At 34.5% G+C, this 144,179-nt stretch overlaps 5 protein-coding genes across 9 annotated transcripts; 2 read left to right on the top strand and 3 right to left on the bottom strand.

Annotated features, from left to right (window-relative positions):
- Positions 1-5,774: 5,774 nt before the first annotated feature.
- LOC143076351 (uncharacterized) lies at positions 5,775-12,924 on the top strand. The gene has a single exon (XM_076252077.1). It carries the CDS (start codon positions 5,831-5,833, stop codon positions 11,987-11,989), a length of 6,159 nt encoding a protein of 2,052 aa, XP_076108192.1. The 5' UTR covers positions 5,775-5,830; the 3' UTR covers positions 11,990-12,924.
- A 6,041-nt stretch (positions 12,925-18,965) lies between these two features.
- LOC143076355 (phosphatidylserine decarboxylase proenzyme, mitochondrial-like) lies at positions 18,966-45,805 on the bottom strand. Of its 2 annotated transcripts, XM_076252083.1 has the most exons (6): positions 45,709-45,805; positions 36,567-36,780; positions 26,605-26,841; positions 23,246-23,531; positions 21,499-21,659; positions 18,966-19,341 (listed from the first exon to the last, which is right to left on the bottom strand). In XM_076252083.1, exons 1-6 carry the CDS (start codon positions 45,732-45,734, stop codon positions 19,099-19,101), a joined length of 1,167 nt encoding a protein of 388 aa, XP_076108198.1. In that variant the 5' UTR covers positions 45,735-45,805; the 3' UTR covers positions 18,966-19,098. The 2 variants fall into 2 exon arrangements, with proteins under 2 accessions (XP_076108198.1, XP_076108197.1); XM_076252082.1 differs by lacking the exons at positions 36,567-36,780; positions 45,709-45,805 and adding an exon at positions 28,838-29,477.
- An 18,636-nt stretch (positions 45,806-64,441) lies between these two features.
- LOC143076349 (uncharacterized) lies at positions 64,442-78,405 on the bottom strand. Its single transcript, XM_076252074.1, has 11 exons — positions 78,387-78,405; positions 77,017-77,134; positions 75,417-75,585; positions 73,426-73,579; positions 72,915-73,052; positions 71,822-72,025; positions 71,272-71,400; positions 68,764-68,874; positions 66,554-66,673; positions 65,448-65,529; positions 64,442-64,914 (listed from the first exon to the last, which is right to left on the bottom strand). Exons 3-11 carry the CDS (start codon positions 75,425-75,427, stop codon positions 64,718-64,720), a joined length of 1,146 nt encoding a protein of 381 aa, XP_076108189.1. The 5' UTR covers positions 75,428-75,585; positions 77,017-77,134; positions 78,387-78,405; the 3' UTR covers positions 64,442-64,717.
- A 2,943-nt stretch (positions 78,406-81,348) lies between these two features.
- On the top strand, positions 81,349-84,606 carry LOC143076350 (uncharacterized). 3 transcript variants are annotated; one of them, XR_012978623.1, is made up of 3 exons: positions 81,349-81,371; positions 82,658-82,947; positions 83,690-84,606. XR_012978623.1 is itself a non-coding variant. In XM_076252075.1 (3 exons), the coding sequence occupies exons 1-3, from the start codon at positions 81,998-82,000 to the stop codon at positions 84,403-84,405; spliced, it is 1,065 nt and encodes a 354-aa protein (XP_076108190.1). In that variant the 5' UTR covers positions 81,984-81,997; the 3' UTR covers positions 84,406-84,606. The 3 variants fall into 3 exon arrangements, 1 of the variants encoding a protein (XP_076108190.1); XM_076252075.1 differs by lacking the exon at positions 81,349-81,371 and adding an exon at positions 81,984-82,056; XR_012978624.1 differs by lacking the exon at positions 81,349-81,371 and adding an exon at positions 82,185-82,206.
- An 8,518-nt stretch (positions 84,607-93,124) lies between these two features.
- On the bottom strand, positions 93,125-122,734 carry LOC143076348 (sodium/calcium exchanger regulatory protein 1-like). 2 transcript variants are annotated; one of them, XM_076252072.1, is made up of 4 exons: positions 122,462-122,734; positions 97,548-97,735; positions 95,568-95,669; positions 93,125-93,378 (listed from the first exon to the last, which is right to left on the bottom strand). In XM_076252072.1, the coding sequence occupies exons 1-4, from the start codon at positions 122,529-122,531 to the stop codon at positions 93,328-93,330; spliced, it is 411 nt and encodes a 136-aa protein (XP_076108187.1). In that variant the 5' UTR covers positions 122,532-122,734; the 3' UTR covers positions 93,125-93,327. The 2 variants fall into 2 exon arrangements, with proteins under 2 accessions (XP_076108187.1, XP_076108188.1); XM_076252073.1 differs by lacking the exon at positions 122,462-122,734 and adding an exon at positions 108,815-108,949.
- Positions 122,735-144,179: the final 21,445 nt, after the last annotated feature.

The following is a 144,179-nucleotide window of genomic DNA, read 5'->3' as shown; positions in this document are numbered from 1 at the left end:
TGAAACTTCACAGTAACGATGCACAACATTGGAAGATGTGGCATTTGGAGTTAGAATTTTCAAAGTGGCTGCTGTTACCATGGAAACAATGCGAAAAGGTCCAAATTCTTCAAAAAACTTCAGGGTTTGGTGAATACTTTTGATATGCTTAAACTTAAAATCATCAAATTTTTATACAATATAGTCGTCAATTTAAGACAGGTTTTGAATGATTTTTTACATTCCTTGTAACTACTAAGTTCTTCAACTTGCTCTTCAAGTTTGTACTTGATTGGTTTTATGAATATTTTGATATGTGCGTCACTGATGAATCTTATGTAGACGAAACGCGCGTCTGGCGTACTCATTTGTGATCCTGCTACCTTTGATAAATATTTACACCACTGATGGTGGATGTTTCGTTCCCGAGGGTAACACCAGCTGCCCAGTAGTCAACACTTCAGGTTGACATGAATATCAATAATTTTTATAAATTTCCTGTGTAAAAAACTTATATATAGTACACATAACACAACATAGAAAACTAAAGAATAAACAACACGATTCCCCACCAAAAACTTGGGGTGATCTCTTTCATTTTGCGACCCAACTGGATGAAAATTTCTGAAAATGATACACAGTATGCTAAGATATCAAGCTAATATTTGGATAGTTCAAAATGGCCGCCGTTGTCATAGAAACTCCGGGCAAGTTGTACATTGACCCTATATTGGAAAAGCATAAAATCAACATTTTCTTAAAGAGTAGTTAAGCCAAGTCAATGAAATTGTATTGATGTATAATAAAACATGTGGCAATTCGATGTCTGCTTTTAGAATTTTGAAATTATCCACTGTAACAACATAGAAAAAGAAAAATGTCAAAATTTTCAGAAAAAAAAAATGAAAGTGCTACAAACTGGATGAAACTTTATAGAATTGGTAACTTGTATGGGCCGAGTTGCATTTTGAAGTTGATTTTTTTTTTTAAATGACCACCGTAACCTTGGAAGCAGCAAAATCGTAAAAAATATCAAAATGCTTCATACTTGATGAAACTATACAAAAATTATAATTTGCATGTGTAGATGCACTCTTTGATTTTCGAATTTTCAAAACAGCTGCTGCTCGCGTTACCCGTTATTGCATCTAGCAATTACAAAGCTAGTTCCTTATCATTAAATCGCAAAAAAGGATTTTTTGGGACTTTATGTTCTTGTCCCGTTTCTTATATTTTTTCTTAGTCTTTTTAAATGTTCAAACAATTTAAATATTTTTTTCATTGCTATCAGAATGTAATCAAATGAAACACATTAAAACTTTATGGGCATGTACCTTAGCATATATTATGCCTCATCTTTCTTTGGAATTTTGGAAATGATCACTTTAACTATGGAAACACCATTATAAAAAAAAAAAAAAAAAAAATACTCCAAGCTTAATGCACCTTTAAAGAAATGTTAACTGGCATCTTAAAATGCGATTTTAACATTTTTGTATTCGAGAGTCACTGATGAGTCTATTGTAGACAAAACGCGCGTCTGGCGCAAATATACAATTTTAATTCTGGTGTGATGATTTTATTTGACTTTCATAATTTCAAAATGGCTGCCGTTACTGCAAAAAGGGAAGGGGAGCCATCCGCTATTGCGTACAATGGCAAACCGAGTTTTATTTATGTTCATGTCTGTCTCGGCAGGATTCATCTGACCCACCTCATATTCATAGTTCATTTGTCAATAATAGTTTTCCTATCTAAATCCTTTCTCATATACTATATGCAATAGGTCAACTATAATATACGTTTGGCAGGTTTCATCTGATTTTGACTTCGTATCAATGGTTTATTGATAATGCTAAGTTTATGTGATACTTGTAAACATTTTATATTTAAGACATCAACAATGATTTAAAACACAAACAGTTAAAACAGCAAGATGTATGTACTCTTGTTTAAACGGCTGTTATTATGTAACAGTTAAGTTTGCTTCATAATTACTTTCCTGATGTGCAAACTGCTAACAAACATGTGCAACCGGGCTCCTTCCTTGCGTCGTCACTTTTCTAGTTATTTACATCTTTGATCAGTTTGTTCTCAAAATATATTTTATTTGGTATTTGCAAAATTGTAGTCCAGACATCCCTAATAAAAGTAATACCATATAAACATATTATGCACATGTACATAATATCACATTTTTTAAATGATTTCTTCTGGAATAAAATTCGTTAGGTACACTAATGACCAAAAGGGTTACACCTTATATAAGGTATACAGGTCCGTCTTGCAAGGTAACTAGTATTTTCGTATGTCATATATTTATATATAGGGTAAATATGTGATAATGGCAGATCTTTGATTGCTTCTGTTAACAATATTCGCAACTAGGAACGCTTTAGAGCTTGACATATTGTACAGGCACTGGTCTATTGTTGAAGATTGTACTCAACCCTTTTCGCTTTTCAGATTTTTTCAGACGTTTGGCTTCTGTATTGTTTCCCCTACATCTCCTTTATTCATTTCTTAAGCAAGTCTTACAATGCCCACACTATTCTAAGAATGTTTTGTTTTCCTTTTTTTTTTAGGGCAAATACAAGAGGAGTTAGAAACTTGGAAAGAAGATGACAAAATGTTTATAGAAACAAATGGAGCAAAATGTGTAATAAAATGTATCAAGGAAAATGGTTGCGTTGTTGTTACCGGAAGTTCCGGTACAGGAAAATCATCATTGGTGCGTCATGTAGCTCTAGAGATGCAACAAGAAGGTTATGATGTATTACCAGTATCAAACCCAGAAGAAATTATCAAGTGGTGCAATCCAATTAAGAAAAACCTGTTTGTTGTAGATAATTTTTGTGGAACATATACCGTAAATCCTATGCAGTTGGAGAGCTGGAAAAATCTGATGGAAAAAATCAAAAGATTAATAGAAAATAAACAAGTTAAATTGATTATGTCTTGTAGATCACAAGTTTATAACGAAGAAAAAATGAAATCTTTGTCATTTTTTCGATCTTGTGAATGTAATCTTTTGTCCGAAGATAAATGTTTATCAAAAACTGAAAAACAATCTATTGCTGAACTTTACTTGAAAAAAAATGCATCTAAGATCAATGAATGTTATGACATGTTTGAATGTTTCCCTCTTTTGTGTCAATTATACAGCAAAAACACAAAAGGGAGTATTATTAATTTCTTTAAGAATCCATTTACAGTCTACAAAGACGAGATAGATAAATTACAAACAGAGGGAGCACATGTCAAATACTGTGCACTGGCTCTATGCGTCATGTTTGACAATTGTGTGAATGAAAAATGGCTAACAGAAGATGTTAACAAAGATATCAAAACAATTATAAAGAACACATATGAAGCTTGTAAAGTGGCGAAAGGAACATCACGATTAGTTCTTCGTGATGAGCTGGATTCACTTACACATACTTTTATCAGAAAGGATGGTAAAATTTACAGAGCGATTCATGACAAACTGTTTGACTTTCTGGCCTTTTACTTTGGAAGTGTGATGATTCAATGTTTACTGAATAATGCTACAAGCCGATTTATTTCTGAAAGGTTTCTATTTGAAAAGAAATCCAATAGTGATAACTTTATAATTATTGTACCAGAAAAATATCAGCAACTTTATATTCAGAGACTTGTAGATGACTGGTCAAGGGGAAATGTATTACATGTATTCAGTAACATTAATATGGACAATCAAATCTTCAGTCAAAGATTCCTTGCACATATTGAATCTTTAGAAATAGCACAACAGAAACAATTGGCTAAACATTATGACACATGTACAGATGCTAGTATCACTCCTTTGTGTATGTGTTGTAATTTAGATGATGTTGATTTGGTCACATGGTGCTTACATCATTGTATCAGTAATGTAAACCATTGTGTTGATGGAGGAATATCACCTTTGCATATAGCTTGTGGGGCCGGTCATTCTGAAATAATTTTGATGTTAATAAACAATAAGGCTGACATTTGTAAGTGTTCAGATACTGGGCTATCACCTCTAATGACGGCTTGTCAGATGGGAAACACTCAGGTAGTTCAGATGTTAATAGACAATAAGGCAGACATTAATAAGTGTAACCAAAAAGAAATGTCACCTCTGCACGCTGCTTGTAATCAAGAACAAACTGACATAGTTCAGATTTTAATAAACAATAATGCAGACATTAATAAGTGTACTCAACGCGGAGTATCACCTCTGTTCATTGCTTGTGCAGACAGAGGACACATTGACGCAGTTAAGATGTTAATTAACAATAAAGCAGACATTAATAAGTGTGATGACAAAGGTGCATCACCTCTATTCATTGCCTGTCTAAATGGATATACTGAAGTAGTTCAGTTGTTAATAGATAACAAGGCTGAAATTAATAAGTGTATTGATACTGGAGCAACACCTGTGTACTGTGCTTGTCACCAAGGCCATACAGAAGTAGTAAAGCTGTTAATAAATAAAACGGCAGACATTGAAAAGTGTAAAGATACAGGAGATTCGCCATTGTTCATTGCTTGTTTTAAAGGAAAAAATGAAATAGTTCAGATATTACTAGACTATAAAGTAGACACTAATAAGTGCTTACTTACTGGAGAATCACCTCTATACGGTGCTTGTTTTAACGGGCATACGGATATAATTTCGCTGTTAATAAACCATAAGGCAGATATTAATAAGTGTTCATCTACTGGACAATCACCTCTGTACGTTGCTTGTTTTAACGGACACACTGAAATAGTTCGGAACTTGATAAACAATAAGGCTGACATTAATAAGTGTACAAAAAATGGAGCATCACCTCTGCACATTGCATTACTGAAAGGACATACTGAAGTAGTTCAGATGTTGATCAATGGTGAAGCCGACATTAATAAGTGTACAGATGAAGGAGAATCACCTCTCTTGATTGCTTTTCAGAACGATCATATTGAGGTAGTTAAGATGTTAATAAACAATAAGGCAGACATCAATAAGTGTACAAAAAATGGAGCATCACCTCTGCACATTGCATTACTGAAAGGACATACTGAAGTAGTTCAGATGTTGATCAATGGTGAAGCCGACATTAATAAGTGTACAGATGAAGGAGAATCACCTCTGTTGATTGCTTGTTTTAATGGACATACTGAAGTAGTTCAGATGTTAATAAATAATAAGGCTGACTTAAATAAGTGTGCACATACTGGGGCAACACCTCTGTTTGTTGCTTTTCAGGAGGGCTATATTGGAATAGTTAAGATGTTAATAAACAATAGAGCAGATATAAATAAGTGTACACATACTGGAGAGTCACATCTATTCTTTGCTTGTAAGAAAGGACAAACAGAAGTAGTCAAGATGTTAATAGATAACAAAGCAGACGTTAATAAATGTAATGATGAAGAACAGTCCCCTCTTTTTATTGCTTGTTGGAACAGACATACTGAAGTAGTTAAGATGTTAAGCGATAAAGTAGACATTAATAAGTGTAACCATGATGGAATATCACCTCTGTACATTGCTTGTCAGCAAGGACATACAGAAGTAGTTCAGATCTTACTAAACAACAAGGCAGACATTAATAAGTGTAACAATAACGGAGTATCACCTCTGCACATTGTTTGTTTTAAAGGACATTTTGAAATAGTACAAATGTTAATAAACAATAAGGCAGATTTTAATATGTGTACAAATTTTGGAGAATCACCTCTGTTCATTGCTTGTGGTGAGGGACATACTGAAGTAGTTCAGATGTTGATAAACAATCAGGTAGACTTAGACAAGTCTAATAAAAACGTAATATCACCTCTGAGCATTGCTTGTGCTCATGGACATTCTGAAGTTGTTCAGATGTTGATAATCAATAAGGCAGTCATAAATAATTCTATTGAAACTGGAGAATCACCTCTGTACATCGCATGTCACAAAGGACTTACTGAGGTTGTTCAAATGTTAATAAACAATAATGCAGACATAAATCATGTTTTAGGCACTGGAGAATCACCTCTGTTCATTGCTTGTTATAAAGGAGGTATTGAAGTAGTTCAGATGTTAATCAACAATAAGGCAGACATTAATAAGAGTACACACATTGGAGAGTCGCCTCTGTACACTGCATGTGAGCTAGGACATACTGAAATAGTTCAGATGTTAATAAACAACAACGCAGACATTAACAAGTTAACAGATGAAGGAGAATCACCTCTCGTAATTGCTTGTAGAAATGGACATACTGAAGTAGTTCAAATGTTAATAAACAATAAAGCATACATAACAAAGTTCGATGAAAAAGAAGTGCCATCTCCTTTGTACAGTGCTATTTGGTATGGACATACTGATGTTGTTGAAACTTTAATAAACAATAAGCTAGACATCAATGAGTGTACAAATACTAGAGAATCCCTTCTATTCATTGCCTGTATGCTAAGACATACTGAAATAGTTCAGCTGCTTCTTAATAAAAAGGCAGACATAAATAAGTGTAACGATCATGGACAATCACCTCTGTATATTGCTTGTCAAGATGGGCAAACTGAAGTAGTTCAAATGTTAATAAACAATAAGGCAGATATTTATAAGTGTACTGATGATGGAGAATCACCTTTGTTCACTGCTTGTTTGAAAGGACAAACCGAAGTTATTCAGATTTTAATAAACAATAAGGCTGACATTAATAAATGTAAAGACAATGGAGCATCACCTGTCTATATTGCTTGCCAGGAAGGACATACTGAAGTGGTTCAGATGTTATTAAACAATAAGGCAGACATTAAGAAGTGTTATGACGAAAAAATGTCACCTCTCTACGTTGCCTGTCAACAAGGACATACTGAAATTGTTCAGATGCTATTAAACAATAATGCAGATATGAATAAATGTACAGATACTGTTGAAACACCTCTGCACGTTGCTTGTCAGCAAGGACACACTGAGGTAGCGCAATTATTAATAAACAATAATGCAGATATTGATAAGTGTCGAGATACTGGAGAATCACCTCTGACCATTGCTTGTCAGCAAGGACATACTGAAGTAGCTAAGATATTAATTGATAACAAGGCAGACATCAATCGTATATATACGGGCGTATCACCTCTGTCAATTGCTTGTCAGACAGGACAGACAGAAATAGTTCAGTTATTAATAAACAAGAAGGCAGACGTTAATAAGTTGACATATGATGGAGCATCACCCCTGGCCATGGCTTGTCATCAAGGGAACATTGAAGTTGTTCAGATATTAATGAATAATAAGGCAGACATTAATAAGTGTACAAATACTGGAGCATCACCTCTTGTCCTTGCTTGTCATGAAGGACATACTAAAGTAGTTCAGTTATTAATACAAAATGCGGCGGACATTAATAAGTGTAACGATACTGGATCATCACCTCTGTTTTTTGCTTGTCAGAAAGGACGAACTGAAGTAGTGCAGATATTAATAAAAAAAAATGCAGACATTAATAAGTGTACAGATAATGTTGCATCACCTCTATACATTGCTTGTCAGGAAGGACATACTAAAGTAGTTCAGATATTAATAGACAATAAGGCAGACATTAATAAGTGTAGAGATTCTGGAGAATCACCTCTAGCCATTGCTTGTCAGAAAGGACATACTGAAGTAGTTCAGATTTTAATAAAGAATGAGGCAGACATTAATAAGTGTAACTATCATGGAGTATCACCTCTGTCTATTGCTTGTCAGCGAGGACATACAGATATAGTTCAGATATTAATAAAGAATGAGGCAGACGTTAATAAGTGTAACAATATTGGAGTATCTCATCTGTTTTTTGCTTGTCACGAAGGATACTCTAAAATAGTGCAGCTGTTACTTACTAATAAGGCTGATATTAACAAGTGTACATATGCTGGAGAATCCCCTTTGGTCGTTGCTTGTCAGAAAGGACATACTGAAGTAGTTCAGGTATTTATAAAGAATGAGGCAGACATTAATAAGTGTACAGATACTGGCAACTCACCTCTGGCCATTGCTTGTCACGAAGGACACACTAAACTAGTTCAGCTGTTAATAAACAATAAGGCTGATATTAACAATTGTTCATATGCTGGAGCATCCCCTCTGGTCGTTGCTTGTCAGGAAGGACATTCTGAAGTAGTTCAGCTGTTATTGAACAGTAAGGCAGACATTAATAAAAGTACAGATACTGGAGAATCACCTCTGGCCATTGCTTGTAAGGAAGGATATACTGAAGTTATTCAGATGTTAATAAACAATAAGGCAGACATTAATAAGTGTACATATACTGGAGCATCGCTTCTGTCCATTGCTTGTTGGAAAGGACAAATCGACGTCGTTCAGCTATTACTTAACAATAAGGCAGACATTAATAAATGTACATCTGCTGGAGTACCACCTCTGGGCACGGCTTGTCAGAAAGGACATATTGAAATAGTTCGATTGTTAATAAATAATGACGCAGACATCAATCAGTGTAAATATGCTGGAGCATCACCTTTGGTCATTGCTTGTCAGGAAGGACAAACTGATATAGTTCAGATATTAATTAAGAATAAGGCAGATATTAATAAGTGTACAGATACTGGAGCATCACCTCTGTTGATTGCTTGTTGGAAAGGACAAACCGAAGTAGTTCAGATGTTAATTAACAATAAGGCAGACATTAACCAGTGTACACATGCTGGAGCATCTCCTCTGGCCGTTGCTTGTCAGGAAGGACATTCTGAAGTCGTTCAGATGTTATTAAACCACAAGGCAGATACTAATAAGTGTACAGATACTGGAGAATCACCTCTTCACATTGCTTGCGTGCTAGGACATACTAAAATAGTTCAAATGTTGACAAATAATAAGTCAGACTTTAACAAACGTACAAATACAGGATCACAACACATGTACATTGCTTCTAAGGAAGGACACATTGAAGTTGTTCAAATGTTAATGAAAAATCAGGCAGATTATGAAGATTCAACTCTCATGCCGCTCCACATTGCTTGTTTCCGAGGACGAAGTCAAGTAGTTCAGATGTTAATAAAAAAGAAGGCAGATATTAATGAGAGTACATATACTGGTGAAACACCTCTGTTAATTGCTTGTTGGAGAGGACAAACCGAAGTAGTTCAGATGTTAATAAACAATAAAGCTGATATTAACAAGTGTACATATGCTGGAGCATCCCCTCTGGTTGTTGCTTGTCAGGAAGGACATTCTGAAGTCGTTCAGATGTTAATAAACAATAAGGCAGACATTAATAAGTGTACATATAATGGAGAATCACCTCTGATAATTGCTTTTCAGGAAGGAAATATCAAAGTTCTTCAGATGTTGATAAACAATATGGATGACATTAATAAGTGTACTGATAATGGAGAAACACCTCTGTACATGGCTTGTTCGAATGGATATACTGAAGCAGTAAAGATGTTGATCAACAATAATGCAGACATTAATAAGTGTGGAAACACTGCAGCATCACCTCTATTCATTGCATGTGGGAATGGATATATTGAAATAGTTCAGATTTTAATAAACAATAAGGCAGACATTAATAAGTGTATACATACTGGAGCATCACCTCTTTTACTTGCTTGTCTCGGTGGACAGGCTCAAGTAGTTCAGATGTTAATAAATAATAAGGCAGATATTAATAAATGTAAAAATACTGGAGAAACACCTCTACACGCTGCCTGTTTTAAAGGACATACAGAAGTAGTGCAGATGTTATTAAACAGTAATGCAGACATTAATAAGTCAAGATATACTGGAGAATCACCTCTGTACATGGCTTGTTGGGAAGGACATACTGAAATAGTTCAGATGTTAATAAACAATAAGGCAGAAATCAATCAGTGTAAAGATACTGATGAATCACCTCTTTTTATTGCTTGTAGGGTCGGACATACTGAAGTAGTTCAAATGTTAATAAACAATAAGGCAGACATTAACAAGTGTACATATGCTGGAGCATCCCCTCTGGTCGTTGCCTGTAAGGAAGGACATTCTGAAATCGTTCAGATGTTATTAAACCACACGGCAGATACTAATAAGTGTACAGATACGGGAGAATCACCTCTTCATGTTGCTTGCGTTCGCGGACATACTAAAATAGTTCAAATGTTGACAAACAATAAATCAGACTTTAACAAAGGTACAAATACAAGATCAAAACACCTGTACATTGCTTCTAAGGACGGACACATTGAAATTGGTGAAATGTTAATGAACAATCAGGCAGATGATGGATGTTCAACTTTCATGCCTCTCCACATTGCTTGTTTCCGAGGACAAAGTCAAGTAGTTCAGATGTTGATAAAAAAGAAGGCAGATATTAATGAGTGTACATATACTGGTGAAACACCTCTTTTCATTGTTTGTCAGAAAGGACATACTGAAATAGTTCAGATGTTACTAAATAATAATGCAGACTTCAATAAATGTAAATATACTGGAGAATCACCTCTCAGCATTGTTTGTAAGAAAAGATATACTGCCATAGTTCAGCTGTTAATAAACAATAACGTAGATATTAATAAGTGTATAGATTCGGGAGAGTCACCTCTGTATATTGCTTGTCAGAAAGGATTTACTGAGATAGTTCATATGTTGATAAATAATAAGGCAGACATTGACAAGTGTACAGATACTGGAGAATCACCTCTGTATATTGCTTGTCACCAAGGACATACCGAAATAGTTCCGATGCTTATATACAATAAAGCTGACATTAATAAGTGTAATGATAAAGAATTATCACCTCTGTACGTAGCTTGTCAGAAAGGACACACCGAAGTAGTTCAGATGATAGTAAACAATAAGGCAGACATTGACAAGTGTACAGATACTGGAGAATCACCTTTGTATATTGTTTGTCAACAAGGACATACCGAAATAGTTCCAATGCTGATATACAATAAAGCTGACATTAATAAGTGTAATGATAAAGAAGTATCACCTCTTTACGTAGCTTGTCAGAAAGGACACACTAAAGTAGTTCAGATGTTAGTAAACAATAAGGCAGACATTAATAAGTGTAATGATAAAGTAGTGTCACCTCTGCATGTTGCTTGTCATCAAGGATATACTAAAGTAGTTCAGATGTTATTGGACAATAACGCGGATATTAATCAGTGTGCAAATGGTGGAACAACACCTTTGTTCATATCTTGTCAGGACGGACATTCTAAAATAGTTCAGATGTTAGTAAACAGAAAAGCAGACGTTAATAAGTGTAATAATAAAGAAGTATCACCTATGTATGTAGCTTGTCAGAAAGGACACACTGAAGTAGTTCAAATATTAGTAAACAGTAACACAGACGTTAATAAGTGTAATGATGAAGAATTATCACCTCTGCATGTTGCTTGTTATCAAGGATATACTAAAGTAGTTCAGATGTTATTGGACAATAAGGCGGACATTAATCAGTGTACGAATAGTGGAACAACACCACTGTACATTGCTTGTGGAAAAGGATATACTGAAGTAGTCGACATGCTGCTAAATAATAAGGCAAACATGAATAAGGATGAAGAAGTATCACCTTTGCACGTTGCATGTCAAAACGGACATACTGAAGTAGTTGCACTGTTACTGAACAATAACGTAGACTTTAATAAGTGCATGGATACCGGAGAGTCTCCTCTGTACCTTGCTTGTTGGAATGGTTATACGGAAGTAGTTCAAATATTATTAAACAGTAAAGCAGACATTAATAAGTGTACAGGTACGGGTGAATCACCTCTTTGCATTGCTTGTCAGGAAGGACATACTGAGGTAGTTCAACTGTTATTAAACAATAATGTGGACATTAATAAGTGTACAGATACTGGAGAATCTCCAATCTTTATAGCTTGTTCTGAAGGTCATTTTGATATTGTTCAATTGTTATTAAATTATGAAGCAGATTTGAACCTTGAATGGAAAGGTCTAAAACCACTGGATATTGCTAGAGTAAACAATCATACCAAGATAGTCAATATATTACAGCCACAGACCAATTATACAATTATATACAGTCGAACATAGGCAACAAAGACAAACCCTTAAAACTATTATGTTAAACAGTGATGTGAAATAGTTCAAAGAATCAACCTAATGAACATTGATAGAAGAACAAATAGCATCAATATCCGTATGGTATATAAGTATTACTGAGACAGAACAAATATACAATGTGGCTATCATGTTGCATAGTAATACAATTTATAACTCAACTTCCAAACCAGAACCTATACGAAAAGATGAATTACTATCAAAATACTTGTACCTCAAAATGTAAAAATTATGTAATATAAGATCGTGTTGATTATGTTTTGAATAATAGTTGATATTATTTTTGATAAGTTTATCAGTTAAACATGTTAACCCTGATCTTTTTAAAGTTTTCATATACTAAATAGATGTGATGACATTTATAATTTATAATTTATTCAATATATACATCTATAAGAAAGAATTGACAATATACATATCTGCTTCAAATGAGAGTTCATCTGAGCGTGAACCTATTTTTAGCTAACCCGAACCCATTGGAACATTTCAGCTGTTGTATTAACTTGATGTCTTTTGTCATACATTTTGTATTGCAAGTTTCCTTTATACCACCAAAACAGACAAAAATAAGCTGTATTGACATTATTGTATAAGGGTATCTGTACTAAATTTGTGTTTTGATCCTGGAAAAATTGTGCTAACCAATTGCAACCACCATTGATAATAAGAAGAACGAAATGTTCCTATGATGTCACGCAAGTTAGATATAAAACACAAGAACAAACTATTGTAATAGTATTTTTTTATTGAAGACAATTTTGAGGATATTAAATAAAATAAAAGGGCCGTTTCGTTATTTAACGAGAAACCGTTCAACGTATGGTTAAATGTTACAATGATAAAAGTAGGATATGACATGTTCTTTTGTTGGAGTTTAAAATTGTATATATTTTTAGAATAAAACAATGACTAGAAAATATTTTTGTTGACTAGGTTATTGTTGAACAAAAATGACCGCTACACGATTTGCACATTTTTTTTTCTTACAAAACATAGCCTTTAATTTTCCTTTAAGCAAACATATATATCATGTATATATCGGGCGGATTGTTATTTCCGAACCGGTAGAAAAACATTCCTAGACAATAACTGTTTACTGTCTTTATATATCGGCTGTATTTGTGCGAGGCTAAGAAACAGGTGTAATGCGAGCTTGTTTCGAGTCGAATACAAATACATCTAATATTTAACGACATTAAACAGTTATTGTCTTTATCCTGCAAATAATTCTGTACAACCTTTATGCTTTGAATGACAGACAGACTCTCATTTTAAGCTCACGTGGCCCAAAGGGCCAAGCAAGCTTTTCTCATCACTTGGCGTCTGTCGTTCGTCGTCGTCTGTTAACTTTTACAAAAATGTTCTCCTTTGAAACTACTGGGCCAAATTTAACAAAACTTGGCCACAATTATCATTGTTGTATTAAGATGGCCGCCGTGGCTTAAAATAGAACAAAGGGGTAAAATGTAGATTATGGCTTATATCTCTGAAACCAAATCTGACAAGATGAGATTATTAATCAGGTCAAGATATATCTGCTCTGAAAATTTGCAGGTTTTGATTATTATCTTGAATATTATAATCGATAGAGATAAACTGTAAACAGCAATAATGTTCAGCAAAGTAAGACAAATTTAACCAGACTTTGTCACAATCATTAATCAGTTATCTAGTTTAGAAAATGTGTCCGATGAACCCACCTGCCAATCATCATAACCGACATAGCTAAAAATAGAACATAGGGGTAGATGAAGTTTTGCGTATATCTCTGCAACTGAAGCATTAAGAGCAAATTTGACGTACAAATGTTCATCAGGTTAAGAATATTTGTCCTTAAATTTTCAGACGAATCAGACAAACTGTTGTTAGGTTGCTGCCCCTGGATTATTTATCTTACGGAAATTTTGTTGTTTTGGGTTATTATTTTGAATATTATTATAGATAGAGATCATTTGTAAACAGCGATAATGTTCAGCAAAGTACGATATACAAATAATTTAACACGACCTAAATGGTCAATTGACCTCATAAGTAGTTAAATTTATTGCCCCTTAAAGTCAAAATATTTGTACTCTTTTACAAAAGACTTCTCCTGAAACAGCTGAAACAAGTTTAAGCAAACTTGGCCACAAATCAGTCAGGATTCTACTTCGTCAAAATTATCTTCCCATTACGCCAGTTCATTTACACAATCGTAGAAATGGAAGCCATTGTAGGAATGACGCACTACCATTTTTGCTCTCTGAAACTGATAAATTTATCTACATTGCACCATTACGATCCTTATATGTCAGTGAACATATGGTATGGTAAAACTAATTTGTTTAGATCTTCACCATCTCTTTTATTTTAATTGCAACAACAATAGGGAAACAGTGAAACAAAGGATGTGCGATGAGGTATATACAAAAGCATTTTTTTATGACATCAGATAGCCTAACAGTTCATATATACAGTATCTCCATATATTTCACCGGAAATAAGTTGTTTCCTCTTTCCTTTTTCGAAATTCAAATTTTGAAAACGGAATTATTTTTTTTCACCTCAAATTTCATTTCAAGGAAATGAAAATTGAATAAGGAAATAGAAACCGAATAAGGAAATGAGAATCGAGTAAGGAAATAGAAACCGAATAAGGAAATAGAAACCGAAAAAGGAAATAGAAACCAAATAAGGAAATGAAAATCGAAATAGGAAATAGAAACGGAATAAGGAAATAGAAACTGAATAAGGAAATGAAAATCGAAAAAGGAAATAGAAAACGCATAAGGAAATGAATATCGAATTTGGATATGATTATAAGAAACCGAATACGGAAATAAAAATCGAATAAGGAAATAGAAACCCAATAAGGAAATGAAAATAAAATAAGGAAATGAAAACTGAATAAGGAAATGAAATGAGGGAAAAAAAATTTGAGGTGAACAAAAATTTAAGAGAAATTTTTTGGAGGTAAATGTTTTTTGAGGATTTTCTTTTTAAATTTGAATATCGAAAAAGGAAAAATTAAACAACTTGTGTCTGGTATAGATTTCAATACAACAATCAGTTGAAATTTAACTATTGATCACTTCTTACACTCAAACAGATAAATGTCACAAATAATGATAACTGGCTACACAAGATCAGATAGAAGTCAAACATAATGATCGTTTGTTACACTAGATCAGAGAGAGGTCACAAATAATTTTGGGTCTTCAATGCTCTTCAACTTTGTTCTTGTTTGGCTTTAAAACTATATTGTTTTGAGCGTCACTGATGAGTCACATGCAGACGAAACACGTGTCTGACGTATCAAATTATAATCCTGGTATCTTTATATAACCTAACTATAATACCGCTTGCTACATCAGACAAGATAGAGGTCACGGATATCATTCACTAGCTACACTATGCCAGTTTGAGGTCACGAATAATGATCACTTGCTTCACAAGACCACATAGAGGTCACGGATATCATTCACTAGCTACACTAGGCCAGTTTGAGGTCACGAATAATGATCACTTGCTTCACCAGACCAGAAAGACGTCACGATAAACGATCATTTGCTTCACTAGACCACAAATCACGAATTAAATGACTTTCTATATTACAACCAACAGCGGTCACAAATAACGGTCACTTGCTACTCTAGACAACATGGAAATCATTAATAACGACTGTTTGCTACACTAAACCAGACAGAGGTCACGAATCCTGATCATATGCTACACAAAACCAGACAGAGGTGACGAATACTGATCAAATGCTACACTAAACCAGAGAGGTCACGAATCCCAATCATATGCTACACTAAACCAGACAGAGGTCACGAATCCTGAGTATATGCTACACTAAACCAGACAGAGATCACGAATCCTGAGTATATGCTACACTAAACCAGACAGAGATCACGAATCACGATCATATGCTACAGTAAACCAGACAGAGATCACGAATCACGATCATATGCTACACTAAACCAGACAGAGGTCACGAATCCTGAGTATATGCTACACTAAACCAGACAGAGATCACGAATCACGATCATATGCTACAGTAAACCAGACAGAGGTCACGACTCCCGAGCATATGCTTCACTTTCCCAGACAGAGGTCACGAATCACGATCATATGCTACGCTAAACCAGACAGAGATCATGAATCACGATCACTTGCTTCACTAAGCCAGACAGGGGTCACGAATCCCGATCACTTGCTACACTAAACCAGACACAGGTCACGATTCCCGATCATATGTTACACTTAACCAGACAGAGGTCACGAATCCCGATCATATGCTACACTTAACAAGACAGGGGTCACGAATCCCGATAATATGCTACACTAAACCAGAGGGGTCACGAATCCCAATCATATGCTACACTAAACAAGACAGATGTCACAAATCACGATCATATGCTAAACTAAACCAGATATAGGTCAAGAATCCCGATCATATGCTACACTAAATAAAGGCAACAGTAGTATACCACTGTTCAAAACTCATAAATCCATGGACAAAAAACAAAATCGGGGCAACAAACCAAAACTGAGGGAAACGCATTAAATATAAGAGGAGAACAACGACACAACACCGAAACGCAACAGCACACAGAAACGGACCAAGCAACAGACAATACACCACGAGAAAAACAAATATAACATCAAAACCAAATACATGAATATGGGATAGACAAGTACCGTGCCACGTCTTATCTCAAAAATAAGTGAAAACAGAAACGAACAATATTATAACAATGGCCATCTTCCTGACTTGGTACAGGACATTTTTAAAGGGGAATAAAAGTGGTGGGTTGAACCTGGTTTTAAGGCATGCCAAACCTCGCACTTTAATGGCACAGTTAAATATAACATTGAAATGAAAACAAAAAATTACAGGACTACAATACAAATAAAAAGCAGAACATATTAGACAAAGAAAAGCATGATTAATAGATAACAAAAAGCATCAGGTTTAAAATTCAATACGCCAAAAACGCGTCTAGTCCACACGAGACTCACCAGTGACGAAAAAAATACAAAATTGTACAGCACTGAAGATCAAAAGTTGAAAAGGTTTTGCCAAATACGGCATTGTTTGTATGCCCAGGATAAGAACATTCATATTATATAAAACAATTCACACTATTGCAAACAGTAAATTTTAACAAATGAATATGAAAGAGATATACATAATGAAACTGAAGTAAAAACTAATTACAGAAAACTAAACCCGAATACATAACGCCCAGATATACAAGATCGAAAGTGAAAAAAGTACAAAGTTGTACAGCACTGAAGATCAAAAGTTGAAAAGGTTTTGCTAAATACGGCATTGTATTATGCCCGGGATAAGAACACTATTATATAGAAACCAGATAGAGGTCACGAATCACGATCATATGCTACACTAAACCAGACAGGGGTCACAATAACGATCACTTGTTACACTATAACAGACAGAAGTCACGAATACGAATCACTTGTTACACTAGACTAATAGAGAGAGGTCACAAATAATGATGACATGCTACGAAATAAACCTTTGCCAAAACAAAAGTTCAATTTAACGTTCTCGTAGATCTTTTGATCATCTTAAAATATTTAACTTAATTATCGGGGCCAAATATGGCCTTTTCATTAGGACAATTTTAGAAAGCATTTACTTAAAACATTGATATCGAAGAACCGACTACTGAGTTGATGATATTAGAGACAAAGATTACAAGTATCACATAATCTTACCATTTTATAAGATCTATCACAACTAGTTGAAGCATCCACCAGGTCGTCCAATTTTTTAAATATAAAGCTTTATACAAATAGTTTACACCGCTGCCACCAGTAATTAATCTTTATGTTTGCATATTGCAACCTTTGTCACAGGAAAGACAAAAATCATCATTAAAGGGCAGTAACTCCGAATAAAGGTCAAAAGCTAATTTCGAGCCTCTGGCCTATTTGTAGATCTCGCCTTGTTTATCAATTTTGCTATTTAAAGATTCTCTCTATCTATTATAGTTTTCAAGTATCTAGAGGCACTGAAAAGCCTGTGTCGCTCATGTCTGTATGCATCATCAGTAATGGACACTCTCCAACAGTGTGGAAGAGAAGAGGATTCATTACAAAAATGTTTTTTTGGTATATCTTGTATTGTTGGTAATTTTTTTACAATTTTTCTCTGTATTCTTTCGATTTTGTCCAAAACACAAAAAATAACAGTGAAAAGGATTGCCATTGCATATATAAAGCAATCTCTCCGATAATTACATCATTTTTTTTCATTTTTTCTGCACCAAATGTGCATTTGGATGATTAATTTCTCTTCAGGGATGACAGAGGCAAAACAATTTGGAAATCTAATGTTAATTATAAGGATGAAGAGCTAAATACCTTTAAGGACAAAAAAGTAAAGCCAAAGACTTACAAGGAATCACAGCTTTGCATGAGATATGTTCCTTAATTTTAAAAAAAATCAATTTTATAACAGCAATTTTTAATAACACAAAATCCGTATTTCCATGACAATTCGAGGTACTGGTTACTAGGCTGGTGAAACCAACTGGAACTATTCATCCACCGGCAGAGCCATCAACAAAGTGGTAGCAATTTTTCTCCACCATATTCAAATTTCAACAATCAATGTCTCTTTAGTTATGCTTGAGGCCAAACTATTTGAAAATCCTCAAAAAACATGAAAAAACTGACTTTAAAGAAGAGATGACCTTTGAACTGAGAAATACCTAACAAGACAGCTTTCCTTGATAGAAGGTAACCATAATAACAAGTTAAACTGTAATTTAAAGGTCAAGATTGTATCACTAATAGTCAAGTCATGGTATGATACAATCAAGACTCAGAAAGACTATACATGGAGAAAGCCAAACATTTTTGACTGACCAAAGTTTTAGAATACAGCAAATTTATAAATATATTTCATGTATACAGTGTTAATGAAAAGTACTGCTTCATATGTCTAAACAGGTTAATCTTTTTTAATGGTCAAAAAGATCACAAAAAAATTATATGTATTTATAAAAAAAAATAAAGGCACTTCTTCGTTGGTCAGATCCAGTTAACATAGTCAATGGTCAAAACAATCATAATAAATCCACATGTCTGTTGAATCCTAATGGTTGTCCATATGATACTTTTTGTCCTGTCTGAACTTTGAATTCAAAATTTCTTGGAGCTTCAAAAATAAGTACAATTGTTGATCCGAGATTAAATTCTCCAAACATGTCTCCTTTCTGGAATGATTTTCCCATCTCTGTTCCCTCAATTATACAGGCGTCACGGACATTGTTTCTATCTACATGATCTCTGTGGTTCGTTGTAAGCTCCTAGAAAATAATTACATGGAATATTGAAGAATTGAATGTCAGTATTGTGTAAGAATGTTTGTGTGTGATTACATTCTGATGTCAAAACATACTGATAGTTGTTTATTTCTGTGTCATTTGGTCTCTTGTTGAGAGTTGTCTCATTGGCAATTTTACCAAATCTATTTTTTTTTTATATACCGTAATTCATCTTACTGTAAATTTAGTTTTAGCAAAATCTTATAAGATTGAGAAGAAAATTAAATGAGGGAAATAATTTACATTCTAATTACATATTTTTAATCCAGCATATCATGAACATCTTGAAAAATAATATATGTATTGTACCATGATGAACATTTACAATTATTTCAGGAAACTTGACTTCCTGTAAGTAACTGCTTATCTCTTCAAAAGGGCATAATTACTAGATTCTGGTTGCATAAAGATATTTTTTATGTATGGATTATATCTACTTCCAGAAATTAAGAAAATATGGGCCGCCATATTCTGTAGGTGTTTGTCCCAAGTCGGGAGCCTATAATTCAGTGGTTGTCACTTGTTGCTGGTAACATATTTGTTTTTTGTGTCAATAGTTTGTATATAAATACAGCAAGTAGTTTTCTCATTTGAATTGCTTTACACTTTTCATTTCAAACCCTTTTATAACTGTCTATGCGGTATGGGCTAATGCATGCACAAGGTGATGGCTGTACAGTGATAGTTGTTATATCTGTGCCTTTTGATCTATTGTGGAGATTTGTCTTATTGGCAATCATATCCCATATTTTTTTTTAAATCATGTACATGTACTAGTTTCCATCTACAAAATAGATATAGATAATTGTCTCCCCTTTTTGTGATACAGACGGAACAGTGATCATATTTTGTTATGTAGCAAGAAAGCTGCTCAACATGTACAGTATTTGTCATTTGTTCATGTAATTTATACGTGTTTTTCGTTTCTTGTTTTTTTATATAGATTAGACCATTGGTTTTCCTGTTTGAATGGTTTTACACCAGTAATTTTGGAGCCCTTTATAGCTTGTTGTTTGATGTGAGCCAAGGCTCTTTGTTAAAGGCCTTACATTGACCTATAATGGTTTACTTTTTTTTAAATTGTTATTATATCTTCCTATATCTATGAAAGAAATCAACTGAGTTACAGATAACAAAATTAAGACTGCATTTCGAATGATCGCTTAAAAACCGGAACTATTTGAGTTATCTCATATATAATGCAACAGTATTTGACACAGTAAAGGTTTCTGACACAGAATGACTGTACATAGTATATTAGAACTTTAAAGTTTTGAAATTTGACTTAACCTATTATGGTCCAATAGTTCCAAAACATAAATACATCCAAGAACCCCAAGAATCATTTTTGATGAAATGAAACAATATAGGATTAATTTTGAACATCATGAACATATTGTTTACCAATTTGAAAACAAGGCACAAAAAACGTCTAAAAACTTTTAAAAACATGGTAAGAATCAGCATATCAAATGATTAAAGAAGCCCAAGTTTGAATTTTTGATGAAAATCAAACAAACAAACTTTAATTTTTGCTTTTTGGACCTTCATGTGGACCAATTTAAAACTGGGCCCAAAAATTCTAAATCTGAATAAACAGTGAGATTCAGCATATGAAAGAACCACCATATAAATTGTATTTTTGATTAAAAACTTATGACCCTATTGACCTCAATGTGGACAGCAACCCAACACAAATGACCAAAAGAGGGAAACAAACAGTTTTCAACAATAAACAATGTGCCCAACAGGATTGCTCTATCATCTTTGTAGACCTTGCAATGATTTTTGGTTTATAGCTATGGTTTTCAATTCTTTTTACTCCCAACCCATTCAATTTTGCAATGATCTTAGATTTTTTGCCACAGTTATCAGTCCTTTTGTCAACCTATTTTTGTTCCACCTAACAGAAGTTCCAATGGAAACTTTGCTATAAACATTGTCATAATATCTATTCCTGTTGGAACCAATATTATATACCATTTATTCCATGGGAACATTTACTGTAATATTTATTCCTGTGGAAATAAAATTCCAGAACATTTTTTTCCTTTTTGAACTAATATTATGAAGGCAATTCTATTCTGTGACACTTTTAGTCCATAATCATTCTCCAAGCCTTGACCTTAGTTTACATACCTCATCACAGTATATTCTAATAGATCCTACATTAGTTGCTCCAACGGCAGTGTAGCTGAAAAATCCATGTTTCCATGTTCCTGCATAAACAACTCTCTCATTAAAATTAAACAGACCTTCTATCCATCTGGCTATACCTGGACTAACACTTAGTAGATCTCCTAGAAATAATAATAAACATGATAAATATACATGAATGAATTCCATAAATCATGTAAAAGGTTATAAAATGAATTTGAAAGATTTAATGCAGTGGATAGCTGCATCTTACCTTCTATAGATTTAAAGGGATATGATTGGTTAATACATGTAATAGACTACATGTGGTGACTATGTATATTTCATATAGGGTGTCCTAAAAAAAATACATGGTTAGTTACCATATATATAGGGTAAGCAACCAAATGGGGTTTGCATGGAGTAACTTCCCTTTCAAAACAAAAAAATGACATCTGCAAGGTTTAAACAGACAAAGAAGATGATAATAAACAATTGAAATATATTCACAAACATGTTTAACCCCACCTCATTTTTGCGCCTGTCCCAAGTCAGGAGCCTTTGGCCTTTGTTATTATTTTAATTTTATTTTCTTGTGTACAATTTGGAAATTAGTATGGCGTTCATTATCACTGAACTAGTATATATTTGTTTAGGGGCCAGCTGAAGGACACCTCTGGGTGCGTGAATTTCTTGCTACATTGAAGACCTGTTGGTGACCTTCTGCTGTTGTTTTTTATTTGGTCAGGTTGTTGTCTCTTTGACACATTCCCCATTTCCATTCTGAATTTTATTAAACAAATTTAAAGCTAACAAGCTGTTATTGTTGGCATTTGGTTTTTGTATAGACAAATGGAAGAAAGTTCTTAAACATGTTTAAAACTAAATATTGTTCAAAGTCTTTAAAATCACTTTGATAGGCCGATAGTCTAAATACCACATGTGAAGATAGTCGGTAAGATAAGTTCATTACACAATGTGCTTGTGACCTAAATACGATAAATATGTGGTTAGTAAATTCGCTCTCACCCCATATGGAATTAACTGACCCCATATCATGCATATAAATTGTATTAGGTCACTTACACACCATGTAACTAATAATATAGGCTAAAAAAAATAAAAGATTTACATCATATAATGTAAATATACTTCTATTGTTTTGATTCTAGTTCCTTGATGTAAGTTTTTTTTTAATGTTCATGTACTCTGATAGTAATTGGTAAAAGACAATAATGAGGGTCAATATGGGGTCCTTGATTTCTGTATTATTAAAGTTTTACTGTATTTTTCATTATTTTTAAGAATAACACTCAATCAGTAAAATTCTCGTGACAATGATTTGCTATTATATTTTGTTGTAATTTCTTTTCTCTGTACATCTGCATTCTTTGTTATAATTATATAATTTAAATCTTTTGATTTTGTATGTCATTCTTTATTTTGTAAATTCCATCCTCAGAGATGACCAATGATAATCTATATCTTTTTACAGTTTAATGCTGTTATCTGACATTGCTATTCATACCACTTCTCCTTATTTTTGAAACATAATGAAAACAGATGGCATTTCCGATAAAATTGAGTATGGAAATTGGGAATGTGTCATAGAAACAACAACCCAACCAAAGAGCAGATAACAGCAGAAGGCCACCAATGGGTCTTCAACAAAGCAAAAAAATCCTGCACCCTGAGGTATGCTTCAATTAGCTCCTAAACAAAAACGTGTATATAGGTACTATTTTCTTACCTGGAAAATGTCTCCTATAACTTATTTTCCAATCAGAGGCTGAATGAAACCTGTGATAATCTCCAGGGGCTAGATATACAACACAATGGTAAAGTTCATGTCCAGGTTTAAGTTTCAGTTTCTGATGGTATTCCTCATCAGATAAATTATTTACATCGTCAATATCTCCTCTCCAGGTCAAAGGTCCTAGGAATCCTTTTAAAGAATACGTCACACCTTTAACTTGTTCTAATATTCCATTTTTACATATCCCATAATGCAGTATTCTTCCGTCAGCGGGACTTGTCTGAAACAAATAGAAAATAATAAAGAATAATTATATAAAAAATTAAGTAATTTTGTTAACCGTGAAAGTCCTGTACACACTTTCTGTTTTGGCTGTTCGATTTTACCCACATATGATAATATTAGCAATATTATATAATTCAATAATAATTTATTTTTAAATCCCTTTTTTCACCTATATATTTTTTCCAATGTAATTTTATTGCATTCTGAAGAGTACATGAAGCATTAAAACGCCTGGTATTTACATTTGATTTTTTTGTCTACAGACACATACTTGTGAAGTCACCTTGTTTTTGTTGCCATGCAAAGATGTAAAACATCATTTGGCTTATGTAAACTGTAGGTTTGGTTGTTTAAATTGAGAATACCTGGTAGTATAATTATGTTGGGCGTAACACGAAACAGCCAGTTTTGTGTATTTATGCCCTTGTGCTAAAAGTAGACATACTATGATTTTATTGTTTGACAATAATAGATCGTCATATTAGAATCTTTCATTATATAGCGGGACTTGTCTTAAATGTAATTAAAAAGAAAAATATTAACAAATTCATATCAATATGCGAATAAGATATGTGGTATGATCGCAATGAGATAACTATCCACCAAAGACGTATCCTTATATCATTGATATGTCAAGTCAATACACTATTATTATCTATACTAGAACACACCCGTGATATCACGGGTCCGTGACTGAATTAAAGTATATAACTATGCGCAAGCCTTATTTTAGTATTAGTATTGTCATCTGATAAAGTCATGCCGATTATAAGATACACAGTTTTTCTCTGCTTTCAAGTCTTTCTGTTTGAAACCGTCGAACTGAAACAATAATATTAATTATTTGGAAAACAAAAGGTCATGGAATGGAGTATTTTTTAATCAACAGCATTGTCCTATATAAGTTATAAATAAAGTTGAATTCTTTGCTTCGCTGTTTTACGTCATGCCCACTAACAAATTGAAAACTGTACCTATACGCCTTATTTTTAGTCCAGATTTTTAGTATTCGTATTGTTATCTTAGAAAGTCTTACTGATTAAAATACTACAATAGGTAACAATTTGACAATTTAGTAGTGTCAACCCTGTGGTTATGACCCGTGTATATAGCATATTGATCCTGAATACAATGTTTGGTGGTGCGCCTGTCAGATGCGGAACGTACAGATAAGGTAATAGGTAACAGGTGAATATACTATTGGTATCGGTAGCGGACTCGACCCGGAACTTCTTAATTATTGGCAATATTAATTACGTGGAAAACAAAAGGGACTGGAGTGGTGTAATTTTTAATCTACACCTTTGTACTATATTAGTTATATATAAAGTTGAATTCTGTGATTCGTCGTTTTTACGTGATGACAGCTGACAAATTGGACCTCGTAATTTTAGCATTATAGATATATATTGAAAGGATTGATAAGTTTACCTGCACAGATCGTATCTAAATTTCCAGCCTCAGTAAACAACATCACTGTAAAATTTAAGATTTTTGCTTTAATTACCCTTTGAAAGTTTCACAGGTACAGCCAAACTTACAATATTTCCCCTATTTTTTATTTCTTGATTTCTTATTTATACCATATATATATATATGGTTATGTTCTTGTCAGCTTTAGTTTCATGATCTTAACCTTCCATCGGGCAGATAACTCTTCACCGTTTTAATTATTTGCCTTTCACACTGTTTAATGGCCTTGTTGATCAAAGTACTAGTTAAATGAATGACATTCAATCATGTATAAGATCGATGTAAAGTAGGGGAAATTAGACAAGTAGGCTAAAGTGCACATTTCCTGATATACATGAAGTATTCCATTCTGATCTAAATCCAGATTTGTTTAATATTCTTTTTTCTGATAGAAATATCTGTTAAACAAAGTAAACCCCATTGTTAATTTTTACCAGTTTTCTACAATGGTTTAAGAAAAGCGTGTCTGGCGTATATACAAAATTAGTCCTGGTATCTATGATGAGTTTATTTATTAACAAACCCAGATGACTTTATGCTGTAATGAAATCAAATAGTATACCTATCTATGTTTTCTCTCTTAATACACATATTAGTTACATACTTATGTTTAAATCTTATATATAAAACTAAAATCTCAACTTTTTCATGTTTTGTATAGAAAATCAATTAAAGACATATCATATCATATAGCTATCTTGACATATACATATATGTGTCATAATATAAGAACATGAGTAATATATATTCAAGATGTTTTAAATTAATTTATATAGATGGGGGCAGGACACAACCTATGGTGAACTAAAAAGGGGTTTCTTAGGCAATTAAAACTATATATTATTTACTGGTGGAAATCTGAACCATTTCTCGGATATATAATTATTTACCATTTATATTAATATCACAGCTAAAAAATATAAATTGAAAGTTCATTGGCAACACTAAAATGAGCTAACAAGTTTTAAAAAAAAATGCAAGGTAGATAGAGTTTGTTGTGTTGAAGATTTCTACCCTTCATTTGCCCTTTTTACCTTTTCGCTAGTTGCTATAGTTTTCTAGACATTAGTCAGCAAGAGTGCACACATAATCAAATATCTCACCTGCTTTACTGACCATTGATTTTATGTTGAAAGTATAAAAGATAAATGTTTACTACAAGTATTACATAAACTTAACAAATTCCATAACAATGAGGTCAAAGTCAGATATATCATGTCAGGCAGACATATGCACCTTACAATTTTTCCTTACACCAAATATAGTTGACCTAGCTATTGTAATTGGGTACCCATGGTAATTGAAAAAAAAGAACTAAACATAAAAACTTTACATTGACCGATGAACCATGAAAATGAGGTCAAGGTCAGATGAAACCTGCCAGATTGACATGTAACCCTTTCAATCATTCTATATACATGATATACCACCTACATTTGAACAACAACGTATAGTTTATGTACCTAATCATGTAACTTAAATAGCCTTGAACACTGATCCATGAAATGAGGTCAAGGTCAAATGAACCTTGTTTGATGGACATGTAGATGTTGCAAGGATTTAACAATTCAATGATTTAAAACATAGATACTCACTAGGTCATGCTCAGCATTAACAGTTCTCACTCCCGGTTTTAATGTTCTTCGGAAAAATTCACCTAAATTTTTATAGTTTCTTAGATCTGGGTCTGCAGCCTCATTCAATTTACAGTCAAACATCCATACATATAGCCCAATGAGGGGTCTTCTCATAACAACAGGTAATTCTAAATTGTTAATTGTTCCCCATGCTCTAGACATCACTTTTAAAGGCATTTTTCTGTACAGGGTCACCTGAAATAAAAACACATTGCTTGTATCATTGATATTAAATACATAAATAGGATTTAGATTGTCTGCATATCGTCTAAAATCATAACAGAAACAGATTCTAATTGTCTATGGTGGTATTTAATTATTTCAGTTGTCTCTGGTGATATTGATTTCAGTTGTCTCTGGTGATATTTATTTCAGTTGTCTCTGGTGACATTTATTTCAGTTGTCTCTGGTGATATTTATTTCAGTTGTCTCTGGTGATATATATTTCAGTTGTCTCTGGTGGCATTTGTTTCAGTTGTCTCTGGTGACATTTATTACAGTTGTCTCTGGTGATATTTATTTCGGTTGACTCTGGTGATATTTATTTCAGTTGTCTCTGGTGGTATTTATTTCAGTTGTCTCTGATGACATTTATTTCAGTTGTCTCTGGTGATATTTATTTCAGTTGTCTGGTGGCATTTATTTCATTTGTCTCTGGTGATATTCATTTCAGTTGTCTCTGGTGACATTTATTTCAGTTGTCTCTGATGACATTTATTTCAGTTGTCTCTGGTGATATTTATTTCAGTTGTCTGGTGGCATTTATTTCATTTGTCTCTGGTGATATTTATTTCAGTTGTCTGGTGACATTTATTTCATTTGTCTCTGGTGATATTCATTTCAGTTGTCTCTGGTGCTATTCATTTCAGTTGTCTCTGGTGATATTCATTTCAGTTGTCTCTGGTGGCATTTGTTTCAGTTGTCTCTTGTGACATTTATTTCAGTTGTCTCTGGTGATATTTATTTCAGTTGTCTCTGGTGATATTCATTTCAGTTGTCTCTGGTGACATTTATTTCAGTTGTCTCTGGTGACATTTATTTCAGTTGTCTCTGGTGGCATTTATTTCAGTTGTCTCTGGTGATATTTATTTCAGTTGTCTCTGGTGGCATTTGTTTCATTTCTCTCTGGTGATATTTGTTTCAGTTCTGTATGGTGGTATTTTTCAATTGTCTCTGGTGGCATTTGTTTATAATTATTTGTCAATAGTGGCATTTGTTAAAACTATTTCTCGAACATGTCATTTTTTAAAACTTCCATTAAGTATATTATCAAGGTTAAGTAGATTTTTGGTCAGAGGGAAAAATGATTCAAGGAGACTTTGCCTTTATGGTTAAACTAATGTTAAAAGTAGATAAGTATAAGACAGTCCAGTAAGATGTACTTTAATATAAGACTTTTATCATGTTTATATAAGGTTCTGGAGGACACACAATCTAACATGTACTCTTAGTTCTTATCAGATCTGATGACCTTCAGTCCAATTCTCAAAATAAGTTAGATTAACCTAACTGGGTTGCGTTCAAAATCATAGCTGCTATTTAGATTTTTGTCTACTGAAGGAGTAGCCTAAGCCTAGCTGCTATCAATATCTATGTAGCAGCCAGCTAGCTAAACTTTCAATAGTCATAAATCTACTTAGCCCTATGTAGCTGCTATGATATTGAACGCAATCCAGTTAAAGGATACCTTACTTGTCATAAGGAAAGGTATCACACTGTTTAAAACTAGAAAAGATTGTATATTATATTATGGACCATTACCTAAGTCGAAGAGAGTTCTATAACCCTTTTATTATAGACCACTAAGCTTAAGTAGAAGAGAGAGTTATAACCCTCTTATAATGGACCACTCAGCTTAATTCATACAGAATTTGTACTGATTTAATATGGACCACTAGGTTTATTTTGAACAGAATTCAAACCCTTTTACTTTGGACCCCTTAGCTTAAGTAGAACAGAATTCTGACCCTATTCTTATGGACCACTAAGCTCAAGTCAAAGATTATCATGGACTGGTACATAAATTTACAAGCATTCTTACCGTTTTATTATGGACCACTTAAAGCTCAAGTCAACGATTATCTAGAACTACTACAAAAATTTACAAGAATTCTTACCCTATTATTATGGACCACTAAGCTCAAGTCAACGATTATCTAGGACTAATACATAAATTTACAAGAATTCTTACCGTTTTATTCAGTTTTTTCTTATGTCTATAAGCTCTTTTCTTCTTGTGTTTTATAAAATCAGTATACAACATAAGTTCCTTTAATTCTTTGGATGGGATACCCCATCTTAGTCCATAAAACTTTATCTGACGAGGGTCCAGTTTGGATAATGCATACCACAATCGTTTCCTCGAATAATGATAGAGTTTCTTCAAGAGTTTTTTAGACATGGCGTGTCGTCCAGAAATTAACAAAACCAGTAGAATTGTACTATAGAGTGTCACATAGATTTGACTAAAGTCCTCTGATTGTGAGTCATCAGATTTTGTTGTTATTGTCGTTGACATTGTTGTTTATTTTAATTATCACAATTATAGATATGTCTGTTTGTATATAAAAATCCAGATCAGTAATAGCCACAGATGTTCACATCAATAAATATCCTTCACTAGGATTAATTTTCTGCCATGTTACAGACTTACTACCATGTATACAGTATATACTGAGTTTCTGACATGCATACAATCCTGAATTTCTTATAACAGAATACAATCCTAAGAATGTTTAACTAGAACAACTGATAATCATTATATAGGATTAATCATGCTAGTCAGCATGCAAAGAAATTTACAGAACATTATTTTAATATTTATAGATTTTCTGTGTAAGTTGAAAGGTCATTTGAGTTGAAGGGTCATTATAGATGTCAGACCATATGTTTACAATGGATTATGTTCACACTATGTAGAATCACTTTATATTTAAATACCAGTTATTTATTCACTATACTAGCATGATATATGTACATGTCCATTGCTTAAAGTCATTTAAATAGAAAGTCCGATCGTTAAAATTTAATTGATCAATTTCATTCAATATATATACTACTTCCATGGTTTAACATACAGTAATCACAATCAACTAATCAAGTGTTTAAAATAAGTTCTGTATTATCTCAGAGTGTATGATATCATTATAATAATTATAATAATGTCATTAAGTATGCTACATTTATTATGATCAAAGGTTAAGATGCATTATATTGTGGTGTTAATCAGATGTATCCAGTTAAGTGGAGTCACAAGATAATGTCTTTTTCAACTTTCAAATAATGGACCACAATTTGATATATACAGACTATTAACTTTGCTTTTAATATTTGAAATAATATCTAAACTATTAATTTCATCCACTGAAAGTCTACAAAAATGGTACAGAACCTTTGATTTTAAAGATAATTTGAGGTACCGGTAGTTAACAGTTTTTTTTTTTTAAGGTAGCACAATACAAAGATTTTTTTACTTCCAATCTCTAACCTTTGAAATGCTGTAACTTTCTTATGAATGCATAGAAAATAATAAAAGAGGTATATATAGATAGATAAAAGATTAATCTTTTAAATAAATGCAATATTTTTATTATGCAATCATTATGTAATCAATTATTATGTAATTAGTGGCAAAATCTGGGTAAGTTCACTTGAATGAATTTAGCTCTATCACCTCTTTAACTATACAGAAAATTTTAACGGAATCTTAATCAACACATCATGGGCTTCAAAAGGGTGTCTCAGATTGTCTCTATGGTGTTCCATTCTCTCATAAATCTCTAATTAGTGTAAACATCCTAACCACATAAAAGAAGATAATGTTCAATTAGGTAAATTCTATCTGAAATCTGAGACACCCTTTTGTAGATAATGGCCATGCATAGGAACAACATATAATAAAATCAACCCTCTAGGGATACCTATGCAGAAGCTAATTTCATTTGAAAGAGGAAATTTGGTGAAAAATATTTTAGACACAAATAACATTATAATTGGTTACATAATTGTTGCAAAATACTAACATTGCATTTATTTGAAAGCGTAATCTGTTAGCTATCCAAAACTACCAATTTTATAAATTTTCAAGCATTATTAAGAAAGTTACAGCATTTTATAACTTGGGAGTTGGAGTTATAAAATCTTTGTATTGTGCTACCTTAATTTAAGGATTAAACAAAATTATTGAATAATATTGAAGTTGCATAAAATAGTTCAAATAAGTCTATAAATAAGGCAAATAAGTCAGAAGTTCTTCATTATTATGACAAAAATGATCGACATAACATAAATATAAAATGAAATAAATTTAGTGGATCGTGAATATGTCTAAGAGACAAAAACCAGACCAAAGAGTGGAAAACAGCCAAGGCCACTAATACAGTAAGAAAATATAGCACCCAGAGACATGATACAGCTGGCCCCTAAATAAAAGTGTGGACAAGTTCAGTGATAATGGACATCATACTAAACTTTGGTATTTATAAAAGAAACTCAAATTAAAAATCATACAATGCTAAACTTTCATAAATTTACTTTTTTCAAAAAAGCATTGCAATCATTAGGTCATTGTAAGAAGATAAAAGGAAAAAGATAATCCCTTACTAAAATAAAATATCCAAATGTAAAGGCGATCTTCAACTAGTTGTGTCATCCTGAACATGTATGAAATATTTGCCACTGGACGTTCAGCAACTGACAATCAATCAATAAAACTAGATAAGTGTTCAAGACTGAATCATATACTTCATCTTTGAAATTTTAACAAGGATAAAATTTGAACAGACAAAATAATTTGGACAAGTGGTTTTCTCTTTCTGACAGGTATTATGTCATGGCCATTTTCCAAATGAGCAAGTTTAAAAATAAAGTTGAAAACAAAATATTATGCATAAATCACCACTATAAATATTAACTGGCTTTGTATTGAGTTTAAGTATTTAGTCTATGATCCTTACTTAACTCTTTATACACAATGTTATTTCTCAACAAGAATGTGTCCAAAGTACATGGACGCCCCACTCACACTATCCTTTTCCATGTTCCATGGACCATGAAATTGGGTAATTATCTAATTTGGCATTAAAATTAGAAAGATCATATCATAAGCAACAAGTGTACTAAGTTTCAAGTTGATTGTACTTCAGCTTCATCAAAAACTACCTTGACCAAAAACTTTAACCTGAAACTCCCACTTTCATTTTCCATGTTCAGTGGACCGTGAAATTGGGGTCAAAAGTCTAATTTGGCTTAAAAATTAGAAAGATCATCTGATAAGCAACAAGTGTGCTAAGTTTCAAGTTGATTGGACTTCAGCTTCATCAAAAACTACCTTGACCAAAAACTTTAACCTGGATGGACGAACGGAACCACAGACTGACGGACGAACGGAGCCACAGACCAGAAAACATAATGGGGCATAATAAAAATGATGTCCTGTTTAATATTCAAGAAAAATGTGAATTTATGAAGGTATAAACATCTCTTTATGTCTAATCTCTTGGCCTTGAATGGTTATTCATTTATGTATTTAATACTTTAGATATAATATATAGTAAGTGTTATTCACACTCATGCATGCCATCTGTTACACAATACCATAATGAAGTCAAATTTACACAGGAAATAATGTCTGGGTTAAACACACATTATTTAAAAGATAAAAACATATCTAAACATTTTAAAATTTTTATTATTGACTATTATTATTTTATCAACTTTCATCAGAGATAATCAGAGTCATATATACTATTAAACTTAGAGATGTATATTGACATGCTTAATACATGATGAATACTAAAGCAACACCAAGAAAAACCTACGAAAGTACTGGTAATATTTGTTTCAGGAAAGTGTGACAAAGCACTCACAAGAAAATGTAAAATAAGAAAGAAAAAATCCCCTGCAAAAAAACCAAACAGTCAAAAAGAGGAAGAAAATTGGTAAATGTAGATTGTGTGAAAGAGATTTGAAAAAATTATTAATGGGGTATGTGTCCAGAAGACAAAGATGATACCCCCCCTTTTTTTGCAGTAAAATGACACTACCCAAATCTGTACTTGATCTGAGTTTTGTGGTCATAAGCATTGTATATAATATTCATAACATTCGGTTGCGGCAAACTTAAGTTGGAGAACAGAAAATATTCAGAAATTTTACATTTGTAAAGGGGCAATTAACTCTAGAATTGTAAAAATGATGCCACTTTATACACAATGCTTATACATGTATCAACACCAAAGCACAGATCAAGTTCTAGAGTTAGGCCCTTACAATTGGAACCAGATGCTTCGCAGGGCGCAGCTTTATACTACCGCAGAGGTTGAACCCTGAACGGTTGGGGCAAGTATGGACACAACATTCAAGCTGGATTCAGCTCTAAACTTGGATTGTGATTAAATAGTTGACACAGCATAGGTTTTTGACACAGAATGAATGTTTTCTTTTTATTTATGAAATCTGAAATGAGAAAAATTGAACCCCCCCCCCTCCCCCCCATTTTTTTTTCACATCCCCCTTTCCTTTATTCCAAAACTGATCTCAAATCAAATTTCTTATGGGGTTTACAACAATAACAACTCATTTAAATACATCATAAAATATTAAAATGTAAAAAAGTGCTTGTTATCACTGAATGGTAAAGATTGGTTTAATTTATCAGTTGGTAGTAAAAGTGAATATACATTGTATATTGTATAAAACAATGATTTAAGTTGATTCAACTACTATTCTGGACAAAGAAAGATAACTCCAATTGAAAATTTCTTGCTATTGTGCAATATTGTGCAATTAGATATTTCTTGCTAATTGCGCAATACTGTGCAATTGAAAATACTTGCTATTGCACAATATTGTGCAATTGAAGATTTCTTGCTATTGCGCAATATTAACTGTGCAATTGAAAATTTCTTGCTATTGCACAATACTGTGCAATTGAAGATTTCTTGCTATTGCTGAATACTGTGCAATTGAAAATTTCTTGCTATTGCACAATACTTAATATAATAATTTAGGATCCTGATTTGGATCAACTTGAAAACTGGGCCCATAATCAAAAATAAGTACATGTTTAGATTCAGCATATCAAAGAAGCCCAAGAATTCAATTTTTTGTTAAAATCAAACTTAGTTTAATTTTGGACCCTTTGGACTTTAAAGTAGACCAATTTGAAAATGGGACCAAAAAATAAGAATCTACATACACAGTTAGATTTGGCATATCAAAGAAACCTGATTATTCAATTTTTTTATGAAATCAAACAAAGTTTAATTTTGGACCCCAATTTGGACCAACTTGAAAACTGGGCCAATAATAAAAAATCTAAGTACATTTTTAAATTCAGCATATCAAAGAACCCCAAGGATTCAACTTTTGTTAAAATCAAACTAAGTTTAATTTTGGACCCTTTGGACCTTATGTAGACCAATTTGAAAACGGGACCAAAAATTAAGAATCTACATACACATTTAGATTCGGCATATCAAAGAACCCCAATTATTCAATTTTTGATGAAATCAAACAAAATTTAATTTTGGACCCTTTGGGCCCCTTATTCCTAAATTATTGGGACCAAAACTTCCAAAATAAATTCCAACCTTCCTTTTGTGTTCATAAACCTTGTGTTTAAATTTAATTGATTTCTATTTACTTATACTAAAGTTATTGTGCGAAAACCAAGAATAATGCTTATTTGGACCCTTTTTTGGCCCCTAATTCCTAAACAGTTGGAACCAAAACTCCCAAAATCAATCCCATCCTTCCTTTTGTGGTCATAAACATTGTGTCAAAATTTCATAGATTTCTATTTACTTAAACTAAAGTTATAGTGCAAAAACCAAAAGTATTCGGACGACGACAACAACGACGACGCTGATGCCAACCAACGTGTTTCAATTTTTGCGGTCGTATAAAAATTGTCAAACTTTTCCATTCCATTCTCAATCTTGTAGGCATGATTTGTTTAGTATATCTACATATGACCTATAGTTGTTAACTTGACGTTTGACCTCTGGCAGAGTCTAGTTATCTCATTGGCAATCAGATCCACTTATTTCTATGTTAATTGTGTAGGTGGGAAATCAATCAAATCATGCAAAGTTATAAACCAAGGAAACAGAAACATTAACTTTGTTATGTGTCAAGCTTTGAAATATTATGAATCTCCAACTTTTGTAACCATGACGTATGTGTTTCTTAAAAAGAAATACTAAAGAAAGTTCCAAAACCAACAAAGTACACATTCAAAAGATCATTCTTTGAATAGAAACATCAAATTCAAAGTAGTAATTTAATGCGACATCAAAAATAAAATATAAAACCCTTGATCCCAAACACTCCATATTTTTGACAGTGTGAACAAAAGATAAATTAATTGAAAGTAACCTTAAAATTTCCCTATCATCAAAAAATAAAAAGAGACAGTTGATTGGAAGTATAAAAAAAATTATCATTGTTTACTGTGCATTTAAAGAGACACAACAGTTGTAAATAAATGGGTGAAAAGAACGGGTGGATCAAGCCATTTTAAAAAGGGGGGAGGGTTCCCAACCCAGGATAAAGGGTGGTTCCAACAATATTTCCCCATTCAAATGCATTGACCATCCCCCAAAAAATAGGGGGGGGGGGGGGGTTCCAACTCCCTCTGGATCCGCCATTGAAAGAATGCTTTATACAGATGACATATTGATGTTCTGCCTAAAATAGACCTCCTTAATTCAAAGTAAAAATTTAATAGATCAATTAACTAATCTGACAATTTGTTTTACTTTAAACAATCTAAATGCAAAATGGTATGAACAGGGCAAGTTTTCAAAGATAGACTTTAAATAGGGTGTGTTGTAAGAGTTACATATTATTATGGGAGGGAGTGTTTCAGTTTTCATAATAACACAGAAGTTTTGGGTACACTCAATAGTCTATTTTTATGTGTATTTAAGAGGAAAAGATACATATTTATAATTATTAATCATGAAACTTAAAACCTCAAGTGAGGAAAACAATGCATTTTACATATTGTTTTGCCTATGTCCTCCTTTTTAAATTTCTATATACATTTTTCTATTTCTGGTTGATATAAAAACTTTTACATATATAAACAACCTTCACCATCTAATGGAATTATTTAAGTTCCTTGCTTATAACATAACATTATCTACTAGGTATTAAATTCAATTATCAAACAATTCCATTACTTCATTCATGTGGAAGGGAAACCTTGACCCCATTATAAGACAGATTTTATCCTGACAATATAATTTTCCAATCATTTATCATGTTTATACATTGTATTACAGACAGCTGTGACAAAGTTGTCTTTCTTAGCATACCTGTATTTAAAGTCTGTAGTAGCGGATCCAGGGTTTGGGAGTTCCTTGGGTTGGAACACCCCCTTTTTTGTATGTTCAAGGCATTTAAAGGAGACATATGGTTGGACCCCTCCATTATCCTGGGTTTGGACCACCTTCCCTTATCCTTGGTTGGGACCCCCCTTTTCAAAATGGTCTGGACATTTTATAGCAATACAAACTTTCACTGAACATCTCATGTCTTTTAAAATTGGCATTAAATTCCCTGAGCCTTTGTTCAGGTGGCATGTAAATACCTGAGCCTTCGTTACAGTAGCATGTAATACACTGAGCTTTTGTTTAGATGGCATGAAATACCATGAGCAAGCTGTTGTTTAGGGTGAATGAAATACCATGAGCCAGCCACTCATCCTGGTCCTTTGTTAAATAAGCAAAAATAGACTGAACTTTTTTAGGTTGCATGAAATACCATGAGCCTTAATTGTAAACAGTTATGGAGCTTATTGAGTTCTGATTAATTTCTACCTGTTTATTTATAATAAACATTTAAAATAAAGTGACATTTCTTAGCCCACCTTTGTTCAAGACAAGCAATTAAAATAAAGTGACATTACTTACCGTAGAATTGTTGGCAATTTTTGGTTGGTCGACTGGTTGGAATTGGCAGTAGATGTAATAAGATATTCCACCAAATGTAGCTGTTCCTATGGTAATCCATCTCAATTTAACCTTTGATTTTGACCTTTGAACTGTATGAACTTCTGACCGAGAAATCAGCAATGATTGTTGAATTTTACATTTTAAACAACTTTTTATTACACCAGGACCAAACCTACAAAAAAGAAGAAAAGAATGACCAAATCCTAAATAAATACAATGAAAAGTTGATACTGCAAATAAATGCAACCATGCAACCATGTAACCATGCAACCACACATTTATAGAGAGAGAAAAAAAACCTGTCAGAAACAAGTGTTTCATAATCATGACAAATTGATTATTGTCTCTGACCAGTAAGGATGCTATATTAACTGTAACTCTATTATAAATTGAAGATGAACTTCATGTCATTTTTATATGCCAATTATAGACAGATCACATGATACATGAAGCTATACATTTTAATGAAGGTTGTAACCTACTATCAGATAGTGAAAAATTACTTTTTTTTATTTATAAGGATAACGTTGCTACAGTAGTTGCCAAAACCTGCAAAAACATTTTTTTATTTATAAGGAGAACGTTGCTACAGTAGTTGCCAAAACCTGCAAAAACATTTTATTGTATATGTGTAGACCGTAGGTGGTTGAGTGGACTAGTACATCAAATACATTGCAAGGCGATTTGGAGCCACAATATCTTAGTAGCATGAGTTTGAAACCCAGCCAGGGAAGCAAAAATATACAGATTTAATATTGTCATATTGTTGGGCTGATATTTAGATGAATTATATATATATACAGTCTGCACCAAAAACTTTTTCAACTACTAGTCCGAAGACCAATATTCTGAAATTTTCTTATTAGTCCAAACAAAGTTTTGCAAAAGCTTACTAGTCTGAATAAAACTTTACTAGTCTGGGGCATCGGACTAGTGGCTAACCGTGCAGACTGTATATAATGTGTGTTCAGCCTTGTATCAACATCACTGTTGATCTGATGGATAAAATCTGTCGTAGAGTTGTCACTGGTTCAGACGTATTTAGGCGTTATACAAAACAACACTTATCATTGCTAATAACAAAGAGAAAGGAAACGTGAAATGTAATGTACAGTGTATCTGTCACCAAGGTCCACTCGAGAGCACTGTTAGATAAGGGGGAGCTAACTCGTATGTGCTGGAACCAAGGGACAGGGGGTCAGTCTATCGCTAGACTTAATGTTCTGATAGGCATAGCTAAAACGCAAGGAAAGTTTTCATAATTTAATTAACGATAACGATTTAAATGAATGACAACAAATCAATCAATAAACAATGCCAAATAATAATAATCTAATTAAAGTACAAAGTATCAATTCAAAATAACAAATCCAAAGTAAAACTATTTCTCTTTAAAATGTAAAATATAAAATAAATGCCAAAATTACTAAATCATAAAATGTACTTAATCTCAATTTCAGAATGTAAAAGTCTCAAAATAAAAGTTTCTCAAAAGTATAATTTTCTAAAGTTAAATTATGAGTCAGAGATAAATTTTGTCTCACACTACACAGTCAACTGGTAGACTGGTAGACAGTCTTATAGGTCCAGTATAATGACATGAGTAGTGTGAGGTTACGCTTCCGAAACACTGACTATATTTAAATATTTACTAAAAATAAAAGGTGAGTCAAAAATACATTTTTGTCTAAACCCTACAAAGTCAACTGGGAGACTGATCGACAGTCCTACAGACCCAGTACAATAGACTTTAGTAGTGAAAGGTTAGGTTTCTGAAAGGTGACTGATTTTCCTAAATTTCACAACGCTATTTATATTAAAACCAAATATAAATCAATATGACTCGACATGTAAATATTACTCTCATTAACAAAAAATAGACATTAATTAACAAAGCCTAATCCTATAATGTTTTGATAAAAACTTTGATAAAAACATAAACTTTTCAAGTGACATATGCTAATTACAATTAATATTTCAAAATAAGGTGCTTTGAGCTAACTGTGACATTTCGAGTACTAATGCAACAGTATAGGTAAAATTAAATAAACAAATTAATTAAACTTTTACTAAATACAAACATAAATTATTTTTTCTTAAAATAAAACATATTTTTTATCCAAAATAACACTAATACAAATATAAGCCAAATAACACACCATGACATATCTATAAATATTTCAGCATAGGCGGATCCAGGGGGGGGGCCCTGGGGGGCCCGGGCCCCCCCTTTCGTGGGAAAAATTTGGTAGATTATATAGGGAATCATTGAAGCATGACTGGAGCGGGCCCCCCCTTAGGTCAGTCAGCGGGCCCCCACTTAGGAAAAGTTCTGGATCCGCCACTGTTCAGATAACTGATCTATCCTTCATCAGTATGATTATGATGTAAAATGAATCACATAAATCTATTCTGATTAAACTATAACAATGTTGAAATTTATACAATAAAACAGTTGAAACATGATATGATTTATTTTTATACATCATGAGGGATATCAATTATATATCAAAATATTTACCAGTTGTATAAAGAGGAATAACTCTAGTTTTATTTGTCTGGTAAAAAATCACTGAATCCACAATGCGAATGGTAACAAACATATATGGTACACACTATACTTATATACATGTATAACAATAAATATATCAAACACAATTTATAATTGCAGATCGCCCACAAGACTAGAAGGACACCGTATTTTATTATAATCTATCATAACAAACATAATATTTTTCAATAATATATATATATATACATATATTAAAACAATGCTTTCAATACAAAATGAAAACATTGACTCCATCATAAACGAACCCGCCGGCCAGGAAAAACCAACAACCAAGTTACCTTAGTCGATATGGAAACCTGTGTCCAAACCCAAATGCTCGGAAGATCGTCTCGAGAGGTGTACTTGGACAATACTGAAAGTTAGCTTATGTTTACATAAACAAAATATCATCAAAATGTGTAATAGCAAACAAAAATACCAATATATAGTACAAAAAACAAGAAAAAATCAAACAATAATGAACCAACATTAAATCTGAACTTGACCAGTTCGAAGTTGGCGAGAGAATGGTCTGATAGGTAAATTAACCCGCCAAAAAATGACCATTCACGTGATACTACAATTAATATCATGTGTCCATACATATATTGAAAGAACCGTTAGTACAATAATTTTCCTCTATTCTTCGAAACGCGGAAAATTATAATTATTAACCATGCATACATTGTATAAGCCATGTGTAGATGCCTTCCTTGAATTTTATCAGAATCCAATATCAAATACAAATTCAGATACAAATGTACTTTTAAAGTAACAAAGTACAAAATATTTTATTCTGTTTTGCTGTTATCATCATGATCATGGTTATGTACATTTTGAAAAATCAATTAAGTAGTAAAGAATACTTTCCCTTCAACCTATACTAGTATAACATGTATTATCAGTGGCGTAGCTTCCATTGAGGCAATGAGGCAACTGCCTCACTAGTTTTTTTGGGCAAAAAAAAAAAAAATATGAAATATTTTCATGTACTTGACACTTAGTTTTATTTCAAATAAGAAAATACTAGATCATCGTCTTTTTCTGTGAAGATTTTTTACGGAAACATACATTGTCGCCCGTCATTGGTATTATAAATTTGTAAAAAGTTGTTGACGATCCAAAATTGGAAATCATGGACAAATATCTTATTAAAAAAAGAAAGACAGTCACTGCAGAATCCACGGATAATATGGATCCGGGTAAATTAATATATAATAGTTCTTTAGTATCATGACAGCATTATATCCGATTTATTGTGTATAGATCGTAGATCTTTAAATTGTGTATGACACAGGCGCGGATTGAGATGGAAGAAAAAATGGGGTAGGGTCGGACCCGGCATACGCCCCCTAAACATGCACTTTTCTCTTTTTTTAGCATATACTTGTCATTGTTTCGCCCCCCTAGTATTTAAACCTGAATCCACCCCTGTGACATACTAATGTGTGTTCCCAATAAAAAAAAAGAGAAAGTCCGCGGTTGGAGACATATCGGTAGAAATATTTACACCCCCTTTTTGTTTTTAAAGTCGGTAACTACATGTACAAATAACATAAGCTCTGTAGGGCTATTTTAAACCGACACACAAACATGAGACAAATATACAAACAGTACAATATTAAAAATTAATAACATGTATGTCTGTCTGTCCGTCCTTTATAACACTTTGATAGGCAATATTTCATTTTCTTACGGAAAGACGGTCGTATCAGACGTTCATGATGAGCAACAAAAAAACTGTCAACGATTAACTTGCATGAACTTATTTTACAATCTGACTTTTTTTTTGCAGTTATATTCAAAACCCATGAAGAAGCTTCATGTAGCGACTCTCAAGATTCTGAAACAAACCCAAATACAAAAACACAAACACAGTCTCTTGATCCAGTTGGTTTTATAGGAAAATCTTTAAATGATACACTTAAAAGTACAATTCTTGGTTCAAAATGGACACTAGAAAAAGGAAAATTTTCATTTGCTCTTACACACGGTAGAAGATATAATGTAGCCTGGGAAGATAAATTCAATTGGCTAAGGTATTCTCCTTCTACAGATTCTGCTTTCTGTGCTCCCTGCATAGCGTTTGGTGAATGTAAGTCTTCTGGTGGCTTAGTAATTTAATTATTCAGACAAATTTTCCTCGTCTGGAATGAAAGACTGGAAAAATGCTGTCGGGGCTAAAAGAGGAACTTTTTTGATACATCAAGAATCTAGTGGCCACAAGGACGCTTTGCTCAAATCGTCGAACTTTCTACAAATCATTGAGGGAGGGGAAAAAAACATCAAGTGTAGTATTTCTAAGGCTTACGAAGATAATATTAAGAAAAATCAACAGATAATTCTCAATATTATCGACGTTATCGTAGTCATGGGTCAACGTAACATACCACTTCGAGGTCATAATTGGGATAAAGACGCTAAACGTGAAGATGGGAATTTTGATTTTTTCGTCCATTGGAAAGCCGAAGACAAACCTGTCCTAAAACAACATTTAGCTACAGCAGCATACAACGCAAAATATTTGAGTCCCGACATTCAGAATGAAATTATTGCAATCGCTGGAGATGAGGTGTTAGAAGTCATTCTGTCAAGAGCTAGATGTGCCAAGTGGTTTTCTATTATGGCAGATGAATGTACAGACGTGGCAAACCTAGAGCAAATGGCAGTCTGCATTAGATTTGTTGATGTGAAAAGTATTGTGAATGAAGATTTCATTGGATTTGTCCCTCTAGATAAGGTAGATGCAGCATCCATATCAACAGCCTTGCTTAAGATAATGGAGGATTGTAAATTAGATTTGCGAAATTTGCGGGGTCAGGGATATGACGGAGCAAGCGTGATGTCTGGGTTAAAATCTGGTGTAAGTGCCCGAATTAAAGAACTACAACCCCGTGCAGAATACCATCATTGTAGAGCACATGCGTTAAATTTGGTTATTTCGTCATCATGTAGAAGTGTTGATATGATAAGAACCGTATTTGATGATGTTAATCAATTAACGTGGTTCCTTGGTGGCAGTCCAAAGAGAACAGCAATTCTTAAGCGACACTTGCCCGATGCAAAACAAGTTGATTATTTAGTAGGGGATACCGATGACGAAAAAGTTGAGAGTAACATCAATATTGCAAATGCCTTTTCCAAGAGTTTGCTTCCGAAATTGTGTGAAACAAGATGGTCTGCTAGAGTTGACACACTGTCCGTTATTTTGGCTAAATGCAAGGCAGTTCTTGCATCTCTTGAAGATGTAAGAAAGGAGAGTACGGCAACCGAAGCTCGCACAAAAGCCACTGCATTTATACATATGATGGAGAAGAGCACTTTTGTTGTTGCAATAGTAATTGCCCATCATATTTTAAGTTATACAAAGCCCTTAAGTCTTGCATTGCAGAATGCAAAATGTGATGTGTTCAAGGCCTTCACAGATGCTCAGACATGTAAAAAGGTTGTTGCTGCTCAAAGGTCGGACGAAGTGTTCAACAGATGTATATGGATGAAAGCAGCTGCGATCGCCGAGAGCATAGACATCGAGCTCGGTAAACCAAGAACAGTTGGGCGAATGCGTCATCGGGCTAATGCTGCATTTTCCGACGATTCGGTACACGGCTATTATAGAGTGAACGCATACTTTCCGTTTGTCGATCACTGTTTGAATGAGTTGAATGAACGATTTCCTGAACAAACACGCCCATCTTTCTTGGCGTTTCAGTTGCTGCCATGTCGCCTTCAGAACATAACTGAGGAGGAAATTGCCGATATCCAAGTCAGATATGAGGAGGATATGCCAGACTCTCCAGGGTTTGTTAGAGAACTTGAACGGTGGAAAATGTTCTGTTCCGGACTCCAAAACAGAGATAAAGATACTGGTAATCAGTCTTTGGAAACGGCAATTCAACTTGCAGACCCCAATTATTATCCCAATGTGCATGCAGTATTTAGAGTGCTGCTCACAATGCCTGTAGGATCCGTGCCCTGTGAGAGGTCTTTCTCTGCGATGAGACGATTAAAACATTGGAGCAGATCTACGATGACCAAAGACCGACTTTCTGGACTGGCTAGTCTCTTCATACATAGAGATATCACCGTTTGTAGAGCGAAGATTATGAGAAAATTTGATGAAACCAAAAAACGTCGCCTTGGACCATTACATTTCTAACATTAATGATAATTTGATAACTACATGTACTTGTACACAGGTGTTAACTTATTAAAATTGCAAAAAATAGTACACTGTCATATTATTTACATGTGAAAAGAGAATCCCATACAATGCATAAGAGGTATACTTTCGAGACGAATACACTATTTATTTAATATTTAGTACTTGTCATCCCAAAAGACAGTGTTGTATCAAGACTAACTTTCCTCATATAGATATGTTGCGATATGGCGATATGGCATTAGGTTGTGATTACAAATCATACATTTAAATCCAGGAAAACGCGTTTCAGGCCCTCAAACACCCCTAAAAAAAAATTTGCCTCGCACCGCTCGGCTCAATTGCCTCACTATATATAAGACCCAAGCTACGCCCCTGATTATATGACCAAAACATGTCCATTAATTTTGTTATATTCCAGGACTTATATCTCCTTTATTATTAAAGTAATGCATGTATAGTGGGCTCCTCATTAGGAAAGTTGTTTAAAATACAACATGTACAATGAGTATTTTTCCCTTTTGAGTTAAAAAAAATTCTGTTGTTTTAAAACCAAAAATGTAAATGTTTAGTGTTTATTCATTAAAATGTAGACTCTAAAATAAGTTTGAGAGAATAGTCATAGACACAATGGGGCAAAATCATCTTATTTAAGGGAGGGGGGTAGAAAAAAAGGTAAATTTTAAACGAAAATTATATTTATGGTACTTGGCGAAAAATATATTGTCTTTAATGTGGGTATTCTTATGCGTTTACTTTTCTGTATTGGCTAGAGGTATAGGGGAGGGTTGAGATCTCCCCTATAAAGAAAAATATATTGTCTTTAATGTGTGTATTGTAACTATTGTTATGGGTATTGTTATGCCTATTGTTATGCATTTACTTTTCTACATTGGCTTGAGGTATAGGGGAGGGTTGAGATCTCACAAACATGTTTAACCCCGCCACATTTTTAGGCCTGTCCCAAGCCTCTGGCCTTTGTTAGTCTTGTATTATTTTAACTTTTAGTTTCTTGTGTACAATTTGGAGTTTAGTATAGCGTTCATTATCACTGAACTAGTATATATTTGTTTAGGGGCCATCTAAAGGACCCCTAGATCTGGGTGCGGCAATTTCTTGTTGCATTGAAGACCTGTTGGTGACTTTCTGCTGTTGTCTGCTCTATGGTCGGGTTGTTGTCTCTTTGGCACATTCCCCATTTCCATTCTCAATTTTATTGTTTTGGCGAAAGAGGTGGCGAAAAAAATAATTGACCCAGCAGTCTGCACGGTTAGCCACTAGTCTGATGCCCCAGACTAGTAAAATTTCATTCGGACTAGTAAGTTTCTGTAAAACTTTGGTTGGACCATTAGGAAAAATGTCAGAATATTGGTCTTCAGACTAGTAGTTGAAAAAGTTTTTGGTGCAGACTGCCCAGGGGAAACCCTGATGATATACATGATTAATCCCATTTTAGTCTGTTAGCTCAAATAGCTCATTCACACCATACACTGATACAAGTTTGCCTCCTAGTTTCATTCACACCCTCAATGGTGGATCCAACACTTTTCATAAGGGGAGCCTGCTGACTGACCTAAGGGGGGACCGCTCAAGTCATGATTCAGTGATTCTCTAAATTATCAACCAAATTTTTCCTATGAAAAAGGAGGGCCGAGCCCCCCTGGATCTGCCTATGACCCTAGTACTTTCCACAACCACATAATAAGAAAAATTTTAATTTGATTCAGCATGGTTCAAATATACAAACATAATTGCTCTTGAGAGATTTTTACCGATAATAATGCATGTAATAAACATACTCTGTTTTTGTAAATTTGTCATTTTATACATGTTTCTGTAATTGTGACTAGTTGAGAGAAGCTGCTGTCTTTCTTTTACAAGTCTTAGAGATGAATGGCTTATAATTTGTTCTTTGATCATCTGACAATATCAGACATGTCAGAGGCAGATTTAGAGGGGTTTTCAGCCCCCCTCCTTTTCTGGGAATGATTTGGTTGATTATATCATGGAATCACTGAAGCAGAACTGGCGGGGGGCCACTGTTTTAGAATGTCACTTGATTGTTAAATGATAAAAAAACTTATTTAATATTTATTGTGTCATGTGTGTGTAGCAATAGAGTAGTTCAAGAATAAATAAAACAAATATTCAAAACATACTTTTAAATAGTATGCATACAGACCCAGGGTGTGACATGTCGGTGCAAACGTGAAAAGTGGAGGGTGTCACCGTGAATTAATGGGAGCGAACGTGATACATGGAAAGTCGACCTTTCCATAGAAACAAGTGCGTGTGGACTGTGACTGCATTGCTAAAAGTGGAGGGAAATCAGTTCTGTACCTGTTAACTAATGTAGCGCTTACTTAAACTAGATTGTTATTTGTTCTTACCTGATCTTATTTAACAAGTGGTTCATTTGTTAATTGTGTATTTCTTTCTCATTAATTATGTCATATGTTATGGAGTGGCGTCACATAGAAGTGGGAATAGAAACCGGTGATACTGGGTTATTTTTGTCTTCTTGAAATTATTCCTCCCTCCTAGGAGTACCCACATAAATATTTAATTTGAGTCAGTGAATATAAGAAAGATTAGAATGAAACTTGAATGTCAGTGACACACTGACAAGTTAAATGTGAACATAGAAATTAGTTTATGGGTCCAAACAAGTAAGTGTATGGATATCTGTGAAATTGTACCACAAGATTCCATATCACGAATGCAATGCTGGGATTGAGGAACCGGCCCACGTTCAATATTTATTTGGGGGGGGGGGGGGTAGAGAGAGACCGGTGGAATTCATATTTCTCCCTTAAAAAAAATCTTGTCCTACCCTCTGAAAATACCAAAAAAAAGTGTCGACCTGTCCTATATGAAATATCGACTAAAAAAGAATACGTCCTATCTAATTTATAAATACATTAATCAGACTTTAACTTCATTTTATCAGATTCAAATAGATTAAATGCAGTAGTCTTTGAATTTGTCTGGAAATTTAACTAATCTCCGCCTTGAAGAAGGCAAATAAGATTCCTGTTCAATTTCTCTTTCACTTTCTTTCACGAAAGTACTACACTACAATAGACTATTACTTTATTGATAATTTGTATTATCTTTTTTTAATATATTTTTTTGTCTGTCTTTTGACATTGTTTTTTTTAATTTTCTAGTTAGAATGTTTAATTTTTTACTTAAATAGTTTTCCTTATTTTAAAAGATGTATATATTCTATTTATTCCTACCTTTATATATACAATGATTTGCATTTGGTTAATTTGGACCACACTGATGGCAGCATATCATATCACTTTAAATAGAATGATGAGTTTTATAATTTTGGTTTGTTATTTATTTCTTATGTATATATGTGTATTGTTTTCAACCTTTTCAAACTCATTTCATGATATAAATTAATCATGATTTTAATGTCTCGACTTGAAATTGTATTTCCATTATTGTTACTATTTTGTTTCTCTATTAATCTTGTTTATTTTGTTGTATTTTTGTATAATTTGTATAGCCCATTTTCTCTATTCATACATATGCCATAAAAATATTGTTGTCCTATCAGTGCTGAAGACTAAATAAGTAGAAGTCCTATAAAAAATTAAGTTAAAATAAATTAAAAAAAAAATAAAAACAATCCTACTACGTTTTGCACCGGTCCCCCAATAAATATTGACCGGTCCCTGAGTTTGGGGTAACTGCCCCAAACGTTTGGATTATAGTTGGAAGGGGGGGGGGGGGAGACAAGCCTTTTTTCTCTCCAGAAAATCACTTGTGTTCCAGTTTATGTATATCTTTTAAATTCTACATTTTTCCTGAAAAGAAAATAATCTTCAAAAAAAAAAAACTGAGTTTCAAAAGGTTTTGTTTTGTTTTGGTTTATTTAATGATTTTTTTTTTGGGGGGGGGGTGGGGGGGGGGGGGGGGGTTGACATAAAAATAATAAAGTTATAATAAGGAAGGAAGGGAAAAATACTATGGACGTCAAGTTGGTTACCTATTCCCTATTCCCTATTCGTTACCTATTCCCTATTCCCTATTCGTTACCTATTCGTTACCTATTCCCTATTCCCTATTCGTTACCTATTCGTTACCTATTCCCTATTCCCTATTCGTTACCTATTCGTTACCTATTCCCTATTCCCTATTCGTTACCTATTCGTTACCTATTCCCTATTCCCTATTCGTTACTTATTCGATACCTATTCCCTATTCCCTATTCGTTACCTATTCGTTACTTATTCCCTATTCCCTATCGTTACCTATTCGTTACTTATTCGATTTTTAATATCCTTCCCCCTTTTTAATTAATTATTATTCTTCTTCTTCCTCTTCTTCCTCTTCTTCTTCCGCCACTTTAAAAATGAACTTGTCCGCAGCATTTCTCCCAAACGACTTGTCAGATTTACTTAGGGTTTCATAAAATGTTAGACTAATATGTCTAGGTGAGCCATCAATCGCTCATTTGTGCATTGGGGTCTATTAAGGGGTATTTTTTTTTTTTGGGGGGGGGGGCAGAAAGAAGGGAGGGGTTTACTATAGAACCCTATGGGATTTTATTTTCTAAAATTTTCAAATGAATATAACTTGAAAACTGTAAGTGATAGATACATGCAGTCTTCAGAAATGATTAAAGGACAATAAAACAAATCACATGAAATATAGGGGAGTCCCTGGGGGTGTCATCCCTACCCCCTTCAATTCGAGAATATGCTTTTAACTTGTAAACGGTCCAGATCCCCACCCCTAAACCATATATATTCTTGTATGGGACAATAAAACTAATCAAATGAAATTAAATAAAAGTTCCTGGGGGTCACCCCACCCCGTTCAATTTGAGAATGTACTATTATCTTGAAAACGGTCCAGATCCCCACCCCTAAACCATATATGTTCTTGAATAGGACGATAAAACAAATCAAATGAAATTAAATGGAAGTCCCCGGGGGTCATTCCCACCCCGTTCAATTTTAGAATGTGCTATTATCTTGTAAACGGTCCAGATCCCCACCCCAAAACCATATATATTCTTGGAGGGGACAATAAAACTAATCAAATGAAATTAAATGGAAAATCCTGGGGGTCACCCCCATCCCGTTCAATTTGAGAATGTACTATTATCTTGTAAATGGTCCAGATCCCCACCCCTAAACCATATATTTTCTTGTAGGGGACAATAAAACAAATGAAATGAAATAAAAGGAAAGTCCCTAGGGGGTCACCCCACCCCCTCTTGTTTGAAAACTTATAAACGGTCAACATCCCCACCTCGAAACTATATATATTCTTGTAAGGGACAATAAAACTAATCAAATGAAATTAAATGGAAGTTCCTTGGGGTCACCCCCACCCCGTTCAATTTGAGAATGTACTATTATCTTGTAAATGGTCCAGATCCCCACCCCTAAACCATATATGTTCTTGTAGGGGACAATAAAAAAATAAAATGAGATAAAAGGGAAGTCCTGAGGGGTTCATCCCACCCCCTCTTGTTTGAAAACTTGTAAACGGTCAACATCCCCACCCCTAAACCATATATATTCTTGTAGGGGACAATAAAACAAATAAAATGAAATGTAGGTAAAGTCCCTGGGGGTCACCACCACCCCTCCTGTTTGAATACTTGTAAATGGTGGAGATCCCCACCAGTAAGCCATATATATTCTTGTATGGTACAAAAAATCAAATCAAATGAACATGGGACCATATGAATTGCGACTTAAGGGAGCTTTGTTTGGGAGACTTCGTAACAGCATCCTGTTACAATTACTTCTTGTTGTTTATACTCTTATATCTGGTACTAGTTCTAAATTTGTTGAGGTAAAATGATCTTTTTATGACCTATCTATATGTGTTTGTGCTCAACCGATTCTTTTACTTTATGTTCGATACTCATTTGTTCCTTATTTGATTTTTATACGTTCTACCTTTTAACTGCTTTATGTCCGTATGTTTGAAGATGGATCTTGGTTCGAAGGGATGAAATCACCGTGTTAGCGCTTGCATAAAAAAAAAAGATGTGGTATAATTGCCAATGAGACAACAACCCACAATAGACCAAAATGACACAGAAACTATCAACTATAGGTCAATGTACGGCCTTCAACAATGAGCATAGCCCAAACCTTGCAGTCACCTATAAAAGGCCCAGATATGACAATTTCAAATAATTCAAACAACAAAACTAACGGCCGTATTTCATATACAAAAAAATAACGGAAAACAAATATGTAACACAAAAACAAACGATAACTACTTAATTTCAGGCTCTTGTCTAGGTAGAGGCACATACTAACATAATGTGGTGGGGTTAAACATGTTAGCAGGGTGTACATCGTTTCGGAGCATGCTATTACCTTGTTTAATTCGTTCCATCACTCGTTATAATTCGCTTATAATACGTGTATCATACGTTGCACCTTTCATGTGGTAAAACATGATTTTCAATTGTTTTGTTGTCTCTGGTGGTAGATTTGGGTTCTTAGAGGTGATATAACTCTATAAGCGCATATGTACCCGTTCCAGCGCTCGGATAATACCCTGTTACTTATTCGTTCCTTATTCGCTTTTAATGCGCGGGGTAAGTATACGTTGCACCTTGAAATAAATCGTTTTTTAATTGTGTTCATGTCTCTGGTGGTAACAATGTGTTCTTAGAGAAGAAATGACCCTATTAGAGTGCATGTACCCGTTCCAGCGCTCGGTTAATACCCTGTTACCTATTCGTTACCTATTCACTTATAATACGTTTGTTGTACGTTGCACCTTTTAGAAAACGATTTTCACTTGTGTTCATGTCTCTGGTGGTAACAATGTGTAATTAGAGATGAAATGACCCTATTAGCATGCATGTACCCGTTCCAGCGCTCGGATAATACCCTGTTACTTATTCGTTCCTTATTCGCTTTTAATGCGCGGGGTAAGTATACGTTGCACCTTGAAATAAATCGTTTTTTAATTGTGTTCATGTCTCTGGTGGTAACAATGTGTTCTTAGAGAAGAAATGACCCTATTAGAGCGCATGTACCCGTTCCAGCGCTCGGTTAATACCCTGTTACCTATTCGTTACCTATTCGTTACCTATTCGTTACCTATTAACTTATAATACGTTTGTTGTACGTTGCACCTTTGAGAAAAGGATTTTCAATTGTGTCCATGTCTCTGGTAGTAACAATGTGTTCTAAGAGATGAAATGACCCTATTAGCGCATATATACCCGTTCCAGCGCTCGGTTAATACCCTGTTACCTATTCGTTACCTATTCACTTATAATACGTTTGTTGTACGTTGCACCTTTTAGAAAAGGATTTTCAATTGTGTTCATGTCTCTGGTGGGAACAATGTGTTCTTAGAGATGAAATGACCCTATTAGCGCGCATGTATCCGTTCCAGCGCTCGGTTAATACCCTGTTACCTATTTGTTACCTATTCGTTACTTATTCGCTTTAAATACGTTTGTTGTACTTTGCACCTTTTAGAAAAGGATTTTCACTTGTGTTCATGTCTCTGGTGGTAACAATGTGTAATTAGAGATGAAATGACCCTATTAGCGTGCATGTACCCGCTCCAGCGCTCGGTTAATACCCTGTTACCTATTCGTTACCTATTCGTTACCTATTCACTTATAAATCGTTTGTTGTACGTTGCACCTTTTAGAAAAGGATTTTCAATTGTGTCCATGTCTCTGATGGTAACAATGTGTTCTTAGAGATTACATGACGCTATTAGAGCGCATGTACCAGTTCCAGCGCTCGGTTATTACCCTGTTACCTATTCGTTACCTATTCACTTATAATACGTTTGTTGTACGTTGCACCTTTTAGAAAAGGATTTTCAATTGTGTCCATGTCTCTGGTGGTAACAATGTGTTCTAAGAGATGAAATGACCCTATTAGCGCATATGTACCCGTTCCAGCGCTCGGTTAATACCCTGTTACCTATTCGTTACCTATTCGTTACTTATTCGCTTTAAATACGTTTGTTGTACGTTGCACCTTTTAGAAACGGATTTTCACTTGTGTTCATGTCTCTGGTGGTAACAATGTGTAATAAGAGATGAAATGACCCTATTTGCGTGCATGTACCCGTTCCAGCGCTCGGTTATTACCCTGTTACCTATTCGTTACCTATTCACTCATAATACGTTTGTTGTACGTTGCACCTTTTAGAAAAGGATTTTCAATTGTGTCCATGTCTCTGGTGGTAACAATGTGTTCTTAGAGATGAAATGACACTATTAGCGCGCATGTACCTGTTCCAGCGCTCGGTTTATACCCTGTTACCTATTCGTTACCTATTCACTTATAATACGTTTGTTGTACGTTGCACCTTTTAGAAAAGGATTTTCAATTGTGTCCATTTCTCTGGTGGTAACAATGTGTTCTTAGAGATGAAATGACCCTATAAGCGCATATGTACCCGTTCCAGCGCTCGGTTAATATCTTGTTACCTATTCGTTACCTATTCGTTACTTATTCGCTTTAAATACGTTTGTTGTACGTTGCACCTTTTAGAAAAGGATTTTCAATTGTGTCCATGTCTCTGATGGTAACAATGTGTTCTTAGAGATTAAATGACGCTATTAGCGCGCATGTACCCGTTCCAGCGCTCGGTTAATACCCTGTTACCTATTCGTTATTTATTCGATTTTAATACGTTTGTTGTACGTTGCACCTTTTAGAAAAGGATTTTCAATTAAGTCCATGTCTCTGGTGGTAACAATGTGTTCTTAGAGGCAGCACTCGCACCCGAAAAGTGGAAAGGGGTAAATATAAGTTGCAAAACTTGTTTCCCAATCCACTATAAATAAATATATTTAAATTAAAAAATAAAACGTGTGTTATGCGTTTGCTCTTGAAAAAAAGAAATATGTTTGTGTCTTTGGTGGTAACTGTCGGTTTTTAGAGGTGAAATAACCCTAATAGAACATATGTACCCGTATCAGCGCTCGACTGATACCCTGTAACTTATTCGTTCCTTATTCGCTTTAAATACGCGTGGTATACGTTGCACCTTGAAATAAATCGATTATCGATTGCTTTCACGTCTCTGGTGGTAATTATGTGTTCTGTGATCTGAGTTGAAAAAACCCTATTAGCGCATATGTACCCATTTCACCGCTCAGTGATACCCTGTTATTTATTCGTTCCTTATTCGCTTTTAAAACGTGTGTAATGCGTTGCACTTTAAAAAGAAATATTTTTGTGTCTCTGGTGGTAACTGTCGGTTCTTAGAGGAGAAATAACCTTAATCGAACATATGTACCCGTTTCAGCGCTCGACTAATACCCTGTTACTTATTCGTTCCTTATTTGCTTTAAATATGCGTTGCACCTTGAAATAAGAAGTAACAAATAGGTAACAAGGTATAAGCCGAACGCTGGAACGGGTACATACGCGCTAAAAGGGTTATTTCATCTCTAAGAACACATTGTTACCACCAGAGACATGAACACAAATGAAAATCTTTTTCTAAAAGGTGCAACGTACAACAAACGTATTATAAGCAAATACGTAACGAATAGGTAACGAATAGGTAATAGGGTATCAACCGAGCGCTGGAACGGGTACATGCGCGCTAATAAGGTCGTTTCATCTCTAAGAACACATTGTTACCACCAGAGACATGAACACAATTAAAAAACAATTCATTTCAAGGTGCAACGTATATATACCCTGCGCATTAAAAGCGAATAAGTAACGAATAAGTAACCGGGTATTATCCGAGCGCTGGAACGGGTACACACGCGCTAATAGGGGTATTTTATCTATAAGAACACATTAATACCACCGGAGACATGAAAACAATTGAAAATCCTTTTCTGAAAGGTGCAACGTACAACAAACGTATTATAAGTGAATAGGTAACGAATAGGTAACAGGGTATTAACCGAGCGCTGGAACGGGTACATGCACGCTAATAGAGTCATTTCATCTCTAAGAAGACATTGTTACCACCAGAGACATGGACTTAATTGAAAATCCTTTTCTAAAAGGTGCAACGTACAACAAACGTATTAAAAGCGAATAAATAACGAATAGGTAACGAATAGGTAACAGGGTATTAACCGAGCGCTGGAGCGGGTACATGCACGCTAATAGGGTCATTTCATCTCTAATTACACATTGTTACCACCAGAGACATGAACACAAGTGAAAATCCTTTTCTAAAAGGTGCAAAGTACAACAAACGTATTTAAAGCGACTAAGTAACGAATAGGTAACGAATAGGTAACAGAATATTAACCGAGCGCTGGAACGAGTACATATGCGCTAATAGGGTCATTTCATCTCTAAGAACACATTGTTACCACCAGAGACATGAACACAATTGAAAATTCTTTTCTAAAAGGTGCAACGTACAACAAACGTATTATAAGTGAATAGGTAACGAATAGGTAACGAATAGGTAACAGGGTATTAACCGAGCGCTTGAACGGGTACATGCGCGCTAATAGGGTCGTTTCATCTCTAAGAACACATTGTTACCACCAGAGACATGAACACAATTAAAAAACAATTTATTTCAAGGTGCAACGTATATATACCCTGCGCATTTAAGCGAATAAGTAACGAATAAGTAACCGGGTATTATCCGAGCGCTGGAACGGGTACACACGCGCTAATAGGGGTATTTTATCTATAAGAACACATTATTACCACCGGAGACATGAAAACAATTGAAAATTCTTTTCTGAAAGGTGCAACGTACAACAAACGTATTATAAGTGAATAGGTAACGAATAGGTAACAGGGTATTAACCGAGCGCTGGAGCGGGTACATGCACGCTAATAGGGTCATTTCATCTCTAATTACACATTGTTACCACCAGAGACATGAACACAAGTGAAAATCCTTTTCTAAAAGGTGCAACGTACAACAAACGTATTATAAGTGAATAGGTAACGAATAGGTAACAGGGTAATAACCGAGCGCTGGAACGGGTACATGCACGCAAATAGGGTCATTTCATCTCTTATTACACATTGTTACCACCAGAGACATTAACACAAGTGAAAATCCTTTTCTAAAAGGTGCAACGTACAACAAACGTATTTAAAGCGAATAAGTAACGAATAGGTAACGAATAGGTAACAAGATATTAACCGAGCGCTGGAACGGGTACATATGCGCTTATAGGGTCATTTCATCTCTAAGAACACATTGCTACCACCAGAGACATGAACACAATTAAAAATCCTTTTCTAAAAGGTGCAACGTACAACAAACGTATTATAAGTGAATAGGTAACGAATAGGTAACGAATAGGTAACAGGGTATTAACCGAGCGCTGGAACGGGTACATGCGCGCTAATAAGGTCATTTCATCTCTAAGAACACATTGTTACCACCAGAGACATGGACACAATTGAAAATCCTTTTCTAAAAGGTGCAACGTACATCAAACGTATTATAAGTGAATAGGTAACGAATAGGTAACGAATAGGTAACAGGGTATTAACCGAGTGCTGGAACGGATACATGCGCGCTAATAGGGTCATTTCATCTCTAAGAACACATTGTTACCACCAGAGATATGGACACAAGTGAAAATCCTTTTCTAAAAGGTGCAACGTACATCAAACGTATTATAAGTGAATAGGTAACGAATAGGTAACGAATAGGTAACAGGGTATTAACCGAGCGCTGGAACGGGTACATGCACGCTAATAGGGTCATTTCATCTCTAATTACACATTGTTACCACCAGAGACATGAACACAAGTAAAAATCCTTTTCTAAAAGGTGCAAAGTACAACAAACGTATTATAAGTGAATAGGTAACGAATAGGTAACAGGTATTAACCGAGCGCTGGAACGGGTACATGCGCGCTAATAGGGTCGTTTCATCTCTAAGAACACATTGTTACCACCAGAGACATGAACACAATTAAAAATCCTTTTCTAAAAGGTGCAACGTACAACAAACGTATTATAAGTGAATAGGTAACGAATAGGTAACAGGGTAATAACCGAGCGCTAGAACGGGTACATGCACGCAAATAGGGTCATTTCATCTCTTATTACACATTGTTACCACCAGAGACATTAACACAAGTGAAAATCCTTTTCTAAAAGGTGCAACGTGCAACAAACGTATTTAAAGCGAATAAGTAACGAATAGTTAACGAATAGGTAACAAGATATTAACCGAGCGCTGGAACGGGTACATATGCGCTTATAGGGTCATTTCATCTCTAAGAACACATTGCTACCACCAGAGACATGAACACAATTAAAAATCCTTTTCTAAAAGGTGCAACGTACAACAAACGTATTATAAGTGAATAGGTAACGAATAGGTAACGAATAGGTAACAGGGTATTAACAGAGCGCTGGAACGGGTACATGCGCGCTAATAGTGTCATTTCATCTCTAAGAACACATTGTTACCACCAGAGACATGGACACAATTGAAAATCCTTTTCTAAAAGGTGCAACGTACAACAAACGTATTATAAGTGAATAGGTAACGAATAGGTAACAGGGTAATAACCGAGCGCTGGAACGGGTACATGCACGCAAATAGGGTCATTTCATCTCTTATTACACATTGTTACCACCAGAGACATGAACACAAGTGAAAATCCTTTTCTAAAAGGTGCAACGTACAACAAACGTATTTAAAGCGAATAAGTAACGAATAGGTAACGAATAGGTAACAGGGTATTAACCGAGCGCTGGAACGGGTACATGCACTCTAATAGGGTCATTTCGTCTCTAAGAACACATTGTTACCACCAGAGACATGAACACAATTAAAAAACGATTTATTTCAAGGTGTAACGTATACTTACCCCGCGCATTAAAAGCGAATAAGGAACGAATAAGTAACAGGGTATTATCCGAGCGCTGGAACGGGTACATGAACGCTAATAGGGTCTTTTCATCCCTAATTACACATTTTTACCTCCAGAGACATGCACACAAGTGGAAATCCTTTTCTAAAAGGTGCAACGTACAAAAAATGTATTATAAGTGAATAGGTTACGAATAGGTAACAGGGCATTAACCGAGCGCTGGAACGGGTACATGCGCGCTAATAGTGTCATTTCATCTCTAAAAACACATTGTTACCACCAGAGACATGAACACAATTGAAAATCCTTTTCCAAAAGGTGCAACTTACAACAAACGTATTATAAATGAATAGGTAACGAATAGGTAACGAATAGGTAACAGGGTATTAACCGAGCGGTGGAACGGGTACATGCGCGCTAATAGGGTCATTTCATCTCTAAGAACACATTGTTACCACCAGAGACATGGACACAATTGAAAATCCTTTTCTAAAAGGTGCAACGTACATCAAACGTATTATGAGTGAATAGGTAACGAATAGGTAACGAATAGGTAACAGGGTATTAACCGAGCGCTGGAACGGGTACATGCACGCCAATGGGGTCATTTCATCTCTAAGAACACATTGTTACCACCAGAGACATGAAAACAATTAAAAAACGATTTATTTCAAGGTGCAACGCATACTTACCCCGCGCATTAAAAGCGAATAAGGAACGAATAAGTAACAGGGTATTATCCGAGCGCTGGAACGGGTACATGCACGCTAATAGGGTCATTTCATAAGAACACATTGTTACCACCAGAGACATGAACACAAGTAAAAATCCTTTTCTAAAAAGTGCAACGTACAACAAACGTATATAAAGCGAATAAGTAACGAATAGGTAACGAATAGGTAACAGGGTATTAACCGAGCGCTGGAACAAGTACATGCGCGCTAATAGTGTCATTTCATCTCTAAGAACACATTGTTACCACCAGAGACATGGACACAATTGAAAATCCTTTTCTAAAAGGTGCAACGTACAACAAACGTATTATAAGTGAATAGGTAACGAATAGGTAACAGGGTAATAACCGAGCGCTGGAACGGGTAAATGCACGCTAATAGGGTCATTTCATCTCTAATTACACATTGTTACCACCAGAGACATGAACACAAGTGAAAATCGTTTTCTCAAAGGTGCAACGTACAACAAACGTATTGTAAGTGAATAGGTAACGAATAGGTAACGAATAGGTAACATGGTATTAACCGAGCGCTGGAACGGGTACATGCGCTCTAATAGGGTCATTTCTTCTCTAAGAACACATTGTTACCACCAGAGACATGAACACAATTAAAAAACGATTTATTTCAAGGTGCAACGTATACTTACCCCGCGCATTAAAAGCGAATAAGGAACGAATAAGTAACAGGGTATTATCCGAGCGCTGGAACGGGTACATATGCGCTTATAGAGTTATATCACCTCTAAGAACCCAAATCTACCGCCAGAAACAACAAAACAATTGAAAATCATGTTTTAAAAGGTGCAACGTATGATACAAGTATTATAAGCGAATTATAAGCGAGTGATGGAACGAATTAAACAAGGCAATAGCATGCTCCGAAACGATGTACACCCTGCTAACATGATTAACCCCACCACATTATGTTAGTATGTGCCTCTCCCTAGACAAGAGCCTGAAATTAAGTAGTTATCGTTTGTTTTTGTGTTACATATTTGTTTTCCGTTATTTTTTTGTATATGAAATACGGCCGTTAGTTTTGTTGTTTGAATTGTTTGAAATTGTCATATCTGGGCCTTTTATAGGTGACTGCACGGTTTGGGCTATGCTCATTGTTGAAGGCCGTACATTGACCTATAGTTGATAGTTTCTGTGTCATTTTGGTCTATTGTGGGTTGTTGTCTCATTGGCAATTATACCACATCTTTTTTTTTATGCAAGCGCTAACACGGTGATTTCATCCCTTCGAACCAAGATCCATCTTCAAACATACGGACATAAAGCAGTTAAAAGGTAGAACGTATAAAAATCAAATAAGGAACAAATGAGTATCGAACATAAAGTAAAAGGATCGGTTGAGCACAAACACATATAAATAGGTCATAAAAAGATCATTTTACCTCAACACATTTAGAACTAGTACCAGATATAAGAGTATAAACAACAAGAAGTAATTGTAACAGGATGCTGTTACGAAGTCTCCCAAACAAAGCTCCCATAACTCGCAATTCATATGGTTCCATGTTCATTTGATTTGATTTTTTGTCCCATACAAGAATATATATGGCTTACTGGTGGGGATCTCCACCATTTACAAGTGATCAAACAGGAGGGGGTGGTGGTGACCCCCAGAGACTTTACCTACATTTCATTTTATTTGTCTTATTGTCCCCTACAAGAATATATATGGTTTAGGGGTGGGGATGTTAACCGTTTACAAGTTTTCAAACAAGAGGGGGTGAGATGACCCCCTCAGGACTTTCCTTTTATTTCATTTCATTTGTTTTATTGTCCCCTACAAGAAAATATATGGTTTAGGGGTGGGGATCTGGACCATTTACAAGATAATAGTACATTCTCAAATTGAACGGGTAGGGGGTGACCCCCAGGAACTTCCATTTAATTTCATTTGATTAGTTTTATTGTCCCTTACAAGAATATATATAGTTTCGGCGTGGGGATGTTGACCGTTTATAAGTTTTCAAACAAGAGGGGGTGGGGTGACTCCCTAGGGACTTTCCTTTTATTTCATTTCATTTGTTTTATTGTCCCCTACAAGAAAATATATGGTTTAGGGGTGGGGATCTGGACCATTTACAAGATAATAGTACATTCTCAAATTGAACGGGATGGTGGTGACCCCCAGGATTTTCCATTTAATTTCATTTGATTAGTTTTATTGTCCCCTACAAGAATATATATGGTTTTGGGGTGATGATCTGGACCGTTTACAAGATAATAGCACATTCTAAAATTGAACGGGGTGGGGATGACCCCCGGGGACTTCCATTTAATTTCATTTGATTTGTTTTATCGTCCTATTCAAGAACATATATGGTTTAGGGGTGGGGATCTGGACCGTTTACAAGATAATAGTACATTCTCAAATTGAACGGGGTGGGGTGACCCCCAGGAACTTTTATTTAATTTCATTTGATTAGTTTTATTGTCCCATACAAGAATATATATGGTTTAGGGGTGGGGATCTGGACCGTTTACAAGTTAAAAGCATATTCTCGAATTGAAGGGGGTAGGGATGACCCCCCAGGGACTCCCCTATATTTCATGTGATTTGTTTTATTGTCCTTTAATCATTTCTGAAGACTGCATGTATCTATCACTTACAGTTTTCAAGTTATATTCATTTGAAAATTTTAGAAAATAAAATCCCATAGGGTTCTATAGTAAACCCCTCAATTCTGTCTGCCCCCCCCCCCAAAATACCCCTTTATAGACCCCAATGCACAAATGAGCGATTGATGGCTCACCTAGACATATTAGTCTAACATTTTATGAAACCCTAAGTAAATCTGACAAGTAGTTTTGGAGAAATGCTGCGGACAAGTTCATTTTTAAAGTGGCGGAAGAAGAAGAGGAAGAAGAAGAATAATAATTAATTAAAAAGGGGGAAGGATATTAAAAATCGAATAAGTAACGCATAGGTAACGATAGGGAATAGGGAATAAGTAACGAATAGGTAACGAATAGGGAATAGGGAATAGGTAACGAATAGGTAACGAATAGGGAATAGGGAATAGGTAACGAATAGGTAACGAATAGGGAATAGGGAATAGGTAACGAATAGGTAACGAATAGGGAATAGGGAATAGGTAACGAATAGGTAACGAATAGGGAATAGGGAATAGGTAACGAATAGGTAACGAATAGGGAATAGGGAATAGGTAACGAATAGGGAATAGGGAATAGGTAACCAACTTGACGTCCATAAAAATACTCAAGTCTACTTTTGATAAAATTGAAAATGGAAATTGGGAATATGTCAAAGAGACAACAATCCGACCATGCAAAGAGCAAACAGTCGAAGGTCGCCAATGGGTCTTCAGCGCAGCGAGAAAATCCAACACCCGGAGGTGGTTCTCAGAAGGCCCTTAAAACAGTTGTGTACTAGTTCACGGGAAATGAACGTCACACTAAGCTCCAAGACATATAAATGAACTAAAATTAAAACATACAAGACTTACAAAGGCCAGAGGGTTCTGACTTGGGACAGTAGCTAAAATGTAGCTGGGTTAAACATATTAGTGAATTCTAAACCTAGCTCCCTTAAAGAAACACATAGCAATACGCACAGTTAAACTGAGTTTACAAATTTAAATGCATTTGTTAACATTATTAAATAATGATGTTTTCATTTGTCTATTAACTAAAACTTTGGATTCTAGTGGCTCCTATTCATGGTTCACTTTTGCAAAAGATATTCTTTCTGAATCTAACATTGATATAGATAGACTAAAAACCTGTGATAATTTAAAACTATTACAAAATATTAAAAGCTATATTAAACCCCAAATAAACTCATACTACAACAACCTGTTGATGGATAAGTTGAAATCTATTGATGATAAAAGTAAATTAATTTTTTATAAAGGACTTGAGCCAAATCTATTGATCAAACCTTACCTCTCTAACCCAAACTTTGAATTTTGAAAATTAATTACAAAACTTAGAATCAGTGACCATTCATTATTAATTGAAAAAGGAAGGTTTTAAAATTCCTCGCGAAGATAGACTTTGCAAAAAATGCAAAGTACTAGATGATGAGAAACATTTCTTAATAAATTGTTCTCATAATTCAAATATTAGATTAACATATTTTAATTGCATTAACAGAGAAAGTAATTCATTTGCTAATCTCGCTGACAATGACAAAGTTATATATATACTTAACCCATCAACACCAACACAAGTGAATAAACTAGGATCCTTTATAAAAAAAGTCAATGGAACTGAGGACAGGGGACCCTTTAATATTTACCTGAATTTGTGTATATATATTGAGTTACTTAGTTATTGTCTTTATTTGTTTTTGTTGTTGTTATATGTCACAAACTGTAAAGTTTATATGGCAATAAAACTTTGAATTGAATTGAAAATTATAATATCTATGACGTAATATATACTGTACATGTCTCATGTTTGATGCTTATAGATACTTTCATAATTGTTAATTGTAAATGCTCACAGTGGGACCTTGATCGAAATATTAAAATATTTCATTTGATTTTTCATTTGTATCATTGTCCTTTTTCTTAGTTTATTTTGTTACCTATTCGGAAATTGGACTCTGACTTCTTTTTAACTTGGTTTTACTATGAGTAATGCTGTGTGTTTGTTTTCTTCTACATTGGCTAGAGGTAGGGAGTAGGGTTGAGATCTCACAAAGCATGTTAACCATGTCGAATTTTGCGCCTGTCCCAATTGCAAGTCAGGAGACTTGCCTTTGTTAGTCTAGGATGTTTTTTTTTTTTTATTTTAGTTCATTCATATGTTCAACATTTTTGTTTTTTAGTATAACGTCCATTTTCACTGAACTATACGCATATGTTTTAGGGAACCAGATGAAGTCCGCCACCGGGCGCGGGATCTTCTTGCTGTGTTGAAGACCTATCGGTTGATTTCGGCTGTTGTTTTAATCTTTGGCGGGGTTTTTGTGTCTCGGACACATTCCCCTTTTCCATTCTCAGTTTAACGAAATATTGTGCAACAACACAGTATTGCACAATAGCAAGAAATCTTTAATTGAAAATAAATACAAATCTTTTAAACCCATTTCAATAGGGATTTATGCAAAGTCTTCTTTAATTTTTGGGGGTTTTAACCTTGCATTACTATTTGGATATTGGATACCGTTTTCAAATTGGTCTACATTGAGGTCCAAAGGGTTCAAACTGACGAAACTGTTTGATTTCATAAAAATAACTGAATGATTGCAGCTCTTGAGGAATTGTTTTAAATAAGTCCATTTGAAGGTTTGAAGGGTTCAAAATTAAACTTTGTTTGATTTCAACTAAAATAAAATTTGGGTTTTTTATTTATATGCTGAATCTATTAAACCATGTTGTTAGATTTTGGATATCAGATATATCAGACCATACTCAGGAAAATTAAATTACCCATTTCCAAATTTTACAATCTTTGACCATATTTATTTTGTTTCAGAAACCTATATCATGTCTATTATTTTTTTTATCACAATGCAAATTTAGACCGCATCTAGCTAGAATAATTTGTCGAAACTAGTCCCAACTGTCCAGTTTTTTACCTCTACGGTTTAATTTTTGAATAACAATGATACACTCAAAGATTGACCATGCTCTTATTGTTGGATTCGATGGATTCACCGTTCTTGATTTGATAGACACGATATAATAAAATTCTTTTTGGGAAGTGTGATATCATTGACTTGCCAAGAAGACGCTGAACTATCCACAATACTGGAAAGCTTTATATTAACTCTTCCAATGTTATTGGGCTTTCTTATCGTATAGTCTGGTTGGGCGTGGATGTTAGCAGCACTCTGAATTCTAAAAGTAATAAAACCGTTTCATACCGTTTATATAATTCATTTATTGAAGGCCCCGAATGAAAAAAATATCAAACAATCCAAATGACAAAACCCAACATCCTGGCCTGATCAACGTACAGCAAATAAGACAGACAGCAACCAATGCCAACCACTTAAATGACAGGCATATATGAGGAATGTGTTGGCGTTCAACATGTTGGAAGCTGCTCAATCACCAGTATAATGTTAACATGGTACAGTGGTGAAATAACTCAAAATACGAAAAGAAGAGACTCTCCAGAGCTTTAAACCCGCACCTGTGTTTTGTTTGTTTTTTTTTTTTTTTTTGCTTTTCAATATATATTAATGAGTGGCTTAATAATGTCATTTAATGATTTTTTTATGGATAAAAAATTCGGATACAATTCACAATTTAAACTAGATTCCTAAAGGAACATTCATTTAAAGTTAAGAAGTATTAGGCACATTAGTTTTAGAGGAGAAGATTTTTTGATATTAGCAAACTTGATGAACAAATTGTGTAAAGTTGTCTTTAAAGGGCAATGACTTCTTCAAGGGTCAAATGACAATTTTGGTCAGATAAAGTTTTTCGTACATCTTACTTTGCTGAACATAATTGCTGTTTTCAGTTTATTTATTTCTTCATCAATATTAACAAAAAAATAAAATTTCCTTAAAACTACCAATTTAATGGCAGCAACCCAACAATGGATTGTTCGATTCGTCTGAAAATTTCAAGGGTGATAGATCTTCACCAATTGAACATTCAAACCACATGTCGGATTTGCTCAAAAAGCTTTAATTTTTGAGATATAAGCCAAAAACTGCATTTGACCCCAATGTTCTATTTTCGCCATGGCAGCCATGTTTATCGATGGATTAAAACTGCGGATACAATTTATAAACCAATATACCTTAAGGAATATTTAGTTAAAGTTTGAAGGTATTTGCAGTAGTTTCAGATGAGAAGATTTTTTAAATAGTGTATGACGACAGACGACGACAGGTGATGGCATAAGCATAAGCTAAAAAAATGTAAAAATCAGTTGGAAAGCCTTTGACTTATCAGATACAAAGCCCAAATTAATAAAATAAAAAATAACGAATCGGATGTTAGATCTACACTGCTATATGCTTAATAGACAGAATCAACAGCATCATTTTACTATATGCTTTTTTTACGAATATGATGGAATTCAGAAAAAAAAACCAATTGAAACTGCGAGCTACTGCTCACCGATGATACCCCGCAGCAAGTGGATAATTTTAATAGTGTAAAAATATGCAAGCGTTCAGTGAACAGGAAGTTGTTGAGTGATGAATCTGAAAACGCATCACACGGTATAGTTGACTTGTGTAAACCCTGAAACCAAATTTCAGAAATCCTTGTATTGTAGTTCCTGAGAGAAATGGGATGAAAATTTCAACTTGGCTATCATGTGTAAACTCATATAAGTGTTCGGAAAGTTGTCCAGTGATGAATCTGAAAACGCATCACACAGTAAAGCAGACTTATATAAACCCTGAAACCAAATTTCAGAAATCCTTGTATTTTAGTTACTGAGAAAACTGTGACGATAAATATTCATGGGACGGATGGACTGATGGACACATGGATGGACTGACGGACGGACGGACGAATGGATGGAGGAATGGATGGACAGACAGAGGTAAAACAGTACACACCCCTTTTTCAAAGCGGGGTATAAAAATTCTCAAGGCTTTAAATTAAATGACACATTAGAATTATATAATAACATTAGAATACTTATTTTATTTGATGGAAACAATATTATTATCACAAAAAAAGATTTATAATACACTCTGTATGGTACTCATTCTTATAATTAGAAAATAGTAATAGCAAATAAGACAATTACACATATATAGATCTCGAATCTGCATTACTATTGTAAATAGACATTTCTACAAAACAGACTTTACTATGGTGCTATCCACAAAATCCAATGACAACAATATATTGACACAATAATGGATACACGAACCGGTTCGCAGCTGTTGGTATCTTACTATGGTGCAACCCAATAGATACCAAGTGTTACCAATGCCGACAATATTGTAATAACAATGGATAAACGAACTGGATCGCCGCTGTTGGTATCTGTTTGTAGTCTGAAAACTTTTGGCATATTCTTATAAAACTGTACATCAATCGAACGGTTTGTTACTTTAATAAAGTCTTTGTCATTTTCAATGTTTACAAGGACTGAAAACAATCAAAGTAATTAATTATAATTGACCATACTTGTGTACTACTGTACTATAAACTATTTGATTGTTAAAGTTTAAGATGAAATTCAATTTTGCCATGTACATGTATTTGATTATACTTGGTTCATTTTCATAAAAATAATCAATTTTGTTTGTAACCCGGATTTGGTTTTTTCTCAATCGAATCATGAATTTCAAACAGCGGTATACTACTGTTGTCTCAAGCCTGTAGCTCTGGCTGCTGGAAGATTTTAGAAATTTTATGCAAATCGTTTTCAGTGTTTTATTATATTGACGACAATGCAATAAAACGTAATATGCGAAAATATTATCTTTTTACCAGATATTATATTTACAGAGAAGATGTCTAAATCGAATGTATTCAAAAGTCTATGGTACATGTAGTACTGTAAACCTGTTTCGTTTTCCTGTGCAGAGGTTACTTGCCCGGAGCTTTCAATGAAAAACATTAATTTACTAGTATCGCAAGCCATGCTAATCTTGCTCTTATTTGATATAACATTATACCTGTACCGTCCGTATATACATTTACTGGGAACGTCTTTGTCAAATTTCCATCGGAGATTTTGTTTGTAATGAATATCAAAACCTAGAAACAACCATAAAAGAAAACATACAATATACAATATTAAAATTTGTCATTTGCAATATAAATTAATTATGGAACGACCATATAATTTCAAAAAGTAGAGCGGGAGAGGAAGGCATGTTTTTCCCTTAAAAAAATACTAGTATTCTGATCCCCAAATTCATAAAAAAAAAAGTAATATGGTCAAGCAGATGATCAAAAAAAAATTATTTACTTTTCTACATTGGCTAGAGGTATAGGGGGAGGGTTGATATCTCATAAACATGTTTAACCCCGCCGCATTTTTGCGACTGTCCCAAGTCAGGAGCCTTTGGCCTTTGTTAGTCTTGTATCATTTTAATTTTATTTAGTTTCTTGTGTACAATTTGGAGTTTAGTATGGCGTTCATTATCACTGAACTAGTATATATTTGTTTAAGAGCCAGCTGAAGGACGCCTCAGGGTGCGGGAAGTTCTCACTACATTGAAGACCTGTTGGTGACCTTCTACTGTTGTTTTTTCTATGGTCGGGTTTTTTGTCTCTTTGACACATTCCCTATTTCCATTCTCAATTATATTCTGAATCCAGATTTCCCCCATATATCTGATAATGTGAAATTAAAAAAAAAAATCATAGCGTCAAAAAACAGAAAAACAATATTTTCGTGCTTTGCGGGAAAAAAAATTGTGACTCATGACGATATAACACTTGAAGTTCAATAGTGTTCCCTTACAACAACAACTAAAAATAAACAGGGTGGAAGTTTGTCTTGTGTTATTCTAAGTTGATTCTCCTTATTTGATCTGTTTATGTTTCCTGAAAATATTCTTGTAAACTTTGGCTATATTCTTCGCCATTTCACAATTTTAATATTTAGTGTCTGTTAAGTCTAAGAATTTATCTTCTCTAATTCTTTCGTATTAAGCAGATATTTTTTTTTTTATATATTTTTGGCATTTCATGTTTTATTACTAAAATGTAAAATGTTCTTAGAAAATGACATTACAATGTAGGCCGAATGTTGTTAATTTAGCGATTTCAATACCTGGTGTTTATCCCCACGAGATAATATAAAATAATCATCAGATGCATACACCTCTGTCTGTTGGTCTGAGGAAAAATCCAAATCAGATCTTCTTCTAAAGTGTGACAGTTGCGAAATAAACTGTAACAAAAAAACAAAAAAAAGAATAAGAAAGATTCCATTTTCAACCAAGAGTAAAATGAACACTCGATCTAGTAGCAATACAATCGTACATAGAAGTCACCAGGAAAATCAGTAATAAGCGACCAATTGGAGTGACTTTTCTTTTCATACTGATGACTTAATGAGACACATACAAAGTCAGTAACCTTGTCAGTGGTTGTCTATTGCTATTTTAGAAAGTTTTTCGGCTTTTTGAGGAATCTGATGGTCTCTCTATTCAAACATAATTTGTTCAAGACTCGATGGAACTTATATGATGTAGAGCTTGACGAGTTCTTCTGTTTACTACTGTATGTTGATTTATATACTGACATATACATTTAATTATTAATTAACTAAACTGTTATTGGACTTAGTATGATGAAAACTGCCTATGCAATATAAGGTGCCAACTCGGCCAATACAGAATAACTCAGCCAATATAGATTTTTTCAGAATTCTGATCATCGGCCAGCTGTATTGGCTTTCGGCTTCGCTTTCGGTCAATACAGCAATCCTTGGACCAACTACAAGGCCAATACAGCAATCCTTGGACCAATTACAAGGCCAATACAGCAATCCTTGGACCAATTACAAGGCCAATACAGCAATCCTTGGACCAATTACAAGGCCAATACAACAATCCTTGGACCAATTACAAGGCCAATACAACAATCCTTGGACAAATTACAAGGCCAATACAACAATCCTTGGACCAATAACAAGGCCAGTACAACAATCCTTTGACCAATTACAAGGCCAATACAGCAATTCTTGGACCAATTACAAGGCCAATATAGCAATCCTTGGACCAATTACAAGGTCTATACAACAATCCTTGGACCAATTACAAGGCCAATACAGCAATCATTGGACCAATCACAAGGCCAATACAACAATCCTTGGACCAATTACAAGGCCAATACAACAATCATTGGACCAATAACAAGGCCAATACAGAAATCCTTGGACCAATAACAAGGCCAATACAGCAATCCTTGGACCAATTACAAGGCCAATACAACAATTCTTGGACCAAATACAAGGCCAATACAACAATCCTTGGACCAATTACAAGGCCAATACAACAATCCTTGGACCAATTACAAGACCAATACAACAATCCTTGGACCAATTACAAGGCCAATACAACAATCCTTGGACCAATAACAAGGCCAATACAGAAATCCTTGGACCAATAACAAGGCCAATACAACAATCCTTGGACCAATTACAAGGCCAATACAACAATCCTTGGACCAATTACAGGGCCAATACAGCAATCCTTGGACCAATTACAAGGCCGACCAATAACAAAGCCAATACAGCAATCCTTGGACCAATCACAAGGCCAATACAGCAATCCTTGGACCAATTACAAGGCCAATACAGCAATCCTTGGACCAATTACAAGGCCAATAAAGCAATTCTTGGACCAATTATAAGGCCAATACAGCAATCCTTGGACCAATTACAAGGCCTATACAGCAATCCTTGGACCAAGTACAAGGCCAATACTGCAATCCTTGGACCAATAACAAGGCCAATACAACAATCCTTGGACCAATTACAAGGCCAATACAGCAATCCTTGGACCAATTACAAGGCCAATACAACAATCCTTGGACCAATTACAAGGCCAATACAGCAATCCTAGGACAAATTACAATGCCAATACAACAATCCTTGGACTAATTACAAGGCCAATACAGCAATCCTTGGACCAATAATAAGGCCAATACAGCAATCCTTAAACCAATAACAAGGCCAATACAACAATCCTTGGACCAATTACAAGGCCAATACAGCAATCATTGGACCAATTACAAGGTCAATACAACAATCCTTGGACCCATAACAAGTCCAATACAGCAATCCTTGGACCAATTACAAGGCCAATACAGCAATCCTTGGACCAATAACAAGGCCAATACAACCATCCATGGACCAATAACAAGGCCAATACAACAATCCTTTGACCAATTACAAGGCCAATACAGAAATACTCATGTAATAATATCATAGTTGTGGGTTGATGTCTCATTGATATATAACATATACATGTATACCTTATATAACGTTGACGTTTGGTTGTAATGGGGCCATAAAGCTTCTCTATTTTCTGGATCGTTTCCACCATTGAAAGCTTGCTCTGTACCATAATAAATTATAGGAATACCCTAAGAAAACATTTGAACGAATAATAAATAAAAGTATCGATCGTAAATATTTTATTAAAGGTATTCTTTTACTAAATAATTGAGTATGTCCTCTCGCTGAGACCACGAGTACACATATATAATTTACATTTTACCATAGTAAACTTTCAATCTAACATGAGCAAAATTCTGGTAACACATCGATATGGCACATACAACTCGTTGTTGATACAATATTGTTAAGCATGCATTGCCTATCACGAATTTCATGTTCTATTTCAAACTAAGTGGCTATTAATTTTTACGTTTTATTCACTGGCATTTTTCTCGAGAATCACAAGGCAGAAAAATGACTGCTTGCTTTAAAAATTTATGACATTTTTTTTTTATGAAGTTGTAACATATATGCCAAATGTTAACTTTAACATCCTCCCCTATTGCAGTTTTCTTTGTTGCGTTTTTTTAATGTTTGTCTTTTCGTCGATGTTCGTATTTTGCCATGGCTTTATCAGTTTGTTTTTGACTTACGGTTTTTAATATCCCTTCAGTGATTGATTGATTGATTGATTGATTGATTGATTGATTGATTGATTGATGATAGTTTGATGCCGCATCAGCACCAATCTCAATCTCCGGCGCAGAGATCACATATATCCGTTCCGTTCAATACTTTGTAACACTACACTCAAGGTGGCACGGTAGTATTTCCTGGCCCATAAGGGATAATGATCCTTTTTAGAATTTTCACCACTTTCTAACACTGCAAAAAATTCTACATTCACAGTTAACTGAAGTACTTTCATTTTACTATTCAACAAGAGGCTGTCACAACGACAGCAAACCGGATTTATTTACATTAATTTGTGTCCTGGCAATATCAGATGATATCATTACTGATGAATGGTGAAAGTGAAAATCATCAATATCAAATTTGACCTCTATTTTGTCATCAGTATCAACATTTTGAAATAATAATATTTGAAAAGCTTAGATTGAATGGTTCATGTGTAAATGCAACAACGTGAATGGAAACGCCATTTTACGATCTTTCAAGAACCATAACTCCTGAACAGTAAAAGTCAAAATCGTCATTATGGAACTTGACCTCTATTTTGTCATCAGTAACAACATATTAAAATTTCAAAAGCTTTGGTTGAATGGTTCATGAGAAAATGCACGGACACGACGGGAAACACCGTTTTTCAATCTTTCAAGAACCATAACTCCTGAACGGTAAAAGTCAAAATCGTCATTATTAAACTTGACCTCCATTCTGTCATCAGTAACAACATATTAAAATTTGGGAAGCTTTGGTAGAACATTTCATGAGTAAATGCACGGACACGACTGGAAACTCCATTTTTCAATCTTTCAAGAACCATAACTCCTGAACGGTAAAAGTCAAAATCGTCATTATTAAACTTGACCTCCATTCTGTCATCAGTAACAACATATTAAAATTTGGGAAGCTTTGGTAGAACAGTTCATGAGTAAATGCACGGACACGACTGAAAACTCCATTTTTCAATCTTTCAAGAACCATAACTCCTGAACGGTAAAAGTCAAAATCGCAATTATTGAACTTGACCTCCGTATAGTTGTCAGTAATAACATATTAAAATTTTAAAAGCTTTGGTTGAACGGTTCATGAGTTAATGCACGGACAACATTTGATTACCGCCTTTCAAGAACCATAACTCCTGAACGGTAAAAGTCAAAATCGTCATTATTGAACTTGACCTTCGTATAGTTGTCAGTAATAACATATTAAAATTTTAAAAGCTTTGGTTGAACGGTTCATGAGTTAATGCACGGACAACATTTGATTGCCGCCCGCCCGCCCGACCGCCCGGCCGCCCGCCGTACATCCCCATATCAATAACCGACATTTTTGTCACAAAAATCCGGTTAAAAATGAATTTGAATATGTATCATGACCGTTTACTTGTTTTGCTATTTTTAAAAACCTAAGGCCACTAGTACTTTTAGGTCTTTTATGGTGCAGTGAATACAAAATTAAAAAAAAATCTCAAAAATTCGTTTTCATCTGTATGTAAAATTATTTCATATTTTTCTACACCTGATTCATCCCTCAGTTTGGTAAAGTATGTTCAGTTGATACTGTATTTTTTGTCCAATCTCACTGTTTAGATACATTAACACAAAAGAGCAACCTAAATTCTGGAATGCAAATACTACCGTGCCACCTCAATATTAATTGCAGTATGCAAAGCATGTTTGGAACGGATATGAACTCTGCGCAGGAGATTGCACCAATCTACCTTTGGTATCTTTCGCTTCTTTTATACATTCTATATGTGTACAACAGTATTACCTTTATATCATTTGCTGATATGGCCGTAATTTATATACATAGTATGAATCTTAAAGAGGTGTGTCATTGCAAACCGTTATTACCTGTGACAATAAGACATATGCCAAGTTATTCATTAACATCGTTATATTTGATGATATACTGAGAAATCTTTGAACGTCATGGTTATCGATAAAATTTCCTAGAACTGTTATATCTTCGAATTTCATTATCTGAAAGTACAACAAAGATTCACATTTCAAACAATATACCATTTAGACACAGCAACCCAGCGACAAACATACACAAAATTAATTTAGAGGTCTTTGACAACAAACAGGAATACACTTTGTCAAGCCCTAAATTGCCTCTAGTATAAATGCACATATCTCTTTTGATTTTGGAGTTGAATGTTGTTTTCTTAATTTGATTGTGGCACAGAGGTGTGGACCAAAGCACATTTTGCAAATATGAAAAATTTGCGCACGATCGACCATTTTACAACCATATAAAATTATGAAAAGAAGCAATAATTTCTTAAACTTACAAGTCACGTCAATGAAATTTTATTAGTATATCAAACTTTTCTTTAGTTTATCTATGCATTCTTTTAAAATGGTCATGGATAGCACTGATCGTTCTGGGTAGCTTTACCTCTTGGTCAACTGTCGTTGTTAGAGTTTTCATTGACTGGTTCCCTGTAAACACCCTTTTCATCGTATAGTAGAGAGGGTAGTTGAGAATAGAGTTTAACGGACCCTGGTACTCAGCTGTGTATGTTATGTTACCACTGCTGGCCTCCCCAAGGCAGAAAACTCCAGCAGCTACCTGGAATTCTGACCAGAAGTCTTTTGCCACCTAAAATTAAAACAAACAGTAACATTATAGCCAATACTGATAGCTAGCTAAAATGTTATCATACGTTTTATTCACTCCTTCATCGGGAGATAACGTTAGTTCTGACTGAGTAATATCTAACTATAAGTTTGTTTCACTTCTCCATCAGGACAATAACATTGTGTTAGTTTTGACTGAGAACAATGAACTGGTGTTTCACTCATTATCCATCGAGAGAATTCGTTAGTTCGGATAGAGTATATGTTTGTTTCAATCCTTCTTAATCGGGAGATTGCAATAAAACTGACCGAGAAAAATGAAATTGACGTTTGCATATAAACGTTTAATATCGTTTTTTCATTGTTCATCTTTTTTTTCAACATTTGAATTTTTTTTATTTCTTGTAAGAATATATAATATAACTAAATGTAATAAGAATTAAGAGCCTGGTTTGTAAATGCGAAAAACATGCGGAATTGTAAGAAAACTTAAAGACAATGATACGACAAAAACTACATAGAAAACTAAAGATTGATCAACAAAAACCCGACAAAAAACTGATAGTGATATCACTTGCTCTCGAAGGGAGGGCAGATCCTGCTTCGCTAATGGCAACAGTCATGTCTTCCCAATTAACTTTCTTCTTCCATATTTATTCATCCTTATCACAGCTGCCTTATCTGTACCTTGTATTGGTGAATCAACTCTACCATTAAAGTAAGCTTTTAAAAGAAATTGCTCATCTGCTTGATATTGTTGTTAGGTTCTGTATACGTACCAATTTGTACCTTATTTGAAAGCTGTGCCTGATTTAACCTTATGTTGTGTGTCTATCTGTTTAACTATGCCTATATACTCATTTTATCTGTGAGTCTACATATTTGACTGCGACTGGATCAACCTTACGTACCTCTGTGACTGTGTCTATTCTGTAACCATCGATTCCATATTTCTTTGTAAACTCGCTTATCCAATTAAGCAAGGTAGATCTGACATATTGGTTTGACTGATTTAGGTCGGGAAGCTTGGCGAGTCGACATAATTCAACCTACAATAATAACACGTAGTCTATTGATGTTTATGTCATAACTTAAACGTCAAGAAATAAAACGGACAAACATGAGAATGATAACAATCGGAAAAACGGGAGTTTGTATTCTGCCACTATCTCTCATGTGTAGGTTTTTCATCTTTCGACCCTTATACTGTACTTTAAACTCACGTGCAGCTGTCTCTTATATTGTTTATTCTTTTCACGGGTAGCTTTCACATCTCCTTCTCTGATACTGTCCCTTCCTCTCATGTGCAGCTATCAATATCATGTCTCTCATATTGTTCATCCCTCTCACGTGTATCTATTTAGTCTACTGTTTTTCATGCTTGTTCCACTTTATTTTGTCATATCACTATTCCTTACGTACCTCAGTTTGGTTTTTCCAGTTCATTATTTCGCAGAGACTGTGATAATCCTCAGATCTATTAAATGGACTGAATCCTGTAAAATTCACCAGCTGTTGTTTGTCACAATCAACGTTCCAACAACAACCATCAGTATATCCCATGTGGTTAGCCACCCTTAAAACAAAAGGCGAATTGATCATTATTTAGGTGGTTAGCCACCCATGAATCAAAAGTTAATAATCATTATTTAGGTGGTTAACCACCCTTAAAACGCATGTGTAAATGGTCATTATATATGTGCTTAGTCACCCTTTAAACACATGTGTTAATAGTCATTATCTATGTGGTTAGCCACCCTTAAATGCAATGTGTAAGTTGTCATTATCTGTGTGGTAAGCAACGGTGAAATGTGTAAGTTGTCATTTTCTATGTGGTTAGCCACCCTTGAATAAAATGTGTAAATATTCTTTAGCTATATAGTTAGCCACCTTTAAAACAAATGTGTAAATAGTCATTATCTATGTGGTTTGCCACCCTTAAATCGAATGTGTAAGTTGTCATTATCTATGTGGTTAGCCACCTTTAAATCAAATGTGTAAGTTGTCATCATCTATGTGGTTAGCCACCCTCAAGTTAGCCACCCTTAAAACAAATGTGTAAATGATCATTATATATGTGGTTTGCCACCCTTAAATCAAATGTGTAAGTTGTCATTATCTATGTGGTTAGCCACCCTTAAATCAAATGTGTAAGTTGTCATTATCTATGTGGTTAGCCACCCTTTCAATCAAATGTGTAAGTTGTCATTATCTATGTGGTTAGCCACCCTTAAGTTAGCCACCCTTAAAGCAAATGTGTAAATGGTCTTTATCTATGTGGTTAGCCACCCTTAAATCAATTGCATATGTTATCATTATATACATTTATATGTGGTTAGCCACCCTTAAAACAAATGTGTAAGTTGTCATTATCTAAGTGGCAAGCCTCTTAATTCAAATGCGTAAATGGTCATTATGTAGGTATTTATTCACCATTAATTCAAAACGTACATGTGAGTGGTCATTATATAGGCGTTTAGTCATCCTTCAATACACTGAGTTAAAATGAAGTGGTAGTAACCAATTATAGGCCACCGTACGTCATTGAGGAGGAAAGGACGATAACTCTGTCTGTATGGGAGATTGACGTCATTAAACAAGGAAAACAATTGATATTGTATAGTTGGCTGTAAAATGACTTTTGTAAAACAACAATAATGTTAGTTAACCTATAAAACAATATTTAAAGATTACATTACATAGTATCTAAATGATAACCTTTAAGAAAAAGGGTATGCGAAGGATCGTAGAATGTGTCTAAATCTATGGGCTTTATGAACAACACTAACTTTAAAATAAAGACGGAATATGATTTTCGTAAGAAGAATTCTACAGGTATGGTCATACTTTCTAACCAAATCTATGAAAGAATTTGGTAAAGGTTTTTTAATTTTGCATATGGAAATTAAATGCTTTTAATATATCATAACTAATGTTGAATTTGAAAGCTAAAACCAACTACAGACAAAGGCATAGCGAGCAAGTTGTGAAATATACCACCGTCAGCGAGGGAAAAAGAAATATATATCTATCAAACATACATTGTATATTTGTGTTATTGAAAAGGCTTGGCGCATGAATATATTTTTTGGTTAACGCAAAAATATGAACTCCACGAAATGTCTTATATGATAAAAAATAAACTACAAAAACTCTTATTATCATTCAAACAAAGGTTTTTGTATTTATTATTTAATTTAAAGAGTTAATTTGCAGTGAAAATAAATTTTGTTAACGTCGATGTCATTATTGCGACATCTTGTTTTCATTGGTTACGAAAAGAAGTTCGGCCAACGTCGTCTATCGAAAAATAAACAACGTCAAGATTAACTACCGGTAGTCGTCTCGACCAATCATATCAACGTATTCCCTAATAGGCAAATCCTAAAAGAATTATTAGAAAATAAACTCACACATCAACCATAACCCATATATCTCTTTTATGGCATTCAGACAACAGATATTTAAAATCTTCCTCTGTTCCAAAATGTTCGTTGAAGTTGTATATATCCTTAGCCCAGTAACCATGGTAACCCTTTGGTGTATTTACAACAATAGGAGATATCCATATTGCGTTGGCGCCTGCGCAAGTAATAAATGTACAATATTCAATCAATGTTTTGCTCTATAAACAGAGATAGTTCGAAACAGTGATGTGAAAAAGTCATTTGAACAGAGATGTATGTAGTTTGACAAGGCAATGATTCCTGAAATCAAAGAGATATTTCGATATGGCAATGTACGATCTGAAATCAGGGATATCAATGCAAGTTCTCTCAACAGATATAATTCGTTTGGCAATGTAAAGCCTTAAATCTATCATAACAATTAAGTCTTCTCAACAGATAAAGTTCGATATGGCAATGTAAAGATTGATTGATTGATTGTTGGTTGCTTAACGTGGCAAATGGCAAATATTTCATGCATATTCAGGACGAGAACAGGTTCACAATAAATACAATAGGTAGGTCTTGTCATAATAGAGGCCATTTTGGATGAAGGTCGGGAAATTTGGACTGCCACTGGAAAATAAGGGCAAATTGGATAGGAACAGAAATTTGGCCTTGCAACAGGCCACCTACGGGCCCTCAGAGAGTTGTTACAAAGGTTCTTAACGTGCAAAGAGCATGGAACTCTCTTTACACGAGACATCGGATTTAACGTCCCCATTCTGACCGGACGTCACTGCGAACTTAATACATCCCGCACAGCCAAACGGACGCCCCACTTCGGCAAGCGTTTTACTGCCGGTCGGGAGAAGACCCCAGTCACCCTTGGGAACGCAATGTAAAGAAGGAAATCAGTGATTTAAAGAAATCTGAACTGATATCGTTCGATTGGGTAAGGTGAAGTAAAAAAATCAACGATTTCAATTCATCTAAACAGAGGTAATTAGATAGGGTCATGTAAAGCCGTAAATCAGAGGTATCAAGTCAACTGAACAGAGATAGTTCGATTGGTAATGTAAATCCGTAAATCAAGGATTTTAATAAGGTTCAACGCACCATTTTTTTCTTATAATGTCCTGTACCAAGTCAGGAAAATTGCAGCTGTTGTCTTATAGTTCGTGTCTATATATGTTGCAATATCGTTTGTTTTTTGTTGCACTTTCACTTATAATTGATGTGTTTCCATCAGTTTTTGTTTGTAACCCGGATTTATTTCTTTTAATCGATTTATGACTTTCGAACAGTGGGATACTACTGATCCTACTGTTGCCTTTATTTAAGACATCTGAAGACAATAACAATCAAAACCAAGGAGTAAACAAAGACTCACAAAACCAAAGGACATTCATATCATCAGTTATAAATAACAACACGAACTCCACTAAAAACCGGGAATGAAATCAGGTGCTCCGGAAGGGTCAGCATTTCCTGTACCGTATACAGAGACAGCTCGATTGGTAATGTAAACCCGTAAATCACGGATTTTAACTCATCTGAACAGAGTCGTTATCTAATATCAACGTCAATTTAAAGACTTGAGAAGTGTATTGTATTTAGAACTTACCAAGGCCAGATATGTAGTCTAATTTTCCCACTATCCCTCGGAATGTCCCTCCACAATAACTTCGAAGATCAGTACACGTGGTTGGTTCACCTTCCGCTGCAAACCTATCAGTTAATATCTGAAAAAGTATGTGACAAGTTGACCAAAAGGAAAGAAAATCGAAAGACGTAAAAACATAGATAGACACTAAAGAAAAACACATGGACAAGATAGCATATGACATAGTACAGACACAAATTATAATGTGGTAGTGTCTCGCCAGTTATATATACTCCAATACTGTCATAATCTACCTGGAACATGATCCTTCTTTATGCTCTGGACAAACTCTTTATAATCCACTTACCCGATACAAAGTCAAATACAAAAAAAAAACAACCTCGAATGGATAGCAACTGGCATATGCCTGACTCGTTACAGGTAATTTTTTGTGTAGAAAATGGTGGATTAAATTTGGTTTTAAAGCTAACTAAACCTTTCACTTGTATGAGAGTCGCCGGTAAACTATCCCGACTTCCTTGATTTTGAGTAATTCATAGCAAAATTTAAGCGCCTACCTGGTAAATTATTCTTGATTTCCATTCCTCTTGAGATTTTAAGTGACTCAAGGACGGATATAATATAATTACACATACAATGAATACTGTCTTCATGATGTAAGCACTACACATTCTTCAGTTGTGAATAACTATCTTCACAAACATTGTGTACAGTAAACTTTTGTGTACATCACTAACACATGTTTACATGTTCTAAAAATAAGTTAAACTTTTTGAGAAAACAAAATCCTTATAGGAAACATATAAAAGGTTATAAAATTCTGATACTTGATGTCAAGATTTAAATATATAAACGTTTGCACCAAATGGGATCAATGGAAAGGTGTAGTTCAAATCGAACAGTGCTGACATCCACAGCTGAATGGGTAACTAGTTTCGTTTGGAATTGATAAACACGCAGTATGTATTGTAAAAATAGAAAATTTGCGTGACATTTTAAATTTAATAATTATACATGTTTTTTTATGCCCCGGAACTAATAGCAATATATTGTTTTACCCCTGTCCGTCTGTCCGTCCGACCATTATGGGTAAATAGTTTATTATTCCAGATAACTCCTCCTACAATTTGGATGCCATGTGTTTCCTCTTTCAGAAGAAAAGCTTGCGATATCAAACATGTTTAAAACACTGATGATACAAAATCTGTGTAACTGGTTATGCCATTAAATTCTTCCTTTCTATTCGAAATTTTAACCAAGTATAAAAATGCCGTAGACGCGCGGGCATTTCAAAAATTTATTTCCGTCATAAACGCTGAAAATCAAATTAAAAGATCAAATGGCACTGGGACGTTTCAACATAAACTTACCGGGTAGAAATTATAAAAGTACTCTTCATGACCTGACTATGTGAAATCTACTCAGAAGTAAAGAGTGAATGCTGGCACGATTTCACATCAGCAGTTTCTTGTGCTATACACACTGACTCTTCGTCGATAAAAAGTAACCATGAACTCTTATATTAGTATATACAAGTATTATACAATATAATAGCCTGTCCTGAAGATGGGACGGCATGCACTATAAGACATATGCTCTTCAACTTTGTACTTGTTTGGCTTTATAACTATTTTGATCTGAGCGTCACTAATGAGTCTTATGTAGACGAAATGCGCGTCCTGGTACCTTTGACAACTAATAATAACCCTAACCCGGAAACTAGAGCGTTCCTTACGAACATCACCTTTTACTTTCGACTCGGACACCAACATTCCCGCCAAACGTTTAAAGGAGTAGGTCCGGTAAGGGCCGATTTTTGCCTCAAATTTCAGGTTCATCTAACGAAAGATTTTTGACACTTTTTAAACACTTAAGTGTCTATTTCAATTGATTCAATTAGTTTATGTGAAAGATTTTAACTGATTTAGTCATTAAAAACGCTCCGATTCAAGCTCAAATATGAAAAATCTATCAATTATGCCAAAAAACGTCACTTTTCAGATGGTTTTTGTCAAAAATGAAAGTGGCCGCATACGTGTTCATCCCCAACCTTTATATATGTTATGTATTATCATCAAATACAACTTACATTTGAATATTATGAATGAACACGAATGCGGCCACTTTCATTTAAGACGGAAACCGTCTAAAATTTAACTAAAATGCTAAAATTGTGAAGATTTCAGTAATTTAGCATGACTTAATGATGCTAGTACCCGATATATGGGCATTGTACTGTAAAAAAACAGCCCATATTTATGTAGCAAAAGCATTCTTCTTTCCAGTAAATAGCTAAAAGATTACATTTTCACACTTTTGTAAAACCGCTATATTTTGGGGCCAAAAAGGGGTCTTACTGAACCTACTCCTTTAAAGAACGCTTTCCCAAATGTTAATATATTCGTTTAGAAGAAGAGTCTTCTTATTGATGAGTCTTATGTAGACAAAAAGCGCGTCTGGCGTACTAAATTATAAACCTTTGATTACTTTTTGTAACTGTTGCGATTAATAAAAAATACATTTCGTTATACTAGTTTTATTGTACGTACTTTTTTTCTTAGTACAAAGTAAAATCACAAAAATACTGAACTCCGAGGAAAATTCAATCGAAAGTCCCTAATCACATGGCAAAATCAAATGACAAAACTCATCAAACGAATGGACAACAACTGTCATATTCCTGACTTGGAACTAGCATTTTCAAATGTAGAAAATGTTGGATTGAACCTGGTTTTATAGCGCTAAACCTGTCAATTGTATGACAGTCTCGTCAAATTATGCTATATCTACAACGATGCGCGAACAAAACAGACACAATAAACAAAATAGTAAAAATATGGGTACAGCAGTCATCAATTTGTTACAATTCTAAAAGAAGCAATTTTACAAAAAAGCACAAAAACATCTATCAAATTAAAAACATATTCATTGCTTCGCATGTCTGACGTCAGAAAATTTATAAGTCACAGAGGAAGAAATATTGTCGATCAATGTTTATACAAAACAATTTTATAATTTCACATGGGGAATGTTGGCATACAGGGTAAAACGTTATAAGTATGTTAGAATCTACAAATGGTTAATACCACTACGCGATTAAAATAGTTTTGTCGTTTGTCCTTTGTCGTTCAACATATTTTCTTATTTATAATAAAATATTATAAAAATAAAAAAGTAAAATCACAAAAATAATGAACTTAGAGGGAAATCGAATCGGAAAGTCCATAATCACATGGCAAAATCAAATAACAAAACACATAAAAAACGAATGGATAAGAACTGTCATATTCCTGACTTGGTACAGGCATTTAATAATAGAACAACAACATAATGACGGGATCTTTCAAAGTACAGAATCACGTTATCAGAACCAAAGAAACACAAAAAGTAGCATATACAAAATACACCAGCAAAAAAGAAAAGATAATGTAAACACATAACTCCAAATTCAACAAATATTATTATGTTGTTGATAAGAAACTCCAGCATACTGATCACGTGTTCTTCTGTGTAGCATGTTTTACCCTTTTGGTTTTCACTATTAACAAAATATGCCTTATGATATTCTAAAGTAATAAATAAACTCATCATAAATACCAGGACTAAATTTTGTACATACGCCAGACGCGCGGTTTGTCTACAAAAGACTCATCAGTGACGCTCGAATCCAAAACAGTTAAAAAGGCCAAATAAAGTACGAAGTTAAAGAGCATTGAGGACCAAAATTCCTAAACGTTTTGCCAAATACAGCTAAGGTAATATATGCCTGAGGTAGAAAAGCCTTAGTATTTCAAAAATTCAAAATTTTGTAAACAGGTAATTTATAAATATAACGATATCAATGATAATTCATGTCAGCACAAAAAAGTGCTGACTACTGGGCTGGTGATACCCTCGGGGAAATAAATCTCCACCATCAGTGGCATCGAACCAGTGGTTGTAAATAAACTCATCATAGATACCTAGACTAAATTTTGTATATAAATTTATAGCGTATGCTACCATTTTTTTGTTGAAAGGCATTGTGGATTATTTCTTTCAGACGATTTTTCAATTTCACATGGGAAATGGTGGTATACAGGGTTGAAAATCAAAAGTTTTGATAGAACCAATTTCACAAAAAGACCGAGATTTATAATTATCTAGAAGTTCTTTAGAATTTTTAAGAATCCACATATGGTTAATACCACTATGCGAGTAAACAGTTTCACAGTATTTTTGAAGACCCTCTTTCACTGCGGACAGAATTTTAGTCAATCTAATGGACAATTCTTTAGTGGAACATGAAGATGAGCCGGCAATGTACCGTTGTTTGTACGGAATTTTATAAAGCTTAGGTATCCAATACAAACAAGGTAAGTCCTCCAATTTGGCGTTCAATGTAATATTCATTGAAGCCATGAAGGACTTAATTTGCAAAAATATCATCCTTGTCAAATGATAGGTCTTTTTATGTGGGATTACCTGGGTGCTCCTGTATTCCTCATTCTTTTACAAGACATTCGTAGTAATAAAATTTACATACAAAGACAATATTATTTGAAGCTTTGTCCGCAGGAAAAACAACATACTTATCATGAAGAGATGATTGACATTAGACTAGTTTTATTATATTTACTTTTCATTATTATATTAGTCTGGTTTTATTGTATGTACTTTTCGTTTGTACATAAGACTAGTTTTATTGTTTACACCTTTTATTAGTACTTTAGAAGTACATTATAATTTAGACTGATACCTTTCGTTGGTGTATCATGCTGGTAATTAAGTGTTGGTTTACCAGTAGTACAAGTATTTTCCCAACTGTGGTTAGACTTTTAAAATCATAATATCAAATACATGTGTACGTATCATCTCTTTATCTGTATATACATAATGCAGGTAACTAAAACTTGTTACATGAGATCATCAACCAAATGTTTATCTTTAACATGCCTATATATAATCATTATGTAATCCTAGTAAACAAATACACTTACCCATGATAGAGTTATCACATACTTGTCATACATGTTTTGAACACTATAGCTACATGGATAGGTGGGTGAATATTTAACGTTCATTAGTTGCTCCGATGGTACATATTTGTTTTATGGAGCGCAGATTTTTTGTATTAAAGGAGATCATGACATATTTCATTACCTTCATGATTCGAGTTCAAGATATCCAAACATCATTGGGGAACTCAATGTATTGTGGTATTTCATGTCGTTGTCAATATAATCGAATTTTATGCGACGGTAATACAAGTGAGAGGTTAAGCTAGATGTAAAACCATGTTCAATACAAGTGAGAGGTTAAACCATGTTCAATCCACCATTTTCTATTTAAAAATATCTGTACCAAGTCAGGAATATGACAGTTATTGTCCATTCGTTTGATGTGTTTGAGCTTTTAGTTTTCATGAGATTAAGGACTTTTCGATTTGAATTTCCCTCGGAGTTCAGTATTTTTGTGATTTTTCTTTTCACATTCACCCGGAGTTTCTTACATAGCTATCAATAGTAAAACAATATAAAAAAGCTGAAAGACTGAGATAAGGAATAAAGTGAGGACAAAAACTTCATTCCAATTACGAAGAGACGGAACCTGTCAAACATTGAATGCGTAATGACTCATCCTAATTTTCATTTTATTTCAGAAAACGTGTTTTGTCAGAGCTTGAAAGCAAAGGCTACAGTATTGTTACCGATGTCATAACCCACGAGGAATGTAACCATTACATGACCCAATACAAGGAGTGGCTCAGCAGATTCGGCGATGAACGTCCTTATCAGGAGGAATCGCTGACTCATCAGTTCAGGGTTGCACATGCTGAACCTACATGGAATGTCAGGCTGAAGTCAAAACCAGTGTTTGCGTCTATTTGGCAGACAGAGAATTTAATGAGTAGTATGGACGGGGTAGCATTGACGGAGCCACCAGAACTAGGTAAGAAGATGTTGTTGTAAGCGTAGAACATAATTCTGATCAGAAAAAGTCAGAGCTCTGTCCGATTGAGCTAAGTATCCACTTCTTAAAGAAATAAATTTCGTCACGCTTCCTTTAGAGGTTTAGCGTTTTAAAACCAGGTTCAATACACCATTTTCTACGTTTAAAAATGCCTGTACAAAATCAGGAATTTGATAATTGTTGTCCATTCGTTTGATGTGTCTTATCATTTGATTTTGTAATTTAATTAGGATCTTTCCGTTTAGAATTTTCCACGGAGTTCAGTATTTTTGTGATAATTTTCTTTTTCTTCCACCCCAAGAGTCATTTGTCATTATCACTCTCACAACACGCACCCTGGCTATATAGTATCTCTATCCACCGTGATTTTTTTTTACTTTCGCGCAAAATGTAACTTTATCAGAAAATCACATTGTCTCCATCGGGCATCAAAGCCGAGACTTTTTTTGTTACAAGTCAGCGCTTAATCTACTACTGAAGGAAAGCAATTCCGGAAAACACATTTATGAGCACTGTAAAATTGTCAACACAGCATAAATGATGTTCGTGGAAAAAAGGGGGAACTATATGTTTAGTTTACTGTGGAAAACCAGACTCAAGCAGTCTGGTTACAATAAAACAAATGTAAACTCCTTTTATATGAAGAAAAGATAGAATGTTTCGTTCACATTTGAAGCATAGAATTGGCACAGAGGTATATGTACTTTATTATATTTTGCAGGACGATCGTCTTTTTGCAATCCTGACTTCTTTTGGTTACACACTGATCAAGGCTCTTGGAGAGAAGGATTGCATGCATATCAAGGAGCCGTCTATCTTGAAGAAACGTCAGAAACAGATTTCTGCTTTAGAGTGTTGGAAAATTCAGTTCAGTTTCACAAAGAATTTTATGAACACTTTCCAACTGCGAAAGAAAAATCTGCAGGCGAAGATTTTTATATTCTTTCAAAAGAAGAAATCGATTGGTTTATATCTAAAGGATGTGAAATGAAAAAAGTTCCGGTACCAAAGGGGGGAATGGTATTATGGGATTCTAGAACAATACACGATAATATAGCTCCAACGAGAGGTCGGCCAAACTCTGACAGATGGCGGTTCGTTGTATTTGTGTGCATGGTTCCAGCAATATGGAGTACACCAGAGGACATTGAGTTAAAAACAGAAGCTTATAATGAAATGGCAGCGACAGCACATTGGCCAGCACAAGGAGTATGGCTATTTCAGAAAACATCCGAAAAAAATAAAACAAATAAGTTTACCCACCTAGAAATGATTCAAGAACAACCAGATGTTGCCAAAGGCAAAGACGTGTTAAGGTTAGTTGGTATAGAGAAGTATGACCCTGAGGAAAATAACGAAGTTATATTCAAGAGACCAAAGTGGAACATTTTGTTTGATTCCGAAGAATGGAAGAAGAGAGAGACACACCAAAATTGATATAAAACAGTTCAAAGTGGAAGACACTTCAATTTCAAGTAATTTACTACAATACAGACTCTTGATACTTAAGGCAGATACCACTTGTAAGTTTCTAACATTTTAAATATATTGTTGACATTAATAACTATAATATCTATAACTTGAAGACATGAACTATAATGTTAAAAAATAAAGACACCTATTGTTATATAAAAAAAACCTATTGTTAAGGATTTATTTATGCAGAATTGAAGTGTTTAGTCTTATTTCTTCGAAATATGATTCATCATAGTTGATGATTAAGATAAAAAAAAACGAGAAATAAATGAAAGTAATCAAGGCTAATATCATTTTGTTATATCCAAAACAACGTTATTGAAAGAACAAGAATTAGGATCAGAAAATGAAAAATCTGTATCAGAGAGTTAAAGCAAAGTTCGTGTTTCTGTGATTTCTGTAATGTTGTTTGTGAGTTTGGCCCGGAGCATGAAACTACACCTCTGTGTGTTGTTTGTATATTCGTATTCATCTTGACAATGTTGTCTGTTTTCCTCGACTTCTTGTTCTAATCGATGCCTTGGTATTAACTGAATTTTATTCGCGAGGTAACAATCCCAAAATTTTTGATAGTACTATAATAAGAATTGAAGATAGTAACAGGGAATGTGTCAAAAAACCAACACCCATACTAAGGAGCCGAGGGAGTGCTTCAGCTGGCTCTTTAACAACAATGTATACTAGTTCAATCAATTGGACGCCAAATTAAACTCCAAAACATCTAGATGACCCAAAATAAAAAAAAAAAACCATACAAACAAACAAAGACCTCATCCCTCTTCCTTTACCTGTAACCAATGTGGAATAAATGAACAAACAATTTGCGCAGCAAAGCTCGGCTTTTAAAAAGTTCGATGTTAGAATGGGTTACACTAAAGTCCCAATTTAGGATCCTGTTATTCAGTGATTGTCTTTTTTGGCTGTTTATCATATTTGGTTTTCGTTCATTCGTTTGTACATAAAGAAACCCGTTAGTGTTTTCGTTTAAATTCTTTAAAATTTGTCATTCTGAAGCATTTTAAAGCTGACTTTGTGGTTTAGGTTTTAATCATTGTTTACATATAGTTGTTAATTTCTGTGTAATTTGTCCTATCGGGGTATACCGTATGGTTTGTGTACTTTTCTATCGGTGGATACCGTATGGTTTGTGTACTGTCCTATCGGTGGATACCGTATGGTTTGTGTACTGTCCTATCGGGGGAAACCGTATGGTTTGTGTACTGTCCTATCGGTGGATACCGTATGGTTTGTGTACTGTCCTATCGGGGGAAACCGTATGGTTTGTGTACTGTCCTATCGGGGGAAACCGTATGGTTTGTGTACTGTCCTATCGGTGGATACCGTATGGTTTGTGTACTGTCCTATCGGTGGATACCGTATGGTTTGTGTACTGTCCTATCGGGGGATACCGTATGGTTTGTGTACTGTCCTATCGGGGGAAACCGTATGGTTTGTGTACTGTCCTATCGGTGGATACCGTATGGTTTGTGTACTGTCCTATCGGTGGATACCGTATGGTTTGTGTACTGTCCTATCGGTGGATACCGTATGGTTTGTGTACTGTCCTATCGGGGGATACCGTATGGTTTGTGTACTGTCCTATCGGGGGATACCGTATGGTTTGTGTACTGTCCTATCGGGGGATACCGTATGGTTTGTGTACTGTCCTATCGGGGGAAACCGAATGGTTTGTGTACTGTCCTATCGGGGGAAACCGAATGGTTTGTGTACTGTCCTATCGGGGGAAACCGTATGGTTTGTGTACTGTCCTATCGGGGAAAACCGTATGGTTTGTGTACTGTCCTATCGGGGGATACCGAATGGTTTGTGTACTAGTCTATCACATGATACCGTATGGTTTGTCATGTTATAGTTAAATTTAAGTGCGAGGTTTGGCTAGCCACAAAACCGGGTTCAATCCAAGTCAGGATAATGGCGGTTATTATCTTATAGTTCGTTTCTGTGTGTGTCTAACGAACTCCTAGATAATTTTTCAACCCTGTATACCGCCATTCCACATGTGAAATTGAAAAATCGCCTGAAAGAAATAATCCACAATGCCTTTCATCATCAAAATGGTAGCATACGCTATAAATTTATTACTGTGAGATATCATAAGGCATATTTTGTTAATAGTGAACAAACATGCTATGCAGAGGAACAAGTGGTCAGTTTGCTGGAGTTTCTTATCGACAACATATTTGTTGAATTTGGAGGTAGAGTTTATTATCAAATTGTCGGCATTCCTATGCGAAGGACGTGTACGCCTCTCCTTGCCGATCTATTCTTATTTTCATATGAATCGGAGTTCCTTCAGACACTTGTCAATACCAGAATCTATGACAAACGAGATGATTTTAATTTTGAAATTGTAAATTTCCCCCACCTTAGTAGCAATATACCAAGTTCACCTGCATATGGGATATATATTTCCCAACTTATTTGATATTCAAGAGCTTGCAATACCTACTCAGACTTTGTAAAATGTCACCAGTGTCTGAGCAGAAAGTTGATGAACCAGGAGTCAGTCAAAGAATGTCTCGTCCTTTAAAAAAAAAAAGTTCATCGGAAGGTACCAAGACCTTGTTGATAAATATTCCGTATCAACTTCACAAATAATACATGATGGTTTTGATGTATAGATTCTGCGTACTTAAGTTGCTTACCATCTTTACAACGTGTTATACTGTTCTTTTATTTGTCTTTGTGCAATAATTAAAATTACTTTTATTGTTTGGTCTGTTTACTGAATGTTCAACGTGTTATACTGTTCTTTTATTTGTCTTTGTGCAATAATTAAAATTACTTTTATTGTTTGGTCTGTTTACTGTGATGTCCATTTGACGTGGCTCGGTACTTATACATCCCGTCAATGTGATTGTATTATCTTTCATTTTTGCTGGTGTATTTTGTATGTGCGACTGTTTGTGTTTCTGTGGTTCATATATATGAAGTGACTCTATACTTTTATAGATCCCATAATTATGTTCTTGTTATATTATATGTCATTATGTTATTGTTCTATTATAAATTTGATAATACTTTGAACGACTAACGACAAATATATTTTACTCTCGTAGTGGTATTAACCATATGTAAATTGTTAAAAATTGTAAAGAACTTCAGGATAACTGATATCCAGGTCTGTTTCTGAAATTAGTTCTAACATCACTTTTGATTTTCTAACCCTGCATACCACCATTCCTCATGCAAAATTATATTTTTTTGAAAATAATTGGAACGACAAAATTTTGTGACGTCAAACACGCTAGGCAATGAACACGGTTTTAAAATTTGACAAGATAAGATTCTTTTTTGATAAAAATTTTCATTTTTTTAGTGTAAAACCCCTTATTCATAGGCCCATTGCTTTCTATTTTATTAAATTCTGCAATTTCAAGCATTAATGGCTTCTTTGTCTTAAGTTCAAATAAAGTGGCAGTTATTTCATGTCAAAACTGTACCTTATCCTGACTTTTGCTGCAAAAATCAACATATCTTTAATTGCACATTAGAGCGTACTGGTTCCCTGAAGTTTGATAGTACAAAAACAGGAACTTCTGATCTGAACAACAGGTCAAATGTGCTCTTCTATCAAAATTTCATATACTTCTTTATAATTTAAATAAATCTCTCAACAAGGGTTCTACAGTGATCCCAAATCCCAAAGCTTTCATTTGATACCACAAATAACCAAATATACCCGCCATTGGCAAAGATACAGCGTAAGAACTATTTTGTTAAAAATATGTACTACTTTCTTGTATGCTCTTTCCGACCGGGCCTGAATTAGTGGTTCTATACCTATAACAGCACAAAACTTGTTATATTGACTTCTGCTTGGCTTAATTTCCTTCTATGATCTATTTCTTACATTGAAAAACACATAAAGCTGTTGTCAAAACACTGTATCACTGAATTCAAGCTCTAATTGGACTGGTAGTAACATATGCGTCAAAAAAAAAAAAACTACATCTGGATACTAATAGCGACAGATATGACACTTTTTCAATTTTACTAGTTTTGATTTGTTAATAACTTCTCAAATAACAGTGTTCTGACCTAAATGTCTTTTTTTTATCAGAGATTCTTAATTAAATATAAATACAGTGGTACAAATATAAAATATAACTGATAATTTTGTCCCCCCTTTTTTCTACATGTTAAAAAAGGATAGTGATTTGATAAAAACCATACTTTTGTGTATACACATGGATCGACAAGAGTAATTTATATATCTCCGAGCTAGACAACTTGCTGAAATGGTTATGAAATGCATTTCCAGTGAGATTTTGGAATTACTATATAAGTATACACCAAATTCACTAAGAAACTCAATAAAACATGAACACCCACTAGATAATTGAACCAAAAGCAATATTTATCTATAAACAAGTCATATTATACAAGTTTCATTGCTTTAAGTGTTAGAAAATGCAAAAATTAAAATTTCAGGTAAAATCTTAACTGTGTGCATGCTGAATGTTCAAAAAAGGGTAAACAACCTTAGTATAACAATTTAAAGGCGGTTATTTGACACTAGCATATTTGTTACATAAAATAAATAATGTAACATGATTTCTGACATCCCTCATTATCCCTCCCTCTTGCTCACTCTATCTCTATTTAGCTCACTCGCTCGCTCTAGCTCACTCCCACTCATTCACTGTATCTCTCACTCGCTCATTCACTGTTTCTGTTACTCACTCTGTCGCTTACTCACTCTGTCTCTCGCTTACGTACTCATTCACTCTCTCGCTCACTCACTCATTACTTCTCGCTCATTCACTCTCGTTCATTTACTCTCTCTCCCGCGCTCATGCTCATTCTCTCTTTCTCTCGCGCTCACTCATTCCAGCTCATTCACACTCTCTCTCCAGCTCATTCACTCACTCTCAGTTACTCACTCTCTCCATCCCTACCTCATTCACTCACTCTCTCCATCCCTACCTCTTTCACTCACTCTCTCTACCTCATTCACTCACTCTCTCCAGCTCATTCACTCACTCTCTCCATCCCTACCTCATTCACTCACTGTCTCCAGCTCATTCATTTACTCTCTCCAAGTCATTCACTTCCTCTCTTACTATCTCTCACGCTCATTCACTCTCTCTCCATCTCATTCACTCCCTCTCCAGCTCATTCACTCAGGTCATTCATTCACTCAGATCTTTCACTGTCTCTCCTGCTCATTCACTCAGTCGGTCTTACTTACCATTAAATATTACCTGTCCTTACAACCCAATAGGACGTAGTCCACTTCTATGATGACTGGCAGAAGCAATGCTAATGTTCTACTCCGCTGTGAAAAATCACAGTATATCCAGGAGAACACCATTGTGTACCAGTATCAAGGAAAGGGCGACACCTTCACCTTCAGTTAAACTTCATTAGGTGAGGAGCAAGTTTCTTTGCTGTTTAACATGAAACTTTAAATCTCAACCAAAATGTTGTATGCTTTGGTAATTTTACAAATGACTTCTTGCAGTTTTATCTTACAGAAGAATGTTTATGATATTTTGCTATCATTTGTAAGATGGTTTTTCATCATTCTATGTACTTTTCAAATATAATTGTCGAAACATGTTTTATTTAATAAATTATTGAGAAAATTGCAAACATCCATATTAAAGGACGATAACTGCAATTGATATTTTATTCAGATTGCTACCATGTGTCGGTACGTGTTTTGTAGAAACAGTTTTCAACAAGATCCTTGGTTTGTCTCAGAAAGCTAGCACACACTAAGATTGTCAGACTTGGAAACATGGTAATATATCACCACAATTTCGACAAAAAAGTACCAAAGTTGTGTAATCAACTTCAGTTATCGTTCAAAATCCACGAATCACAATTATAACGACTAGATTTTGACCGACTGCAATATTTGATTCTAAAAACACAAAACTGGGTAGAAATTATCATTAATAGGTGTAAAACCACTAATTCGTAGGCCCATTGCTTTCTATATTAAATTTTGCAATTTCAAGCATTAATGGCTTCTTTGTCTGAAGTTCAAATAAAGTGGCAGTTATTTCATGTCAAAACTGTACCTTATCCTGACTTTTGCTGCAAAAATCAACATATCTTTAATTGCACATTAGAGCGTACTGGTTCCCTGAAGTTTGATAGTACAAAAACAGGAACTTCTGATCTGAACAACAGGTCAAATGTGCTCTTCTATCAAAATTTCATATACTTCTTTATAATTTAAATAAATCTCTCAACAAGGGTTCTACAGTGATCCAAAATCCCAAAGCTTTCATTTGATTCCACAAATAACCAAATATACCCGCCATTGGCAAAGATACAGCTATGCGTAAGAACTTTTTTGTTAAAAATATGTACTACTTTCTTGTATGCTCTTTCCGACCGGGCCTGAATTAGTGGTTCTATACCTTTTGAGATTGTGACATAGTGATGACTGCTGTATCCTTATTTCGACTATTTTACCTATTATGTCTGTTTTGTCCACGCATCGTTGTAAATATAACGAAATTTTATGCAACTGTGATACAAGTGAGAGGTCTAGCGCTATAAAACCAGGTTTAATCCACCATTTTCTACATGTGAAAATGCCTGTACTAAAGTTAGGAATATGACAGTTGTTATCCATTCGTTTGATGTGTTTTATCATTTGATTTGTCATTTGATTACGGACTTTCCGTTTTGAATTTTCCTCGGAGTTCAGTATTTTTGTATTTTTACTTTTTACATTGTCGTTTGTTTTTAGTTTCGTTGTTTTCCTCTTATAGTTGATGTGTTTCCCTCGGCTTTAGTTTGTAACCCGGATATGTTTTCTCTCAATCAATTTATGACTTTCGATCAGCGATGTACTACTGTTGCCTTTATTGTGTACTGGTTTATAACAGGATACCGTATGGTTTGTGTACTGTTCTACTGGGGTTATCGTATGGCGTGTGTAAATGTCTATCATACAAGGTACAACTATTTGTGTACTGTCCTATCGGTGGAAACCGTATGGTTTGTGTACTTTTCTATAGGGGGATACGTTATGGTTTGTGTACTTTTCTATAAGGGGATATCGTATGGTTTGTGTACTTTTCTATAGGGGGATACCGTATGGTTTGTGTACTTTTCTATAAGGGGATATCGTATGATTTGTGTATTGTTTTATCGAAGGATACCGTATGGTAAGTGTACTTTTCTATAGGGGGATACCGTATGCTTTGTGTAATGGCATATCATTGAAAACTGTATGATTTGATTTGTTCCCACATCGATCGTTGTCAATATTGCAATTGTATGAGACTGTCATACAAGGGAGAGGTTTGTCTAGCTATAAAGCCAGGTTTTATCTGCATTACAAAATGCTCATGTCGGGTCAGGAATGTGACGGTTGTTTTCTATTCGTTTTATGTGTTTGAGCTTTAGATTTTGATATTTGATTAGGAACTTTCCGTTTAGAATTTTCCTCGAAGTTCTTTATGTTTTTTTTATTATCCTTTGTATGCAAAGGTTTATCGTGTGATACCGTATGGTTTGTGCACTGGTATTTCGCGCGTTACTGCATGGTAACTGAGAATCCTACTCGGTCGATGCCACTACAGCTTGACGTTTCATCACTTAGGGTATCAACAGTCCAGCAATTAGCAAGTCTTGTATCGTATGAAATATCATTGATTTTGTTATTGCCTGTACATTCACAATTTATAAAATGTTGGTTTTAAATTAGTATGATACGAGCGTGAATGATGAGTCTAATGTGTTAACGTGGGTCCTTAAGTACCGAATTACAAGTGTCTACCTTCTATTTTTTTTATGCAATTGCATTATGGAAATAAGGGGAACACTCACGTTGTAAAAAACAAAAGTATGTTTTCAATCCCAATAGCAACAACAGTAAAAAAAACTAACTGTGTAAGCTTGCTCCCACATTTATTTAACAATTAAAGACTTATATCTGAACATAAATTACTACTCAATTTATCTATAAAATTATACATTTCTCTTAAAAAAAAGTAAATAGCATTTTATCCTGCTGCGTTCAGGCCATTAGGAACTAAAAGTAGTCTCACATTTAGGGCTGGAAGAAATTGTATGCTCTCCTGTAAAATTGCCGAAAGAAATACATACAGATGTAGCGTAAGTTGAACGCGGTTCTTTTAGAACCGTCCATTTAAGGAAAAAGATAGCCATACCCGATCGCACATCGGCAGAGATATTGCAAGATTGAATCTGATTTTGAAATTATCTTAATAAAACCGACTAATCATTTGTGACAGGTAACTGACGACTTTCCACAAACACTACAACAGATATGTGTAATCCTCAATCACCGATTATTATCATGTAAAGTTTATGTTGCAAAAACGCCTGGTTTTTTATAGGTATGTTCTATTCCTCCATCGTAATAAAAGTCAATTTTACGTAAGTTTAAACGTTGCTGTTTTAGTTGAAAGTGTGTAGATAAGAAAAGAATAACAAGTATGTGCATTTGTTTTTAACAATGACATTGACCCAGTAACAGACACATTTTATACGGTTGAAAGGTATTATCCTCGTGTCAGTTTTCTAATGATTTCCGGGTTTTCTACATATTTTTAACGGAGTCACACATTATGAAAACTCAAGAACAGATGGTCCGAACATGGTAAATATATATCCTACTTTACAAGGAATGTTAGATATATAAACTGCAGAATGACTGACAGAAATATTTAACGTAATTATGTTCTTTAATGGACTACAAGATAATTTATAAATCAGATATTCACTTAAAATAACATAAGAACATTTACACTAGTATAATATTACAGTCATAAAAATAATTCTGGTCGAAAACACATTTACGTAACGAAATAAACAAGCACAACATTTTTTTTGCTTCTTACACATATGCGCATTTAGACAGTTCAGAACTCAAATTTTCTTGTACTTCCGGGTGCAGCTAACTCCATTTCCGGTCATGACCTGTAAAAAAGAGATGACGAATTACCACCACAGCAAGTGAAATGTAAACATACGAATACTTAATATTTATTACTACCACAGCCACCGAAATGTAAACATATGCATACTAATTACTACCACTGCATGTAAAATGTTAACATACGTATACCAATTACAACCACGGCTCAGTGAAATGTAAACATACGCTTACTTATTATACTACAACAGCAAGTGCACTGTAAACATACGATTACTTATCACACCCGTGACCCCCATACTAACCACAACCGTGACCCCCATACTAACCACAACCGTGACCAGTGAAATGTAAACATACGCATTCTAATTTCTACAACGGCTAGTGAAATGTAAACATACGCATTCTAATTACTACAACGCTCAGTGAAATGTAAACATACGCATACTTATTACTACCACAGCATGTGAACTGTAAACATACGCATAACAGTTACTAACCACAACCGTGACCCCCATACTAACCACAACCGTGACCAGTGAAATGTAAACATACGCATTTTAATTACTACTACGGCCATTGAAATGTAATCATACGCATACTTATTACTGCTACGGCCAGTGAAATGTAAACATACGAATACTAATAACTACATCGGCCAGTGCAATGAAATCATACGTATTCTAATTACTACCACGACCAGTGAAATGTAAACATATGCATACTTATTACTACCACGACCAGTGAAAGGTAAACATACGAATATTTATTACATTTTTACTACCACAACAAGTGAAATGTAATCATACGCATACTTATCACTACCACGACCAGTGAAATGTAAACATACGAATATTTATTACTACCACGACCAGTGAAATGTAATCATACGCGTACTTATTACTACCACGACCAGTGAACTGTAAACAAACGCATACTTATTACCACCACCAGTGGATGTGTACTGGTTTATATTTCAGTCTTAGATGCATGATTTTTCATAGGATGTTATTGGCTTTTAACTAGCTGTCAGTAATTGCAAGTAGTCTCTGAACTGTGCATAGTGTCATTTTTGTTTTTGTGGTGTATAAGTACTCTGTCATGTCCACTCTTTGTGTGTGTTAAATGTTTTTCTGTATTCTATCTATCTGATGAGTTAAGCCATTTTCAATTGATTTTTATAGTTTGTTTTTATGCTGTTTTGTTTTACTACAGTTAAATGTTAGGAGGAGTGTTTGTGTCTGTAACTGAGTGGCTGTCGTTTGTTGCTTTATATCATACTTGTTTTACATGTTTTTCGTTCATTATTATTTTGTACACAAATTAGGCTGTTAATTTTCTTCTTTTTGATTGTTTTAGGGCTTTTTATAGCGGACTATGTTGTATGGGTTTTACTCATTGTTGACGGCCGTATGATGATCTATGTGTGTTAATTTCTGAGTTATTTGATATCTTGTGAAGAGTTATTGTCGCGTTGGCAATCAGAGAGTCAGTAGACTGCATCTTCTTTATTATAATAGTTGCTTTTGGTAAAATATAAAATGCTGACATCTACTAGTCATCTTTTCATGTTCTCTAGGGGTTTGAGTTTTAGATGATACAATGATTAAAAAATGGTGACCCATCGAATAAAATATAATACGTTGTTCTTCTTAATGCATGCAGGCTTCAAGTGAGGGAATTACTGAATGATATGTGGTTTATGTACAGAAGGGAATTCAATTATTCACAACACATGTTTTATGAATTACAGGTTAAAAGATTTCCCTTTAATGCAATCAGACAGATGTTAAAGATACCGTTTCCGCTATCAAAGTTAAAATGACTAGGTGTATAACACTACTAATTCTAGGAGTTCGAAGCACTTTTCTGTATTAACTTCCATCAAAAATCTAAACATCTTGAACTAATAAGGAGCTTGTTACAAAAATGAACAAGCCGTTCGTTGTGATCCAATGTTTCGTGTTGATGGTCGTACTTTGACCTATACGGGTTTCCTTTTTTTTACATTGTGACTTGAATTGAGAGTTGTCTCATTGGCACTCACTCATATATCACATCTTCTTATTTCTATGATATGGAATGTCAACTTACCTGAGAGACGCCTTGTATTTACAATTTAGAGCCCACCTGTTTACTAAAAAGTTAAGATTGCTTTTATATTTATCATTGATGAAAGAAGTGCATGGGAATAAGTTCGTTCGAATTTGTTATCTCTATCCAGAATGCTTACCATAGTCATTGTATCTCCGTCAACAGTCCGAACATTAACAGATTCAAAATCTGGTCCCGTTTGTTTTTCTGTCAGGTTGTTTCCGTCCAGTGTATACAAAGCCTACAATAAGTTTATAAAATTACAGCACTTATAATGATAGCCATTAGCTTTCCAACAACAAAAACATGATATTACGGTGAAATCATTTACAAGTGGAAGTTTAGCGCTATAAAACCAGGTTCAATCCACCATTTTCTACTTTTTAAAATACCTGTACCAATTCAGAAATATGACAGTTGTTGTCCATTCTTTTGATGGGTTTTATCATTTGATTTTGACATTTGATTAGGGATTTTCTGTTTTGAATTTTCCTTGGAGTTCAGTGTTTTTGTGGTTTTACTTTTTACTCCAAGAAGCGAGCACGAATTTCACAAGCATATATGATATAAAAATGGCACTTTATATATATTTTATACGTCCGAAGCGCTTTTCTGGATTTACCTTCATCAGACACAGCGGCGGATCCAGCTATTTTGCTTTGTTTACTGCCTGTCTTAACAACATAAAATCTGCTGTACACAATGGTACAATTAATTTGATTGTAAATGGCAGTTGTAACTAGAATCGTAAGGACAAAAATGTTCTGTTCACGATACATGTACCAACAACAGGCGTTTTTCAACAATCGGGTGGATAGTATCTTAATAGCATTGACTATTTGTTGGACTGATTAAATTGCAGATGGTAGCCTCGGTTCACATGATATGGTGCAGAATCACTAACTTGTAAGCAAATGACACCCTGTGGCGCCAGCAACTCCAAAGCAACTTATCGATGTACTGACTAGGGAATTTACAAAATGTAGTCTCCGACGCCGATAATTTACAAGCAGCGACACATGGACCGAGTCACGCGCTAGTGTTGTCGTCCCAGGAGTAAACAAACGACCCCGTAATGTTTGAATTTCTATTTGATTGACAGCTGACTTTACTAGCGATGAGTAAAATTGAACATAAGGTCAACGTGTATATATATACCATGATTTGTCATTCTAAAAACTTAGTTTTACAAAACAGATAGTTGGTGCCATATCATTTTCCTAACATATTGAGTCATCATCTGTCAGAGAAAGCCGATACTGTCAGCTTAATTATGAATATGGAAATTGGCTTGTTAATCACGGGATATAAAACGTATCATGCTTAAATATATTCTAATCGTTATTGATAGAAACATTCACTATACAGTTTGCTAATCAATATATGTCTATATGACAAATTCATGTGGGACATGTAGCATTTAGTATTTTATGTTTTGCTTACCATGCAAAAAATACAGATTTGAATAGAAAAAGTCGACTGTGCGATTTAAGAAGATTTTTAAATTAATTTGAATAATTGGGAAAAAACAATAATAAAAATATTCTCTATGACGAGGGAAAAATAATCAAAAAAACATTTTTCTTAAATATACCCAGTTTTAAGTAAAAAAGTGTACGTCCATAAAAGTAATAAGTCTTTATAGCCCAATAATGCTGAAAGTGACGTTAAACAAAAGTGGCGTTACAAAACAACAATCAATCAATCAATCTTAATATTGAGGGGCGGATCCAGCCATTTAAAAAAGGGGTTCCAACCCAGAGTAAAGGAGGGGGTTCAACTATATGCTCCCATTCAAATGCATTGATCGTCCCCGGACCCCCCCCCCCTCTTCGATCCGCCACTGATATTTCAGCATTGGAATATAAGAAATAATTGCAGAATGTGTCCATGGGACACAGATGACAGATGACGCCCCTCAAGAATGATAAACGTAACACAACTTAAGTTTGCATAACATTTGTTTAAGGTAGAGAACGGACACGAAAAATTCAGCAATTTTTCCATTTGTAAAGGGGTATAACTCTAGAACGAAAGAGGAACGCTACCTAAAATCAAAGTTATCTGTGTTTTGTGTTAATAAGCATTTTGTATAAGTTTCTTAATCAGTCTATTATACCTTAAGTGGTCTCCCGTCTAAAGTTGTTGTATCTATTTCTGTTCCCAATGTAAATTTGATATCTCTAGATCCTGCTGACGTTGTCACTCCAAACGTCCAATTATCGCCGTCGTTAGATATTTTATATGTCATTTTAGAGGAATCTCCCAATGTCTGCATGGCCTGCTGTCGCCTGTCATCCGGGACACCTGAAATCGAAACAGTCGAAAACTTCTGAAATACATGTATAAGCTTTTTTAAAAACTATGAATCATTGTTACTGTGTTAATAATATTCTTGACGACAGAAGAGTTGAGGATCATATTTCCACTCTTCATGGACTCTGCTCCTTAAGTAAAACAAAAAAGGAAAAAGCATTTCTAGCTTTCCTTTTGGTAATGTCTGGAGAGATGGTCTTTTTTTTATCTTCTTTGATAAAATGGTATTCAAGGACAATGCTGGAAACTACTACGTTCCCTTTATAAAAATGTAAGTAACAAGGTAATTTTTGAAATTTTAAACGAATCAGACTGGTTGGATCAAGAATTTGGCCTAAACATGGATGTCTTATAATGATACACAAGCAAACGCCATCCGTATGTATACAAGTCAAGCACGCTATACCAAGAGCAGTGGCGGATGCAGAAAGTTTCATAAGTGGGGTCCACTGACTGCCTAAAAGGGGGCTGCACGGGTCATGCTCCAGTGATTCCCTATATATAATCAACGATAATTTTCCCTAAATACGCCTCTGAAGACTCGCGGACCTCTGACCGGAGATTGAGCACACGCCTTCTGTATACTAGCCAAGCACGCTTTACCACGAGTTCAATAGCGCAATAACAGCGCTAATATTATAAGATAAGATGAGATAAATATATCATTAGATACATACAAGATAACATGATATAACAATATATAATGGCCACATTATGAGTCTTCAGTCTGCCAACGTAGATTTGAAGCAACTGCTGTTGCATGCATAACCCATGAAAGTTAGTTAAAAAAATGGTAAGCCATTGAAAGTTATACAAAATTAACGCTTTTCGTAATCGTTTGAATACTACACAATATTATTTGATATTATATCGTACTCCATTAACGTATAATTGTAACAATACCACGGCCGACACTCGGCTAACCGAGAGATTGGTCGGTTAATCTATATTGAGTATTCGGCTATATGGGCGATTGGTCTGTTAATCGGGTTGGTTATACGTCTGTTAAGAGTAAAACGCTTAATTTAATGTTAAACTCTATTAAATATACAGATTTTTGGCATGTTATAAGAACCAAATAAAAAAAAGAAAAGTGTCTGACAAAACGATATCTATCATAGAACATTTTGCACTTGTAAAAACATTTCTTAGTCTGCGCAGTTTTCAGTAAAACTAAAAGGCGTCGCGCAAATATGTAGTATTTATGCTTATACGCATAGCAATTTTTTTAATAAAAGGCGAAACAAACAAATTTAGATATCATTTAAAGGACAAAAAATAGTACTGTGGTTCTAAAAAATAAATGGACATTAGTAAATATTTCATAATTGTAAAATAACGTGAATAATACCACGTTTTAGTGAAAATTATGGGAATAAAGTCTGTTAATGGGTTGGACAATTGAAATTGTGTCAGTTAAGAGTTATTTAGCCACGACAATAATTTTGCTACCTTTATATTTTCCCCTTGAAAAATTTAAGAATGCGATGTTCCAGAGTAAACAAAAATGACAATACAGTGCCACAGTATCCTAGAAAGAGCATTTTTATTTTGACTTTCTTTGCATGTTATTGAAGGGTGTGTCACTTCAATATAGCGTGATATGGATTGGCCTCTGGAATATGCATGAATTTTTTATTGACGTTTTCAATCAGCCTTAATTTTTGTGTCTGCTCGAAGTAGCACGTTCTCAATTCCGACTGAAAGTGTCTTTCTAATACAAAACAGGGTACACATAACGTGTTCTCGTCCACATATGAACATGATATTTGTCACTGGACGTTAAACCCTAATTCGTCAGCATCATCCAATTGGTTCTTTTCTTCTATTACTTAATCATATGTTGTTTACAAATCACTCTAAAGAAGTAAACGGAAAGGAGCGAATGCAGCTACATTTGGTTATTTTAAGTTTCAATTCATTTTATGCCGTTTAGTTCCTTTCTACATAAGTGCAGAGGAGAACTGCAGTTGCAGAGGAGAACTACAGTTGTCTATGGTGGCCGGTGAAGTCCAGTTCGCGTTTTCGCGATTTCGCCTTTCGTATTCTAAAGGGCGAAAACGCGAAGTCGAAAACGAAAAATCGGTTTCGCGTTTTCGACTTCGAAATTTCGCGTTTTCGCCATATATAATATGTAAGGCGAAAACGCTAAAACGCTAAAACGCAAAATGGCATTAACTTGCCATCATAGTTGTCCGCATGTAAACTTCTAGAATTTGTCACCAATATAAGTACATCGCAATCAGTTACTGTTTCAAGAGCCATCGGTGTTTCATGTGTGTATTCTTAAACAAGTTTTATTTTTCTCTCGTTTTTAGCAATGCATCACTCTCTACTGTCCTTATATATTATTCTATATTCTGCGTTTCCATCCAGATTCTCGTGTATACCATGAGGGTCCGGATTGCGGGTATTGTTTATTTCTGTATTCTTTAAATTGTTATGTCATTTTTTTCTACATTTTATTTATCTTACTCATTATTCTTTCTTTATTTTTCATATTTTGTCATCCCAATGTATTTTACTTACTGATGTTTAGTTACATTACGACGTTTATCTCTGATTTATATACTGGTTACCAATATAGATGACAAATGTGTGTCATTCATGACAATTAAACAGAATCAACATGATATATGCGATCATTCTTGGATGAAATTGATATTACTTTAATATTACACTTTTTGAAACCATTTTATCAATTTTCAATTTCATGTGTTGTTTCCGTATAATTAATGTTAATAATATGTTTCATTGTTCATGTGTTATTTTCGTTTATTTTAGCCGATCGTCTTGAGCCTACTCATTTGATCCGTTAACACCCCATATAGCAATAATTTTATTGCCATTCATAACTCTTAACAGACCAATTAACAGACCGGGTTTTATACATCCGACCCATTAACAGACCAGGTTTTAAATAAAGATTGATTTATGTCACCAAAATACAGATTTTCGTGTAGATTTTTCACACGATGATATCAATATGGCTAACAAACATAATGCCTTTCTTTTTTCGATGTTCAAAATATTGAATGCAAGTAAATTTAACCAATGTGTCATTTTGTGTACATTTTATGTGTGTAAAATGTGTATAAATTTATTGATGAGTAACCCGCCTTTTCATTTTATAGATCGTACATCGAAGCTAGAAAAATAATAATTACACCGCTGAATTCAGTACATTGAATTGTTTTGTTAGACATGAATACTTTTTATGATGAAAATATATTTAGAAAGTTATCCAAGAAACATGCTGAACTTTCAATGATTTTCTCGATAACACCTGATTAACAGACTTTAGCCAACCCCATTAACAGACCAACCACCGATATAGCCGCATACTCAATATAGATTAACCGACCAATCTCTCGGTTAGCCGAGTGTCGGCCGTGAATACTAAGGTATCTACAGTAAACATGTCGCCTTGCATTTCTATTAACCTTTTTCCCGTCATTAACGCTTTCATGCTTTACATTATCGCACTGACAGGGCAGATTATATATACATAAATACAATTGTTAATTATTCCTGATCATTGATGTCTTTACTGCCTCCAATTATATATTCAATATGAAGTCGATACTTAGGTTAAAACGGAAATATGTGCTTATTTGTTATACTTGAGCTTGATGGCTTTATTAACATCACTTTTAATCAATGCATTTAAAAGAGAAATAATAAAAGCCTCATTACTTGTATTCTGTTACACTTTTATCAAGTTTTCTAAAAGGTTTTTATTCAATAATCCGTACAATCATTTGCAGAAATCAAAGGAATAATGTTTTCAACAAAATAAGGAGATTTACATATCCTCGAGTAATGATATATATATAATGAAGTATATCGTTGATAAAAAAAAAACCACAGTTAATGTTTTTCCTGTAAAGAACGGAGTAACTTGTTCCAAAATTGGGCGTGTGGGTATATTGCTGATTATCATTTTCTTTCTAGCTGTAGGGCCTAGACTTAAGGCACGGGTGTATATCTGATTACCATTATCATCTTATTTCTAGCCGTAGGCCCTAGACTTAAGGCACGGGTGTATCTCTGATTAATATTATCGTCTTATTTCCAGCTGTAGGCCCTAGACTTAAGGCACGGGTGTATATCTGATTACCATTATCATCTTATTTCTAGCCGTAGGCCCTAGACTTAAGGCACGGGTGTATCTCTGATTAATATTATCATCTTATTTCCAGCTGTAGGGCCTAGACTTAAGGCACGGGTGTATCTCTGATTACCATTATCATCTTATTTCCAGCTGTAGGCCCTAGACTTAAGGCACGGGTGTATCTCTGATTACCATTATCATCTTATTTCCAGCTGTAGGCCCTAGACTTAAGGCACGGGTGTATCTCTGATTAATATTATCATCTTATTTCCAGCTGTAGGCCCTAGACTTAAGGCACGGGTGTATCTCTGATTACCATTATCATCTTATTTCCAGCTGTAGGGCCTAGACTTAAGGCACGGGTGTATCTCTGATTACCATTATCATCTTATTTCCAGCTGTAGGCCCTAGACTTAAGGCACGGGTGTATCTCTGATTACCATTATCATCTTATTTCCAGCTGTAGGGCCTAGACTTAAGGCACGGGTGTATCTCTGATTACCATTATCATCTTATTTCCAGCTGTAGGCCCTAGACTTAAGGCACGGGTGTATCTCTGATTACCATTATCATCTTATTTCCAGCTGTAGGCCCTAGACTTAAGGCACGGGTGTATCTCTGATTACCATTATCATCTTATTTCTAGCCGTAGGCCCTAGACTTAAGGCACGGGTGTATCTCTGATTAATATTATCATCTTATTTCCAGCTGTAGGCCCTAGACTTAAGGCACGGGTGTATCTCTGATTACCATTATCATCTTATTTCCAGCTGTAGGGCCTAGACTTAAGGCACGGGTGTATCTCTGATTACCATTATCATCTTATTTCCAGCTGTAGGCCCTAGACTTAAGGCACGGGTGTATCTCTGATTACCATTATCATCTTATTTCTAGCCGTAGGCCCTAGACTTAAGGCACGGGTGTATCTCTGATTACCATTATCATCTTATTTCCAGCTGTAGGCCCTAGACTTAAGGCACGGGTGTATCTCTGATTACCATTATCATCTTATTTCCAGCTGTAGGGCCTAGACTTAAGGCACGGGTGTATCTCTGATTACCATTATCATCTTATTTCTAGCCGTAGGCCCTAGACTTAAGGCACGGGTGTATCTCTGATTACCATTATCATCTTATTTCCAGCTGTAGGCCCTAGACTTAAGGCACGGGTGTATCTCTGATTACCATTATCATCTTATTTCCAGCTGTAGGCCCTAGACTTAAGGCACGGGTGTATCTCTGATTACCATTATCATCTTATTTCCAGCTGTAGGCCCTAGACTTAAGGCACGGGTGTATCTCTGATTACCATTATCATCTTATTTCCAGCTGTAGGGCCTAGACTTAAGGCACGGGTGTATCTCTGATTACCATTATCATCTTATTTCTAGCCGTAGGCCCTAGACTTAAGGCACGGGTGTATCTCTGATTACCATTATCATCTTATTTCCAGCTGTAGGCCCTAGACTTAAGGCACGGGTGTATCTCTGATTACCATTATCATCTTATTTCCAGCTGTAGGCCCTAGACTTAAGGCACGGGTGTATCTCTGATTACCATTATCATCTTATTTCCAGCTGTAGGCCCTAGACTTAAGGCACGGGTGTATCTCTGATTACCATTATCATCTTATTTCCAGCTGTAGGCCCTAGACTTAAGGCACGGGTGTATCTCTGATTACCATTATCATCTTATTTCCAGCTGTAGGGCCTAGACTTAAGGCACGGGTGTATCTCTGATTACCATTATCATCTTATTTCCAGCTGTAGGCCCTAGACTTAAGGCACGGGTGTATCTCTGATTACCATTATCATCTTATTTCCAGCTGTAGGGCCTAGACTTAAGGCACGGGTGTATCTCTGATTACCATTATCATCTTATTTCCAGCTGTAGGCCCTAGACTTAAGGCACGGGTGTATCTCTGATTACCATTCTACTCCATCCTAGCAGTAGGGTTCCAGAAATTTGGCTCCGATGTATTTTAGATGGCAATCTTAATTCTAGTTGTATTAAAGGTCCAAAAATTGGGCTTCGGTTTATTGCTGTTATCGATCTTATTTATATAATTATTATGCAGGGCCTAATAATGTGTGTGTGGATGTGATGCTTATTGTCATTCCACTTGTAGCTATAGGGACTTAAATCTGCACTGTTGTAATTTAGATAGCAATCATCTTCTAAATAAAGGGTACAAGAACTGGAAGTATGTATACTTCTTAAGACATTTTAGTTGTAGGTTCAGAGGAATTAGATGCTAGCCATTACACTTCTAGAAGTAGGGTCAAATTTCTTTGTGTGTTTTTTTGTTGTTTTGCGGATAGCCATTCTTAATTCTAGTGTGTTATTTCTGGAGGTAAGTTTATTGTTTAGACCATCCATCTTCTAGCATGTCCAGTTGGTGCACGGGTCTCATAATTGGACTTATCGGTCGTCCAACTGTCTATATCAATCTGCTCAGCTCTTAATAAAACTCCATATCACGGCTTTGTGACGTCAAATACGTTGACCTGGCCTTAATAACTTTGACCCGGACATATCAGCGACGTCATAATGTTTGAACCGACGTTGATAAGTTTGACCCGAACTTATCAAGTCAACTTCCGGTTGCTGGTGAAACTAAGACAATACTTCCAAAAGACGCAAATACAGCCCGATAAATCGATTATCAGGTTATCGGCTAAATATTGTAAAATATCAGCTGCTCGACATAATATGAAGGCTTTTTGATCTCGTTCGCTGCGCTTACTCGACAAAAAGCTTCATATTATGTCTCGCAGCTGATATTTACGATATCAACATGCAGACAACCTGATAATCGGTACAAACTTGTGCATTGCCGATGGCAATCCTACTTCTAACATGCCAAGTTGAAGGGTATACGAATGACACGTACTCGTTTTGTGTCCGGTTTTAAGTCCAGTTTGGTGTTTGATCTTTTTTGTGTTATTTAGTGCTTATTGCATACCGACGTATGGACCAGAGAACAGAATAAAACAATGACTAGTGTTGATGGCACATATCTACAATAAAACTAAAGTTATGTCAATTATCTAGACGTTATCATTTACATGCCAATTAAAGATAAGATGTGCCAGATTTATTTGTAAATGATATTACCACTCCACAAAGTGATGTAATTGTTTTAATTGATTTGTACTTTGTTCTCTACATAGTTTGTTTGCAATGGGATGAGGATATAAACCATGTGTATACAGACAATATTTAATAAACATTCAGGGGGAAATCATGTAGACATTTTTTGAATGATGAGTGTATACAGACAATATTTAATAAACAACCTGATGATGATTTGAACCATGCAGACATTTTAAATGGATGAGTGTATATAGACAATATGAACGTGAGGTGTATCACAAGTCCCTTCGTGCAGAGGTTACCGCATTGATATTATTAGAGATCATGCAAGTCACTTGGTTCGAGACCACATTTTCGTTGTGCCCTAGTGTGGACAGTGTGTTACTTGCCATTTTTTTTATACCCCTTCCAAATTTATTTCTACACGTTTTATGCCTCAAATAGCAAGTAAGGGGTTAAAGAAAATTGGGTCATGAATTTTAAAGTAAAGTAGTGATTTTGGTCCAGCTGAAAAAGGTTAAAAATTAACACTTCGGAAGCTGTCAAAAGATTTCAAGACCCCCTTAACATAAAAATGTCAGTTTTGAGTTAAAGACGATGACGTTTTCTGTAATATTGATATAATTTGTCCAAAAGTAGAACAACACACTGTAAAAATATTATTGAAAAAGCGCAAATGGGATTTTTTTATAATTTTCATTTATTGTTTAAAAGAAATGCACTACGAAATAACTGTGGACTTGGACCACTTCATTTGTTTTAGAAGAACAGTCACGCGACATGTCTATTATTGCGTGTATAGCAAGTTTCCGTCACTGGATGTCGGTCCATTTCGCGCATTTAAACGAAAACGCAAGGACGAACTAACAAAAAGTCACAATAGTTTTTGCTACATGATTTCTCGCTTTCTTCTCATGAAAAACTAAAGACAAAAACGTGTAATGCCAAAATAAAAGAGCAATTGATATTCGGAACAACTCTAAGTAACTCTAGGGTAAGGCCCTGACGAAGCATAAAAAATAAAATATTCTCATTGGTTTGACGTCATTCAAGAGTTTCTCGAGTTTAGCCCTGGCTCGGTGAGGGTTGGAACTAGAGTACGAGGGATTAACTCGAGTGATTCAAGTAATATCGTATTGTTGAAACCACAGGGACTCGGTTAGCAGATTAAAATTTTGTAAATCAATGTTTTTAATTTATTTTTTATTATTTCCTGTCTATTTGCATTACTATATTAACGTATTTAACCCTCTTGCTGCCGGAGGGACACATATGTCCAAACCGGCAGTGCCGGAGGGACACATATGTCCATGGATAAATTTACTAAGTTTACTATCCATATCCATATACCTAGGTTTTTTCAGTATATGGATATGGATAGTAAACTGCACATTGCCAGAAAACAAAGAAATAGTGATGGCAACGTTAAAACCCGATCAAGTAAAAGTTAACACGAGAGTTTCAAATGAACTCGGCCGATAAGTCTATTTATACTGTTGAACAATCGTCTTGTGTAAAAGATGTGTCTTCTGGAAGTATCTATTGCTGGAGAAAGGCCGCCAGATATCTATAAAATTCTAGACATTTGAAAACGTAACTTTCGCATAAATTTATGTGTTTATTTTTGTTATTGAATATATTATATTAATTGTTTCCCGATGTTATGAAGCAGAAAGCTGTTGCAATTAATTGCTAATACTTCTACACTTTATAGTATAGGTGCAAACAAATGAATTGGCAATAAATTCTCAATCCAACTGGTTTGTGCATACACACTGCTCGTAAACAGTGCACGGGAGAGGTAAAATATTTATAAAATGTCTAGGAACTATAAATAAAAATATGTCGAATGGAACATTATCAAAAAAGAGATATAAATAAACAGGGAATGAGTCCATGGGACACAGATGATACCAACGTTTGCATATAAAGTTATAAATGGACATAACTTAAGAACAGTAAAAGTGACACTACCAAATTTGTTACTTGATCTGAGTTTTGTTGCATTGTGTATAAGTTGCATAACATTTGCTTGTGGCAAACTGAAGTTAGAAAACGGAAACAAAAATTTCAGCATTTTTTCCATTGTAAAGAGGCATAACTCTAGAATAGCAAAAGTGACGCTATCCAAATTCAAATTTGATCTGTGTTTCGTTGTATTAATCATTGTATATAAGTTCAGTGGCGGATCCAGGGGGGGGGGGGGGGGGTCCGGGGGTGCGCACCCCCCTTTATTTTTGCCGATCAATGCATTTGTATCGGGACATATATTTTGCACCCCCTTTGCCCTGGGTGCCCTGGGTTAGCACCCCCCCCCCTTTCGAAAATTCCTGCATCCGCCCCTGAAGTTTCATAACATTTAGATGAAGCAAACTAAAGTTAAAGAACGGAAAAAAAAAATAAAAAAAATACAACAATTTGCCCATATGTAAAGGGACATAACTATAGAAAAGTTATTCAAACTTAATCTATAAGCATTGTGTGTAAGTTTCATCATAATATGTGGTTGAGTCAAACTAAAGTTAGAGAACGGAAACCAATGTTGGTACGTACAGACAGACAAGGGTAAAACTTAATGTCTCCCCTATACGGCGGAGACATCAAAAATCAAAATTAATACCACGGATCGAGGTAAAACTACAACGGTCGAATCAACAGAACAATCAACGATGCAAGCACCTTCCAAAAAGATCGTTAGTAAACAGGGAATGAAAACCCGACATTCATTATTAAATTAAAATTGTTTTATGACCTCGACATAGCTCGCGACATAACTTAGTAACATTTCAACTTACTGTTGTTAATATTGAATCGCTATTACTAGTATTTCTACTCTATTTCTCTATTTGTAAAAAAAAACATAAGTGATATAATTAGTTTTACACTACAACATAAAACATGAACAAAGGGTTTGTATTCAGTTCACTTGAAGTTGCGTTCAACCGTAATGTTGTAGAGAGCAAAACATGTTCGCGTTAATTAAGGGGAAATTATGAATAAAGAATATACGTGGTGTAATTGAAATTGCAAGAAAGGTTGAATTTAATGACAAAAATCTCTGAATTAAAACAAAATCAATTCTAACATAAAATATTCCTGATACAACTCATATCATGAAACATATTCCTGATACAACTCAAATCATGAAATACATTCCTGATACAACTCATATCATGAAATGTATTCCTGATACAACTCATATCATGAAATGTATTCCTGATACAACTCATATCATGAAAAATATTCCTGATACAACTCATATCATGAAATGTATTCCTGATACAACTCATATCATGAAATATATTCCTGATACAACTCATATCATGAGATATTCTGTGGAAACTGTATCGAGTTTACCGCAGTTAATCACTAAAAGTAATAAAAAAATCTCTACGAAATAAAAACCAAAATCGGTAGAGGTAGACCATCAGTACATTCATTCGAAATGATAACATTGTCAAATGGAATCTTATTGCTTACGAGTCTATTCTATAACCTGCATACATTTTATCTAAACTATGCTGTTGAATACAATTTAATACACCATAAAGATCTATTTTTTTCTTCATCGAAAGTCTTATTCAACCAAAATGAAACATTTTGTATTTGTTTATGAAAACAATCTTTTTTTCCAACCACTTCATTCCGTTGAAAATACCCTTATCATATATATATATTTTATATAAATACAGCAAATTATAATCATTCTTAATTTGATCGTATATCTAACATTTGTCAAATTACTGAGCAGACCGTAAAAAATTAATTTCAGTACTTTTGAAATATCTGTTTTCAAAATGGCATTAATTAATTTAGGGGGAATAAGTTTTACGTCTTTAAAAAAATTTAGAAAAAACTTACCAATGGCAATCATATATTCATTAAAATTTTCACTGAAAAATATTTCCCAGTTTCCGTTAAATATTGCCATGTTGCTTCTACTGAGAAAGATTTACATATATATATCAGATAGGATTGTAGAGTGATAAATAATGTGTTTGGTTGTCATAAATCATAGCAGTGATTTTGTTGTCAGATGCCAATGATATACATATACATCGTCTTACTGATACAACTCCACAATGTACTGCATGCCATGCCAATAATTAGCAGGCCCTCTTTGTTTATTTTTTTTAATGCTTAAATAAATTTTATTGGGAACTGTTACTATCTTACAGTCTGTCAGTACTGAAAAATCTTATTTTACACTTTTAAAATTTGAACTTAAAAGGTAACTTATTTCTCAATAATACGTTAACATGCCAAAAACCAGGTGCTTCGAAGGGCGCAGCTTTATACGACCGCAGAGGTCGAACCCTGAACAGTTGTGGCAAGTATGGACAAAACATTCAAGCGTGATACAGCTCTGAATTTAGATGGTGATCAAATTTTTGACATTATATGGTTTTTTTACATAAAACAAATGTCAAGATTTTACAAATCAATTAAAGATTTCTTCTTCAAACTTATTTAAATCTAAAATTAAATAGTTGACACAGCATAGGTTTCTGACACAGAATGAATGTGGTCTAATGAACTTAAAATATTTTTTTTGCCTTTGAGCAATTCACTATGCTGTTGAATATTAATCCTCTCAAAAAAATATTGGAAGAAATTTTCTTTTTATTTATGAAATCTGAAATGAGAAAATTTAACCCCCCCCCCCCATTTTTTTCACATCCCCCTTTCCCTTTTTCCAAAACTGATATCAATTCAAATTTCTAATGGAGTTTGCAACAATAACTACTCTTAAATACATCATAAAATATTAAAATGTAAAATAAAGTGCTTGTTATCACTGAATGGTAAAGATTGGTTGGTAGTAAAAGTGAATATACATTGTATATTGTATAAAACAATGATTTAAGTTGATTTAACTACTATTATGAACAAAGAAAGATAACTCCAATTGAAAATTTCTTGCTATTGCACAATACTGTGCAATTGAAGATTTCTTGCTATTGCTGAATACTGTGCAATTGAAAATTTCTTGCTATTGCACAATACTTAATATAATAATATTGGATCCTTATTTGAACCAACTTGAAAACTGGGTCCATAAAAAAATCAAAAATCTAAATACATTTTTATATTCACCATATCAAAGAACCCCAAGGATTCAATTTTTGTTAAAATCAAACTAAGTTTAATTTTGGACCCTTTGGACCTTAATGTAGACCAATTTGAACGGACCAAAACTTAAGAATCTTCATACACAGTTAGATTCGGCATATCAAAGAACCCCAATTATTCAATTTTTGATGAAATCAAACAAAGTTCAATTTTGGACTCTTTAGGCCCTTTATTCCTAAACTGTTGGTACCAAAACTCCCAAAATCAAACCCAACCTTTCTTTTATGGTCATAAACCTTGTGTTTAAATTTCATAGATTTCTATTCACTTATACTTAAGTTATGGTGCGAAAACCAAGAATAATGCTTATTTGGGCCCCTTTTTGGCCCCTATTTCCTAAACTGTTGGGACCTCAACTCCCAAAATCAATCCCAACCTTCCTTTTGTGGTCATAAACCTGTGTTTACATTTCATTGATTTCTATTTACTTATACTAAAGTTATTGTGCGAAAACCAGAATAATGCTTATTTGGGCCCTTTTTGGCCCCTAATTCCTAAACTGTTGGAACCAAACATCCCAAAATCAATCCAAACTTTCCTTTTGTGGTCATAAACCTTGTGTTAAAATTTCATAGATTTCTATTTACTTAAACTAAAGTTATAGTGCAAAAACTAAGAAAATGCTTATTTGGGCCCTTTTTGGCCCCTAATTCCTAAAATATTGGGACCAAAACTCCCAAAATCAATCCCAACTTTCCTCTTGTGGTCATAAACCTTGTGTTAAAATTTCATAGATTTCTATTCACTTTTACTAAAGTTAGAGTGCGAAAACTAAAAGTATTCGGACGACGACGACGACGCCAACATCATACCAATATACGACCAAAAAATTTTCAATTTTTGCGTTCGTATAAAAAGACCCACCCCAAATACCGCATTTTCGTGCATTACTTTTCCGAAATAAATAGATACCACTTTTCCGCATTTTTACCTGTATTTCACGGGTAAAAAATGGTAATAATGATATAAAAGACTTCATTTGCTGACTACATTCTAGAAAACTACGTTGTCACTGATTCTTAATTTCCACCGTAAATATGGACATCTCCTCCCGGGACAGAAGCCAAACGAACCACAAATGGGCCGGAATCGTTTCATTCTCATTTTAACTCCAAGTTCTATGCAAGTCTCAAAGGAATATTTACGTTAATAACCTTTAACAAAATCAATGTTAAAACAATGCGGAAAAGAGTCACTATAAAAATGCGGAAACGTAGGAATTTTAATGCGGAAACGTAAAACGTCGATTAAAACTATACCATGTAGTATTATTATAGGATGTCAAATATATATGCAAGATTTGTTTTATACCTTTTCTTGATTGGTACAGTTCTGGTCAATTGCGTGTGTTTTATTTGGTGCGTTTTGTTAGTACTTAGTACAAAGCTGTATATAAAGGAGTAAATAGTTCTAAATAAACTTATATCAAATCTCTCTCACCCTATTTAGACTTGCAAAAATTCCGTTTCTTTTATTTATATATTTCTTACTAATTTATATGCTCACCGAAGAGTACCACTACAGTATACTGATTGCCCTCTGTATATGTCAGCCTTATGGTAATCTCTAAGTCTTAGTTATAGCAGTAGAATAGTTAAAGGGGCAAAATTGAAAAAAAATAAAATAAGAAAGAGACATGTAGCAAGTCTAACCCTCTACTATAAATAATATTTCTATATCGAAAATGCAGTAATTCATAAACTACACCTACTTATAATGTCATTTACAGCATGTACAAAAGGATGATTAATTACTGATGATATTATAACGTATCTTCATCACTGATAACTTTGATAACTTTTCATCAAAACATAAAAAATCGCAGATGTTTATCTTAATATGACTTGTCTGTTTTACTACAAAATAATCCGGGTAATAAAAGATAGATCAGTAGTTTACCAGATGTCGTTTTTGTGTGTAAAGTTGGCTTGTTACAGTTTAAGTATACGAAACGCCCTGGGGAACCCCGATTGGGTCTATCTTAATTATTTTCACCAAGATAGTATTGAAAATGCAAAATGACCATAACGCTATCAAAATTTGTACTTGATCTGAGTGTTGTGTATAAGTCTAACAATATTTGGTTTAGAAAAACTTAAGTTAGAGATCAGAAACGAAAAAACCCAGCATTTTTTCCTTTTGTAAACAGGGATAAGTCTAGAACCGTAAAAGTGACACTACCACAAATAAAACTTGATCTGTATTTTGTGGTAATATGTATCATGCTGTATAACTTAAGTTTCATAACATTTAGTGAGACAAACGTTAGAGAACGGAAACGAAAAAATCAGCAATTTTTATGATTATAAAGTGACACAATCCAATTTCAAACTTGATCTGAATTATAAGCATTGTGTATAAGTTTCATGGCAAATGGTTGAGGCTAATTAAAGTTAGATAACCTAAACTGTTGGGCGTACGGACGGACGGACATGGGTAAAAACGACTATCATAAAGACAAGACAAAATGCTTATGTAAGAGTTATCGCGATTAATGAAAGCTAGTTCAGAGCAAATCAATGAACCTTTATGAGAACGCTTACATACAACACACACCTACATTGTCACTAGGCAAACAAATTCTCACCAGATTCCTTAGTTCAAAGACTCATAACTTATGTGACAAACAGTTTTATGTGAATATGTTAATCTACATAGTATGTCCTTATATTCTACACATGTTAAATGGTTTCAGAAGAGTTGCGATGACAAAAACGGGATTGACGGACGAGGGAAAATATTTATTCCCCCTCCGAGTTTGCTATTCACAAGTTAATCATTTAAATGCGAGGAACGTGATTGTCCTAAATCATGTATTAGTTTCACAACAGAGATGAGAGAAGTAATTGTCATTAAAATTTTTTAGTTTCAAAACAAAGTCGAGAGAAGTGATCATGATATCGTCTCAAGACTTATTTAATGTAAGGTTCACATACGAGATAAAATAATAATAAATAATATCGCATTTCACACAGAATTTACTTGTTTTTGTATCATTACCCTTGACATTCCTAAATACTACATTTTTAAAATAACTTATACTACATGACATATATTGTATTTTCCATTACTGTGACCAAAATACACATCTAGATATTATAAACCCTTATAACTTCCCTTCGAGGGTCAAAGGTAACAATAATACATGACAATATATGTATATAATATATATATATCTAAATAGAAAAAAACCTTTATAGAATACCAACAGGGGAGGGGCTTTATTTTTAATGAGTCAATGTAATATTTCCCAACATCCTAAACATATTTCTTCGTCACTAAGTGTTCAAGAAAACAGGAACACAGAATTGTATAAAAATAAGCTAACACTCAGATAATGTTTTCTAAACAATTGAATGACGTGTTTATATGTACTTTTATATGATTTAACTACTTAATAAGGTTGATTGTCATTTCGAGGAAATATGATAACTGTGTAAAATATATTTCCGGAAAAACTTCATTGTTTCTGTTAATGACAGTAAAAAGACAATGATGTAGCATTCATTCAAATTTTACCCATTTATCATGAATGCTACATTGTATCTATACCCTGGGTTTGAGGTAGCACTCCACAGTTAGGTGTGTAGTTTCGCATTTTGCCCCGTGTTGATATTTCTAATATATGAGAGCTAGTGTGCAATAAAATTCATTTTTGGATAGCTGAGTATTGAAATAGCCTTTGTATTGGGTTTATATGAACATCAAGGTTATGTTATGTATGTAAAATAGGCTGTTTTCTGTATGACAGTCCGTATTTGAATGTCCGTACCATACATTGGTCCGGCAATTATTGTAACGTTTTTTTCCAACTTTTTATCGCACGAACTTTGTGATTGGATTTTACGAAAAAAATGAGGCGAGAGACACCCATTTTTTATTTGATCATTAGGAAGATGAATGTCAACAGCTTCTAACCAGGTGCTCCGCAGGGCGCAGCTTTATACGACCGCAGAGGTCGAACCCTGAACAGTTGGGGCAAGTATGGACAAAACATTCAAGCGTGATACATCTCTGAATTTGGATTGTGATCAAATTTTTGACATTACATGGTTTTTTTTTACACAAAAAAAATGTCAAGATTTTACAAATCAATTAAAGATTTCTTCTTCAAACTTTTTAAATCTAAAATTAAATAGTTGACACAGCATAGGTTTCTGACACAGAATGAATGTGGTCTAATGAACTTAAAAGTGTTTTTTTTTGCCTTTGAGCAATTCACTATGCTGTTGAATATTAATCCTCTCAAAAAAATGTTTGAAGAAATTTTCTTTTTATTTATGAAATCTGAAATGAGAAAAATTTAACCCCCCCCTTTTTTTCACATCCCCGTTTCCGTTTTTCCAAAACTGATATCAATTCAAATTTCTAATGGAGTTTGCAACAATAACTACTCTTTTAAATACATCATAAAATATTAAAATGTAAAATAAAGTGCTTGTTATCACTGAATGGTAAAGATTGGTTGGTAGTAAAAGTGAATATACATTGTTTATTGTATAAAATAATAAAAAAAACTTCATCAGCAACATTTTATATTGGCAAATTTCCAATGAAGTTATTTACATAAAGTTATTGGCAAATAAAAATAGAAAATGACATCATAGTCATGTCTGGCAAATTTCTAACATATATTATCAACTACTATTCTATACAAAGAAAGATAACTCCAATTGAAAATTAATTGCTATTGCACAATATTGTGCAATTAGATATTTCTTGCTACTGTGCATTACTGTGCAATTGAAAATTTCTTGCTATTGCACAATACTTGATATGGAATCCTTATTTGGACCAACTTGAAAACTGGGCCCATAATCAAAAATCAAAGTACATATTTAGATAAAGCATATCAAATAAGCCAAAGAATTTAATTTTTGTTAAAATCAAACTTAGTTTAATTTTGGACCCTTTGGACCTTAATGTAGACCAATTTGAAAACTGGACCAAAAATTAAGAATCTACATACACAGTTAGATTTGGCATATCAAAGAACCCATTTATTCAATTTTTGATGAAATCAAACAAAGTTTAATTTTGGACCCCCATTTGGACCAACTTGAAAACTAGGCCAATAATTAAAAATCTAAGTACATTTTTAAATTCAGCATATGAAAGAACCCCAAGGATTCAATTTTTGTTAAAATGAAACTAAGTTTAATTTTGGACCCTTTGGACCTTAATGTAGACCAATTTGAAAACGGGACCAAAAATTAAGAATCTACATACATACATGTAGTTAGATTCGGCATATCAAAGAACCCCAATTATTCAATTTTTTATGAAATCACACAAAGTTCAATTTTGGACCCTTTGGGCCCCTTATTCCTAAACTGTTCGGACCAAATCTCCCAAAATCAAACCCAACCTTCCTTTTGTGGTCATAAACCTTGTGTTAAAATTTCATTGATTTCTATTTACTTATACTAAAGTTATTGTGCGAAAACCAAGAATAATGGTTATTTGGGCCCTTTTTTGGCCCTTAATTCCTAAACTGTTGGAACCAAAACTGCCAAAATCAATCCCAACCTTCCTTTTGTAGTCATAAACCTTGTGTCAAAATTTCATAGATTTCTATTCACTTAAACTAAAGTTATAGTGCGAAAACCAAGAAAATGCTTATTTGGGCCCTTTTTGGCCCCTTATTCCTAAAATGTTGGGACCAAAATTCCCAAAATCAATCCCAACCTTCCTTTTGTGGTCATAAACCTTGTGTTAAAATTTCATTGATTTCTATTCACTTTTACTTAAGTTAGAGTGCGAAAACTAAAAGTATTCGGACGACGACGACGACGACGACGACGCCAACGTGATAGCAATATACGACCAAAAAATTAAAATTTTTGCGGTCGTATAAAAAGGTATCACTCAAAGTCATTGAAATTCTAGTTTGATCCAAATTTTTTTGGGGGGGGGGGGATATGTGACATGTTCACCCCCCTTTTTGCAATATTTTATGGTAAATAAATATGTTGCCATGGATACACATAAAAGGAATTAAATTTAACCCTTTTAACTTTTGAAAATCAAATCTATGGAAGATACTGATTACATACATATGCACATGTACAACACAAACAGTAAGGTTAATGTATTATATATATATATAGAAATCCAGAAATAGGAGATGATAAAACATTTTGTGGCTCATTTTTAATTTTATTTTCTAACTGTGGAGTGCTACCTGATGATTTTATAAAATAAATAGGGAATATGTCCATGGGACACAGATGATGCCGGCGCTTGCATAACGTAATAAAAGGGACATAACTGTAAAAGTGATGCTACATACATTTGACATATATCCATAATATATGGTTTGATATCCAAAATCTATAAACATGGTTTCTTTTGATTGAGATGAACCATTGCAGTTGATATTTTATAGTGTGTCTTTCTATGTTGTGATGTTATACTATATTGTTTCAGATAATGGGTGAAGGATTGGTACCATTAAATCGTTTAAACCCGCTGCAGTTATTTTCACCGGTCATAATCCAGGAATCTGATGTTCAGTAGTCATTTGCTGATGTGGTTCATAAGTGTATCTCTTTAGGGCCCTTCATAGCTTGTTGTTTGGTGTGAGCAAAGGCTCTGTGTTTAAGGGCGTACTTTGCCGGACCTATAATGGTTTACTTGTATAAATTGTGACTTGGATGGAGAGTTGTCTCATTGGCACCGATATCTCATCTTTTTATACACTGCATCTAATTAGATTCAGCATACCAAAGAACACCAAGAAATCAATTTTTTATGACACCAAATAAAGTTTATTTTGGGCCCTTTGGACCTTAATGAGCACTAATTCGATAATGTGGCTCCAAATCCAAAATCTTAGTGCAAGGTAATATCCAGCAGATAAACGTACCCCATATCGTCATTTTTGTTGAAATTAGACAACATTTAATTTTGGACCCCGATTTTGACCAACTCGAAAAATGAGACAAAATTTTAAATAAAATCAGAATACATTTACATTTTTCAAGATTCGGCGTCGCAAAGATATATATAATGTGGACAATTTAAAAACTTGGCCAAAAATAAAAAAAATCTAAATACACGGTTAGATTCAGCATATCAGAGAACCCCTTGAATTCATTTTTTGTTGAAATCAAACACATTTTAATTTTGTACCTTATAGTGTACTAATTTAAAAACGGGGAACAAAATCTAAAATCGAAATATCTGGTAACTTAAGATTGACTGATTAAAACCTCCCAAAAAAATCAATTTTTCATTAATTCGAACAAAGTTTAATTTTTTTTACCCTTTTGGACCTCAATGTGGGTCAATTCAATACGAAGCCCAAATGAAAAATCTAAATATACGGCCAAATTCAAAATATCAAAGAACCCCCAATATTCAAAACTTTGAATTAAACCCCATGAAATAGTTATCAAAGGTAACAGGATTATTATTTAGTACGCCATACGCGCGTTTCGTCTACATAAGACTCATCAGTGACGCTCAGATCAAAATAGTTATAATGCCAAACAAGTACAAAGTTGAAGAGCATTGGAAATTGGTAAAGAAATATACAATTTATACAAAATATTAGAAAAGTATTGATTGTGGCTAAAAAAAAGAAGATGTGGTATGATTGCCAATGAGACAACTTTTAACAAGAGACCAAAATGACACATAAATTAACAATTATAGGTCACCATACGGTCTTCAACAATGAGCAAAGACCATACCGCATAGTTAGCTATAAAAGGACTCTTTTCACACTAATCCTTTTAAAACGTTTAGAGCCATAACTCCAAAAGTCTATCTCGACCTTCCTTAAATGTTATAGAATACGCTCCAGGTTTTACAATTCGTGGAGATCCATAGACTTATGATAAAGTTATTGTCCGGCAACCAGGAAATTCTTGTTTTGGTCCCAATTCCTGAAAGATGTAGGCCATAATTCCGAAAACCAATCCCAGCCTTCCTATTGGAGTATGACAGATAATGGTACCATCTCATAAAACTCCATACATTCAAACACGAGTAATTGTCAAAAAACAGCATACAGGAAATGAAGACATTGAGTTTCTGACAATAACTTAATGATTATGAAGGTAAAACAAATCACAATTAAAACCAGATGCTCCGCAGGGCGCAGCTTTATACGACCGCAGAGGTTGAACCCTGAACGGTTGGGGCAAGTATGGACACAACATTCAAGCTGGATTCAGCTCTAAATTTGGAATGTGATTAAATAGTTGACACAGCAATGGTTTCGGACACATAATGAATGTGGTCTAATGAACTTAAAATATTTGTTTTGCCTTCGAGCAATTCACTATGCTGTTGAATATTAATCCTCTCAAAAAAATGTTTGAAGAAATTTTCTTTTTATTTATGAAATCTGAAATGAGAAAAATTTAACCCCCCCCCCATTTTTTTTTCACATCCCCCTTTCCCTTTTTCAAAAACTGATCTCAATTCAAATTTCTAATGGAGTTTGCAACAATAACTACTCATCTTAATACATCATAAAATATTAAAATGTAACAAAAGGTGCTTGTTATCACTGAATGGTAAAGATTGTTTTAATTTATCAGTTGGTAGTAAAAGTGAATATACATTGTATATTGTATAAAATATTGATTTAAGTTGATTCAACTACTATTCTGGACAAAGAAAGATAACTCCAATCAATTGAAAATTTCTTGCTATTGCACAATATTGTGCAATTAGATATTTCTTGCTATTGTGCAATACTGTGCAATTGAAAATATTTGCTTTTGCACAATACTGTGCAATTGAAGATTGCTTGCTATTGCGCAATACTGTGCAATTGAAAATTTCTTGCTATTGCACAATACTGTACAATTGAAGATTTCTTGCTATTGCTGAATACTGTGCAACTGAAAATTTCTTGCTATTGCACAATACTTAATATAATAATTTTGAATCCTGATTTGAACCAACTTGAAAACTGGGCCCATAAACAAAAATCTAAGTACATGTTTAGATTCAGCATATCAAAAAAGCCCAAGAATTCAATTTTTGTTAAAATCAAACTTAGTTTAATTTTGGACCCTTTGGACTTTAATGTAGACCAATTTGAAAACGGGACTAAAAATTAAGAATCTACATACACCATTGTACACAGTTAGATTTGGCATATCAAAGAACCCCAATTATTCAATTTTTGATGAAATCAAACAAAGTTTAATTTTGGACCCCGATTTGGACCAACTTGAAAACTGGGCCAATAAACAAAAATCTAAGTACATTTTTAGATTCAGCATATCAAAGAACCCCAAGGATTCAATTTTTGTTAAAATGAAACTAAGTTTAATTTTGGACCCTTTGGACCTTAATGTAGACCAATTTGAAAACGGGACCAAAAATTAAGAATTTACATACACAGTTAGATTCGGCATATCAAAGAACCCCAATTATTCATTTTTTTATAAAATCAAACAAAGTACAATTTTGCACCCTTTGGGCCCCTTATTCCTAAACTGTTCAGACTTCAACTGCCAAAATCAATCCCAACCTTCCTTTTGTGGTCATAAACCTTGTGTTTAAATTTCATTGATTTCTATTTACTCATACTCAAGTTATTGTGCGAAAACCAAGAATAATGCTTATTTTGGCCCTTTTTTTAACCCCTAATTCCTAAACTGTTTGAACTAAAACGTACTCCCAAAATCAATCCCAACCTTCCTTTTGTGGTCATAAACCTTGTGTCAAAATTTCATAGATTTCTATTTACTTAAACTAAAGTTAGAGTGCGAAAACCAAGAAAATGCTTATTTGAGCCCTTTTTGGCCCCTAATTCCTAAAATGTTGGGACCAAAACTCCCAAAATCAATCCCAACCTTCCTTTTGTGGTCATAAAACCTTGTGTTAAAATTTCATAGATTTCTATTCACTTTTACTTATAAAAGTTAGAGTGCGAAAACTAAAAGTATTCGGACGACGACGACGACGCAGACGACGACGCCAACGTGATACCAATATACGACCAAAATTTTTTCAATTTTTGCGGTCGTAAAAAAAGAGGGCATTATTATCCATAGGATAATTTGGTACGCAAAGATTGTTTCCATAAAATCAACAACCTAGCCAGTGTTACTGTTTTACGACAACTAAACGAACACGAGATTAACTTGTAAATTCTTTAAAATAACATCTTGGTTAAGAATAGAATTTTGTGTTCGACATTATGTAATATTGTGCATGCATGTTTCTGTTAACAATACATTTAGAGATTATATGCATCATACTAGTGGGGGAAAGATGGAATTCGACCTACTGCGAGGTGATAGGTACAATTTGTATGAACAGGACAAAAAAGGGTGACGATTTGACCTTATTTCTCTTATTTTCTAGGGATGAACAGCAGGCCTAGGGATATAACATACCTTTTAAACATCTTGAAAATATACGATCTCGAAAAAAATGTCTTTATTTTTTTTGTCTAGCGGGGTATCCTTTCAAGGAGAAGTATTCATTTTTCAGAATGAAGTGACCTTTCTCCATGTGGTAGGTCTCCCTCTGAATTTTATATGAAGTACATCAACTAAATCACCGAACCTTTGTTAGGATTTGACAATGTAACGATGTGCCAGGAATAAATCACTCATTATCATGATATTGTCTGACCCTCTAAAGTACCAAATGATGGATCAAATTAATGAGCGAAATGAATAATCAAATTGACAAATATAAGATAAACGTTCTTGTGTTTATTATGTAAACTTGCAATTTAACCCGTCAGTGTTTTGTTTTTTGCAATAAAGTTAATAGAAACAAATGAGTGCTCACATGTAGATCTGATTATTTAAAGATATATAGTATAATATACTTGTAACACCGGACAAGGTACGATAAGACCCGTTTTTGCCCCCCCCCCCCCCCCACACCATTTTCTCATTTTCTAAATTTTGTTTTGGAAAGCTACTCTATCACGTTAAAATATTCCCTTAGGTTTGAAATTTGTTTCGATAAACTTCAAAACCGTTAATTTCAGAAAAGAGGTATGAGGTGAGGGTGGTACACCAACAACGTCCGGCAAAACAAGTAAAATAACGATTTTTGGCCATTGTTTCTTAAAATTTAATAGAGTGCGACTACGCGACCCGGAAAAAAATATGGCAATTTAGACCGCAAAAATAGTTTTCGTGAAATTGGAATACATGGAATAAAACAAATCGTGGGTCACGTTGGCGCAGGCACGAAAGAACTAACAATTTGTTGTAGAATCACATGTAAAATGAATATTAAATACAATATTTGTATAATAACAGAAAGTTAACCCCTCTCACCTCACCCAGTTGCGAAAATTAGTTATTTTGAAGTTCATCTAAACAAACTTCAAACCTCAGGAAATATTTTAATATAATAAGTAGCTTTCGAAAACAGAATTTGAAATATAAAAAAATAGGGGGACCAAAAACGAATGTAGGACAGAAAGTCACAGGACAAAAAGTCACAGACAAAAAGTCACGGACAAAAAGTCACAGGACAAAAAGTCACAATTCATTTTTTCTGATTATTTTCTTTGAATAAAAAATGCTCATTTTTACAAAAACATTTTTGTATTTTTCTTGAAGTATTGTATATTACCAACTTTGTAAGCAAAATTTATCAAAAAAATATCAAAGATGATTAAAGTTATTGTTAAGAAAACAAAATGTCAAAGTAGATTGGCACTTAAATGGCTTTATGGTGCCAAGAAATATGTCCTTTGCATGATTAAAATTAAATAAATCTTCATTATTCAAGTAAAATGATAAATATCATTAACTTTGCTAGGAATATATGTATTAAAAAGTAAATATTTCTAGATATTTCTCTTATATATTCAAACAATTGTAAAAAAAATATTTGTGACTTTTTGTCCTGTGACTTTTTGTCCTATCAAATTTGTGACTTTATGTCCGGTGACATTTTGTCCTGTGACTTTCTGTCCGTTTACCCCAAAAACAGGCCTTATCGTACCTGGTCCAAAGTTAAGCTATGTAAACTATGCCAGTCATTTTATATCTAATTTCAATCAGTACTGTATACGGAACTTTTTCATGGCTAAACGAGTTTAAAAAGTGATCTACCTAAGCGGCTCGGGCTGAGGGCTCGTCACGAGAGCTCGTCCTGAGGGCTCGTCTCATAGGAGGTCGTCCCTGTAATTCAGATGCAGGCACACCCTGGCAATATTCGGAATTGTTTCTTCGGCACACCCAGTAAATGTCACTCGCTACATATGTACATTAAACACTTATAAATTATATTTTTTTTACAGGAATCTTGTTAAGTAATACAAGTGTCACATTGATTTAACATTAACATATTTCAGTTATTAAAATAGTTTTATTTTGGAAATAAAAATGTATGAAAAAGTTAATAATAATAAACGAGAAAAACTTGTCTTACCTATAGCTTTCATATAATCGTCAAATCCTGTACTGTTATCAATCTGCCATGTTCCAGTAAATTGTGCCATCCTGCTTCTCTCAGTCCTAATCCCGTCCTTCTATTAATCTACGGAAAAACTTTATAAATATCACTTAATTCTTAAATGGCATGCCAAAAAATGCGGTATCGATTTCTGACCAAGATTTATTTACAGATGTTGAGTAGTCGTATTCGTATTGATATTTTAATTCATCTGTTTTGAATGACTACAAATATGAGTAATAGATGTACAGGTTAATGTTGATTGATAAAAACAGGAAATTCTTACAATCTATTTTTACTACCGGACATTTAACATCATACTGGTTGATAAATCTAACTTTATAGCATGCCATTTATTGGCCAGCCGTCTTAAAAAATATGTTTCAATGCTACATTCCACCGTTTACTGCATGCCATTTGATATAACGAACATTCTGCGAAAACTGCTGATTAAGTATGTACTTATGCTTACATTTGAGTTATACAAAGTGTCTGCAATACATTTACAATCAATTAGCAATTGATATTGAGACCGTACATGTACTCTCGACTTTAATGTAACTTTATCATCAGGAAATATTGATGCTAAAGAGGGTAGGAATGTCAACTATCATGGGTTCAGGGGGGACTGTGGTATATATGGTAATGCATAAACTTCTTCAGTATCCAATGAGATGCTAATTAAGGAGGGTATGAATGTCAACTATCATGGGTTCAGAGGGGTGGGTGGGGTGAGGAGACTGCGGTAAATGGTTATACATACTTCTTTAGAACCTTGTTAAAGTGGGGAGTTCGTGTGACTGTCCTTAGAGTGTAAAACCCTAGTCATGTCAAGACGAAATCGGGACGTTAAATCCTAAATTAATTTTTTTTTATAATTTCTGTTCCACTTAAATTCGTGTTAACCGTATAATCAGCTACTGACCAGCTTTAAAAAAATAATAATAACAAAATAGTTATAATTACTTGGGAAAGCATTTTAATATATCGGCAAAATATTTCCTGTACGGGAATATTCAGAACATTCGAGTACGAAGTGTTCCAAGGACTCCTCAGATTCGCTTGAACACATTTGACAAATGAGCGTCTCGCACCTAATTGTTCTGTACAAACAGCCTAAAAGATCTCTTGCGGAACTATAAATATTTATTAAAAAAACTACCACTTTACAACGGGGGCACTTGCAGGCACGTCTAAGAGCATATACAATGAATAATGTAAAATTAAATGAAATAAACACAGGACCAAGTCAACTTTCAGAAAATGACATTACAGCATCAATTATTACTGAAATCTTTAGTATTCTCTGAATTTTAGCATTTGAGTTAAATTTTAGACAGTTTTCGTCTTAAGGAGGCTCGCGGGTTTAAGATTTTCAGAAAAAAGTTGAACATTTTATCTTCTACAGTTCATCATGCTTCACGATCTTTTGTCGAAGTTTTTTTTTATACAGACTTCATTATATTTCATGAACGTAAAAGTGGTATTGCCCAAAGTTTCTCTAAGCTTTAAGTTAACAGGAAAGTTGTCGGAAAACAGAAAAAGAACTTTGAACACCGTTTGAATAGTTATGCTTGTGATAGTTAAACGTAGACGTTTAAAATCCTTCACAATTTACCAGAAGTCGGCAAGACATAATCTTTTAGCAGTTCAATTTTTAATTCTGTAGTATGTTAATCTAATTGATTAAAACTTGAGTGATCACGAATTGAATGTTAAAGTCAATAGTGTGTTTGGAATTCAGGATTTGCTATTTATGTTTAAGTATCATTGCGTCAATGAAGACATTTGGCTCTGTAATTCATTATCAGAATTGATTTGTTTATGTTTCATACAGTTTGATTTCTAGCTTTTTTTTTATCTTTTATTAATTCATTATCAGAATTGATTTGTTTATGTTTCATACAGTTTGATTTCTAGCTTTTTTTTATCTTTTATTTTATGAAGAAAGCCAATCAAAGCTTCCCCTTTCTCAACATAAAGCCTGACTCGCTTGACTTATATACAGATATGTTATTGAATATTTGAGTATGACTTTTTTATTTGAATCAGTTATGCCATTTTTGTAAATTTTAAATATTGCTGATTATATATGCAGTGTAAGAGTACTAGTACTGAACATTTTTACTAACAAGTTACTCAGATAATCTTTCGACCAATTAACCGGTTACTCTTATAATCTTTCGATCGATTAACCGGTTGCTCTAAAAAATTTCGACCGATTATCCGATTACTCTCATAATCTTTCGATCGATTAACCGGCTATTCTGATAATCTTTCGATCGATTAACCGGTCACTCTGATAATATTTTATCGTTTAACCGGTTAGCAGGTATAGTAAAGTTGCATATGTCAAGATCTACAGTTCCTTACAAATGCACGGTTTTATGAGACGATAGATTGAAGTTTATTCGGGCATTAATGCTTGGCTTTGAGTATTCGTGATGGATGAAGTTTTACTTTTTATAATCCAATACCACCATTTTTTCTATGCTGTTTGTTTTTTATAGCTTCAACTATGGATAAGGAGCTGAAACTCGAATTGACAAAAATCTGAAACCGATGATTGTTTCTTTTTTTCTGATGTTTCGAACAATTTTTGTAGAATATTTCAATTTGAGAATCTCAGATGGTTAAGCGTGTAACTCGTACCCACTTGCCAGTATACATTAATTCCATTTAATTACACGATTTGTATTTCTAACTTTGAGTCGTCATTTCGTCTGATGCATGTATTGGAGGTGACATATTTGCTTTAGGTATATACGTAATATTTATTAAAAATATGATTATGAAGCAAATCTCAAAATACAATCAACTATTCAGAATACTTTTATGGTAATTATATTTACTTTAGATCTTGCCCCGAGCGGATTGACAAATTGGATTTGAGCTAATTAATTTGGTAAAATTAGAATATTTTCAAGGTTAACCATAAAATTGGTCAAGTACTGGACAATTGATCTGTCAAATTATTCGTCGACGACCATTTTGAAATCCAACACCACGTATTAATTACTGCAATATACATTTCATAAGATCTAATAAAATTGGTTATTCGGTTAGCGTTTTTGATATTCGATATTCGATATGGTAAAAAAGGGTTTTTAAGGGCAATAACTCATATAAATAAAAACTCTTCATAAGGTTTCGGTTATATTGGCATAAAGTGTGTGATGTTTTACCGAGAGGGAGAGAGAAAGACCGTTGATACAATACTTTTTGTTTTAACCAAAATGTTTTAGATGTATTTTGTGCATTTGCGTTCAGTCTTTTAACTATTTACTGAGTTTTCTATTTTGGACAATCCTTAGATTATCTTCTTATGACTAATTATTGATCAAGCAATTCTTATTGTCAAGTAAATATTTGATCTGCCTGCACAAGTTTTATTAGATCAAACTTAATTATGTAATTGATATGAATTATTTCCCAGGACATTGATTTGTCATACTGTAGTCTTTAAAACATGCACTGATCAGTCGGTATCATACTTGGGTTTAAGTCTTTATAACATGCACTGATCAGTCGGTATCATACTTGGGTTTAAGTCTTTATAACATGCATCGGGTTGTTGTCTCTTTGACACATTCCCCATTTCCATTCTCAATTTTACTGATTAGTCGGTATCATACTTGGGTTTAAGTCTTTATAACATGCACTGATCAGACGGTATCATACTTGGGTTTTAGTCTTTATAACATGCATCGGGTTGTTGTATCTTTGACACATTCCCCATTTTCATTCTCAATTTTACTGATTAGTCGGTATCATACTTGGGTTTAAGTCTTTATAACATGCACTGATCAGACGGTATCATACTTGGGTTTAAGTCATTATAACATGCATTGGGTTGTTGTCTCTTTGACACATTCCCCATTTCCATTCTCAATTTTACTGATTAGTCGGTATCATACTTGGGTTTAAGTCTTTATAACATGCACTGATCAGACGGTATCATACTTGGGTTTTAGTCTTTATAACATGCATCGGGTTGTTGTATCTTTGACACATTCCCCATTTTCATTCTCAATTTTACTGATTAGTCGGTATCATACTTGGGTTTAAGTCTTTATAACATGCACTGATCAGACGGTATCATACTTGGGTTTTAGTCTTTATAACATGCATTGGGTTGTTGTCTCTTTGACACATTCCCCATTTCCATTCTCAATTTTACTGATTAGTCGGTATCATACTTGGGTTTAAGTCTTTATAACATGCACTGATCAGACGGTATCATACTTGGGTTTTAGTCTTTATAACATGCATCGGGTTGTTGTCTCTTTGACACATTCCCCATTTCCATTCTCAATTTTACTGATTTGTCGGTATCATACTTGGGTTTAAGTCTTTATAACATGCACTGATCAGACGGTATCATACTTGGGTTTTAGTCTTTATAACATGCATCGGGTTGTTGTCTCTTTGACACATTCCCCATTTTCATTCTCAATTTTACTGATTTGTCGGTATCATACTTGGGTTTAAGTCTTTATAACATGCACTGATCAGACGGTATCATACTTGGGTTTTAGTCCTTATAACATGCATCGGGTTGTTGTCTCTTTGACACATTCCCCATTTCCATTCTCAATTTTACTGATTTGTCGGTATCATACTTGGGTTTAAGTCTTTATAACATGCACTGATCAGACGGTATCATACTTGGGTTTTAGTCCTTATAACATGCATCGGGTTGTTGTCTCTTTGACACATTCCCCATTTCCATTCTCAATTTTACTGATTAGTCGGTATCATACTTGGGTTTAAGTCTTTATAACATGCACTGATCAGACGGTATCATACTTGGGTTTTAGTCTTTATAACATGCACTGATCAGACGGTATCAAGGATGATAATTATCGGCGATGGCGTATGTACAGTCTAGCTAGAGAATGTTGGAAACTTTTCACATATTTCACATATTTCGCAGAATAGCTTATTAATTCAGTAATTAAAAATGAAATAACTTCAAAAGTGTAATAACATATATCTTAGAAGTTTTACAAATCATCATAATCGACCAAATCCCAAATTTCTTTAAAATAAGATTAAAAGTTTTAGAAATAACCACTTTACACCTTGACTGTGCAGATTTTCTGGCTTCCACAGCAGATTTTGTTCCCGCTGGTGATTTTGTGTCTTTTATAGCTAACTTTCATGTGGAGCAGGATATGCGTACCCTTGTGGTGCACCTGCGATCACCCCCGGTTTTTGGTGGGGTTCGTGTTGCCCAGTCTTGTTTTTTTTTGTTGTGTTCTATTATTTTTGAATGTCCCTCTGAAATCTCTCGCCCTTCTTTTTCACACATTGGAGACTATCTTTCACACATTAATGACTTTATGGATTGTATAGTTAGCTAGCTTTCATGCACGTTGGTGACCGTTTGTGGCTTATGTAGCTACCGTTCTCACGTTATGTCTTTGACCGACCTTGCAAGGGCTGTATAGCCAGTCAAGGTCGTTAAAAACCTCTATTTGTTGGTGTCTTTGTGGCATTTATCACAGCTAACTTTTCACATTGATGAATTAGTTGAATTCGTATATGTCTCTTTATATTGTTGACGTTGTTCCATTCACTGGTCGCTGTGTTCACTGGACTATATGTCATTCACAGCTGACTGTTATTTTTGAAAATAAATAACTCAGCCTTGATAATCACAAAAAAAAATGGTTTGTTCTGTGGTACAAAATGTAGTTAGAAAATAAATAACCTGACTTGCAATGTATTGAAAATAAGTAACTCAACAGGTCTAATCGTAAATATGAGATGGCACCAGATTCTTCACAAATTCATCTTTTTTCCAAAAAAAAAATCGTGAAACACTTCCCAAAATCTTTTAATAATGAAAGTATAAGCACGATGAGTATTATTTAGATATACTTGAAGTGTTGGAAAATTGGTTTCATTTAACTCGAGATATATTTTCTCAGGAACATTTACCTCACTTTTATTACAGGGCTGTAACTACATTGAGGCAAATGCGTCATTTAGGAAATTTTAAAACCAAACACTTGTCACCATATCAAATTGTGTTCACGGAGAGTGTCGTGCAAGAAGCAAGTTCTGTTCTCCCTCAGACGTAGCCCCTGATTTTTCGGGCTCAATGTTTCTTATTTATTTGTATTTTGTTCATTGATTACCCTTCTGTGTTCTGTTAGTGTTGAATTCCTTTTGTAATTTTGTTATTACATGTATTAACTTGATCATAAGGTCTTTTGATGTTGTCCCTAGGACCTTAAGTCTTACACTTAATCTATACATTTTGCTTTGAGACCAAAATATTGTCAAAAAAATATTAATAAAACAGAGCTTGAATTTTCAGATTAAGAAAGGGTGGGGAACACCAAGAAAACATGATTTTGCATCTTTTATTCTATAGCTTCTTGTGCCTTCAGCGGTTCCAAAACCCTTTAATTTTTTTTGCCTCGCTTCGCTCGGCGATACATGTTTTCCAATACTTTAGAAAAAGACTAAATACAACCAAACTTTAATTCTGTGTAGGTATGGAATACATTTATATATGCAGTTGTGAATATAGAAGATCCATTTCTGCAGAGGATGATGATTAATTCTGATTAAATGGTACATAATGACTTGACAATACATGTATTATTTATAGTAAACAAACAATTTAGAAATTGTATGTTTTCGAATATCATAAATATACTATACATGTATTATTTATAATAGACAAATAATTTAAAAATTGTATGTTTTCGAATATCATAAATATAATTGTGAAAATTAATAATCAGTCCCTTGCTTTAATGAAAATGAAAAATCTTTCTTCAATAGTGCAGAAAATAGATAACCTGTCATCTTAGTTTACAAAAAATAAAAAACCGATCAAAAACAAATTATCCTCCCCCACCCCCACCCAGAATATTAAATGGTCGTCCCCTTATGGAGTTCATAGCTGTCTGTATTGACATGTGGGATTCCTGTTGACTGTATTAAAATAAGAAGATGATATATGATTGTCAATGAGACCCTTACCGTATACTCAGCTATGCAACATTACAAATTGTGAAACAGCATTAGACTAGAAAAACACCAACGACTTGATTTAGGACAAAACAATACAGTTTATACGATAAAGAAATATGACTGAATGTCACAGCAACCAATATATTGGGTTTGGGTAGTTTTAAGTAACTCATTGATTTTGAGCTTTGTATCAAGTTGCTGATCATCATTCAAACCGTTTTATTTTTTTCAAAGTTTCAAAGTTTGTTCTTATGTTGTTTTAGTACATAACTATCCCTGTTTCAGGAAGGGTTGCATAGACGCCCACAAAAATGTTTACCCATAACATTCCGTAGGTGTCTGTCAAAGGTAAGAGTCTGTATTTTTTGGCAAGAGATCAAAATCTTTGAAAATTTGAACTCTTTATACAAACGTTGTAAGCTGTTAAAAGTATAAAGAAACCAAAAGTAAAGCCAAATCTGGTGAAGAAATCAGGGATATTCACGAGGAAATCTGAATAAAACAAAATATGTATGTTCTCCCGGTAACACCGTACTGTGATCATCAGTGACTAACAGTCCGGCGGGAAAACCTGAAAATATTGTCTGTGATGTCTCAGAAAGAATTGTTTGTCAAACAACATTGTGATTTTGACCTTTTCTTTCCATATTTCCATTAAAATGTTTGATGATTTCTCGAGAGGAAATAAATTGGTTTTAACATGTATACTTGTATCAATTTTGAATGTCAACACCATGTATATTAAATCTTTAGGGACACATCAATTATACATCAATATAGAATATGTCTAACATTACCAGTAATTATATAAAACGACCATCAAATACCAATATCATATAAATGCACATAATTATATATATCGTATTATTTGTCATCTAAATGCAGTTTGCATAAAACTACCATTACGCTAATCAAATTTTATTTGCAACTAATATCTACATTCGTCTCAACTCGGCCGATTCCGTACCCTCTAGCGGATTCTACCGAGGATTGCCGAATGCTAATATCTAATGAAATACAGCACACATGAATCTGTACATATTCAGAGTAACACAATAAAACAGCTGCAGGTTGAACTGAAAAGGAGTCGAAGGAGTAACATATTTGTCCTGGTATTGCAAAGTTGTAGGTCATGGTATTGCAAAGGGTTTTCAGTGTTATGGATGGGCACGATTGGTGTCAAAATTAATCGATCGATATAATCGATTTCTTTAAGGAATACAATCGATGACTATATCAAAAGTAATTGTATTATTATTCGATTACGTTCAATAACAAGCTTTTAGCCCAGTAGTCAACACTTCGGTGTTGACATGAATATCAATAATGTGGTCATTTTTTTTTTTATAAATTTCCTGTTTATAAAACTTTGAAATTTTCGAAAAACTAAGGATTTTCTTATTCCAGGCATAGATTACCTTAGACAAATTTGGCACAACTTTTTGGAATTTTGGATTTTAAATGCTCTTCAACATTGTTCTTGTTTGGCTTTATAATATTTCGATATGAGCGTCACTGATGAGTCTTATGTAGACGAAACGCGCGTCTGGCGTACTAAATTATAATCCTGGTACCTTTGATAACTATTTTAATCACAACTATGCTGCCTAAGGTATTCAAGTATAGCGACAATTTATAACTTAACAAAAACATCATTTAAAGCATTGTTTCCAAATGTTATCCATTAACAGTTGTTTTCTAGCTTGGAGGTAACTGGTTAAACTGAGGATTGAAACATATTATTACAAATTTCTTGAAATATGTTATTTCCACAAGAGATATTGGTAAACATTTTAACAATGACGTCGAATAATAATTATTTGACACTTTTATTTTTTTAGGTTGTCTGGATTATATTTTGCACACATGCTGAATTTTGTTATTCACTATTGCCCGATATATTTCGCTTGTTGTGTTTATTACACTGTCTAAAAAAGTACCTTTTGAAAAAACAAAAATAAAAAAGTTCAATAACTCAATTTGTCTGTCTGGTTTTATAGTTTGAAATTTCAAATTAACAATTAAAAAAATCCATAAATTTATATTTTTGTTTAGACTATCGCCTTTATAATAAAAAAAACCCATAATAATATGATATACATTCCGTGACAATTAATTATACCTAATTGATTTAAACAAGTCTACATCTCGTTAATTTCAGTTTTTTTTTAAACATCTGATCAGTAAAAACACAGAACAGAAGCAGTTCAGAATTATCTAATCTCTGTAAATAATAAATATATTAAGCCAGGTTAACATGGCCCAATACTACCCTTAGAGAGATTAAAATTGACCTATGTAAAAATAAGGATATATATTTGGTACAATTACCAATGAGCATGAGCCACCTGCATGATCTTTATTATATGTAATTCAACGATAGTGAGCATGAGCCACCTGCATGATCTTTATTATATGTAATTCGACGGCAGTGAGCATGAGCCACCTGCATGATCTTTATTATATGTAATTCGACGGCAGTGAGCATGAGCCACCTGTATGATCTTTATTATATGTAATTCGACGGCAGTGAGCAAGAGCCACCTGTATGACCTTTATTATATGTAATTCGACGGCAGTGAGCATGAGCCAGCGGCATGATCTTTATTATATGTAATTCGACGGCAGTGAGCATGAGCCATCGGCATGATCTTTATTATATGTAATTCGACGGCAGTGAGCATGAGCCACCTGTATGATCTTTACTATATGTAATTCGACGGCAGCGAGCATGAGCCACCTGCATGATCTTTATTATATGTAATTCGACGGCAGTGAGCAAGAGCCACCTGTATGATCTTTATTATATGTAATTCGACGGCAGTGAGCATGAGCCACCTGTATGATCTTTATTATATGTAATTCGACGGCAGTGAGCATGAGCCACATGCATGATCTTTATTATATGTAATTCGACGGCAGTGAGCATGAGCCACCTGTATGATCTTTATTATATGTAATTCGACGGCAGTGAGCAAGAGCCACCTGCATGATCTTTATTATATGTAATTCGACAGCAGTGAGCATGAGCCACCTGCATGATCTTTATTATATGTAATTCGACGACAATGAGCATGAGCCACCTGCGTGATCTTTATTATATATAATTCGACGGCAGTGAGCAAGAGCCACCTGCATGATCTTTATTATATGTAATTCGACGGCAGTGAACAAGAGCCACATGCATGATCTTTATTATATGTAATTCGATGGCAGTGAGCATGAGCCACCTGTATGATCTTTATTATATGTAATTCGACGGCAGTGAGCATGAGCCACCTGTATGATCTTTATTATATGTAATTCGACGGCAGTGAGCATGAGCCACCTGCATGATCTTTATTATATGTAATTCGACGGCAGTGAGCAAGAGCCACCTGCATGATCTTTATTATATGTAATTCGACGGCAGTGAGCATGAGCCACCTGCATGATCTTTATTATATGTAATTCGACGGCAGTGAGCATGAGCCACCTGCATGATCTTTATTATATGTAATTCGACGGCAGTGAGCATGAGCCACCTGCATGATCTTTATTATATGTAATTCGACGGCAGTGAGCAAGAGCCACCTGCATGATCTTTATTATATGTAATTCGACGGCAGTGAGCATGAGCCACCTGCATGATCTTTATTATATGTAATTCGACGGCAGTGAGCATGAGCCACATGCATGATCTTTATTATATGTAATTCGACGGCAGTGAGCATGAGCCACATGCATGATCTTTATTATATGTAATTCGACAGCAGTGAGCATGAGCCACCTGTATGATCTTTATTATATGTAATTCGACGGCAGTGAGCAAGAGCCACCTGCATGATCTTTATTATATGTAATTCGACGGCAGTGAGCATGAGCCACCTGCATGATCTTTATTATATGTAATTCGACGGCAGTGAGCAAGAGCCACCTACATGATCTTTATTATATGTAATTCGACGGCAGTGAGCATGAGCCACATGCATGATCTTTATTATATGTAATTCGATGGCAGTGAGCATGAGCCACCTGTATGATCTTTATTATATGTAATTCGACGGCAGTGAGCATGAGCCACCGGCATAATCTTTATTATATGTAATTCGACGGCAGTGAGCATGAGCCACCTGCATGATCTTTATTATATGTAATTCGACGGCAGTGAGCATGAGCCACCTGTATGATCTTTATTATATGTAATTCGACGGCAGTGAGCATTAGCCACCTGCATGATCTTTATTATATGTAATTCGACGGCAGTGAGCATGAGCCACATGCATGATCTTTATTATATGTAATTCGACGGCAGTGAGCATGAGCCACCTGTATGATCTTTATTATATGTAATTCGACGGCAGTGAGCAAGAGCCACCTGCATGATCTTTATTATATGTAATTCGACGGCAGTGAGCATGAGCCACCTGCATGATCTTTATTATATGTAATTCGACGGCAGTGAGCATGAGCCACCTGCATGATCTTTATTATATGTAATTCGACGGCAGTGAGCATGAGCCACCTGTATGATCTTTATTATATGTAATTCGACGGCAGTGAGCAAGAGCCACCTACATGATCTTTATTATATGTAATTCGACGGCAGTGAGCATGAGCCACCTGCATGATCTTTATTATATGTAATTCGAAGGCAGTGAGCACGAGCCACCTGCATGATCTTTCTTATATGTAATTCGACGGTAGCGAGAATGAGCCACCTGCATGATCTTTATTATATGTAATTCGACGGCAGTGAGCATGAGCCACCGGCATGATCTTTATTATATGTAATTCGACGGCAGTGAGCATGAGCCACCTGCATGATCTTTATTATATGTAATTCGACGGCAGTGAGCATGAGCCACCGGCATGATCTTTATTATATTTAATTCGACGGCAGTGAGCATGAGCCACCTGCATGATCTTTATTATATGTAATTCGACGGCAGTGAGCAAGAGCCACCTGCATGATCTTTATTATATGTAGTTCGACGGTAGTGAGCAAGAGCCACCTGCATGATCTTTATTATATGAAATTCGACGGCAGTGAGCATGAGCCACCTGCATGATCTTTATTATATATAATTCGACGGCAGTGAGCATGAGCCACCTGCATGGTCTTTATTATATGTAATTCGACGGCAGCGAGCATGAGCCACCTGTATGATCTTTATTATATGTAATTCGACGGCAGTGAGCAAGAGCCACCTGCATAATCTTTATTATATGTAATTCGACGGCAGTGAGCATGAGCCACCTGCATGGTCTTTATTATATGTAATTCGACGGCAGTGAGCAAGAGCCACCTGCATGATCTTTATTATATATAATTCGACAGCAGCGAGCATGAGCCACCTGCGTGATCTTTATTATATGTAATTCGACGGCAGTGAGCAAGATCCACCTGCATGATCTTTATTATATGTAATTCGACGACAATGAGCATGAGCCACCTGCATGATCTTTATTATATGTAATTCAACGGCAGTGAGCATGAGCCACCTGCATGGTCTTTATTATATGTAATTCGACGGCAGTGAGCAAGAGCCACCTGCATGATCTTTATTATATATAATTCGACAGCAGCGAGCATGAGCCACCTGCGTGATCTTTATTATATGTAATTCGACGGCAGTGAGCAAGAGCCACCTGCATGATCTTTATTATATGTAATTCGACGACAATGAGCATGAGCCACCTGCATGATCTTTATTATATGTAATTCAACGGCAGTGAGCATGAGCCACCGGCATGATCTTTATTATATGTAATTCGACGGCAGTGAGCAAGAGCCAACTGCATGATCTTTATTATATGTAATTCGACGGCAGTGAACATGAGCCACCTGCATGATCTTTATTATATGTAATTCGACGGCAGCGAGCATGAGCCACCTGCATGATCTTTATTATATGTAATTCGACGGCAGTGAGCAAGAGCCACCTGTATGATCTTTATTATATGTTATTCGACGGCAGTGAGCAAGAGCCAACTGCATGATCTTTATTATATGTTATTCGACGGCAGTGAACATGAGCCACCTGCATGATCTTTATTATATGTAATTCGACGACAATGAGCATGAGCCACCTGCGTGATCTTTATTATATGTAATTCGACGGCAGTGAGCAAGAGCCAACTGCATGATCTTTATTATATGTTATTCGACGGCAGTGAAGATGAGCCACCTGCATGATCTTTATTATATGTAATTCGACGGCAGTGAGCACGAGCCACCTGCATGATCTTTATTATATGTTATTCGACGGCAGTGAAGAAGAGCCACCTGCATGATCTTTATTATATGTAATTCGACGACAGTGAGCAAGAGCCACCTGCATGATCTTTATTATATGTAATTCGACAGCAGTGATAAAGAGCCACCTGCATGATCTTTACTATATGTAATTCGACGGCAGTGAACATGAGCCACCTGCATGATCTTTATTATATGTAATTCGACGGCAGTGAGCATGAGCCACCTGCGTGATCTTTATTATATGTAATTCGACGGCAGTGAGCAAGAGCCACCTGCATGATCTTTATTATATGTAATTCGACGGCAGTGAGCATGAGCCACCTGTATGATCTTTATTATATGTAATTCGACGGCAGTGAGCATGAGCCACCTGCATGGTCTTTATTATATGTAATTCGACGGCAGTGAGCATGAGCCACCTGTATGATCTTTATTATATGTAATTCGACGGCAGTGAGCATGAGCCACCTGCATGATCTTTATTATATTTAATTCGACGGCAGTGAGCATGAGCCACCTGCATGATCTTTATTATATGTAATTCGACGGTAGTGAGCAAGAGCCACCTGCATGATCTTTATTATATGTAATTCGACGGTAGCGAGCATGAGCCACCTGCATGATCTTTTTTATATGTAATTCGACGGCAGTGAGCAAGAGCCACCTGTATGATCTTTATTATATGTAATTCGACGGCAGTGAGCACGAGCCACCTGCATGATCTTTATTATATGTAATTCGACGGCAGTGAGCAAGAGCCACCTGCATGATCTTTATTATATGTAATTCGACGGCAGTGAGCATGAGCCACCTGTATGATCTTTATTATATGTAATTCGACGGCAGTGAGCATGAGACATCTGCATGATCTTTATTATATGTAATTCGACGGCAGTGAGCATGAGCCACCGGCATGATCTTTATTATATTTAATTCGACGGCAGTGAGCATGAGCCACCTGCATGATCTTTATTATATGTAATTCGACGGCAGTGAGCAAGAGCCACCTGCATGATCTTTATTATATGTAATTCCACGGCAGTGAGCATGAGCCACCTGCATGATCTTTATTATATGTAATTCGACGGCAGTGAGCATGAGCCACCGGCATGATCTTTATTATATTTAATTCGACGGCAGTGAGCATGAGCCACCTGCATGATCTTTATTTTATGTAATTCGACGGCAGTGAGCAAGAGCCACCTGCATGATCTTTATTATATGTAATTCGACGGCAGTGAGCATGAGCCACCTGCATGATCTTTATTATATGTAATTCGACGGTAGTGAGCAAGAGCCACCTGCATGATCTTTATTATATGTAATTCGACGGTAGCGAGCATGAGCCACCTGCGTGATCTTTATTATATGTAATTCGACGGCTGTGAGCAAGAGCCACCTGTATGATCTTTATTATATGTAATTCGACGGCAGTGAGCATGACCCACCTGTATGATCTTTATTATATGTAATTCGACGGCAGTGAGCATGAGCCACCTGCATGATCTTTATTATATGTTATTCAACGGCAGTGAGCATGAGCCACCTGTATGATCTTTATTATATGTAATTCGACGGCAGTGAGCAAGAGCCACCTGCATGATCTTTATTATATGTAATTCGACGGCAGTGAGCATGAGCCACCTGCATGATCTTTATTATATGTAATTCGACGGCAGTGAGCATGAGCCACCTGAATGATCTTTATTATATGTAATTCGACGGCAGTGAGCATGAGCCACCTGCATGATCTTTATTATATGTAATTCGACGGCAGTGAGCATGAGCCACCTGCATGATCTTTATTATATGTAATTCGACGGCAGTGAGCAAGAGCCACCTGCATGATCTTTATTATATGTATTTCGACGGCAGTGAGCATGAGCCACATGATCTACATGTATACTATATGTAATTATAAAGGAGTGAGAATGAACTACATGCCCTATAGTATATGTAATAAGAAGTTACCACACACATATATTTTTATATGTAATTGAAAGGCAGTAAGCATGTTATATAAGAAGACAGTAACCATGAACCACACACATGACCTATATATTATGTTATAAGAAGACAGTAACCGTGAATCACACGCATGACCTATATATCATATGTTATAAGAAGACAGTAACCACGAGCCATACGCATGACATATATATCATATGTAATTAAAAAGCAGTGAGCACGAATCGCATGGCCTATAGTATATGTAATTAGAAGGTAATAGCCGTGAGCTGCACGCATGACCTATATTGTACATGTATATGTAATTTGAAGGCAGTACATATTATCATGAGCCATATGACCTATAATATATGTACTTAGAAGGCATTAAAAATTAAAAAAGGAAAGAAAATAACAGCCGTATATATTTTATGTGCCAAATGATCTATTTCAAGCAAATAATACAATTGCCAAAAGGTTTACAATTAAGATTCTAATATATTGCAACGTAAATGGGTTTTCGTGTGTAAACGTATTCTCATTCATAATCTGTCTCATGACATTAAACCCTGCTAGCTCAGCCATTTACGTTACTGGTAGAGAGGGTTCGGCCTGTGCTTTCGCTCCAGGACTTCTGACAGCATACTGACAATACAACGAAACAGTAAATTCAATAATGACAGGAATAAGAAACCTAAAAATGACCAGTGATGACGATTTGCCAAGCAATGTATTTGCTCATATAACAAATGACCAAAATTCATAAAACAGTTTCATATTTAATAGACAAAGACAACATAAATACATAAATCATATCGCGGTATCTCCAGGGCAAAAATATCAATTTAGAATTTCAATACACTTTCGAACTTCCCCTTTTTGGACAAACAATGCGGTGAAAAATACCCTTACAAGTTAACCATTTCAAAGAAGCGTTATCTAATTGAATAAAATAAAATGATACTAGAATTTGAAGTGTCCGTTTACTTAAAATATTGAGAGCTGTACACTATTCGTTTTTAACTAAATTAATATCCAATCAATCAAGTTGTGACGTCAACCTTCCGAGACAAAATAATTATACCCACTGGTTCCCACCGACTTTGTTAGACTAGAACATGAATCTCATTATTCTATGACTAGGGAACAAAAATCGATCCAGTAAAAAAAAACCATCGCATTTCCCGTTTAGTTTTCAATCCAACCAGAGCAATGTTTGAAAAACGTTTTTCAATAAAATTGACCAGTTCAAGATCCAAAACCAAAACATGCGATAATACAAAATTCTATTTCAGAGTAATTAGGCACGAACAATCCCGTAGATTGACGACCGTTACTCCAAAATATCCCTCGGATTAACCCTCTGTCTAAATATCGCTATCAAAATGGAACCCATCTCTTAATAAACCCGAAATCATAAAATATCTAGCTAGTGTACAATTCCCTCTATTTAATCTGGAACGGAAACGTAATTTAACATTTTAGAACTGTTTGACTACGAGACCGAAAAGAAATTTATCAAATGTAAAGAAATAAATATTTAAGTCAAACATCGAAATACAAAATAAAATGAAATTTTAAAGTACAACTTACCGGTACGAAAGTTTTCCCCAATCTAAAGAAATACTGCCCTGACGAGGTTTAAATATCCAAGTCTGGACATTGAGTTCAAGCACGAGATAAACGATCCCCGCGAAAAAGTGACCGGACAACTATAGTTATATATAGTATCTAAAAATAGAAAAAGGGGAATTTACGATGACCCACAAACGTTACAATACCCCCTACCCAGAAAAACAAATCGTCCGCGATTTGACAACATAGTAAGACAATTTAAAGGACAAGACACGGTTGTCTTTAAACAGTTGAAAATGTGCATTGTATTGTATATAAAAGTCTAAATGTTGATAAATGTCCAAGAAGGTCCAAACAGTGATGAAGGTCTAAATGGTGACGAAGGTCCAAATAGTGATGAAGATACAAATGGTGACGAAGGTCCAAATAGTGATGAAAGTCCAAATAATGATGAAGGTCCAAATAGTAATGAAGGTTTAAATGGTGACGAAGGTCCAAACATTTCCATTGTTAAAGGCAATGTCCAAGCGAATTAAGAATTGGATCCATATATATATTCTTTTCCTCCAACAATACACAAACACTGAAAAATAATAACTGACAAAAAATAGAATCAAATCAAAATTAAAAAAAAAAAATTATATTTTTGGAGATACAGACAACCACATAATTATATTAACATTTTACGTGCAGAGCACGGAGATTGGGGAAGGTAGACATTCGAAATTAAAGTAATTTTGGATACATGTAATCTAAAATGAACTAAGGCCAAGCAATTATTTTCGAGAAAATCAGTACCGATTACATGAGTGTGCTACAAGAACAAACTAATTATGTAATTAAACAGTATTTCCAATATAGAATAATTATTACTACAAATCAATATATCTAATGCAATGAAGTTAAATAAGTGTTTATGGTGTGTGTACTAAACCCAACTTCAGAAGTACAGTAAGCAAACTATTAAAACATAAAAAAAGATAACAATCACGTGCAAATGCTATTCTTTTATTTCAGAGTGCATTTTTTTTTTTCCCATGACTCTATATATATCTATATGTATACTGCCATACTTTGAATCTTAGTTCACGTATCAATATTATTCATAAATGATCTATATTCAGCTTAAAACTACTGCACCACCAAAGCTTATGGTAGCGATGTATGGCCAGAGCAAAGCTAATACTTTCTATGTATATTATATCTAGGCAGTTTCAACTGTATACTAATGTTCAACTGGTCATGTGCATGGGTGAATCATAAAATCATGTATTTATTGTCATGTATATGATTTACATGAATAAGATTAAACAATGTATTCGTGTACTTTTTTTTATGCACCTCTAAAATTGGGTTCAGCACACTGACTTTTTCTATATATCATCATCACATGCAATCTACACTGCAATAATCTTTTACCATATACAAATAAACATATGTCATCACAAGACACCGTAAATCTATTATCATTATTAAAAAGAGCACCAGTGGAAGGCCATGCAACTTTCATCACCAAACTCAATAATTTTTACATAACATATCAGGTTATTACCTTCCCAAATTACTTGAGTTAAGATTAAATTCCTCCCAATGAATACGTTTGACTAAGATTAACGTCCATGCGCAGGCAAAATTGACCATTCACGCAAGACGCAAATCTGAAGTCAATTCATAAAAAATGAACATCTGAATAAATAGAATAACCCTGGAAAAACGTATACTAAACCCCTTAATAGCAAATAATATATAATAGATATATTCGAGTATGAAGGCACCGACTGTGTAGAAAACAATCCCTTATTCACAACAAGTCTATACACGGACTTGTAATAAAAAAATAACTAATACGTAAATTTACAACATAAAACAACCTATCAATGAATATGACTTTTTATAAAAACAATCCACTAATAATCAAATTTGCCAACATACAAAAACAAAGGTTTCGTACCCCTTATCTTAACGAAGTATCAGTTCATGACACACAATGACTGTAAATAGTCCAAATTCCGTTATTCCGCACATATATAAAATAGTTCTTCAGCATAACGCATCCTTGCTGCAGTCAAGAATATAATTCACATACGTTGGTTCTGACCTTGGTCAGGTGTCAGACTGACCAACCTTTCAACATACAGATTGTCCATAGAAATAAATCCATCAATATAAACGTTCGACTATAGTTATACTTCGCAGATAAGGAGGCACGACAAATACATACACTGTCGGCAAGGTAAAAAAAAAACCATTACGAAATAAACTTTTTTTTTTATTTTCTTTTTATGAACATGAAATGAATGATAACAACATTATGTTACACAGCCGGTGAAAAATCTGACAAGCTATACAATTTATATTACAAGCTCAGCCTTCCACTGTCGCTACCAATTTTCTCGAGATTAAAATAAAATCAAAGTAATGAGGTGCGGAAGTTCGAAAATGAAATGAAAGGTCCTAAAGCTAGCAAATCGGGGGGACTCTAGTAAAGCTGGGGGTCCCTACGTGGGCGCCAATGCAACGTAAATGGGTTTTCGTGTGTAAACGTATTCTCATTCATAATCTGTCTCATGACATTAAACCCTGCTAGCTCAGCCATTTACGTTACTGGTAGAGAGGGTTCGGCCTGTGCTTTCGCTCCAGGACTTCTGACAGCATACTGACAATACAACGAAACAGTAAATTCAATAATGACAGGAATAAGAAACCTAAAAATGACCAGTGATGACGATTTGCCAAGCAATGTATTTGCTCATATAACAAATGACCAAAATTCATAAAACAGTTTCATATTTAATAGACAAAGACAACATAAATACATAAATCATATCGCGGTATCTCCAGGGCAAAAATATCAATTTAGAATTTCAATACACTTTCGAACTTCCCCTTTTTGGACAAACAATGCGGTGAAAAATACCCTTACAAGTTAACCATTTCAAAGAAGCGTTTGGCCTGAGTGCTATCTAATTGAATAAAATAAAATGATACTAGAATTTGAAGTGTCCGTTTACTTAAAATATTGAGAGCTGTACACTATTCGTTTTCAACTAAATTAATATCCAATCAATCAAGTTGTGACGTCAACCTTCCGAGACAAAATAATTATACCCACTGGTTCCCACCGACTTTGTTAGACTAGAACATGAATCTCATTATTCTATGACTAGGGAACAAAAATCGATCCAGTAAAAAAAACCCATCGCATTTCCCGTTTAGTTTTCAATCCAACCAGAGCAATGTTTGAAAAACGTTTTTCAATAAAATTGACCAGTTCAAGATCCAAAACCAAAACATGCGATAATACAAAATTCTATTTCAGAGTAATTAGGCACGAACAATCCCGTAGATTGACGACCGTTACTCCAAAATATCCCTCGGATTAACCCTCTGTCTAAATATCGCTATCAAAATGGAACCCATCTCTTAATAAACCCGAAATCATAAAATATCTAGCTAGTGTACAATTCCCTCTATTTAATCTGGAACGGAAACGTAATTTAACATTTTAGAACTGTTTGACTACGAGACCGAAAAGAAATTTATCAAATGTAAAGAAATAAATATTTAAGTCAAACATCGAAATACAAAATAAAATGAAATTTTAAAGTACAACTTACCGGTACGAAAGTTTTCCCCAATCTAAAGAAATACTGCCCTGACGAGGTTTAAATATCCAAGTCTGGACATTGAGTTCAAGCACGAGATAAACGATCCCCGCGAAAAAGTGACCGGACAACTATAGTTATATATAGTATCTAAAAATAGAAAAAGGGGAATTTACGATGACCCACAAACGTTACAATATCACCACCGATATATAACATAAATCCAACCCTCGTAATTAGTATGTCTTCACGGAAAAGCTCGCGGAGATATTGTTTTTGTTAAAGATATATACATTTAATATAACGAATTGTAAATTTCACCAGTATGCGTCAATAAGCATTTATATTGGGAAATGTCAATGTATCTAAGTTATATTTTCTCGGTTTTGTGCACTGGTGAACAGAAAAGAAAGCACACAAATTTGTCAGAAAATTGTGGTAGCAAACTTATCTGGTATATTTTATGCCATCCCTTGATTGATAGAAACATCTACTTCATTTTGACTGTGGATGATAGTTGTCTCATTGACAATCATACCACATTTCTTAGTTGTTTTTTTTTTATACCATATAAGAAATGGAGGTCTTCAACCATAAATAGGTGTTGTTTCTTATATGGCCGATATGATTGGTACTATAGTGTGGCAGAACAGCACTTAGTATTTATTGATTAGTTGTAATAAGTTTGAACCAACTGCGAGTTCTCTAGATCGGTATTTTCTGTCTTTTATCTTTCAGTTTTTGTGTTTCATGACGATCTGAACAAAGTGTCAGCCGCGAACCAGCTTACAACGCCATTAGCTAAATCATAATAGGGATTAGGGTGTTGTGAAAATAATTTGTTTCTACTCTATGTTGGTATGAACATAGATAAATGACACTGTCGGCAAACATACTTTACAGATAACCAATAATGTAGGCATACACATATAAAGACACCTGACACTCTGGGCAAGCCCCTTAAAACACGATACTCTAGGCAAACACAGATAGACACCTGACACTCTGAACAAGCCCCTTAAAACATACGATACTCTAGGCAAACACATATAAAGAAACCTGACACTCTGGGCAAGCCCCTTAAAACATACGATACTCTAGGCAAACACATATAGACAACTGTCACTCTGGGCAAGCCCACTAAAACATATAATACTCTAGGCAAACACATATAAAGACACATGACACTCTGGGCAAGCCCCTTAAAACCTACAATACTCTAGGCAAACACATATAGACATCTGACACTCTGGGCAAGCCCCTTAAAACATACGATACTCTAGGCAAACACATATAGACAACTGCCACTCTGGGCAAGCCCCCTAAAACATAT

Source organism: Mytilus galloprovincialis, chromosome 5, assembly GCF_965363235.1.
Source record: "Mytilus galloprovincialis chromosome 5, xbMytGall1.hap1.1, whole genome shotgun sequence".
NCBI lineage: Eukaryota > Metazoa > Mollusca > Bivalvia > Mytilida > Mytilidae > Mytilus > Mytilus galloprovincialis.
The sequence above is the reverse complement of the archived record's forward strand: the minus strand, read 5'-3'. Positions and strand labels throughout refer to the sequence as shown.

Bases quoted from the DNA above. Each gene is read 5' to 3' on its own strand.
- LOC143076350 (XM_076252075.1), top strand. From the start codon at position 81,998: ATGATAGAGTTATCACATACTTGTCATACATGTTTTGAACACTATAGC. The intron at 82,057-82,657 runs GTGGGTGAATAT...ATTTTATTTCAG, and splicing joins CACTATAGCTACATGGATAG to AAAACGTGTTTTGTCAGAGC. The intron at 82,948-83,689 runs GTAAGAAGATGT...TATATTTTGCAG, and splicing joins GACGGAGCCACCAGAACTAG to GACGATCGTCTTTTTGCAAT.
- LOC143076355 (XM_076252082.1), bottom strand. From the start codon at position 29,164: ATGTCAACGACAATAACAACAAAATCTGATGACTCACAATCAGAGGAC. The intron at 21,660-23,245 runs GTAAGAAAATAG...TATTATTTCTAG, and splicing joins TTATAGGAGACATTTTCCAG to GAGATCTACTAAGTGTTAGT. The intron at 19,342-21,498 runs GTATGTAAACTA...ATTATTTTCTAG, and splicing joins TTAGAATATACTGTGATGAG to GAGCTTACAACGAACCACAG.
- LOC143076349 (XM_076252074.1), bottom strand. The intron at 71,401-71,821 runs GTAAAGCTACCC...TTGTACTTTCAG, and splicing joins CAACGACAGTTGACCAAGAG to ATAATGAAATTCGAAGATAT. The intron at 66,674-68,763 runs GTATACATGTAT...TTTTTGTTACAG, and splicing joins AAACGTCAACGTTATATAAG to TTTATTTCGCAACTGTCACA.
- LOC143076351 (XM_076252077.1), top strand. From the start codon at position 5,831: ATGTTGATAATCAATAAGGCAGTCATAAATAATTCTATTGAAACTGGA.
- LOC143076348 (XM_076252072.1), bottom strand. From the start codon at position 122,531: ATGGCACAATTTACTGGAACATGGCAGATTGATAACAGTACAGGATTT. The intron at 95,670-97,547 runs GTATAATAGACT...AACTTATTGTAG, and splicing joins TAGACGGGAGACCACTTAAG to GCTTTGTATACACTGGACGG. The intron at 93,379-95,567 runs GTAAGCATTCTG...TCTTTTTTACAG, and splicing joins ACGGAGATACAATGACTATG to GTCATGACCGGAAATGGAGT.